Consider the following 123,702-nt stretch of genomic DNA (forward strand, 5'->3'; position numbering starts at 1 on the left):
TCTCTCTCTCTGTTTCTCTCATCTCCTCCCTTTTCTCTCTCACTTTCTTGCAGAGCACACTGCTGCCTTCTTATTTTTTTCTTCAACTCTACCTGTCACTCAGTCTCAGCACCACCACTTTTGATTATTGAACTGTAAGGTATTGGATAGAAAGCTCACTCTGTCTTCTCTTGCTTATGCCACACATAGAGATAAACAACACATTTGAAGTAAACACATGTAATGGTAGCCTGATGTTCCTATTTTAAAAAGGAAAAGCTGCCTGATACCAAGTCAGGCTGGGCCCATGCTTGGAAGTCCATCTAGCTCAGCATTGTCAACAATGACTGACAGTCACTCTCCAGGGTTTCAGACAGGATTTTCCCAGCCCTCGCTGAAGATACCAGGGATTTTGCATGCATACCACAGAACTACCGAGAGGCAGCACAGAGCGGGTGCTCAAATCTTCCCTGCATGCCAACTTCCTTGTTATAAATTGCCCTTCCTCTAAGCAGCTTCCCACCACTACAGAGTTTCAAATGGGGACAACCTGTCTGACACCTTTCCTGGGGTACTTAAGATTTGTATGCGTCAGGGAAGGTAGAAGAGAAGTCCAGGCCAAGGAGCTCATGTAAGCTAGTACAGCATTGCCAAAGTAGGGGAAATACAACACTTTAAAAAGAAGGCAAAAAGAGGACAAGGTTTGATAACATTTGCCTATGCTAATTTATATCAGGGTGGCCCCCGCCCACCTGTCAATTACCTGGTGTCATAGTAATGTCAGGTGATGCTTCCCTTTGAAGCCCCAATTTTTGGGACCTCAAAGCGAACCTGAAGGCGAGCTCCGATCTGCCCAGGATGGGAGTGTGCTTTCAGATGCTGACCCCCTGCACTTCTACTTCAGACCTCTGATATGCTGGACGATGAGACCCCACAGGTCAGATGGCACTCATCGAGCTACTGGGAAAGAACAACGGACAAGCATGAGTAGTGCTGTGACTAATGACGCAGCTGGGTCAAAGCCGAATGGAAGCCTGGAGGCTGATGCGCACAGATGCGAAAGGAGAGTCCGGAGTTGTACGACATACACAATAGGAACATGGAATGTGAGAAGCATGAACCAGGGAAAGTTAAAAATTGCCAAGCAAGAAATGGAATGCATCAACATTACAGTACTTGGCACGAGTGAATTAAAATGGACAGGAATGGGACATTTTCAATCAGGCAATTACAAAATATTTTATGTGGGAAATGAGAAATTAAGAAGAAACGGGGGTTGCTTTAATAGTGAGAAGTGATGTAGCAAAAGCAATTAGGAGCTATAACGCAAGGTTGGAGTGAGTGATATCAATGAGATTTAACGGGAAACCTATTAACATAACCATCATCCAAGTCTTTGCTCCAACAGCAAACACAGAAGAGGAATTGGAGAGATTTTATGCAGAAGTACAAGAAGAAACTGATCACACACCAAAACGAGATCATGGGGGACTGGAATGCAAAAGTAGGGAACAGAGAAGAACTAGAAATTGTGGGGAAATGGGGCTTAGGAGATAGAAATGAAGCAGGAGAAAGTCTTATTGAATTCTGTGAAGCCAACAATTTGTTTCTTGCAAACACATTTTTTGAGCAACCGAAAAGACGAATGTACAAGTGGACAACACCAAATGGTCAATATAGGAATCAAATTGATTATATAACTGATAGCAGAAGATGGAGAAGTTCCATACTTTCTGCGAAAACAAGACCAGGAGCAGAAAAATTTAAAGATCAAAGAAGGAACAGATTTGAGTAGCTGATAGAGAACCAGAAGCACTATGGATTGAAGTAAGAGACATTATCAGGGAAGAATGCAAAAAGACAATTTTGTTGTTATGTGCCTTCAAGTTGATCACGACTTATGGTGACCCTATGAATCAGTGACCTCCAATAGCATCTGCCGTGAACCACCCTGTTCAGATCTTGTACGTTCAGGTCTGTGGCTTCCTTTATGGAATCAATCCATCTCTAGTTAAACAGAGAGAAAGACCTTAATGGATGACTGATGAAACTCTTAAAACGGTTTTAGAAAGAAGGAAAGCAAAAGCAAAGAGATAGAAACACGGACAGAACCCTAAATGCAATAATATAGCGACTAGTACATAGAGACAAAGAAAACTATTACAATAGTTACTGTATACAAATAGAAGAGGACAACAAAAAGGGAAGAACAAGAGCCCTGTTCCAAAAGATCAGAGAAATGAAAGGGAAATTTAAACCAAGAGTAGGGATGTTGAATAATCAACAGGGGAACATACTGACTGACCGAGATGAAATAAAAGGAAGATGGAAGCAATACACTGAAGAACTCTATAAAAGAGATGCCAGGATGACAGATTCATTCATAGAGGAACCATATGATGAAGAACCAGAAATTTTAGAATGTGAGGTAAAAGCTGCTCTTAAAATACTTGGAAGAAACAAATCACCAGGAATAGATGGCATACCAATAGAGTTGCTACAAGACACAGAGACTGAATCTGTCCAAATTGTGACAAAAAATTGTCAGCAAATATGGAAAACTAAACAATGGCCCACAGACTGGAAGCATTCAATATACATCCCAATTCCAAAGAAAGGAGATCCCAGAGAATGCAGTAATTATCAAACTATTGCCTTAATATCCCATGCAAGTAAAGTAATGCTCAAGATTCTGCAACAAAGGCTCTTACCATATATGGAGCGAGAAATGCCAGATGTCCAAGCTGGATTTAGAAAGGGAAGAGGTACCAGACATTATATTGCAAACATATGTTGGATAATGGAACGGACCAAGGAATTTGAGAAGAAAATCACCCTGTGCTTTATAGATTACAGCAAAGCCTTTGATTGTGTAGATTACGAAAAACTATGGAATGCTTTAAAAGACATGGGAGTGCCACAGCATCTGATTGTTCTGATGTGCAACCTATACTCTGGACAAGAGGCTACTGTAAGGACAGAATATGGAAAAACCAATTGGTTCCCCATCAAAAAGGGTGTGAGACGGGTGTATTTTATCACCATATTTGTTTAATCTATATGCAGAACATATCATACGGAAAGCAGGATTGGACCAAGATGAAGGAGGTGTGAAAACTGGAGGGAGAAATATCAATAATTTAAAATATGCAGATGATACTATATTGCTAGCAGAAACCAATAATGATCTGAAACGAATGCTGATGAAAGTTCAAGAGGAAAGCACAAAAGCAGGACTACAGCTGAACGTCAAAAAGGCTAAAGTAATGACAACAGAAGATTTATGTCATAGTAAAGCTGACAGTGAGGACATTGAACTTGTCAAGGATTATCAATTCTCCCGGCACAGTCATTAACCAAAATGGAGACAATAGTCAAGAAATCAGAAGAAGGCTAGGACTGGGGAGGGCAGCTATGAGAGAACTAGAAAAGGTCCCCAAATGCAAAGATGTATCACTGAACACTAAAGTCAGGCTCATTCAGACCATGGTATTCCCGATCTCTATATACGGATGTGAAAGTTGGACAGTGAAAAAAGCGGATAAGAGAAAAATCAACTCATTTGAAATGTGGTGTTGGAGGAGCACTTTGCGGATACCATGGACAGCAAAAAAGACAAATAATTGGGTGTTAGAACAAACTAAACCAGAACTATCATTAGAAGCTAAAATGGTGAAGCTGATGTTATCATACTTTGGCCACATAATGAGAAGACATGATTCACTAGAAAAGACAATGATGCTGAGAAAAACAGAATGGAGTAGAAAAAGAGGAAGGCCAAACGGGAGATAGATTGATTCCATAAAGGAAGCCACAGACCTGAACTTATAAGAAGTAAACAGGGTGGTTTATTGCAAATGCTATTGGAGGTCGCTGGTTCATAAGGTCACCATACGTCATAATCAGCTTGAAGGCACATAACACACACATAAGAAATATAAGCAGCTCCATAGTCTTAATAACTAAATTTGGACCCTCAAACAAAGATAATATCATTAGTTAAGTTGTGAAGTTAATGGATTCTTTCAATTTCAAAGAATTTCCTGTTGTACTTTTTCCAAGAAAGTTACAACATTTGGAGAAATCTACCATAGATGATAGTATCTCTTTGGCCACAGTTATGTCTGCAGGTTGTGGAAACCCCATTTACAAAATGTGCTAGTTGTACTGATGTCCTGTACCATCTATACCATAATTTTAATGTATTTTGTCTTATATGTACAGAAACCGATTGCATGGGCTTCATTAATCAATAGCTTTCCAATCATAGTATCTATAGATTTTGTCATATCACTTTCCCATGTCATTTTTATACCAGTCACAAGAACATAAGCCTTGTTGGATCAGGAGACTGGCCCATCTGGTACAGCATTCTGTTCTCACAGTGGCCAATCAGATGCCTTTATGGGAAGCCCGCAAGCAGGACCGAAGCACAAGAGTACTCTCCTCACCTGCGGTTTCTAGCAACTGGTATTTGGAAGCATACTGCCTCTGACCATGGAGGTAGGATGTATTTATTTATTTACACCATTTATATACCGCTTATATTTAAACAAAAATCCGAAGTGGTATACAACGTAAGTCAAAACATCTTAAAACAGCAGATACAAAAAACTCACAATCGATAAAATACAATTAACTGAACAAAACGTTGTCTTCAGTATCAACATATAGTATAAACATTGCATATAGTATAAACTTGCAGCCACTGATAGCCTTATTTCCATGAATTTGTCTAATCTTCTTTTAAAGCCATCTGAGTTGGTGGCCATCACTGCCTCTTGGAGTGAATTAATTCCTTAATTAACTACATGCTGTGTGAAGAAGTACCTGTTCTTAATTTTAATTAGTTCCACATATAATTTTGATTCTAGACCCTGCTCAGAGATATTGGTTTCTTGTAACAAATTTTCAAAACTGGTGAGCAGATTTGCCTTCATTGAAATAACATTATCTTTAAGAATATGTTCTAATTGATGTGCTTCTAACCAATATAATTCAAGTTGTCTAATATCCGTTCTTAATTGCTCTATAGTAATCGGATTGCCACTTTGATAGAAATCTTTAAGTTTAAAATGTCCTTTTTCTTTCTGTTTCATTAGTTTCCTTTTAGGTATATCACATTTGAATCTAGGGTGATATATGAGTGGTATTAGTGGAGGAATTCCTGGAGAAACCAGCATTTGCCACTTTTTTCAGATTCAAAAGGTGCACCTAGTGAGTAGATTTTTAATTTTATTCCAAAACTGATAAAGGGACGCACGGGCAAATTGGTAGCACCCATTATGGTTCTATGTCATGAATGTTTTCTTCCGTTTTTATCCATGGCTTTTTTCATGGCCTGAGAATCATATAAAAGAGTTGTTGAAGCTGAATTGCCTCATAATATGTAGCTTCCTGCAATTAAAATACAAATGAAGCATGACTCACCATCTTGGGGGAGACCATGACCAGGTGACCCTAACTGTGGATGGGCAACTTCAAGGCCCCTGTCCTCCCTTCTCAGGGTTCTTTACCTTTAAACCGGACTTGGACTGGACAGAATAGAGGACTCCTTTGAATAAACGGCTGTCCTTTGTAAAGTGGGACACCCCCTCGGGCTCATGCCATTGGCTCCTGAAGGGGCCATGAGTCAGTCTGAGGGAACTGTTTGGGCCGCCCCACCCTCACCTTCCTCAGGGAGGACTTGAGGGAAGACAGAAAAGAAGACCCAGCCAGGAAGTTCATGCCACCAGCTGCAAAAGAGGCCACCACGTCTGTCTTCCTAACTTCTGACTGTAAACCGCCTTGGAAGAATGGCAGTATCTAAATGCAGTACGTAAAGAATATGCAATAAATAGATAGATAAATAAATAAATGCCTGTTTGTTGCTGCGGGTGGGTGGGAGCCAGACACTTAGGACAATTTTTTCCTGCCTGGCACCATTTAAAAACCTTTAACATCTGATCATAGGAAGACACAGGAACACCTGGCCTTTGTTTTTATCTTATTTTTAAAACCCAATTTGAGCATAAAAAGTAATGCTTTTCACTTTAGCAGTTAGGAATCTTTGGGATCCCTGCAGAGACCTCACACTCTTTCCGTACAAGCCTTTCACTTTGCCAGCTTTCACGTTAACTTTTCACTAATCTTCCCATTTCTGTTCAAAATCAGTACACCCATGCCACACGAAGTGGTCACTTCTACACTATAGATATCAAGCAGTTTAATTCTCTCTCCCCAGGGGACTCTGGGAACTATAGTTCTGTAATGGGGGCAGTGTTTCTTAATAGACAGCCCTCAGCCCCCTCATCAAATTTGACTTTGCATGATTCTTTGGAGGAAACCATGACAGTTTAGTTGGTACTAAGTCATTTAAGGGTGTAGTGTAGATCTGTCCTTCTGATTTTGCTCCACAGCATTTTTAGTAGTTTTTCCTTACAAAACTTTACTTTAAATACACTGTCTTTCAAAAGTCATGTCCTGGAAAGACTTCTTCCATGACCCTTTGTATAACCCTTACAAAACAGATAATGTTAAATAGAGATCCACCTCCATATTATTTACAGATTGTATGACAAGGCTAGACAGGATTTTGGATTGTTTTGTAGGCATGTTGTCCAAGTGGCTGTTTTCATGAAATGGCTAATTCTTTAGTGATGAGTTATGGTGTATTCATTCATCCATCCATCCATCACAGAATGCCTCAGGGACCTCTGGCAAATGTTTACCATTCCTTTGGCTGCCTATCTACTGTTAATCCCATGAGTACTTTATTCAGGAAATTCAAGAATATAAAAAGAGCCTACTGGATCAGACCATTGGCCCATCAAGTCCAGCATTCTGTTCTCACAGTGGCCATCCTGATTCCTGTGAGAAGCCTGCAAGCAGGACCTGAGCACAACAGCCCTCTCCCCTCCTGCGGTTTCCAGCAACTGATACTGAAAAGCATGCGACCTCCTAAGAGTGGAGGTAGGACATCAGAGTTAGTAGGTTAATTTTCTATTAGGCATTCTATGTTCATACCAGAATATGTTTTTGCAGAGGGTGATATCCAAGGCCCTCCTTCAATGATAGCATGTATTATTTACTTCACTTACTTCCAAATGTGGTAAGCCAGCCTCTGCTGTGTTGGGAGGCCCTCCTGCTGACTGGAGCCCTGGGCATCTGCCCCAAAGTCCTGCCCTGATGGCAGCATTGCACACGTAAAATCATGTATGAAGCAGGAGCTCCATGCAAAGGCCCTTCATGGTTGCGTAATTTGCATCTCTTCTCCTTGTTGTCAAAGCCTAGTTAGCTTTTGCATCCAACACTTTCCCTCTTCTGTGCAACCAGAGTAACAGTGGTGGCTGGTCACTCCATGTCAGTGGGGCAGTGGACTCTGCTCTGGGTTTTATGTCCAGCTGCCTGAAAGTTCAGACTAAAACCTGGAGTGGATTCCACTGCCCTACTGACATGGAGCTACCAGTTGCCACTGCAGAGTAAAAAGAGCTTTGTGCAATGAAAAGAGGAGGAGAAAAACTGAACAACCTCCTCACAATGGCAGCCTCTCTTCTTGTTTTCCTTCACTGTGCATCTTTAAAAAGAAAAAAATCCTTATTTCAGAGCAAATTATCTAACTGGCAGCAGGTATATCAGCTACTGGATTGTTTGTTCATTTGTTTGTGTTGTGTGTTTGAAATCTTTCTCAGCCTCACACATAAAAGGATTTCTGCTGTGCTGAGATAAAGAAGCTTGTGATAGAGGTGGTTGGGTTCAAGCAGGAATAATCCAGCCAGCAAGCCAAAACAGCATCATCTCCTGTGGTTATTGATTCTGTCCCTCCCTCAGCTCTGCTCAAATTGCCACAGCCCTTCACCGGAAATGAATTATTTACAGCAGAGATGGGGAACCTGTGGCTGACCAGATGTTGTTGGACTCCACCACCATGGCCAATGGTCTGGGAAGATGGGAGTTGGAGGCCAGCAGCATCTGGAGGGCCACATCACCTCAGTGCTATTTGAGAGAGAGGGGAGGAGTAATGGTACAGGGGAAACACGGGCTACATTTACGATTCTGCACTGACCTAAACTGATTTAGTAGTCAAGGTTTCCACAAAGGGACAATGGGAACTGCAGTCACATCCACACCATGCATTTAAAGCACATGTAAAGCACATGGCTTCCCCCAAATAATCTTGAGAACTGTAGTTGGCTCCTCACAGAGCTAGAATTCCCAGCACCCTTAACAAACTACCATTCCCAGGATTCTTTGGGGGAAGCCATGTGCTTAAAATGTATGGTGTGGATGTGTGACCTGTACTTTTGTGAGGATATCCAGAAATCTCAAATAGGTCTACCCAGTCCTCTGATGGAGCTATACCTATCAGGATTCCTTGGGAAGAGACTAAGGGTTCTTCCAGATGGCTGTTATTTTCAAGTGGGATTCAAGTGCATTCTGGCAAATTCAGTTTACACAGTTAAAGTGTGTTTGGTGCTCTTGCACAACAAATCCGACTTTTTGCTATAAGGAGAGTGATGGGGAAATGCCCAAGAAAGCATGGGTTAACAATTGCTTGACACAATGTTGTATAACCTCTCCACAAACAAATCATGCTCAAGAAACAGGTTGTCTGCAAGCAACTTAGGTGGTTAAGGCTTTTAGTGTGGGTTCTTAGACTCCTCCACAATGTACATTTAAAGCGCTATGATACCACTTTCCATGGCTTCCCCCAAAGAATCCAGGGAACTGTGGTATATGAAGGATGCTGAGAGCCGTTAGGAAACCCCTATTTCCCTCATAGCGCTACAAATCTCTGAGTAGTTTAACCATTAATCCCTCTTCCTGGGGAACTCTGGGAACTGTAGCTCTGTGAGGGGGATAGGAGACACCTAGCAACTTTCGGCACCCTTTACCAACCACAGTTCCCAGGATCCTTTAGAGGAAACCATGACTGTTTAAAATAGTATCATAGCACTTTAAATGTATGTTTTGGATGTAGCTTATATGTGGCTTCTCTTCAGAGTCCCAAGTCCCAGAGTCCTAAGAATATATGCAGGAAAGAAAGAAAAACAGAGAATGAATGAGAGAATGGATGCTGGACTTCTGTTTTCAGAGACAAGGCTTTAAAATGGTGAATGAGTGTGGCTGCATGGCCTAGCGTGGCACTTTTTCTTCCTCTGCCCCAAGCACCTGAACCACTTGGCTCTAGCTAGACTCCTCAGGTCAAGAAGAGATACCTAGCGGTCGACTGCTGTTTGAGCGCAGATGTGACCATTTGGAATCCTCCAGGCTGCCCAGCTCCAGTAGTTTGGTTTTCCCCGACCCTTAAATCCATTCTTCTCTGTAGACTGTTGCCTGAAGGAACTGTCATCATGGGGGTTCTGAGCTCTTCACAACCCATTTACCCCTTGGCCATATGTTTAAAGAGATGAGCTCCGCAGGAGGGCTGTCCCCAAACACTGTGATGCAATTCCAAGACACTCTTGGTTTTTGGCATAAACTGTGAAAGGCAATGCTCCAAGAAGGAACAGAAGTGATATAATTCTGTTGATATCTCCTTCAGAAGTCAAGCAAAGGTCCCTGTGTTGGGAGAATGACATGTTATCCTAAGGGCAGCCAACAGCAGGGTCACATAATAATTGTAGCTGGGGGCGAGAGGGGGGGGAAGGAACAAACCATCCTCAGGATGGCCATGTGTCCTACCATACAGAGGACAGTCCTCTGAAGGAATCCCCAGTTTGAAGGGCTGTTTGGTCAAAGTCCAGTTTAGAAGTCTGAGCAGGAGCCTTGAAGTTGCCCATCAGTGGGTGTCAGCACCTGGACAGCAGACTGAGGCTAGAGACAAACTTACTGTTGTTCCTCTCTCTTCGGGGGCACACAATGCTCATCAAACCACGCCCCTTTTTACTGTAAAACCTGGTGGGATTAGCGTGAGTGGGTTTTTTTTAAATTTACTTCAGACAGAATTTGCTACTGATTGGCAGATCAACCCATTTCCCCTCCAGCTGTAGCCAATGGAAATGCTTTGCTGCAGATGACTAGTATGCTCACAGCCTATGTGGGCACACAGGTCACAATCTTCCCTGCTGTGATGAGATGTACTTTAATTTAAATGATGGTAATTATTTCTAAATGTGCATCTATAGTTCTATACATATAAATTATCATATGGAAATTATATGCAAATATGTGTCCTTTTTTGGTGATTGGATTCGTTTTTTTTGGCAATGCGTACGTGGCCATCCTACTGGGGTAATTCTTTCCATCAGTTTCATCATCATCATCTTCCAACAATACTATAAAGCAGGCCAGTATTATAGCCTCGGTGTTTCAAAGGGGGAGCTGAGACAGAGATAGGGGCCTCCCTAATTAAACTCTAATTGTAGTATACTAGCTACTGGTTATGGAGTAGGGCCATAGCTCAACAGCAGAGTACAGACTTAGCATACAACAGCATCCTGGTTCAATCCCTTGGTTCTCCAAAAAGATCAGGTAGCAGATGATGTGATGTGAATCTGCCTGAGACCCTGAAGAGCGGCTGCTGGTCAGAGTAGACAACACTGGGTTAAATGGACATATAGCTTGACCTGTTATAAGGCAGCTTCCTATGTTCCTGCCTCTTCAACATCAGCTCCTCAAAAGTCTCTTTTGAAATCCTCTGCATGGTTCCACTTATCTCTCAGTTACCCAGTTCCCATGCTGCAGATCTAGGGGCTGGATTCAACATAACACAAGGAGATTGTTCCATTAGTGCAAGCATATCTGTTTGCCCAATTGAACTATCTCCCCTGTCCTCCACCTGCACAGTTTTGGGGGTTCTTCTAACCCTGTGGAGCAGATTTGGGGAGGGCGTAGAGCTGGTGCAGGGGGAGAAGAGGGAGGAGAGTCCTGATGTGCTAGTGGGAATCCTTGCACTGGCTTCTGCTAGCAAAATGAGTTGGTTGAATATGGCCCTAAGGGCCATAGCTTAGTGATACAGCAACAGTTTTGCATGCAGAAGGTCCCAGGTTCAATCCAGGTAGGACTGAGGAATACTCCTTGTCTGAAACCCTGGAGAACTGCTGCCAGTCAGTGTAGACAATGCTGAGCTAGATAGACCAATGGTCTGATTCATAGAGGGCAGATCCCCATGTTCCTATGATCTATGGTTGTCTCTTCTTCCCTCTCCCTGGCCATCCCTCTTTCTCCTCTCCCCTGCCCATCTTTCCTTCTTACCTTCCAATCTGTATCTTGCCATCCCTCCCAGTAATCTGACTGGGCATAATGTAGCCGCAGGGAGAGTGTAGGAAAAGTCCTCAGATGGGGGGTGTAATGCAGTTGTATGCCACCGATAGAATTCATCATTTGACAGGCCACCACTGAAGTTCCAGAAGTTGATGGGTATGACTGACTGTCCTGGCATAAGCTAAGAGCCACCTTTCACAGGTCCTTCCAGTGGCAGCCGCTTCTTCAGATGGCCATGGGACTACTAGGCCCTTCATGTCACCCATTTGGTTATGCATTGTGGTAGTGTTAAGTGTTCAAGAAAATTTTTAGGATCCTTTTTCTGGCAAATGCTAGGTTGTGTACTGTATTTGTTCTCCACTACATCAATGGGAATATATTTTGTAATACTATTTTTTGTTTAGTTGTCACCTTTTGAACTTGCTATTCTTCTATCCCTGTGTGTGTACATATACAGTTATCAATTGCTGAGGCCATATTTCGGTTTTTGATGAATTGGGTTTATTGCCCATGAAATGCCACACCAAATAAGCCACCTTAGAACATTTTCACACAATCCCTTTCCAACCTCTCTCATGGTAGCTGGACTAGAGATTATTGCTGCTAATCCTATATACTAATAGCAAACTCATTCTCAGAGTGTGGATTCTTAGGTCGCCAAAACAGCATCATCCATGCACAAGAAGGAAGCATTAGCAGATTCGGGGGCACCTCATGGTTTGCATTAGTGTGAAAATAGTTTGGGGAGAAAAACTCTGAAAGGAGGAGGAGATCCAGAAACAACCCAGTGAGGATTGAAAATAGCTGACTGAAGGGGGAGGGGGAAACCATGGGGAGTGGGATGGAATGGAGAACCTGAAACAGGGCATGGCTGGCTGGAATGCTGAACACTTCACAATGCAATATTTTGATGCAGATTCCCCTCATACAGGACTGTACATGAAAGAGAAATAAAACATTGCCATTGTAGGTCTACATTAACATTACAGACCAATTTGAGAAAAAGCTGATTCAAACCGCAAGACTGATGATGCTCTAGGATTCAATGGTACGAAAATAGTTTCTGTGTTTTCTCAGGCTGAAACTAACATCCTCAAGGCTGATATGAGGTGACATTGATTGTTTGTTAAAAGTAACGGCTGCACTCAAGTTATGAACTGAAAAAATATTTGTATGTTAAAACTTTGTTGCTTTATTTTTAAGCCTACGGGCCCTTCCAGATGACCTGTTTATTGAGCATTAATCCTAATTCGGCTGTACCAAATTTACACAGTTTGTTGTTATATGCCTTCAAGTCGATTACGACTTATGGTGACCCTATGAATCAGCGATATCCAATAGCATCTGTTATAAACAACTCTGTTCAGATCTTGTAAACACAGAGGTTAGATTATATCAGTTCTTTACTGAGCATTTGTTCTCATATGTTTGCAATCAGCATTTATCCTTATTTGCTTGTATTTATACATCTTCCTGTTAGTAATTCCTTCATCCCACACTTTTCAAGGCATTTTCTCATCACTTTCCATACTGTGAAAAATCCAATTCTCTTTTAAAGTGGATTTGTTCTGCTAGGGCAACAGAGCCCTTTAACCCACTTTAAATGTGCAAATCTAAAGTTCCAGTCTGTGCTTGAATTTCTCTGCAAAACAGTGACCGCCTGGAGGCACCCTAAAACTTTAAAAGTACAATTTTATAAGGCTGCTGCAGAAACTCAGTCTGGACATTCTTAAACTTACAAAGAAGATAAGGAGGATTCCTGGCAGAACTGGCTGGGTCCCAGCTTAGCTGGGCTACTTCAGCAGAAGCCCCCTCTCCCGGCACAGCCACAGTACAGCCATGGGGCAGCCACCCCAACCTGGCTTAGCCATGGATCCACCAGAAAAGCCAGCCTGGCATAGGGAAGCTGGCAAAAGCCAGCCCAAGGCCCCTTAAAGGAGTGCTCTGGGGCATGCTGGGGAGGGGCCGAGGGGAGGGGGCTTATGTGACATCGAGGTCCTATTTGGCTCCTCCTGTCGAGGAAACATGCATTTTGTTTCCTTACGTCATGCCCTCCCAGTGCAGCCAGCGTCCTTCCCTCCCAGCGGCTTCTGAGCGGCAGCTGGATGAGGGGTGGCCCCTTCTGCCAGCTCTGCTCCTGCCAGCCAGCAATGACTTGTATTGCTCTGCCTGTCTCCCAGGTCCAAATCCAACATTGTACCTACATTTGTTGTTGTTATTTTGTTATTATTTAATAGATTTCTAGACTTCCATTTGGGGTGTAAACCGGAGGGGTGGGTGGGAAAGCTTTTACAGGCCAAGGGCTGCATTATCCAGGTGGAAAGCTGTCAGGGTCATATTCCCAGCAGTGGTGAGACCAGGCCCAAAAGAAGGTGAAATCACACTCTTAGACACACACACACACACGCACTTACTCAGTCCACAGACACATTTAATACACACAGATATATAGCAAGATTCAGGGATGTGGGGGAGAGAAAAAGCAAGTCTGGGCTTGGAGGAGGAGATATTATAGTTTCCAAATCACATGAAGTAGTAGTTCCCCTCTGTTTGGCACTGGTTAGGCCTCATCTTGAGTACTGCATCCCTTTCTGGACCCTGCACTTTAAGAAGGATGCAGGCAAACTGGAACAGGTTCAGAGGAGGGCAACAAGGATGATCAGGGGACTAGAAACTAAGCCCTATGAGGAGAGACTGAAAGAACTGGGCATATTTAGCCTTGGGAAGAGAAGGCTGAGGGGAGATATGATAGCACTCTTCAAGTACTTGAAAGGTTGTCACATAGGGGAGGGCCAGGAGATTGCACGACATGGAATAATGGGCTCAAGTTGCAGGAAGCCAGATTTCGACTGAACATTAGGAAAAACTTCCTAACTATTAGAGTGGTACGACAATGGAATCAATTACCCAGGGAGGTGGTGGGCTCTCCAGCACTGGAGGCATTCAAGAGACAGCTGGACAGGCACCTGTCAGGTATGCTTTAAGTTGGATTCCTGCATTGAGCTGGGGGTTGGACTCAATGGTCTCTTCCAACTCTACTATTATATGATTGTATGATTCCGTGATTTTGTACAATAATGTAACAAAGGAAATGGCTGAATTGTAGCATCATAATCCAAGTAGGGGATTGGAGGGGCTGCACTTTATCAAGGTCCAGAATTCCAGAGAGAATGTTGTGGTCCAGGCTGCAAGCACATTACTATGAAGATCTCCCCCCACCCCCAGAAAGGATTGTTGCTCAATGGTGGCAGAGCATCTATTTTGCATGCAGGAGGCCAGGCCCTACATTTAATCCATGGCATCTTCAGGTCAGTCTAGGAAAGAGTGTTGCCTGAAACTTTGGGGAGTCACTGCCTTTTCACAAGGCATATGCATAAAAGTACCATTGAGACATCATTCTGTATGGCTTTCCCTTTAGTGTTGTACTTTTTGAGGGTATATTATGCAACACCAATTTCCATATGCAATGTAGAACAGCCAAGTGTATACCTTTCTCCCATTTGGTCTGATATGGATGAGTTAGTAAGGAATCCTGTTTACCAGGTGATTTTAAAAAATAATTGCTCTATATTGATTTTCTTTGTTTGTGTTGTCCTTCAGCAGGGATGTAATAAAACTGTTCATTTCATATGACAAAATCACAACAGCTGATTGAAATATTAGCAAAGTGCTGCTGCTAGAAATTTGTGTGTGGCAGGAGTGCCCCCCAGTGGACAATTGTATTCACGATGTAAATGGCAGAATTTGGACAAACTATTCCTGGTTAAGGATAATCCAGGATATAATCCGGAATCAGGAAAACATGCATTTCAGAATAGTTGTGTATATCCAGAGAAATCTGATTTACTTGCTGGTTAATCATTTAATGCTGCCAGTGCTCGTCTTAACTGAATGCCTAATATAGCTTCACCTTCTACTGTCATCTGCTTTACCACATCCCTCCTCTCCGGTTGAGTCAAGGTACACATTACTTTCACCACGTGGATGCTGCTGGAAACAGCCTATCTATGAAAAGTAATTCCTCTCTTGGATGTAATGCATTCTATCACGTTGACATTATGAATCTTCATCCCTATTTGATAATGGCAGGCAAGGAAATGCATAATATAATACCATCAAGCCATATGGTAATTCCACATGCTGTGATTTTATGCTGATCTTTGACCGTAATAAATCAAATCAATCAATCAATCAATTACATGCTGTGATTGGGATGAGGAATACTCTTCATAGCCCAGGCGTCTGTTTTCAGCAGTCTCCTCATGGCAAATGTAATATGTGCTCCGGTCCTAACTTCTGTGCTATGTACAGAGTTCACAATACAGGAGCTAAAGCAGGAATGGGTTAGCTGCAGCCATCCAGATGTTGTTGGATTCCAGCTCTCATCATCCCTGCTCACTGTCCTCACTGGCTGGGGCTGATGGGAGCTGGGGTCCAACAAAATCTGAAAGGCCACAGGTACTCCATCCCTGAACTAAAGAAATGGCCCATAGTAAGAACAGCCAGCGTGGTGTAGTGGTCAGTGTGCTGGACTAGGATCTGGGAGTTCAGGGTTTGAATCCTCACTCAGCCATGAAGCTTACTGGGTGACTTTGTGCTTACTGCCTCTCAGCCTAACCTACCTCATGGGGAGAACCATGTACATCACCTTGGAGGAAAAGTGGGATACAGATGTAATAAAAAAATAAACTCCACTGTAAAGCCCAAGGAGGGACCTTAGGAAATGGCGATGGAGGTAGGCCAGTGGGACAACGCTCATAGAGTTAAAATTCCCACAACATGCAGGCAGAAAACTCCACCAGCAGAGATGTTCCACTTGTAGAAATGGGGGGAAATGGGGCATGTTAGGCTAGGGATAGATACACCACATCCAAAGCCTTTTCATTTCCCAGTCATGGCCACAGAAAAAGCACAACTCTATGCTTAGTCCTGAGGTTGGTGTAGTTAATGCCCTCATATTGTAGTCAATGGAAGGAAAGAAGAATATGTTGCCCTCATGTCTGTCACCCTGCCCATAACAAAACTGCAGAACAACGGATGTAGTGGTTGCTCCACAAGTGGTTCTCTGGGGTATCGGCACACTCCTCTGTACATATAAAGTGAGTTAGGATTGCTCTGTAGGGATGCAGTGTTTAGTTAATTGATCAGATAAACTTAAATCCTTTTTTTATCAGCTACACAACTGCTCCTGGACAACACTTTCTTAATCAGTTATTTATTTATTTATTTATTTAAATGATAAATAATAATACAAATATAAAATCCATAGAAGAGAGGTGCCATCTTGGAAGAAGCATCCTCCCTTCTCTCTGATGCAGAAGGGAATCAACTGAGATGGTGCCTGTCATGACAACTGCACCTTCAAAATGAGTGGTTTATCTCATCAGAAGATTTATGCAGATATAATCAATTTATCCAGATATGGGAGATTCTGACTCTCATAATCCCTGACCATTGGCCATGCTGGCTGGAGCTAATGAGAGTTGGGAGTCCAACAACACCTGAAGAGCCACAGGTTCCCCATTTCTAGATTAATCAACTAGTTGGTCAACTAAAATATGCATGTTGAATCAACTAAGGTTTTCTTAATCTGGTGACAGCCAGTGTATTAATAGAAGTGGCCAGTACTGATAGCTGAGCAATCCCCAAAAGGGACCATTATAGTGCAATCCCATGCATGAAGTAAACCCCACAATATTCATTGAGTTTACTCCCACTTAAATGTGCATAGAGCTGTAAAACTAACGATTTATATTCAGAATAGCATATCTAAGCTGTGTACAATAAAATCAATACATAAAATACAAACTATAAAACAGGTTACGGTACAACTCACAATGACAACAGCATGTGTGAAGAGGTAAAACATACAGTTAAGAGTTAATCAGGAAAGGTTTGGGTTAAAAAAAAGAATTTTAGCAGATGCCAGAATGTACACAGTTTTGGTTCCCTGCCTTATATATGCAGGGATGGAGTTCCATAAAGTTGGTACTGTCTTCTCAGGTGATGGTTTGGCTCCTTATTACAGCCAATTGTGCTGCTGCTGTATTTGGTGACTTGAAGAAAGATTCCACAGCTGAGCATAGTGATCAGGTAGGGGTGTTAGGAGATATGTGGTCTCTCAAATAACCAGATTCCAAGCTGTATAGGGCTTTGTATGCCAATGCCATAACCTTAAATTTGGCCAGGTAATATTTTTTCCCCATAGATTCTGTATTTAGACCAGCCGGCCAATCTCCTTCTCAATCCATACCTACCAGAAGATGTGAACATCTGTAGCTTCTACTACTCAGTAAACTGGTAATTACCTAGGGAATTCTAGGGAGCTTTAAAAAGTAGAAAATCTTTATGGATGAGAAAAAGGCCAAGATTTACATTTACTTTTTGCTTTGGAAACTCTTTTCCAAAAATAGCGCAAGAACAATCTTTAAAAAAAACAGCCAAAGATAAACAGCCTCAATATGGTACTTCTCTTCCAGTTCAACTTGCAAGTGGTAATATTTGTGTCATAGAAACCGTCACATAAGCAGTGCTGAAATTGTCAAATTAGAGGCTTGCACTGATAAGAACCTATTCTGAAAGCCAGGTGTTCTGAACCAGAAGTCCACACACACAATGTCCCAGAATTTCACAGATATTTGGGCTAGTTGCAGGAAAAGGCATCCCTCTGCTTAGTAGAGGATAAACTGCCTGCTCCAATGTCAGAAACAGAATGCCTCTGAATACCTGTTGCTCGGAATCACAAGTGAGGAGAGGTCCTGCTTGCCGGATTCCCATAGGCATCTTGGTTGACCTCTGTGAGAACACTATGCTGGATTAGATGGGCCTTGAGTCTGACCCAGCAGAACTCTTTTTATTTGTGAATTTTTTGCTTCACATGAAAATGAAACAGATGCTGCACTCCTAAACTGCAGTGCTTTTTAGTGTTTTCTGTAGTAGAACTGTTGTGCTCATATAAAATAATGAGAAGCTACCTGTGTGCAATTAGGAAAACTTAGTTTTTCCTAAAGGGAAAAGCAAACTCAATCTGATAAATCACCCATGCTATTCCTGCCAGTTCAGTCACGGCCTTTTCCTCAGCAAATCCAATCCTAAACATTCTTAAGCCTTGTTGAGCATAATAGGTCTTCCTCTTGTGTTTAGCATTGTAATCTTAGGGATTATCTGTAAATGGGAGGTGATGACTTCTGAGAAGACTGACAGTTTTTCTGTGGCGTGTTTAACAATGGAGAAATCTCCAGTTTTGTACTATAAGAACCAGGGCAACATTCAATAGAAAACATTCATGAGTATTAACATCTGCAGGTAAAAAGAGGATTTTAAAATTCACTTGAAAGGACGACAGAGACAAGTTAGCATATTTAGAGACCTGACAGGTCACTGTGCTCTTAGGAGTGGTTTGTACAGGTTTGGAGTGGACCTATGGATTCTGAGGATTGTGAGCTCTGTGGGATGGTGGAAACCGTGGATCATGTTATTTGGGATTGTATTAGGTATGCTGAAGATAGTCTCTCCTCCGAAAGCTTAGTGCTTTGGGGATTAGAAACTTGAATGTGGGTTTGGCCTTTAGTAGCAAAAGTCTCTGGGACTTGGTACTGGAGATTATTTGGCAGTTTGTTAAAGATGAAAGGTTGTGATTGAGTTGTGTTACAAGAGATTGACAGTAGGTGGCGATAATAGGGCTTATCCTGGCCTTGATTCGCCATTAAACACCAGCAGCGGCAGCAGCAGCAGGATTTTAAAGAACAACATTTCCCGAAAGAACTTTCGATCTCGCGAGAAGTTACACGAACTCTCCTTCCCCCCAAACCTAGGTCAAACTTTGCGCAGGCGCTTTCGCTCTCTTTTTTCTTGCCTCAGTTGCAGTGCGCTGATGGTGAGTATCGTGGACCGTTGTGTGTGTAGGATCCAGTGTAATCCTCTGCAGCTGCCGCCCCTAAAAAAGATGTGGGCTTGTGATGCTTGTGTCGCGAGCGCTTGTGCATAGCTACGAACATTCACTAATTCGCTGCCTGTTTGCTTTTTTGGGATATTAGTGGCATAAAGTGTCTCCCATAGCAGCTCTGTTGCTGCAAGCAAAGGACGCCTTTCTCTTCCAAGCTGAGAAAGCCGGGTGTATTAATTGCCTCCTTTATTTTTATGTTTTTGCAGGAGAGGAGGGTGAGCATGGAGCCGTCCCGACCCGCGTTTCATGAACGTCTCGCCCCAGTTGGTGTGAGTCGGTCGTTTTAAAGGGCTGTGTGCGATGGGCCCAGAAAGGCGAGGAGACGAGTGGGGAATTGCTCTAGCAAAAAAAAAAAAGCGAAACCAGTTGTATGCATAGCTTGGTGAAATCTACTTGACGCCTATTTTATTCTATAAGGAAGGTTTGTTGAGCATTTGCTGTTTTAAGCATTTCTGTTTCAGGAAGTGGCAGTAAGCTTAAAGGAATCCTGAATTTTAAAGTAGTGCAACTATATCGAAGGGGTACAGAGCAGAACATCCATGGCAGCTCCAGAGTTTCACTTGTCTTTGAAACTTTTTGATTTGATGTTGACCTCTTTCCTTCCAAGATCTGCTCATCAATGGCTTGATAACTAGATGTTGCTTTTGATATACATTGGTAATGGAGTACTAGAACTGGGCAGTAGGGATTGGCTGTTTAACGGTTTCTGCAGTGAAAGGCTTGTTGCTCCTGGATGCACAGAGGCAACAGCGAAGAAATTGAGCATGGAGAAGTTGCCTTAAGAGTGAGAAGCATCTTTTTAACACTGTGTTCAGTGCCTCCTTGCCTTTCTTTTCCCCGGTTCCTAAAATTGAGAAGAAGGCCAGATGATTCAGGTTGATCAAAGCTCCATTGCCTGATAGGATTTCCTTGCCCTGTTCTCCTTCATGGGATGCCTGGGCTGGGTACTTCCAAAATTGTGTTGTCCTATTTGAGGACTTAAGGAGTCCTAATATGCTTTTCAGGATTACAGTAGTCACTCCTTTCTTAAAGTTTGGGTGATGTAAACATAAAAACACATCGGATTTGCTCTAACTGTAAGAAGGAAGAGCTCAGAATCTGTGAAATTTGGTGAATCAGACTGTGATGTTTCTTAGGCCCTCTTCAGGTGTTGAACCTGGACGTGTGAGGGCAAAAGTGTGCACTGGGATGGGGGAGGTATGTGTGTGTTTGTGTGTGCGTGTCATGCCCTCAATGTCTCAGGGTGTGCTCCCTTCATTCCCAACTTCTGTGTATTTCTTGTGAGGGGGCAAGCCTAGCAACATTGGGGTGGAGCCAGTGTGCACATTCCTGTCTCTCCGTGCATATTTGTCCCCTTGTGCCTAAGCTGAACACCTGAAGAGGCTTTTAGGTGCTTATTCAGAGATGTGGACAATATTGGCCAGGGCTGCGGTCCTCTGCATAACATGCTTGGCAACGAGGAGCCAGAGAAGGAAGATGGTGGCCCACTCACTTTTGTCTCCAGCTCTGCTTCCTTGTGATTATCAGTATGTGGCCCCCAGCAGATTACCCCAAGGAAATGTGGCCCTTGACATTAAAAAAAAAGCCTACCCTGAGTAGGTTTTGTGCATTGTCCGCTAGATGTCGCCACTAGAAAGTGAGATGATTTGCTTTTATTATGTGCAGTTTGTCAGAGTTGTATAGAGCTGAGCTTGTGATGATCCAAAGTTATCCCTGTCTGAAAAGAAAATATTTCTCATTGTGGAGTTGTGGATTCTGAAGCTCAGCTTTAGGGAAATATGAAAGTAGCAGAACAGCTTAACTATTGTCCCCTAATCCTGCTTCTCTCCTGTTCCTAGGCTGCATGTGACTCTTTCGAAGAAGCCAGTCATGAAGATGCAAATTTTCCTTGTGTTACAATGTAAACGTCTGAGACCTTTTTCACTGAAAAGATGAAGTCAAGTCTATATAAGCCACAGTGTGGTTTTCTGATTACTGTGCACAATGGTGAGCATGTGCCTGCAGTCTTGTTGGTTGCTGGAGAGCCATAGGTATAAAATCCTGTGAGCCTGACTGCTCCAGCAGGAGACTTTGTCTTGAGTTCTGACTGCTTGTGTGTGTGACTATATCAAAGAATTGTATACGCAGTTGCTACTGTGACCTACCTGATGTAAAGCACATGCACCTCATACAGAGGGCCCCAGTTTCAAGCCAGTTTAAAGGATCTCTGGTGGAAAAAGTTTTGCACCATACTAAAACATTCCAGAGACCAGCCACGGGAATGCCTTGGTCCTTATTTGCCACATAAAATCAAGTGAATTGGCAAATAGCTGTGTTTTGAGATGGTCATGGGAGACAGGTATGATAATGGCCGTTTTGCAACTCACTTGATTGCAGGTGATGGTAAAAATGGTGTGTATGGAGCATAAAATCCATGTCAGTGAGTTAGTGGCCATTTGAAAGGGCAATACTTTACTGTTAGGGCATTGGAAGTCATTTGGTCTCTGACAACCTCTGTTCAAGGAGCTGGTTACCCTTGGCTTGATTCATTCTAATAACCATTCAGAAATTCAGTATATTCCTATGGCCAGTGTGAAGAAATCAATGGCTTCCAGTATTAAGTCTGCCATTTGTTTTAGGATGTCCATAACATCTCTGCTGAATACCCTGCCTGCCAGTCAGAATAAACAGTGCTGGACTAGATAGAGTGATTCACTATGAGGTTACTTCACTTGGAAGTAGCTGTCAGTTACCTCATGACTCTGGTTGTGTATTTGAGTTATACAGAGTTAGTGCAGGTTTGGAAAGGTAGAAACGTGATGCTTCTTTTCCTTATATGTCTAGATGTCATAGGGCTAGATGAATGCAATGACAACAGTTTGGTATGTCGAGTTTAGGAGATTACCATCTAAAGACATTCTTTAACACAGTGAGGGTCAAACTAGATATGACTTTGGGCACTTTTTTATTTATGTGCTTCTGGGGATCAACTCCTTGGTTTACAAAAAGCAGCTGGCGTGTGTGTGGACGCACCATTTCCTAACTGACCCCCCTCATCTGCCATTTGTCCCAGTTTTAATTGGTCTTAAAATAGTGGCATATAAGCTGTGTGCGTTGTTGTTTTAAACTGGATGGGGTCTGATTTTCATTTGGAAAATGACATTGGGGAAAGGGTAAGCCCTCACACTCCATGTCCTGCAGCTGCTGGTGTAAACAAAGCTGTGGCCAATTCCAAGCACATGATTCAAAAAAGGTGCTTAAAGTCCCTTCTAGTTTGATCCTGAATTGGACAGACTATGCCAGTGATGAATCCAGATGGGGAAAGCAGATGGTAAATTGATGCTAGAAGTATGACTGTTTTTTAAGTACCCAGACACATTTCTCAAAGCAGCCCTTAGCCCTGGTTCAGGCACAAGAGGAAATTTTGGCTTGCAGCTGTGCTATGTGAATGAGTTGTGGGCTTGCGCACTACCACCTCCTTATCTCTTGTGGCTGAGAAGACACTTGAAAACATCTGTTCTTAAAGGAACCATGGCTACCCATGTTTGGGCATAATGGGAACTGTGGTTAGTTTAAAAGTGCAGCTAATTTTAATGTCTGATTTTCCAAATGTCTTACCTGTCACTTTATAAATTGAGGCTGTTGACGTCACTAGAATTAAACTTGGGTCTTGATTTAATTTCACATTGTCCTCATTGTGTACGTTCTTGTGTGTCAGAGTGTTTAGATGGCAGTGGACATCTTTGCAGAAACTAGATAAACTTTCAAAGAGAAAACCATAATTTTTATTTAATAATGAGATAAAACCCTTTTCCTCCAAACTGGATTCTCATTCCTTTTAAATCCTAAGTTGCAGTGGGGTGTGTGTGATTAAAATGCTATTGAAGAGACTTATATGAAAGCTGTATACAAGTTTTATAAACAATATGAGGAAATAAATGTAGTATGTTTGACTCCACAGGGCACAGGCCATTTGCCTGTGGAATTGGAAGTGCAGCTTCAAAACAACTGCTGTCTGGTAAGGAGCTTGGGGTAATGCTTGTTTGATTTGTGTGGCTGCTGTCAAATGTACTGACCTCTTGTTACCAGTGGTATGTGAGTTGCCAAGTGCCGGACATTGGTATATCACCCTCATTTCAGGACAGCCTAAAAAGTAGCGACTGAAGTAGGTTTAGGTTTTGGCCCCTGAATTGGTGTGTTTATTTGGCATGTTTTTAGAGGTGGAACTAGTAGGAAATAATTATTTCATTTCCAACTCACCTTTCCTCCTAGGAATCTAGGGTGATTCTATTTTACCCTCTCAGCAAACTTAAGACATGTGATAGCTGAAGGTTACCCAGTGAGCTTTGTGGTTGAGCAAAGATTTGAACTTGGGTCTTCCTAGTCAAAGCCCATCAGTCTTGCCGTAACATCACATTGCTCTCAGATCTTAGGCAAAAATTACCTCTTTGATAGAAATGGCAAGGGCCGAAAGGTTAATCTGGTTCAACCTCTCTGCATTAGGTCAGGGTCCTTCATGCCCTAAACTCTGTAATAGTGTTTTAAATATTCAGATTACAGTGTGACCCAAGCAAAGAACAGAAGAAGTGGTGCTGGGGGTGCTGGCCAGACATGGAACTCATTGTGTCAGGTAGCTCAATGAATTCTCCATACTACTGGGCAAGGTGAAAACTCCCAGCTGGTCTGGAAAGTATTTATTTGAAAGACAACAATCAAATCTTCAAGAGCAAAATCATCCATCGGCCAACATCCAAGAAACCTTTCCAACAACTTTTTTTTTTTTTTTTGGAGAATATAGAAAACACTGTACTCTTAAAGGGAGGCAGAAGATAACATTTCATATATTGCTTGAGGCATCAAGTGAAAAGTCATCATGCTTTGTATAAGCATTGTATATTTCATGCTTTGTATAAGCATTGTATATTTCAGGATTAGTGTGGTGTAATGATTAGGGTGTTGGACTAGGACTGGGAAGATCCATGTTCAAATCCTCAACTCGGCCATAGAACACACTGGGTTATTTGGCCCAGCCATTGTCTGTTGGCCTAGGCTGTTGTGATGACAAAAGGCAGTAGGGGGAGGACCAGGTATATTGCCTTGAGTTCCTTGGGGGAAGGGAGAATATAAATGTAAGAAACAAATATATTTTAGCCACCACAGGGAAAAACCTGATCAACTTAGGGTTTTTCAAATAATCCTGATCTTGGCAGTTTTTCTCTATCACGTGCCCTAAAAGCCTGTGATGTGATGTTATCCCTGTCTGAAAACTCAGCTGTGAGGGAAAATAAGTATCCACTGAGGCTTGTCCGTTTTGCCATCTGACAGTTGTCTCCAGTAGTAGTGATTTTTTTCTGAGTGAATTGTGACCACTGCATCCTTCCTGCAGCTGTGTGTGTCATCGTTCAGCTGTTGGATTACCTTTTCCAGCAGTAGTTTTTCTTTGGCATTGATATAAGATGCAAACTGTAATGCAAGTGCTGTGGGTTACAGTGCACTGCAGAGTCTCCGAAAGCAGCTGTTCCATTACGACACTGTAATGCCCTTCTGAAGGCTATTTACAGCAGCCGCAGGGTTTTTTAAGATGCCAGTGAGCTGGAGAACAATCAGTTGTCTAGTTTTAATGTTTCAAATCTCAACACTGAAGCTTGTGTTGGATGCAAAGAACTAACGTATGTCTGCTGGGGGTGGGGTAGACAAAAGTTCATGTACACTGTGAAAGTCAATGTTGTTGGAGTATTTGGGTCGGTATTTTGACATGGAAGGTGCTGTCTAACCTTACATCATGAAAATAATTGGAGCAAAGCAAAATGCCATTGTCCTACGTCCTATTTTGTTGTGGCGTTGATAGGCAAGAGGCCTTGGCTCAGCCACAGAGTAGCAAGTGTTGGGCAAGCCCTCTGCTTGAGAGCCCTGGAGAGCTGGTGCCAGTCAGAGCAGACAGTGTGAGGCTAGATATAAGACATCGTCATATTTGATGCTAGCAGCCTCGTCCTTGGCGTTGCTCCAGAATTCTAAGAAAGCAATAATAATAATAATAGTTGCAGTTTTGCAATCAGTGGTTAAAATCAGTGCAGTTTTGAAAGGGTCAGTCCACCATCTTGATGCAAAATGCCACCCAGTTGTATCCAAACATCCAAAACCTGCTCCTTCATCTCAGGAACCACCATGCAAACTTCTGCTAAGATATCCTAAAGAGGTGTCCAAACGCATAGCAAACAGACAAAAGACTTTCCAAAATATATAGTAGGTGTTTGTCCCAAAAACAAGGTGGAGGTGTAGCCCAGATCTTCTGAATCTGATACCCTCCAGATGTTTCAGGCAGCAACACCCGTCTTCTCTGCCCATTGATCAGACTGGCTGGGGCTGATGGGCATTGGCATGAACTCTGTTCACATGTAGTGCTGGTCTCCATGGCATCCTGAATGAACCGTGTATATACTGCCCTAGAACGCACACATTCCCCTGTGGCTGCACATTAGAGAACAAAGCTATAATGATTACAGTTTTTCTGGAAGGTTGTTTTCTAGAAAAGGTTGGTCACCATCATCGGTCTTCTCATTTAGGAACTTCTGATAACCTGTCAGGGTATCCCAGGGTTTCCTGCAACATAGTTTGTATCCTATAGTGGGAGGGGTGGGAGATTGTTGGATGGGTTTGATATTTTAAGTATGGAGCATTCTTCCCACTGGTAGGCATGTAGCAAGAGATTGGGTTTTTTTGTTGTTGGAGAAGATGCCTTGCTGATCACTTGATTCTATCTGATCTTTTACAGGGAAAGCTAAGAGGTGGAAAAAGTTGTAAACCAATTTTGCATGAAACAATGATATCACCTAAAGAGGATGGAGCTTCCTTGGAGCCATGCTAGCTCTTTTGCCACGTTACAATAGGAAAGAAGTATAGGGATCTCTGTTTTGCCTTGGAGAGCTGTAGCTTGCCTCTTCCATTACGTGGGATCTCTCTGGTAAGCAATGTGTTCCTGTTTTCTGCTTCTTAAAATTTCCTTCTCAGGATATATTAGCTGTTCACTCTTCCTCTTCCCCCCCCCCCCCAAAAAAAGTGAAAAGGGTGTGGTGACCATTTGCCTGGGGAATAACAAAGGCGCATTAGCCTGCCCAGGATGCAAAGCAGAATAGCCAAGCTTTCTCTTAGGGAAGTCATCAAACAGTAGTTGGGTGGGTAGAAGCCTGCATATGCATGTGCCTATGTTTTGTGCACATCTTTGCAAGAAGGAAGAGTGACAGTGTTGTTAAAGCAAATTCCACGCCTGATGCAAACGTCTTGAGAGTGATCTCCTGAACATAATTGTTCTTGTTTTGCCATGTGTAGGTGTCGTAAATGTCACATTATTGGCATGTTCTCAGGGCTGCTATATTAGAGGGTGTAATCAGTTGAGGAATACTGTAAAAGTCTAAACCTGTTAACCCTTGAGACTGCGCACACAACAGAATTGGAGACAAACTTCGGATATAAAATCAGGACAAGCAATGTTGGTGCGCAGTTAATGAGAGGGAGTTTGGGAGCAGCTGATGGCTGCCCTTTCTTTGCCAAGACGGAAAAAGGGGGGGGGGAATACTAAGATAAGTAAACAACAATGAGACATTCTCTGGTGCCACTGGTAGCAGGCTGTTTACTAAGCTCAGTGGATTTGGGAGAACTCTCCATCAGGAGCTGCAAATAATGTTCACTTCCTAGAGATTAGAATTAGCTGCAGATACATGATCAGAACAGGAAAAAATTGTTTGTCTTACTTTTTTGATCCAGAATTTGTTGGCATGAAGGACGTGAACAGTGTTTATTGCTCCTGAACTTTGGAGAATTCTCCAAAATGCATTGAGCTTAATAACAGCCCATTACCAGTAGCATCTTTTGATAGTGAGTTAATTATAAAAATGTAAATGTGCTGCCTTCATCGATTCCGACTTATGGCGACCCTATGAATAGGGTTTTCATGAGGCTGAGAGGCAGTGACTGGCCCAAGGTCACCCAGTGATCTTCATGGCTATGTGGGGATTTGAACCCTGGTCTCCCAGGTTGTAGTCCAACACCTTAACCACTACACCGGCTCTCGAGTTAATTGTACCATATGTGAAAAAGGCTGCCTTTTGTCAAATCCTGAACATATTAGTAATAAAGTTAGTTTGGCTGGGTGAGCATGAAGGAACAGGGATTAGGGATGAATCATTCTTTCCTGCTGGTCATGAACCCCTATGTCCAGTCCTGCAAGCTGCTATGGCTTTAGCAGTACAGTATCTTATGAGATCAGGTGGTTCAAAAATCTGTTTTGGCCTCATTATGTTTGACAGTCTTCTTTTCCAGTGCTGTCAATTTTAATTTTCTAGATCCATTTCAATCAAAATTCAGGCCTGGGTTTGGTATGAAAACTGCCTTGGTTGGCCTAATGACCTGTGTCTACAGAGACGGGGGAGTGTGACTCTGTTGATCCTTCTTGATTTTTCAGTGGCTTTTGATACCACTGACCATGGTATCCTTCTAGCACGACTGTCTGATTTGGGCGTTGGGGACACTGCATTGAATCATAGATTAGTAGAGGTGGAAGGGGCCTATAAGGCCATCAAGTCCAACCCCCTGCTCAATGCAGGAATCCAAATCAAAGCATTCCCGACAGATGGCTGTCCAGCTGCCTCTTGAATGCCTCCAGTGTTGGAGAGCCCACTACCTCTCTAAGTAATTGGTTCTATTGTTGTATGGCTCTAACAGTTAGGAAGTTTTTCCTGATGTCCAGTCGAAATCTGGCTTCCTGCAACTTGAGCCCACTATTCCGTGTCCTGCACTCCGGGACAATCGAGAAGAGATCCCAGTCCTCCTCTGTGTGGCAACCTTTCATTGCAGTGGTTCTGTTCTTTCTTGAATGGCCATCTCCACAAGGTGGTCCTTGGAGAGCATTACTGTGCTTTGTGGGCTCTCCAGTATGGGGTCCCAAAGGAGTCAGTTCTGTCCCCCATGTTAACATCTACATGGGGGAGGGGGGTCATACAGACTTTTGGAACATGTTGTCATCAGTATGCTGATGGCACGCGACTGTTTCTACTTTTCATCTTCTGCAGGCGAGACAGTGGATTTGCTGAATTAGTGCTTGGTTGTTATAATGAACTGGATGAGGGCAAAAAAAACTAAAGCTTAATCCAGACAAGACTGAGATGCTATTGGTAGATGGCTCCTCTGACCTGTTGAGTGGCTGTAGATGGGGTCAAAGTGCCTCTGAAGGAGTGAGTTTGTAGTTTGGGGGTTCTCCTGGATCCATTGTTGATGTTTGAGGCACAGGTGGCCTCAGTGGTGTGGAGTGCCCTCCATATCTGTACAGGGATAACCTGGCTACAGTAATCTCTGCTCTGGTAACCTTAGAGATGGATTATTACAATGTACTTTATGTGGAGCTGCTTTTGAAAATGGTTTGGGAACTTCAGTTATTGCAGAATGTGTCTGCTTAATTGTTGGTGGGTTCAAGGTGAACAGATCATATAACACCAATCCTGTTCCAATTTCACTGGCTGCCTATACACTTTCAAGCCCAGTTCAAAGTGCTGTTTTGACCTACAAAGCTGTTTATGGTCAGGACCTCAATATCTTCTGGAACACCCCTCCTGATATGAACCTATCTGAGCCCTTAGATCTTCTTCTGCAGCCCTTCACCAGCCCCCCCCCCCTCTGAGGGAAGCTTGGAGGGTGCTGACAATGGAGAGGGACTTTTCAGTTGTGGCTCCCCATTTGTGGAATATGCTCCCCAGTGAGGTCCGCCTGGCGCTTTCATTGACATCTTTTGGCACCAGGTAAAGATGTACCTTTTTCCCAGGCATTTCCTAGACTGAGATGATGTCTATTGTTAGTATGCTGCTAAAGCTTTCTGTGGCTGCATGTTTGATTGAGTTTATGTATATGCCACCTTTCCACAGCAACCTGTGCCCAAAGTGGTTCACAACAAAGAGAAGTCAGTTTACAAAACATGATAAATTCAAGCAGGACAAAAACCAACAATGTAAAAACATAAAATAAATTCAATATTACAAAAGAAATAATCTAGATTGAGATACATGAAGTACAAAGCGTGTGTGTGTGTTGTGGTGGTATGGTTTTGCTTTTAGAATATAATACATTAATTTTAACATTGATATAAGTCACTTGGATACCTTTGGGTACCAAGCGACTAATAGATCTAATGAATAATAACTAATCTTCCCCTCTGCCATTTTTTTACCCTTTATAGGTGCTGACTTTTAAGCAGAAGGGCCTTGAAGCATAGAGTCATCTGAAACTGGTTTCCCTGTATTTGTGTAACAATAAAGTAAACTATCAGAAATGCCCAGTATTTAACAGTTCTTTCTTGACAGTTAACTAGACCACAGGCCTTAAAGTGGGAAAAATGTGGGTTCTGAAGTGGCATTCCCAGTGTGGTGTAGTGGTTAAAATATTGGACAAGGACCCTTGGAAACCAAGGACCAAATCCCCACTCAATGGTCACTGGGTGACCTTGGACCAGTCACTGTGCCTTAGCCTAACCTACCTCACAGGGTTCTGTGAAGATAAAATGGGGAAGGAGAAACCATGCACACCACCTTGAGCTCCTTAGAGGAAAGGTGGAAAATAAATGTAATTGAAAAAACAGGGAGTGAAGTTGCAGGGACAAGTGAAAAGGCTGCGTTTGCTTTGCAACTCTAAAGTTTTTCCAAATCTGATGCCTTCCAGGTATTGTGGGTTACAACTCCAATCAGCTTAAACCAACTTGGCCAATGAGAAGGGATAATGGGAGCTGTAGTTTGACAACACCTGGAGGGTACCACATTGGCTAACCCTGGGTTAAGCAATTAAAGCTGCACACTTACCTAGAAGCAAGTGCCCCCAAGCACAGTGGGGCCTATTCCTGAGGAAGCATGCACATACTGTTTCAGAGTTTGAGAAAGCTTTATGGTCAAAAAGCAAACACAAGCCAGACTTCTCAGCTGTTGTGGGCCTAGCGCTTTTCAGAATCCTTTCCTGGGGGAAATTCGTTTCACATTTGTTTGTCTGCTGGAGAACTATCCTTATGGTATCCCTCCTGCATTGCAAATAGTTGTGGGGTACTTCCCTAGTTCACACTGTTCAGGTGGGCCACTTGGGTGGTATTTATCCTCCCTGTTGCTCCATTTAGAACTGAGTATTCCCTCGAACACCCCACACTTCCCTTTGACTGTGATAAACTGCCCTAGGCTGCTTTCACACTGCACTTTGTTCTGTTATTCTGATGATTTCTTACATGGTAATTGGTGCATTATATTTGATCTTTCACATGATGTACAAGCTAGTTCTGAATTCTAGTGGAATATAGTGCAAATTTAGCACTAATTTTTGTGATAAATGATACCAGAAATAATCCATTTGCAAGCTTGGGAAACCAGAAAATTGCACAAGTTTTTTTGCTAGTGGCAGCTGCTCATGTGACAGGCATCCCAGCATGCAGTGTGTTCCCACCCTTTAGGTGTTTTTTTTTCCTGATGAAAATTGTACCGGTAGTTCAGCGTAGGCACGGGTAACAGCAGCATTTCTCACATACACCCGTGTCTACAACAACAACAACAAAAAAGTCAGATGCTAAAGGGAGGTGACATGGATGAGATCTTAAACCTCCTACACAGTGGGGAACTACAGTGTGCATGTGCATAGTGGGTGAGGGACAAAAACAAGACATTCATGGCAGCTATGTAAAAGACAGTTGTGTGAAATGCTGGTATATCAGCTGAAAAAATCTGTTCCTTAATGTAACAAGAACTGTGGTGTGAAAGGAATGTTAGAAATCAGGACAGAAGCGCTACCATTTTAATCCGTTAGACTAACACAATAAGCCCCATGTCTGAAAGCAGCCCTAGAAACAAGAGTTTGAAAACCACTGTTTAACCCTAAATCGCTCAGATTAGCCACAAGGACAACAGCCTGAGAAGCAATGCTACCTTTTTATATGAGGGGTGGCAAACTAAAGTAGTTTTCCAGCCTCGGGCCACTCGTTTGCCTCTACTTTCAATAACTGAAGACGTCCGTGGAGTTTATTTTGCATCCCTGCCAATCTGCTGCTACTGGTTAACATTCAGACAGTGCCAACTATTTGTCAAGAGTGCTCTTATCTGGTTGCTATATCAGAAGCAAGTTCAGGTTGTAGGCCTGGTATGACTAGTTGGAAGCGGTCAAGAATTGCTGATGGTTACTGAGAGATGACTTACTCTTGCACCTTGCCAGAAGCAAGACCTGTCTTTTACTGTTGTAAATGGGAAAGCGAGATTAGAGCTCTTCTCCTGCAACAGGTAGCATAAGCGCAGCCACTTTTTCTGGAGGGGATTTCTAATGGGAGGGGAGTTACACATGGTTCCCCAGGGTTGCTGGAGAATATTATGTCTTTTTTGTTTTACCCCCTAGCATAGCTCTAATACCAATTCTGTTTAAAATACAGTTATGCCATGGTAGACATTCTTTTGCAATTTGATACTCAAGTCGAAACTCAAAAAAATGAGGTTTTCTGTTTTGTTTTGCTGGGGGCTGGGAGCAGAACAAGGGAACCTGAAAATGTCTACAGCTCAAAGTTCTGATAGTTTTCTGCTAGAAAGCTTTTCATAAAACTCCGCAGAGTTCTAGCAAGCTGTGCCATGTAAGTTTCCTAGACTCATAAAGATATGCCTCACTAAAGCTCTCTAGGAGAGGTCAGGCCTTGGATAAATTGAAGTAGCTGGTGTGTCCTGGTAATCAGATGCTTGACAGAAAGTTGCAAACTTTTTCCCTCTCACATTATTTTAATAAAACGTTTAAATACATGACAACCACTAATGCTAATCTAACTACTTCGTGCAGTTCTATCACACTTGTATGGTGAAGAAGTGCAACGCCTAGCTAGCAACACGCTTAATTTTAAGTTCTGCTATGGGTTAAGTCAATGGGTCAGAAAGCTAAACCTTGCACCAGAGAATTTTGCCATTTATGATCTTGGATGCACCCCTTTGTTTCTCATAAAACAGTATATGTATTCTGTTCAATCTTACGGGGAACAGAAAGGTCCTGTACTACTAATACAGGGTACTTCCCAATGGTGGTTTAATATGCCAACAGGTCATTCAGACCTGTTTAACGCTGGATTTTCTGCAGAAAGGGGTAATGCCTTATTAAATTGGGGGCATACAGGCTGGCACTTTGAGGCTGACAATGCCATGTAGATGCTACAAAAGAGTGCATGCATTAGTGTCACCATTCCCTCAATAAACGCTTGTCTGGAAGCACCCTGAGTGGCCTGCTCCCCACTGAGTGGATCATGCCGGCAGGGTGCAATGTTTCCTTGAAATACACAGACTTTACCTGCCATAATGATGAGCACTGAGCATCTTGCTAATTTATTGCCATCAGAACCTTTATAGGATTAAAGAGAACAAACAGGCACCTGTGATATATTCAAATAAATATTTGAATGTTAAACCTAAACATAGAACAATAAAAGCCTTTAAATCAAGCTAGTGTGTTTTGTCATGAAGCATAACACCATCATGCTTCACTGCTGATGCTTGATTGTAAAGGGAGGATGTTTAGCAAAAGAACCTGAACTCCAATAGTTTGCTAGTCATGCATCTTCCCTATTCACATAAAAGACAAATGTTAGTCACATAGCTCTAAAGGTGACTAGTTTTCTCAGATCTAGATCTGCTTTCCTTTGATGGATCAATTTCTACATTTTAAAAAAGGCAGTTTTTGGAAAGTACTGAACTTCAGTAGATGTCCACCTTCTCCCACTAGTTTGTGAGGGCTGCCTTATCTGTCTAAATCCTATGCATAGTTTCTTAGGAGCAAATATGTTGAAGACAGTGGGCCTTGCTTCTGAGTAACTGCACACAGGATTGTACTGATTATTAGATGCAATAGGTAATATTCAGCTAACTTGTTCACTACTGCAACAGGCGGCCCGCCCACCAGCACACCCTCCCCACATCTGCTCTGGAGGGTTGGGGAAACCCCTAGAGCAGACTTAGGGGAAGGGGAGGGAAGGCCAGCTGCACTAGCGGTAACCTTTGTCCTCATTTAGTGCTATGTTGGCTACAACCCAGTCTTAGGGTTCCTGCAGTACGAAGGAAAGATCCTTTAGCATTGCCAAAGGATCTGTTTGGGGCTTAATGGGCCCATTGCAGAATCTCTGCTGTCTTTCTCCCCTGAAAATTTGTGCTCTGGTGGAAAAGGCTGTATCTCCCAATTGTGGTAGAATCCCTCCCCCCTCTTCAGCACCTACTGGAAGAGTTGCCATGATGGAGCCAGGTACCATCTGCTTGCAATTTTGCAAAACAAGAATTTGCTGGTGAGTATATTTTTTGAGTTTCGCTGACCAAGGCTGCCTAAACTGTCCTCTTGCATAGCCACCATATAAACCCTTGAAGAATGAATTCATATTAGGGCTATAACCCAATTAAATCTTAGTTAGCTGATTATGTGAAACTGAATTCAGTAGGACTTCTGTGTAGACAGTCAGGCTTACACTGTAATTTAGTCATTCAGTGGGGCATACTCCCAGATAAATGGGGCTAGGACTGCAGCGTTTAGCTTTTAAACAACACAATTTTCTATTGGGCAAATCATCAGCTCACAGTGCAATCCTAACCATGGCTACGGAGAAGTCCTTGCAAATTCAGTGGGGCTTACTCCCAGGCAAGTGGTTAGGATTGTAGCCTTAATCAGATTTGCAGATGAACTACTAAAACAATAGTTCTGAAGATTTTGTTTCTAGAGCATTAATAAGCCTCTACTATTAGTTGGAGCAAACCTCCTGGAACACAGAAAGATCTACAAGCGCGACTAGCCCCATTGATACTGCTGCTACCGTTGCTACTGAGTATTTGCATAGCACTTTGCATCAGCAATGTACATGATGTATTGGAGCAGTTTGCATACATTATCTCTAGAATCCTTACAAGCAGGTAAATGGGTGTTGTTACAGCCCCTATAATTGCAGGTGAGATACTGAGAGAGAATGGCTTGCCTTTGGCAACTAGTGTGTCCATAACAGAGGCAAGAGTTGAACCTGGAAATTGTGTGGTTCATAGGGCGGTCTCTTAGCAGCTGGTGCTATGCTCTCGCTAGTGCATGATGGCCTCCAGTCACACACCTACAAGGAAAGTATTTGCTCTGTTGCACGGTTGTGGGAGATAATGGGAAGAAAGCAGGGATGGTCCAGGTATAATCCATGTACGTGCATTTTCTGGAGAGGACAGAATGGTGTAATCTCGTGGAATGGTACCTCTTCTAGGCACGTTGTCACAAATTTCCTACACGCACGTGGTTCAGAATAGTTTGCTCTCTGCTCCTTTACCATGAATCCCTTTCTTTGCAGCTGCTTGGCCCTGCTCCTTTCGCAGCTTGCATGGTTTGTTCTGTTTCTCCCCTATGGCTATTCTTTTTCCTCCCCCCGCCCACATGTCAAAAGAAACACACAAAGGAGAAAAGATCCTTCAACATTTATGCAATTACATAAAGTGGGAAAATGTTTCGGATTACACCCTCCCTTTTCCCCATTGCGCACTTACAACCCTCTGTCTGTGACTAGCCACTGTAACTTTCCTGCAGAACTAAACTGACCCAATGCTGATCTCTTAGTTGCTATTTGTACATGTGAGGGTTGCAAGATTACAAGCTCTCTTTCCTTCTTGGTTGCTCACTGTTGCTTAATTAGCTTCAGAGGGGATTTTATCTTGTGTATCCTAGGCACAGAAGACAAAGAGTCATGACCCCCCCCCCCTTCAGATTACCCTTCTAGAGGTGTTGCATACTTAGTTGCAGCCTTTGATGTCACTGTTTTTTTTAATAAGGAGGCAAGGGCTCATACAAAGTTTGCATCCCTCCCTGTGGATACTGTACAAGGACATTTTCAGGGTTCATGATTCCTTATGCAATATTAGTGTTGCTCCTTACCTAATTTAGAATTAGTTAGGTTTCCTCTCTCCTTGGCAAACTAGTTGGGGCAAAAAAAAAAGGTGTAACTTCATACGGGCAGGGCATCTCCCAAAGCCTGCGTTTGCATCTCAGTAGCTCAAAAGACAAATAAGAATTCCACTGTATCTTTGATTTTAATCCAATATATTTAGAGGCCTGTGTATGTATTAAGGAGGCTTTGACAATTAAGGTTGGCAAATGACAACCTTAACACTATATGAATATGTTAAGTATGTGTTACAGTGAATATCAACATAAATAGTTGAACGTCCCAGACAAATGTGAATGTCTGAAAACTCAGAGATAAGATGGTGATTTATATCAATTGCCTGAATGTGACTGGTATCAACATTCAAGGGCTTGCATTGAAAAAGTGAGGAAACCCGCATTTTCATTCATAAAATTCATCTGGGACTGTCAGCGTTCACATGATGTTCATCGAGTTTTGAACATTCAATGTTTTGCATACTGAAGGTAAGCATGTGGTTTTGTGTATAAACAGAACTGAACATCTACAAATGCTGTTGGCTTTTGAACTTATACCAATAATCACAGACACTCTTTCATACCTGATCCCACACACACACCTTGCATTCTCTAAGGCTTTGGTGACATCAAGTAATCTGACAAACTAAACACAGTCATCATGAAATCAGTCTAAGTTAGGTTCAAGGTAAACATTATGACAGCACAACTCACATGTTACAATATAGGTCATGCCAGTTTTCTATAAAATTCCATTTAAAGTGCAACATGGTCATGTTCCCCTACCTCATCTCCCATCTTCTCCCTCATCTATTCACATCCAGTAGGAATCATAGCCGGTCTCGTAACCCCATTGTAGGAAAATGGCCTGGGAGAAACTGTTCAGCTGAAGGTTTGAAGAGGATTCAGGTTCATATTGCATGTCAAGTGGCCTCTCTTTATACCTGTAACATCTAATTTGGCCTTGAATTGCCCTGGCATGAAACCTCAGATTGCTGTATGCCAATGTAGTGATCCTTCCTGACAAATACGCTGGACTGCATGTGCACCATAATTCTTTACAGATTAAAAAAAATGGCATTCAAGCTTATGAGAATCTCTGTCCTGCACTTCGCTTACAAAATCCTCAGGTGGTGGTAAAATGGAATCTTTTCAGACTCCAGGTTGGATGTGCTCTTTTTGATTGCTCTCTCATGCAGTAAAAATGTCCTTGCAAGTAGAAAACTAGAACATCAGGAAGAGAGGTTCTAAGACTGGCCTCTTTTCTTTTTTCTTCTAAAAATGGGTTTATATAAATATAAATAAAAAATAAAATGTGGTCCTGTGACAAATGAATAATATAATGCTCCTTAAGCTTCAGAGTAGTGAGAGGGAAGCGCACTGGACCAGCATGTGCCCAGGATGTTCCATCTTCTGCAGTTAATAACAGGGAAGCTTTCTGAGCCAAGCCGCTGTCAAAACGTTTTTCTTTGGCACTTGGAAAGGGCCTGAACAATATGATACAGGTCAGTGATAAACTAAAAGAAGGATAATTGGAGTTTTATTTTGCATAGGTATACGATGGATTCCTGCATTGAGCAGGGGGTTGGACTTGATGGCTTTGTAGGCCCTTTCCAACTCTACTACTCTATGATTCTATGAAGTTGCATTCTGTCATATATTTCATCATTTTGTGCCAGGGTTTTCCTTGATAGCATTCTAAAGACTTCTGTGCTTGGACTTCTTCACCCAACTTAACAAAATTTATATACCATAAAGACATTTGAGATTTCTATGGAAAGTGGCTTTATTAAGAGGAACATTTTCCCTCTGTTATCATATGTGCATATCTTTGTATTTATTTTACATTTAAATTCACTGATATATTAATAAGTAATCACTAGTCTGTTAGATATTTTGTGTGAAGTGTTGCCTTTGTGTTTGCTATGAGTCCCTGAGTTTTCCCTTGAAAGAAACCCAGTTTACAGCAACATTTGCAAATGTACTGAATTCAACTTTTCTTGGCACAGATTTTTTGTATAAAAATTAAAATAAAATTGGAGAGTAGACACTTTGAGCTGTATCCAACACTAGTCCTACTTAGAGTAGTCTATTAATTTCAGTTGGTCTACTCTGAGTAGGATTGGCACTGGATACAACCCACAGCCTTGCAGCAGCACCCCAGCAGCTACTCTAGCAGCTGTGGAAGGAGTATCCAGTATCGATGCTGTAATTTCCCTGCTTATCAAGGAAGTGGTGGTTCCAACCCAAGCAAGTCAGCTCCACTTGAAAGAGAGACAAGAGATGGAGCTCTGGAGTGTGGGTAGATGAGCTTCAGTTGGACCACAATGGATCTCTTCCTGCAATGGGAAGGCTGGCTGGCTGTTCAATTGGATGGTGACATTGGGAGACATTGACCACTGGTTGTTCATCCCATCCCCTCAACCAGCAAAGGAGACATTTTCTCATGATCCATCCAGATAACTATATAACAGCAAGGGTGAAGGAAGAAATTTGGAAGCAGGCTTGTAGGGAAAAGGGAATTATGCAGTGCTGTTGAGGACAAAGAGATTCTCATAAAACAAGATACTAGAGAGAGAGAGACGAGTATGAGCCCAGCGCTCATATGAAGCCAGCAGTTTGAACACTGCAATGAGATCGCTACACCCTTTGTGAAAGTTGGAAGATCTTGCCAAGAATAACTCTTGCTTTCTAAACGATCGCCTTGTTGGTTCCTATTTCACAGTATCATTGATATGGGCCAGTAACGCCATATTAGCTGGATGCCTGCCATGCAGTTATTCAGAATAGGAGAGCTGTTCCAAGTGCCGTGGGCTTCATTGTGCAGCAGATTATTCACTCTGTTACTGCCACCCGCGAGCAAAGTTTTCTGACTGCCACTGCAGGTGTGGCCCTGGCCAGCTGTGTCAAATCCAATGTGCTCCAGCCTCTTTGCCCCATTTTACAATGAATTTTGTTGGGGATCTCCTACAAGGAAGAGAACAGCGGAGTGACTCCAAAAATAGCCATATTAGATGAAGCCAGTGCTCCAAGAAGACCAAGCCTTCTTGCCTCCAAGTAAAGCCACAACAGAATGCCTGACCGACAGCATCACTGACAGGATAGGAGAAGTAGTGTAGTGATAGATGGCTGCCACCCAGTCCTAGCTTCTTGAAATCAGCAATTCAGCAATATCGTCACTGTGCTGTTGTAGCTCCTGACTGCACTGGACAACAGCTGGGCCTTTCTTCTAGCATGGATTTGTATAATGCAATTGCTTTTTGCCAAATCCCATGGGCATGATTTCCACAAGTTAACTGCCTGCTGCAGTACTTCCTTTGGAATGTTTGGAACCTGCCACTTTTCAGTTTCAGGGCTGACCTAAATAAAAGGCAAAAGAAGGACTCCGTTGGATCCACACACAGGGAATCAAGGGGAGCCGCTCGCTCCCTTTTCGTGGCCATGCACTCAGCTACCTTCATCGCTGATACAGCTTCATGATGCCAATGCGGTGCAGGCTCTTCCACAGCTCGGCTTCCAACAGCATATCATGGTTGGCATAGAACACCAAGGGCTTCTTCTCGAGCTCATAGTAATGATCTGAAAATATCCTGTAGTTCTCTGTAATGAATCCATAAGCGCTGACCTAAAGGAGCGGAGGAAGCAGAGGTGAAGCATGAGCTACGAATGAGCACGGACCAAGGCCCATCCTTCCATGTTCGTTGTGTGGTCTATAGCCCCACCCCCTCCCCTCACAACACCTAACTCCTATCCACACATAACAAGCAGGGTGAAGCAGATGGCTCATGCTTCAGGTAACACATAAGAAGCAATTTGCTCATTTTCACCACAGTGAGATGCAGGGTTTCTCACTGCAGTTGGAACATGTGCATCTTGTTACAAGGAAAATGCATTAAGGCCACTGTTGGCTAAGTGTACAAGAGTCATCTTCACCACTTTCCATACTGTGTGAAGTCTCCATCACAAATAGTTTTAAAGCTCCACCCTTTGCTATCAAGTTATCAGGTACTGGAAAAGTTAACAATGTAAAAGACTATTACCTGATCACAAGTATGTAGAGCTGTTAGAAGCATAAGGGCTCCAGTGCTGGGCATGTAAAGATGTCCAAACTGACTGTTCATTATTTCTGATCTTAAGAACCTGTAAAGAGAAAAGGAGAGGTATAGTAGAGAACTTTATGTGTTATTGACAAAAAACGAAGACATCTTTACCAAATGGCTGCAGTTGTGCAAGCAAAGGGCCATGTAAAAATCAGGCGAGCAGAAACATTTCAAACCTCCAGCCTGCTCTTCACCATGACATGCTAGCTTTCCACATACAGGGAACTTTTGTTGAAAGGGTGCTTTCAGACAAGTGCTTCTCTTGTGCGTTTTGGAGGTGGTACAGTTCTGTAAGAGGGCTGCACTATGTGCCTCACAGCACATTTAGATTGGCTCTCAGCCATCTCACATGATACAAATGGGGTCTTCTGTGAATGAAAAACAGGATTTCTGCACAAATCCCCAGAATTTTGTCTTCCACCCAAATTACCCAAGTGCCTCATGATTCCCTCTGTCCCTTCCACCAGCCACAAATCCCAAACATGGTAGGGAAAGAAGAACAATCAGAATATAACGACCTCGCCTCTGTTGTTCACGCTCTGGTAACTTCAAGATTGGATTACTGTAATGCGCTCTACGTAGGGCTGCCCCTGAAGACAATTCGGAAGCTTCAGCTGGTGCAGAACACAGCTGCCAGACTGACGAGGACCAGTCGGTCTTCGCATATAACACCTGTCTTGGCGCATCTGCACTGGCTTCCTATTTGCTTCCGGGCGAGATTCAAGGTGCTGGTTCTTACCTATAAAGCCTTACACGGCGTGGGACCTCAATACCTTGTGGAACACCTCTCTCGATACGAACCTACCCGTTCACTTCGTTCAGAATCTAAGGCCCTCCTCCGGGTACCAACCCATCGGGAAGCCCGGAGGGTGGTTACTAGATCTAGGGCCTTTTCTGTGGTGGCCCGAGTTGTGGAACAGCCTCCCCGCAGAGGTACGCCTGGCGCCTACACTTTTATCTTTTCGGCGCCAGGTAAAGACCTTTTTATGCTCCCAGGCATTTTAATTTTCTTAACCATTTTAATCTTTTAATCCGTATTTTTAATTTTTGTCGTATTGTGTTTTTGTAGTGTTTTTTGTTGTTTGTTTGTATATGTTTTTATGATTTTTATTATGATATATTGTATTTTATCTTGTTTGTTCACCACCCTGAGAGCTATTCTGCTAAGGGCGGTATATAAATTGAAATAATAAATAAATAAATAATAAATAAATAACAGACGTAATTGGCTACTCACCCATTCTACAGTGTAAGGCAGTGATGGGGAACCTCTGGCCTGCAGATCTAATCAGGCATAGCAGGGGTCCTAATGGTTTGTGAGATAGTTTTCCCAAAGCTACATCCAACATCATAAATGATGTCAGATGTGGGGCACATAAAGGCACAGCTGCAAAGGACCAATTGGGAGCCTTAAAATTCACTCCTGATTGTTCCTTGGCAAGTGGACCTTATATTGGCTGCCTTTTAAATTTGGTGCCAAATGTAAACCCCGCTGGGATTGGTTCTACTCAGGAGCTCCCAATCAGTGCTCTGGAGTGGAGGCGACCCCTGCTGAAAGCAGGGGATGAAGTTGGTGCCAAATGGGCTGATTGGTGGTGACTTCAGGTCATGCTGGGATCAGCTACATTCCAGAGTTTCAGTCAGAAACTCCAAAGTGTGGCCAATCCCTGCTGACAGTGGGGCTTGAAGACAGCTCAGGATCTGGCCCACTGTGCTGAAAGTGTTCCTCACCATCCCCGCTATAAGTGATTTGTACAATAAAATGTGGGTTCTTTTCACACCCACCTGTCCCACCAACATGAAAAGTAAAAGTAGTACATATATTGCTGTTGGGCAATATCCAACTTAATCATATTCAGAGTAGACTCACTAAATAAATGTGCTTAATTATATTTATTTCAATGGGTCTACTTTGTGCATGGCTAAATTGGATATCACCCATTGAACATGTTAAGGGTGAGAGAGGTGTAGCCCTTCAGATGTTGCTGGAGTCCCAACTCCCACCAACCCCAATTTGCATGGCCAGAGGTCAGGGTTGATGGGAGTTGTAGTCCAGCAATTTTTGCAGGGCCACAGGTTCCCCACCCCTGCAGTAGACGGTAAAGTCCTGTTAAAAACAGGCTTTGTTGTGGTGTTCAAAGCATTACCTCTGTGTTAGGTAATACATAAATTCAGGGTGAAGCAACTTGAACTTTCCTGCAGATGCCTCAGATCCAAAATATTGCTGTGGGCTGTGGAAAGAGATAGGGAAAAAAACCCGTTTTGTTGCATATCAATAACTGGAGACCTCTCAACTGATCCTACAAGCCAGTAAAGAACGTGAACAATGGTACCATTTGTCGGGGACCATGCTATCTGATAAAATGCTGAACTTATGGTGAAAAAAATAAACAGCGCCCCAAATTTCTAGGGCAGGCTCAGAAATGTGGGACAAGAAGTCCCATTTGGTCACTTGGGGCAAAATATCCAAATGGGGCCAGGATCCAAAACTGCCTTTCAACAAATGGAAGGGCTTCTTCATTTTGTGGAGGGGACTGCAATCCAGCAGCAGCAGGAAGGCCAAGGGAAGTGATTTTTGCTGATTCCTCCTTCCCTCTAAAACTTCCAGTGCTGTTCTGGAGGGTCCCGCTACTCTCTAGAGCAGCCTTTCCCAACCTTTGGGTCCCCAGATGTTGTTGGACTACAGTTCCCATAATTCCTGTCCACTGGCCGTGCTGGCTGGGGCTGATGGGAGTTGTAGTCCAACAACATCCGGGGACCCAATGGTTTGGAAAAGCTGGTGTAGACAATACTGAACTAGATGGAAAAATGGTCTAAGTCAGTGTAAGGCACCTCCCTATACATCAGATAGTATTGGACTACAACTCCCATCATTCCTGTCCATTGGCTATGCTGGCTGAGGCTGATGGGAGTTGTACTCCAACATTTGGGGACCCAAAGGCTGTGAGTCTGGAAGGCTTCAGGGAGAAGAAATGTGCTTTCCAGCTCCCCACCCCACCCCCAGCAGGAACATCCTGTAAGCAGAGCTCCGCTCATGGAAACTCTAGACCCAAGCCAGTGTTAATATTCAGTTAAGTAAGTGAAACACTGAGCTACTTGAATGGTGCCCAAAAATCTACCATCTCCCTGTGTGCCTCATGGTCCCAGCCTTTCCTCTCTTAGATCACTAATGTATGAAGAGGTTAAACACACATGGGTCAGACTGAGGTTGCAACGCTGCCACTCAGAGCTTGTAAAGCAATCAAGGGATTTTCCAGTAATAAACACACCGAGATAAAAGAGACAAAACCAAAACAAAACAGGCGGTTCTAGAAAAGAAATCAGAAAGGTAAAATAAAGGGAATTGCCACCCACATGCTTGCATCGATGTTTGTGCAAAGCAAGACATTGTGCTTCTCCCCTACATTAGGATACATGAAGCTCACTGTGTGGAATTGCCCCCTACGCCGATTACTCTTAAAGCATGAAAAGAGAAAGCAAGAGACACCCAAGCTTCCCCCCACAGTATCAATGAACCATCGAAAGATCCTTCAGTAATTACAAGAACTTTGCAAGAGCATCATCACACCAATGAAGTTCAAGCTCAGTACTACTACATCATGCAAGCTGCATCACAGAATACAATCCCATGACCCAATAGCGCTATTTGTGTATTCTGCACACAGTTAAGGAGAGCACATGAATGGGAGGTGAGGCCATGTTTAACAGCCCCTCTCTCTGCCATATGTACATAATGTGCAAACGTCTGAAGGGAAGGCGCTTCCATGCAATCTGGAAACCTCTCAGCAAGCCATCAGGGTTCCAGATCCCATAGAATCCTGTAACCCTCCCTTCCTTTCAGACTTTTGAGCAGCATGCACAGGTGCCAGAAGGAGGCGCTATTCAGTGAAGACTTGCTTTCGGCTTGCATGTTCTCTTGCACTGTGAGTGGAATGCCTGAACAGGGCTAGAATCATTGATGATCCAAGGATTGGAGGAAGCATGTCTACAGTTGTAGAACAAATATGAAATCAGGGAAATGCACTATAATCCTCAGAAATTTAATTTCTGTGAGTACAAGATAGCATGATACTTTTTAGAACAAGGATTTGTTGTATGAAAGTCTTTCTACTGTAGGGTTAGCTTGCCAACCTCAATGGTTGCTCTCTGAGCTGTCTCACTAGAAACTGGAAGCATTGAGACATTAAGTTTGAAAAGAGACCAGGGGGCAAAAATGAGACCAAAGGAAGGTCAACACAGAGAACTGTGCATAGCTGGGTGTTCATGCTGAATCTGCCCTGGACATCTCCATGAGGGCTGAAGCAGCCCTGAGAGGACAGAGAAAGAGCACCTACTTACTCATCACCCTTGTCATAGCCCTCTGGGACCGGGATGCCCAGCATGGCCGATCTGAGCATGATGTAATCTCGTATATCCGAGGGAATGAAAATATAGCATATGTTCTGAAACCAAGATAGGGGAGGAATGCAAAAGACAAACAGATATGTAAGAATTACATGTTGGACCCGTAATAAAAGGTTGCAGCGTGGAGTGCTCTTGTTTAGGGTGCCAGACAGCTACACATACTCCTGTCCCCCTAGTTTTCCATTCCCACCCACCCACAAGCCCAATCACATTTGCAGAATAGCTAAAATTATGTGTTTACCTTGCCCTGTGGTACCTGTGTGAAGCCATATTCTGCATATGCAGTGAGGGAATTTTTCATAGTGTTTACTGTGAAACCATAGAAGGAGGTCTTAGTCCCAACATCTCTCTCAAAGCCTTTGGTCACTGCCCCATTGAGTCTGTAAGGAAAAAAGAGACCAGAGCTCTTTTGAGGAGCATACAGGTATTAACTGCCAAGGAACAATAATTAAAATGGCCCAGGTATTTGTGCTTTTGTTTGGAAAGCTCTACAACTGGAATCCCAGGGATTGTTTTACCTTCCATACCCATTCCAAATTGAGTTTGGGCCCTTCCTGAAAGGAGTTGCTGTTCCCTAAGGATGGAAGGATCTATCAATTTCAGTTCTCTCCATCTTTCATTTTTCCAAACTTAAATTTAGTTCTCCATATTCTACAGCAAATGGCAAACTTTTAAAAAAAACATTTAAAAAACAAATTCTTAAGCATTTTAGTGCAAATTTCTAATAAACACACATTTGTTTATTTATTTTATTTTATTACATTTAGCCCCATAGCCAAAGCTCTCTGGGCGGTTCACAACAATTAAAAACATATATACAAATTTAAAAACACATTTAAAAAAAACAATTTTAAAACTTTTGCAAGCAACTTCTCCAAATATAATGCATTTTTAATTTTATTTTCACTAATATATTTGTTTTATGCACACTTTCTCCTAATATATGCATTTTTGTAGACACTGGTTGGTTGGAGAACTGCATTGCAAAATTCAAGTAAGTGCACATTTGGAAGGATGGCTGTGTTTCAGCTCTCATATTGTTTCGGAAAGTGCGAATTTGATAGATTCGACTTTAAATGCGAATTGAATCTAATTTCTCCCCTATCCCTACTGACCCCACTGTACCTGAAGACAAAGTCATGAGCATCTATCTCCTTGCCTTGACGAGATCCATTCAGAATTCCACCATTCCCAACCACAGCACAGCGGATGCATCCATTGGGCAGCCTGGTCTTGCTGAAGAGCCTATTATTGGCAGAGTCATTGAGGAGTTGCACTGTGGACGCGATGGCTGCACATCAGAACGCATTGATGCACATCAGAAGAAGGTTGGAATGAAGCACAAAAGGCCAATGCATGTGCCTCCACCCCCTCATTGATTGTGTTATGCTTTGTTGTGAACCACTCTGAGAAAAGTGCATACAGAAAAGCATCATAAAAACAAAGTGACTAAGGGCTCATCTACATGGTTGTTTAGTGCGTGTTTGGTGCTACTTACTTACATCCTCTTTTAATTTGCATGGTTCACATGACTTTACAGCCAAACAGAAGATATCACAGTTTCCCCCCTGTAAATCCATACTAACCCAATCCTCTGATAATACAAAAATGGAAGGAAAACACATCTTCGCCCCATATCTCTAGTGCTTCTAGACACTTTGTTCCACTGCTTTTAGGTGGGTGTGTCAATAGTTCCCCTCTCCACGCCCACTCCCTCCTCATCCCTTCTTTCATTTCATTTCCTGTATGCTAACAAACAACTTTTGGCTGCTCTCCCCCATTCTGCAAGTCTTTTTTATGTTGCTGCGAACAGTACCTTATTTTTCTTTTCCCCCTTGCTTGTGTGCAAAAGCATAACACTGCTCAAACAAAGATTTGTGTTTCAGCTGTATTGTAAATAATTGCCTTTCCAGGTTGTAAATGAAACTAACTGGTAGAACAAACTGAGCATGTTCAGTTGCCAAGTAACTAGAAGGAGTGGAAATGTTAAATTAGAGGGCATGGTCATTAGGAAACTGCGTGATTGATCCTTCCTTTCTGTGTGAATAGGAAACAGCAGTTTGCAGCTAACATTGAGCCCTTACTGTGGACGGTGCAAATAGAAAATGGAGGTAAAAATAGCGTCTTTAGTATGAAGTTATGCTCCCATGTGGATCAGCACTACAACTATGAGTCTGAGAAACCTATAACATCAGTCACGTCAGAGATGAGTTGCTGTAGACCAGTCATCCTAGTGTGCCCTAGATGCTTTGGACTCCCAACTCCCACTGGTCCCAGCCAGCACGGACAAACATCAGGCATGGTGGGAGTTGTAGTCCAAAATATCCGGAGGGCTCCAGGTTGGGACAGCAACCATACATCATTGCCTCTTACAATTAACTAGCTGAAAACAGATGATATGACCTAGTTAGTTTGGGGCGGAAAGGATCCTGAACTGCAGCAGGGAACTGAATGCAATGAGCTGCTAATCTGTTGGAGTTCCATAGAGCTCTGTTACATCCATGAGTCTATGAACTGAATACTGGAATGGCTGAATGTAAATAATACGCTGAGAATTATGAAGGAAGATATGACTCTGTTTCCACCAAATAAGATAAAGGAACTACTCACTCCCACCCCCCACAGCACCAGCTTTGAGCAGCCTTCCTTTGGGAGAGTGGTGTGGGACAGAAAACTGTTTTGTTCAAAATCTGAGCAACAAGTCTTGATGAACCAGTTAAGAACTGCAGCAAGCTGATTAATGATTTCAGGTCTATGTCTACAATATAAGAAATTGATCCTGAACGATACTTGTTTTGAACAACTCAATTTTGTGGTAGCTTGAATTCTGGAAAATAATGGAGGTTGAAGCATTTGTTTGAGCTGCCTTTGTTCTTTCTCTCCCTTTTCTCCAGCTGGAGCTCCCCACTCTTTCCTATCAGTGGCATGGTGGGGGGCACAGAAGTCCAGAGCCCCACCCAACAGAATTACCAGGAAAAGCCCTCAAATGCCACAGGGTAGGCGTGCCACATTTTGAAATAATACATATTACTATCTAAAGCAGGGGTGGTGAACCTGTGGTCCTCAATGTGCTGTTGGACTCCAGCTCCTATCAGCCCCAGCCAGCATGGCCAATGGCCTGGGATGATGTGAGTTGTAATCCAGCTATTTTGGAGGGCCACAGCTTTCCCCACCCCTAATCTAGAGAGAAGGGCCCAGTAAATAGGTGAAGTAATATAGACAGGATGGTATTCAACACTAGCCCTGCTCAGATTAGACCCACTGAACTTAACAGATGTCACTAACTGAGGTTCATTGGGTGGCATTCAGCTAACATTTTGTGCTACTGCTAGCACACCAGGATTCCCCCTCTCCTCCCTCCATGTGTGCTCCATGCCATCCCCAAATCTGGTCTGGAAGGTTAGTGGAACTCCCAAACAGATTTTGGGGAATGTGGGAGAAGAGGGGAACATCATTCAGTTGCCCAAGGAAAAATCCTTGCGCTGAGAGAACAATCTATGTTGAATTGTTATGTGCCTTCAAGTCGATTTCGACTTATGGTGACCCTATGAACCAGCAACCTCCAATAGCATCTGTTATACATCACACTGTTCAGATCTTGTAAGTTCAGGTCTGTGGCTTCATTTATGGAATCAATCCATCTCTTGTTTGGCCTTTTTCTACTCTCTTCTGTTTTTCCCAGCATTGTTGTCTTTTCTAGTGAATCATGTCTTCTCATTATGCATCTAAAGTATGATAACCTCCGTTTCATCATTTTAGCTTCTAGAGACAGTTCTGGTTTAATTTGTTCTAACACCCAATTATTTGTCTTTTTCACTATCCATGGTATCTGCAAAGTGCTCCTCCAACACCACATTTCAAATGAGTTGATTTTTATCTTATCCGCTTTTTTCATTGTCCAACTTTCACATCCGTATATAGAGATCGGGAATACCATGGTCTGAATGATCCTGACTTTAGTGTTCAGTGATACATCTTTGCATTTGAGGACCTTTTCTAGTTCTCTCATAGCTGCCCTCCCCAGTCCTAGCCTTCTTCTGATTTCTTGACTATTGTCTCCGTTTTGGTTAATGACTATGCCGGGGGAATTGATAATCCTTGACAAGTTCAATGTCCTCATTGTCAGCTTTAAAGTTACATAATTCTTTTGTTGTCATTACTTTAGTCTTGACATTCAGTTGTAGTCCTGCTCTTGTGCTTTCCTCTAACTTTTAACAGCATTCATTTCAGATCATTACTGGTTTCTGCTAGTAGTATGGTATCGTCTACATATCTTAAATTATTGATAACCCTGTAATTTCATTGGATCTACTTTGAGTAGGAGTTACAACCCATTACCAATTAAAGAGGGTCTTCCCACTGTAAGACCCTTTAGTTCAGAGTCTGAAATTACTAAACTGCAACACAATTTCCTGTGCAACCTGGTTGCAGAGTGGTGTGTACATGGCATTCCCAGGGAGGCTGGTGCTAACCCTGAAAGAGTTCCTTCGCCAGCACATGGTTTCTATGCTCAGTTTCTCTCAAGACAAAAGCTCTCACTTTCTTCCTGCAACAAAAACTCCCTGCAGCCACCTTTTCCCCTTGCTGCTTCACTTCTGTGTTTGAAGAGTGTCCCTCATTCGCTTACAGTGAAGAGATTCAGGGCATCAGCCGGCCAGGCAGACAGTGCACTTGGCAAGCAAAGAAGAGTGAGCATGGGGTAGCAAGTGAGATAATTCCCAGAAGCCAATGGGCAGAGGCAACAATGGAGTGGGTTGTGCCAAAGCCTTTTGGTTCAAGTTAATAATCAAAAAGACACTGGGACCTTTTATTTGGGCAAATGTCACAAGATGTTGATACCAGCATTTTCAAAGACTTTTCTCTCCCTCCAGATCCAAGTCTTTAAAAAGAAAGCACAGACTGTGTGACATCCACTGGAACAATGATAATTCTTGCAAATGTTGAACATCACTAAGACATTCGAACATTTAAAAATTGAGTGGCAAATAGGTGAAGAAATACTCTTTCCCTTCTCTTCCACTACCCATTTTTCCATCTCCTCTAGTCATTGCTTCACAGTAGCCATCCTTTCTATATTATGCCACTGAAAGCATGCAGCAAAACGCTACGCAGAATCAGCTCATAAGAGGTAATGAGGAAAGAAATTTCTTTTTGGTCATAGGAATTTTAACAACTTTCATATTTGGCTTCGCTCCTAACATATGAACAAAGATGATATACGTCCCCATGAGGACTAGTCACTTTCTTCCCCATCACCCTGATGTCAACCAGGGGGTCTGTGGCTGCTACGTTCCCCACTGACTTTGGCCAACTATCATGTGGGAGGCATCAAGAAGAAGCAGCAGCATGTGAACATAAAGTGAGGAAAGAGATTCTGAGTACAGCTGCAGATAAGATGCAAGGATAATACAGGCAATAGCACCATCCCTGGGCTTTAGGTCTTTTGGGTGGGAAAAGAGCTGATAGCTGGGCTGACTCTAGTGTGCTCTCTCCCATAATGTGGCAATGATCCTTATGGCCAGTACACATTACAGGCCCCTCCAGATGTCTTTGGTATTGCACATTCAGGATGATTTGTGCTCATGAAGCTTTCAATACTGTTTGTGCCTGCTAATGTCTTGGGGCAGTCATGGCGCTTCATTTCCAGTCAGTGCATATCCCATAACATCCTGCTGAAATCCTGCAACTTTTTATGCCACAAATGTTCTGGTTGAATTTTGTTGCGCTGTAGTCCCTCCAGACAGCAATAATGTAGTAGCACTGTGGAAGCACTGCAAAACAAACTAAAGCAGGTCTGGGCTGGACTAAAGTGGGTCTGGAGTGAACTCGAACACCACTGCAGAAGTGTTGGCTTTTGGGTAAGATTTTTTTTTAAAGCCTACCTATGTTATCAAATCAATCAGGGCTTGGAAATTCTGGATACTATCGTTGGTGTAATCCACTGAAATATGCACAGTTAAAAATGTAAATATGTATTTGACAAAATTGAAATGTTCACACTAACTGTGTCCAGACAATATGGTAAGCCATCGACCATGGCTGATGTGAATGAGCAGCATGGTAGCACACACTACCGAATTGCTTCCACTGCGCTCCTCTTCCTAGAGGCCGTGGGAGCAACAGATCAAAAGCCTTGGCATACAGTGATGTCCAAACCAATGCTTGTGGTTTGTTTCTCAAAAACAAACCACAATTGGAAAGCCAAGAACAAACCTTGACTTCAGATACTGTTGTTTTTTTTAACAAACCACTGGGTCAGATGTCACAGTAAGACATGGGCCATGGTTTGTTGCTCATGCTAAGGGATGAGCACAGTGGGAGTGATTTCACAGCATGCGTTGAATACAGCCATCGAAGTTATGAGTATCAACATCAGTTAATGGGGTATGCCAAGTCCCCATGAAAGTATATATTCTGGCTTCATGTAAAATCAGTGTTATTGCATCATCTGAAAGACACTGGAAGGGATGGCATTCCCTGTGCATGATAAAACTTTGTTGTCCTGAGATTTCAAAAAGCCATGGGCAGTGGTTGTTCTCTTGCTCTCATCAGGATTGGCTCATGTGTATTCTGGCCACCTACCCTTCCTGGAGCAGAGCCATGTCAGCCTAGCTTAGAGCTAGGACAATTAGATCACAGTGCATGCATCCAATCTGACCAAACATACAAGAGAGTTCTTATAATACAGCCCTCTATAGTCCTGTCCCAGCCCATTACCTGCATATGACAAGCCACGCCAGCCATAGGGGACGTTGCGTTCTTTCAGCCTGTCCCAAGTCTCCGGGGTGAAGTGCTGCTCCCCCATCAGGACTGGAATCTCAAAATCAAATTGCTTCCCAAATGTTGGGTCCATCTTTATCTTGGACTTTAATGACCGGGGGCATAAACTGGACTGAGATAGGCTGGGAGTGAGTAAATCCTAATGTGGTAGATGTTAATATCAATCATTATTTCTTTGGAAAGACTACTTAGGTAGGTCACTGAGAAGATTGGCACAGTACATGCAACAAGCATAACAAAGCCACCAGGGTAGATCCCGAAGTTATATACAGAAGTTCTCGATTACAACACTTATAAACATATATTTAGCACTAAACATTTTGCAATGCTGTAAACAATTCTGCACTCAGGAAACTCAAATGCTCTGATCAGAAGCAATTAGCTTAATGGGGTGAGTCTACCCCTGAAGGATCAGGTCCGTAGCCTCAGGGTTGTTCTTGATTCCAGGTTGTCCATGGAGGCTCAGATTTCGGCAGTGAGCCGGGCAGCTTGGTATCAACTACACCTCATACGGAGGCTGCAACCCTACCTCCCTATCCATCAGCTCCCACTGGTGGTACATGCCCTGGTCACCTCTCGATTAGACTACTGCAATGCGCTCTACGTGGGGTTACCCTTGAAAACGGTCCGGAAATTACAACTGGTGCAGAATGCGGCGGCTCGTTTGCTTACAAACAGCCGCCGCCGTGATCACATCACGCCAGTGTTATTTCATCTACACTGGCTTCCAGTTGTTTTCCGGGCCCAATTCAAGGTGTTGGTATTAACCTTTAAATCCCTATACGGTTTCGGTCCAGTTTACCTGAAGGAGCACCTCCAGTACCACCAATTAAGCCGCCCGACTAGATCAGCCACGCAGGGCCTTCTCTCAGTCCCACCAACAAAAACAGCTAGGTTGGTGGGGACTAGAGAGAGGGCATTTTCAGTGGAGGCCCCCACTCTCTGGAACTCCCTCCCGTTCGATCTTCGCCATGCCCCTTCCCTGGATACATTTCGCCGAGCCTTGAAAACTTGGCTCTTTGGACAGGCCTTTGGGATCTCCGGGGTGGGCTAATTTTTCTGTGATTGTTTTATAATTGTTATTGATTGCCCTACATGGTTTTATACTGCTACATTAGTGTTGACTGCATTGTATTTTATTTTGTATTATATTGTATTTTACTGCATTTTAATGTGTACGTCGCCTAGAGTGGCTTCGGCCAGATAGGCGACACAAAAATTAAATTTATTATTTATTATTATTATTATTATTATTATACTGACTTAAAAAAAGAAACAAGACTTGAAAGAACTTGTCATCTTTGGTTATTGACAAATGGCATCGTTTGGCACTGCTAGAAACACCGCACCATACTAAACTGGGAGGGCAGGAAATAAAAGTGGAACATTGCACAGGGATTTGGGATACACTCTCTGGGCAATGCCTTGTTTGGCCTGTGCATTTGTGCTAAGCCTAGTGTGGGATGAAGCTACATGGGAGATTGGAATAGCCCCAATACAACTTATGGATGTCAGGTGCTCTAAATCAGTGCAACTGACCTCTTAACAATTCTTCTGCTTGGAAAGTGTACTGAGCGCCTGTAATTGGTCCATTGTCTGTTAAAACCTCTGATGGGCAGCAGCTGTTGGGCCACTAGTCTAGGGAATTACGCTTGTGCTGAAGGTTCATTGTTTAAGTAGTGCACTGTTCTGACTGATGCTGCTCAGGACTACACAAGTGTCCCAACACACTCTCTCTCGCACATACACTCACGCACACACTCACTCGTAGCAGTTTTGCTTTGCTATGTTTTCCCCTTTCCTTTGTGACTGCTCTTTCCTGCATTTGAGAAGGTACACTGTGACAAAGAACTGATGAAGGGATAATACTAACACCAGAGCGGAAGCTGCAGTCAGGATACAGGGAGGAGCGGGGGCTGTTGGGGGAGACCCAGAGTTATGGGAGGGTGTGGAGAAGAATCAGGGCTCAAGGAACTTTCCACCTCCTAATTAAACATCAGAAGAGGAAGCCAAAATTTGTTCCTCCTTTGTTACTGTGTGTGAATCATTCCAAATTTACTTCTATTGTCCCACAAGAGTTTAAAGTCGTATATTAAATAGCATCACAGAATCTGACATCTAATTCGCATTATCTGATGCATTTGTGCTGGCTGTGTAAATACTCTGCCCGTGATTAAATGCCTGTCACTGACATCAAAGGCAGATTCAGGCGGACTGCATGGATAACATCTGTCATTTGATGATTTTAATGCCAAAATTCAAACTCAAATTCTGGGGGCCAAATACCAATTTTTGAAGTCAAACACAGATAGTATTTGGATTCTGATGAGAACGTGCATTGCAAGCATTAGAATCTAAATGTTGAATGACACTGTCAACTTAAGCACATTCTCAGCTGCTTTTTAAATACTCAACTTGTGGCCACAAACGTTTCCAGAAATTCTGGTTTTATTTATTTTGACTGAAGACTTTTTCAAATGCTTTTCTTCCACAAGGAGTTTTAAAATGGCTTACAATGAAAAATGTGCAACAGCAGCCAAATTGTCTGATAATGTCAGTGATCACAGGGGCCAGTGTGATAACAAGGATATTGCTGGCTGTGGGGGCAGAGTGAGTGGAGCACTAACAAAGGAAAGCGATTATCACCTCACGAAAGGATCTAGCAGATGGAGGATGGACCTCTTCCAGACAAAGTTACTGGAAAGCACACTTGTTCTCCATTTACTGAGCATGTTCCAGGGCCTCATATCTCTGAAACTCTCTCTCAAAAGAAGCATACATGGCCCCATCTTTGTTAGCTTTTTAACAGACCTTACCACCTGTGAATACCGCTTACCATGAAAATCCTATTCATAGGGTTGCCATAAGTCAGAATCGACTTGAAGGCAGTACATTTACATTTTTTACATTTTTGTTGCAGTCTACGTTTATTAAAAAGTGTTGTGCTGGGTTTTAAAACTGCTGTTGCATTTAGTTCTTTAGCAGGATTACTTCCTATTAATAATAATAACAACAACAACAAGGAGGAGGAGGAGGAGGAGGAGGAGGTTTCAATTATGTTTGTAAGCTGCCTTGGAGGGCCTCTGCCCTGAAAGGTGGCATATAGATTTCTGGGTAAATAAGTTAACTTAAATTAAACAAACGTCCCTGCAGCTTGTGCATCAGTCTTTGGCAACTGTTCTTTCCTTGCAAATTAAAATGCTGAGTTGATGAGGAAAACGTAAGATCTAGGTTCAAAATCTATTCAAACCATAGATATAGTAGGTGGCCTTGGGTACATCACTGTCTCATAATCACTGATCCCTTGTTGTAAAATTGGAAAAGTAACCTTTTCTTCCTCTGTGGATGTGTATGAAGGCAAATGAGTGAAGCATCCTGAAGCATTTTGTGCATTATGTTGAATCTAAACCTAGGCTGCAATCCAATACACACTTACCTGGGAGTAAGTCCCACTGAACCCTATGGACCTTACTTCTGAATGTACATGTATTGGATTGCAGCCTTAATCATGCTCAGAACCAATCCACTGAAATCAATGGGAATTAAGATAGTCATGACTACATCTAGTTCTAACCCATTATTGATGTTTATCATTATAATTTATAAACTATTAATAATTTATACAGGACCTATATAAACTACTATATATTTTGGAAAGTTGATTGTTCCATATGCATTTGAACACCTCTTAAGATATCAACCAAATTTTACATGATGGTTCTTGAGATCAAGCAGCAGGTTTTTATCTATGTCTGGATACAAGTGAACACCATTTTGAATCAAGATAGTGAAGTGAACCTTTCAAAACTGCACTGATTTTGGGGTTTCTTAAGAATTCCAAAGCAACATAGAGTACAGGGCTGCTGGTTATTAACAATTTATAGTCTGTAATGATAAAAATCTTCACAATGGCTTAGATTCAGATTTAGCCACAACTACTTTAAGTCCCACTGATTTCAGCAGGTATGTTCTAAGCGTTAACCAAGTCTGGATTCAACCCAATACATGCTAAACTGCTTTTGGGAAGGGAAGGGAACAAACTGCAAAGAAACTTTAATGCTGTGAGCACACTAGTCTCCTACAGCAAAGTGTTTCCATTAGCCACACCTGGAGGGGGACCAGGTTGATTGCTGATCAGTTGCAAAATATCTTTAAAGAAATACATTCAAGCTGATCCCACCAGGTTTTACAGTAAAAGGGGTGGGGTTTAACAAGCATAGTGTGCCCCCATTTTCAGAAGAGAGATGTGGAGACACAGTAGAATTGGCAGAACAGTTAGTGTGTTTCTACCCTTAGTATGAAGGATGGACTTGTTACCTTCTCCTTGGGATGATTAAGAGTTTCTCTCTCAATTGAATCTTTGGCTGGGATTCCCCTAGAAGTAAAACAGAAAATAGAAAATGACTTTTCACTCACAAACATTTGTACATTGCACACTGAGAAGCCTTCACTGATCCAACAACCCTTTCTGAGGAACTTCTACCTGCTTAATTCAGAATTCAGAGCAGAATCGCTGAAGGCAACAAAGATGATTTTGATCTGGATCCTGTTATAGCCAGAAGGCAACTGCAGATTCATGATGTCAGAACCAGTTATACTGGTCCAGCCATTGCCATCTAAGCCACAAGGGTTTGTATTTAAGAGAAGTGTTAAAAAGCACTAGTATATATCAACATTGTATTGTACTTATGTAGATGAAGCCAGTGGCACTGACTGACTGGAGTGAAAATCAGGATGTTCAGTTGCTCATGGAACGAAACACTTTGTTGTTCTAATTCTAAGAGGAAAGCGAAGTTGTCAGTATGGCTGGTATTAAACTGGGGCAAGCTAGGGACTAGGAAGAAATCTAGGAAGCCAATGGCCAAGGAGCACCAAGACAAAGAAGCTGAAGGAGGGGAGAGTGCCTTGTAAAAAATGAGCCAAAAATGAGGAATATGAAAGAAACATGGTGTCCGAAGGGGAGGGAGAAAACAGTCAGTTCCTACCCAAATGTGCCATAATCCCTGGATTTCCATTTTTCGTCTCTAGCCTTTACAGAACTCAAGATATAAGCAGGTTCCACTCCACCTTCGCTCACCTCTTTATGATGCTTTCTTTGATCAGACCATGGTTGCTGACATCTCGGGGAATTTCTTCTTGCACTAGCCCTAATGTCTCCTGTTGCAGCAGTCTGGAACACAGTAAGCAAGCAGGTGGCAAAGTTACGTACAATGTCCCCGTATTATTATCATCATCATCATACTTGAAAAGAAGCCTCTAAGTGGTTTACAGTGTTGTAAAACAAAATCAAACCAAATTGCACATTTAAAACAAAACATTTAAAAGAAACCATCTTAAACATTATCATCTTAACATTAACAATAAACATCATCAGAACCAAATAACACATTTAAGACAATACATTTTAAAAAACTTAAACATTAATATAACTTAAAATAACTAACATAATAAATCATAATCACTACTAACAGATTAAAACACAAATATACCAGGAAGACAAATAACCCCACCCACAAAACACACAAGTGTGTGTGTACAGGTAGCAGCATCACTCCCACTTCTGCTGCTACCACCCAAACTTATGCTCTCACCAAAGGTGGGGCAACATTACACACTCCCCACCCCTGCAGCTTCCTCCTCTCACCAGGGAAGACCCACAATCATTCCACCCCCACACAACACCCATAACAATGGGGCAACACCATTATCCTGAGGATAATGAACAGAGTGATCTGCAGTAGCACAAGCTGTATGTCCATGGACAGGGATTTGAAGATGTATTGTGTTGAAACCATCTAGTGATTATCCTTTTCTTCCCACCAGTAAGCTAGCACACTCCATTAATGTCTCAAAGACCAGGCCTATATCATGCCAGCATTGCGAGCTTGCTAGATCAAACCACAGCACAATTCTCCTGAAAACTCTTGAGGGTGTAAATTAAATTACAATATAATTAAGGGAGCAATCCTATCCCTGAGATCCACCGGCTGCTGCTGACAGAAGAGTCTGCCAGCTGGAAGGCTCTGCTAACCAAGTCCTAGTAGCAGAGTGGGTCAACAATGGGGCATGGGTGTCTCAGGTGAGGAATATCCTATGTTGATTCTCAACCCTCTTATTGCACCATGAACATGATGGGAATCTACATCAGGACAGAACCTGATGTAAATGATTCTCCTCCCATTGACTCCAAAGGGAGAGAATAGGGTAAAATAAGGATCACTTCCCTCCCCATCTTCTGCCACACTTTTTTGGCACTTTCCCCCTCCCCGCCTGACCTGGGGATGGTTTGAATGCAGCAGAGTTAGCACTGGGAGACTATGGACAGACTTTGGAGCTGGAGGACTCCCAGCCACAGGATTGCTCAGTCAGATTCCACAACTAAATCTGAGCTGCCACGTAGCTCATCTCTAAGATCTGGCAAAGCAAACCATGTGTGACTTTAAATCTGAGCTGTGTAGCTGTCATGGTTTTTAACAAAACTCCTGAATTCTCATACTTAGTTCCTATGCCAGCAAACCATGGACATACCCAAGAATTTACAGATGCCAAGGAACAACATGTTCAGCCATAAAGCATGACAGCATGAAGCAAGTATTTTCAGTCTTAGCCACAATACCTTTAAGAGTATGATTTAAAGGAATACAAATCTTAAAATACCAGTGCTGGTTTACTTGTTTTTACATTGCAGGTGAAGCAGAGACAAGGTGTTGACAGAAGTGGGTCACTTTGCTAGCTTTCTGGCAGGTGGATCACTGTTGCTTTCCGGGAAGCAGAGAAGGAGGGGATCAAGCAACAGGGATGCCAGTGCAGTGCAAATGCACCAGTGGAGCCATTCCAGTGCTCCTGCTGGTGGGTTTGTGCCTCACCAGCCTTTCCACTGCTTCACCCCCCCTCCCCCATAAGCAATAGCAACCCACCTGCTGGGAAGCTAGCCTAGCAGCTCTGCCTCACCTGGCAAGCTGCTCTTGGTTGTTGAGAATTTTGAGTTGAAGGACAGGCACATTAAAGAACAAACACCCTCTGCTGCATTTCCTAATGTTTGTAGGTATATCTCATATAGCTCAGTGGCGTTCAGACTTGGACTGGATTGATAAGAGCATCCACAATGAATAAGCAAGAGGGGGGGGAAGCAAGGGCATCAGGACATGTTCTAACAAGAAGTAGCGACTTGCAACAGAGTCTTCGGGTTAATCTGAAACCTGCCCATCCACATTTTCTTGACAGAAGCAATACAATTTGATCATCCCTTACAACTACAGAAGGCTTTGAGCAGGACAATTCAGAACATACATGAGTTCCTCAGCCATAGCTTTTTGCAGAGTGTCTGTCTTGGACCTGGGAGGCCTAAGTTCAAAGCCCCACTCCAGCCATGAAGCTCACTGGGTGACCATGGGCCAGTCACTTGCTCTAAACCTTGCCTACCTCACAGGGCTGTTGTGAAGATAAATGGGAGGACAATATGATAAAATGAGGGAGAGGAGAGAACCATATATGCTGGCTTGAGCTCCCTGGAAGAAAGGAGGAATATAAGTGAAACTAATAAAGTAAAGTAAAGTAAAAAGTAAAGTAAAGTAAAAAGAACTTACTGCGTAAGTAAAAAGAAAATATTATACGAAAGATGCATGTTAAACCTACACCTAGTCAAACATCTCTGCATTGCCCAATTGCCTCAAATTATTAGGCAGGCAGAAACATTGTTGACTTGAATAGTGCAACCAGGCTTCTTCCTGTTCATACAAGGTTTAGCAGGCCCAGAAACAAATGAGACATACTGGCCATGATTCAGGGACATTCCTGCACAACAGCAGACTGTGTGACTGAGGCTTTGCATGATGATCCCACTCCTTCTCCCATCGAACAGATGATTAACACTGTCAGCTCTGCCAGCACTGACTGGAACAGCCCCTAGACCGAACGCACACACAGGAGATTAAAATTGGCAATGCTGATTCTCTGTCTGGCATCGCATCTGTGACAAAGGAACACAATACGGACACATCCCAGCTCAGGTACTGGGCCTAGGGATTTTGCATGCAGATCCACTCCTCTGGATCTGCGTAAGCATACTTTGCCTTCGACAGAATATCAAATTCTTATGTTCAGGTGCTTACCCTTCCTATGTTTAATATTGTTATGAACATACCTTGTTACCTAGCATTCAAAGACTCCTTGTAATTTTGGTGAGTCTTGGTCACTAACAGTGGGTGCTTATTTTTGACTCAGATTTAATCAGTGCAGTAGATCACCTCAGTCTTTTGAATCACAGAGGATAAGGCTATCAGCAATTATTATTATTATTTAGATTAGTTGCTTGTCACCCAAAGGTCTCCAAAAAGACTGACAACAATGTTAAAAACAACAATAAAAATAAGATACTATAAAACAAAACAATAAAACAACACCCCATACAGCCACAGGGAGCTTTGGGAGCATATTAACAAAAAACCAGATAATCTCAGTCTATCAATTGCTCAGGGGAAAAAGCTATTTTTTTACTTGACACCGAAAAGATGTCAGCGAAGATGCCTGGCAGACCTCACTGGGGAGTGTATTCCAAAGATGGGGAGCCGCAACCAAAAAGGCTCTCTACCTTGTCACCACCCTCCAAGCCTTCCTCAGGGGAGGCACCTGGAGAATACTCACCATGATGGCTATGTTCTCCCTCCACTGTCAGAGGCAATATGCCTCCGAATACAAGTTCCTGAATACTGGTTCTATTCATACCTCCCAATACTTGGGAATCATAAGTAGGGAGAGGGCTATTTGTACTAAGGTCCTGCTTACAGTCTTCCTATAGGCATCTGGTTAACCACCGAGAACAGGATGCTAGACTAGATCGTGCTGGGATACAACTCAGCTTGATGGGGTTTGCATGGAGAAACAGGAGAGAGAGGAACTTCTGTACTTCCTAGACTGTTTTTCTGACCCAACCTGTGCTGACCTTCCTTCAAGTGCTAGACTGATACCCTTAGGGTTGCTGACCTCATTTCATTCCTCCTTTCTTCTTCATCCCACCTTGCGAAAGGAGACATCTTTTCTATGTTTCTCTCTTCTACAGAGAGCAAACAGCAAGCATGACTCTTTGCATCTCCAATTTTAGTTAGCTAAAACTAGGATCTTTCCTATCCAGAATGTATTTCCTACAATAAATGTAAGTGTTATTATATATGTGTGTGTGTACAAAAATAATAATAACTAGCAATAACAACAACATCATCATTTTGCTGTACTGCTAACAGATCAGCAGAACTCTTCTCATGTTCTTATCAGTGCTGGTGTCAGGTGTTGGCGTCATCAGGCACCTGCTGAAGCCCACTCCCCTAAAGGGGCCCCACTGCCAATCTCTGAATCCGATTGGCCCTGCTGCTGCTCCTCCTCCTCCTGACATCTTCACCCACCCTCTTCAACCACGCAAATAGCAACTAGAGTGAGGAGATGGAGCAGCATGCTCTCCCTCCTCTAGTCTAGGTGGTTGCCAGGACCGAGCCCAGAGGGGGAGGGCAAGCAAATAGGGCCAGCAGTAACTATGGTGAGGAAGGCATGGGGCACCCAGACAGCCTCTTGTCCAGGCCCCCCACCCCAAAACCTGGAGCCTGATTTTGATGGTCAGCTCACATCAACTTGCAGGGTAGGAGTCGGCTCTGAAACGGTTTGCCCATTCAAAGTGTGGGATGTGCAGGGAAGAAAGGAGAGCTGCTGCAAGAACTGCTTTTTGGAGTGGAGGCTGGTCCATCTGGGCGAATGGAGCACTACCTGTCTGTCCTTAGCCAGCCCCCACCTGCCTGCCTTCTTACTCCCAACCAGCCCAAATGGGTGGCCCTGGCTGTCAGCTTCCTCCACATTAGTCTCAGTGTGGCTCTTGTAGAACTCAGCACGGAGGAGGATGGTGTCAAAACGCGAATGAGTTGGCTGTGCTTGTGTGCCTACTGCTGGTCTCTCTGCCTCCTGCCCTACCGCTCCCAAAGGGCAGCAGCCACCACTACTGTGGGTGTGTTTTAAATGGGACCGGCTGCTATGGTTGCTCAAAGATCTCTAGAGAAACCTTATTTGATTTTCAGAATGTAACTGTTTATTTAAGGACTAACGTTGCTGTAAACCTAACAGAGCCTGACTTCATATGGTTTCTTCGCTTTGTAACAATTGTTCAGCCTGAAAACTTGTGCATAAAATGACTACAGGCGGACCCCGCTTATACGGCAGGTTCCGTTCCAGACTGCCGCCGTAAAGCGGAAATCGCCGTAAAGCGGAACCCATTGAGTATAACGGGGAAAATGCCACAAAAGCGCAAAAACGGCTTTAAAATGGGGAATTTCCCCTAACTGAAAGCTGCCGCATTAGTGGAACACCGGAATGCGAAGTGCCGGTAAGCAGGGCCCTACTGTATTACAAAAGACGTTAGGAGCCTCTAGTCCACTTTCTTTGGAAAGCACAGTGAAGAACTCTCCAGCCCTCTCTCCTTGGAAAGCAAGAAGACTCGGTAGAAAACAGTAGCCCTCATCTTCTTCCTCTGTCAGGGAATGGGAAGCACTAAGTATACTTGGGAATCTTTGGAATCTAAAGGGATGAGTCAAAGGGCCAACGTATATATGGTGCTATTCATTTTTGTTTGAAGACAAAATGTGCTTAACCCGGCTACATTTGTAACGGGGGGAAAGCAGCTACAAGACCAAGGGTAGAAACACACTCACTGTTCTGCTGGTTCCAGGGCGTCTCCACCTCTCTCTTCTGAAAAAGGGGACACAGGACCCTAGTCAAACCCCACCCCTTTTTATTGTAAAACCTGGTGGAAGCAGCTTGAGTGCATTTTTTAAAATTCAACCTCAAAGAGATTTCGCAACTGATTGGCAGATCAACCCATTCCCCCTCCAGGTGTGGCTAATGGAAACTCTTTGATCTGGTGACTAGTGTGTTTACAGCTTCTATCCACTGTAAGGCTCTGATCTGGAATGTGCTTCCAATCTGGGTGTCCACCCCCAGAATCCTCTTTCCAGCTATCACAAAAAGGCCCACAGCCATAGCTCCTCCCCTGTTAGGAGACCAATGGTCTGACTCAATACAAGGCAGCCTCCTATGTTTTCCCCTCTAGCAGGAGCCTGGCAGGGCTCCCGAAGCTGGCTGCTCCTTTGCCTCACATTCTCCCTTCAACTCCCGCATAGAACTATGCTGCCTATATGTGTTTTTTTCTTTGGCTACTTTTCAACACTATTCAAGGAATTCTGCAATAGTGCTACAATTTAGAAAGCTCTTTAGTGCAATTTTATAACATGAGTTTTAAATTGATTGGCTGGGGTGGAGTGGCAGTGGTAATGGTAAAAAATGACATGCTTGGGTGAGTTGTCCTTTCCCAATCCACACAGTTATCTCATGGCAGCTGGTGTAGCTAGAAGAAAGCAGATTGCTAGTGTGTGCGTGCACACACAGAGCTCTATACTCTCCCAGAGTGTGGCTACTCAGTTGCAATTCCACATGTAGCTTACAGTGGAAGAGCAACAACTGAGTACTGGCAAGAGTCATCATCTGGAAGAACCCCACGACATTATGCCAAACCCAGATCCTATCAGGTACTGAAGCCCAAAATGAAACAGAGATGGGCGATTTCCCCCTTGTGTTCTGACATGAGAAAGACAGAGAGGGGGAATGGCCCATGAGAGACAGAGCACACAGCTGCACTCCTACGGAAACTTATTCTGACCTCTGGTATAGAGTTTCTGGTATAGACCTCTGGTTTCCATGCCCATTCCACAACACAAACGCTTCTCTTTCCCAAGGCAAACTTGCCATAACATTACTAGTTGTAATAACTCTTAAAAGAATAATCCAATGGAGGCATTTCTATCAAGAGAAATGATACCACTACATTTAAATAAATAAATAAAACAAATCTACTATGAAGTTTGCTACTGCAAATGGTTTTAGCAAGGTATATCCAATCTACAAATGTTCACGGTGTGTTGAAAATTTATTCATTTTAGTATATTTTATATCCTACCTCTCTTCTATCATGGAACTCGAGGCCACATATACGAGGCTGCCAGTGATCTCCCATCCAGGTACTTTATCCAAATCAGCTTCATTTAGCAAGGTGGTTGCATCATGTGACCTCAGACCATGCCCTGGGACCACAGCAATGTTTTGTCTATACGGGTATGAAGGCTTCACTTTAGGGATCCCCCCCTCCACTTGTGTAGTTAGTGTAGAACTAGTGTAGCATAATGGCTAAAAGGCTGAGCTGAGAAATCTCTAGTTCAAAACTCACCTCTAGTAAAGCTTGTATCCAATAGGCCCCAGTTTCAATGCCTGTTGGCTAGGGCTAAGGAAAGACGCCTGCCAGAAACTGTGGAGAGCTGCTGTCTGTCAGTGTCGACAACACTGAGCTAGATGGACCAATGGCCTGGCTTAGTATATACGAGGGGGAAAGGGTTAATCTACTGATCAGTTGCAAAATCTCTTTGAAACATTTTTTTCTAAATGCACTCAAGCTGATCCTACCAGTTTTTATAGTAAAAAAGGGGTGGCGTTTGACTAGCGTTGCACGCCCCTGTTTTCAGAAAAGAGAGGTAGAGATGCCCTGGAACCAGCACAACAGTGTGTCTCAACCCTCAGCTTCAGTATCCATACACACAAACACACAAAATGACAAGTGGATAGTAATATTTGTCTACCTTATAGGATTATTGTAAAAAGTACAACAGAATGTACATGAAGGAATTCAAACTCTGAAGCACTATACAAATGCTACATATCATTCTAAAATTGCTTGGAAGACCGAGACATGGGTCTCCCATTCTGTCTCAATTTAAGTATGGACAGAAACAACTGATGCTTTTGAGCACAGTCCTACTCAGAAGTAGGGAGAGACACATTTGTCCATTTAAGTTTCTCACTTTCTCCAACCTTAAGTTCAAGCCAGTCCATTTCCACATCAATTAGCAACTTTTTCATAAAAAGTCCACATATGAAGGATTCACATGCTTTTTTGTGTATATTTCTCTAAATTATATGCATTTGTGTATGTAATTTTCTTTTATACAGTCTTTTGCATGCAATTGTCCAATACATCTATTTTTGAAAACAATTTTCTCTAATATAATGTTCTCTCTCTCTCTCTCCCCCCCCTCCAATTAGAGAACTGCATCACAAAATTTGGGGAAGTCCAAATTTTGAAGGATAGCTATTTTCTGTTTACTTACTGGTTCAAGAAGTGCAGATTTTCTCCCTCATGCCTATTCAGAAGTAAATCCTAGTGAATTCAACACAGCCAACTCACAAGTAAATGTGCATGGGATTTTAGTCACAAACCCTGGCTATTTTAGTTCTTTTTCTTCTTAAAGCCTAAAACCTTTCCCAGCCCACAGTAAACTTTCTCATGAGGTCAGGCAACTCGGCTAGAACTTTCTCAGTCATGACATGCTTATAGCAGCTGCACCTCCCTGCATACTAGGTGGGTCATCTTGAAAGAGAAAGAAAGAGCCCCATTCATTGGGAAACAGAAGGTTGACTTCAAAGCAACTCTCATAGCTGCCTGCCCCAGGTTTGGGTGGGAGGGGAATCCATATCATCATCTATCTATGAAAAATGTTTTATTGTGGATTAGACAAGGCACATGGTGTTAAAGAGGCATTTGCTGAAATATGAGGTCTTGCCGAAAGGACACTCACCATCCTGACTTCAGTTTTCTGCAAGGCAAATCCCCAAATCTGAACTTGCTTTAGGATAGAGTTTTCCGGTAGTTCTGCTTAGTTAACATTTGCCACCTGCTCCTTATTTAACAGAGTTCTTGATTTTGCTGTGTGTGGAGGGGAATGGTGTTCTCCCATCCACCCAATACAATTTTCATTGTAACTAAACATGAATACAGTTGGAAGACAGGCATGTGCTTCCTTTTAGTAATGTCAGTCTGGAGCTCCCACATTCACTGTGATGTGCAAGTGAAGCTCCAAGCACAGACTGCCTTGTTCATTGCAACCAAGACACCCAACCAACATGTACAAAGGATGTGAGCACAGATTTGCTCTCTCCAGTAAAATGAACGGATTAACTCTGTGTGTGCGTGTGCATGTGCATGCACACACTCAGATGTACCCATAAGACATTTCTGGGACATAGCAAAACAATTTTGTTCTCTTATTCTTGTCAGATGCCCCTTCTCCAAAACTTGATTTTAAAAATATCAAAATCTAAAACACATGGGCAAATAAAAAGGTTGTAACCTGGCACTGAAAAGAACACAATGTCAGCACCAGGTGTACCTTCCTTGGGAGTGCATTCCAGAGTCGGAGTGCCACTGCAGAAAAGGCCCTCTCTTTTGGGCATACATGATGTGCTTCTCCTACAGGTGGAACATTCAGAGGAGCCTCCTCTGATTACAATAATGTACAGGCACTAAGAATTTAAGCCATTTTTATTCTGTCAATGGAAATCAATGGGGTTTGACTCATTTATAACCCTGTCCATCCTGGCTAACTGGTTGTGACTTGGCCTTAATGTTATGATTCCTGCCTTTCTCACAGTAACCTCTTCCAAGAAGACCAAGAACACTTCCTACAATGGAAATCGCTTCTGTGTAGGCAGTTGCATGAATTGCACATGTAATTCAGCAGACATTGTGACCTTTGTATTTCAATGCTTTGGAGTGATGTCTGCCACAGGCTAAGTACACGCAGAAGTCAACAAATGTGAACTACTTGCTCCTCTGTGTGAAAATCACCAATAGGCTGTCACAAAGGTTTCTTTGTCTCTCTTTCTGCTCATTCAGACTGGCCCTGGCCATAGGATCATTGCCAGAAGTCAACTATTTGAACTACAACAATTAGAATGGATTCTAAAACATTTTCCCTAACAAATAAGTCTGCAGATGCTCAAAGAGTGCATATATAAGCTGAGACTTTTTCAAAGCAAAGGAATCATTTAAATTGATATGTGAGCTGCAGCAGCCCTGTTTGTTTTAACTCCAGGCTACAAGTCCGGAGACCATGGTTCAAATCCCTACTCAACCATGAAGCTCTCATTCTCTCAGACTAATCTACCTCACACGGTTGTTGTACGGATAAAATACAGAACGAGAACGCTGTATGCCACTTTGAGCTCTTTGGCGGAAAAGTGGGGTATAAGAATAATAAACAAATAAACAGAACATAGTACCACAAGTGAATGTTCAACAACCAGTTTGCGTAACCATTCTCAACCTGCACACTTCCATGTTTTGCAAGATTGGCACAAGGTACATTATTGCTGAGAAAGAATTATCCATGCAGTGCAAACACTGGCAGCAGGGGGCAAATGTGAAGACTCTGGGTAAGCTACTGGTGGGGTCAGAAACAAGAAATGGGGGGGGCTCACGAAGGAGGCAGAAACATTGGCATGAGAGTTGTGTGTTGTCTAATGATGCATGGAGGATTAGGATAATCTGAGTGGTTTACCCTGTAATTTCTAAGCAACGGGTAAATGACCAGCATAAAATAGAGACATAAAACTCTCATAAGAGATTGTCCTTATGCAGGTCATTGGCCATAACAACAAAGATTTAATGGGTAAATAGGCATGCAACCTTTTCTTCTAGGAGGGCTCCTTGTTGGGCTGGCGACCAGTAGGCATTACTGTCTCTAGTAGTTTTCCATGAAGCCTGCAAGTGTGAAGACGTAACTGTGGTTAAGGGGGAGTTATGTCTATGTTCTGTCTGGGAACGGACTGCCAGGGTCGTTGCTATGGTAGCCATCTGATAACAGCTGGGAAAGTTGTAACAGAGTCTATGTGAGTTTTTTTTCTTCTGAATTATGCCTCTGAGCTGAGAGGCTGTCTTTTGTGTTCATCTATGGAGAGAGATGTACCAGAAGGGGGGGTGACTGAAGAATCTCTACATGTATTTACTCTTAAGCCTCTGGCCTTAATGTCTTAATAAAGACTCTTAACATGCTCTGAAGACGTTTTCTTGCTCAACTTAACTCCAACGTAATGTATGCTGTTTCACACAACAACACACAAGCCAACACTCCTATGCCTTTAACTGCTGCATGACAGTCCAAAAGTTTTTTTTATGTGCCTGAACTTTTGTTCTTCTTTCCCCCCACCCCTGTCCAAGTACATCTTACTTTTGTTTCATGTTTTGTTTTGTCCTGAATTATTCAGAGCTTTGTGTGGGCACGGACACACACACAGTCTCCAGCTGCTTGCAAACACATTATGTTTAAATTTTATAGAGGAGAATTGAAGGGTGTGGATAGAAAGCCACCCAAAGTAAACAAGGAAGGTGTCCTACAGCTCCAATCATCCCTGATAATTGGCCATTTTTTTGCTGGCTAGGGCTGATGGGAGTTGGAGTTCAACAACATCTGGAAGGCTACAGGTGAGACACCCTTGCCCTAGACCCGCAATAGCCCTTTCTTCTGATAGTTGTGGGACTCCAGGAATCCCATTTAAACTGGTTCCAAATAAAGGGACAGTGATCCTGGGAATAGCTATCCTGAGAATCCCTATGAAAACCAGTTAGCCAGTTCTAGCTCATGAATGTTAAAAGACACCCCAAAGTAATCCTTATATAGCTACAATTGTGCATGTCACCCATTGGCTCCAGTACTATGCTAAGGAGACTTTCACATTTGGAGTTAATAATTTCTGATATCGCAAAAATAAATGTAGTGTGTCCATCTGTTACAACTTGGCAGCACCATCTTTATGCAAATAATGTGCAAAAACTGTTAATTACCATTAGCTCAAATATACAAATTAGATGTCAGCACCTGGATATTATATGTTGCCAATGCAGTTCTCAGCGCTGTTCACCCCTGATCTCAAGGGACACATAACATAAGTCTGTAAAAATTATGAAAACACATATTTATATTTAGCCTTCTGAAATGACTTCTAACAAATCTGTCTTCCCCAAACGTGTCTTCCCCATGATGTCCACTGCAAACAGTTTTGGAAGTTGAATCTGATGAGAGCCAAAGCATCAATCAGGTTTTAGCTGAAGCTGTCACCATGTCTATTGTGGCTGGTATAATTATGATTAACCTAGATTTGTTTTTTTAAAATTACAAAATATCAGCATCTTCATATTTCAAAAGTGAGATACAAAGCTAAATCCATTGGATTAATACAATTTATAAATTATTGTTTAAAAGACAAAAACTATTATGCCTCTTGACTTCCAATTATTACTTCAGGTGATTTCATTCATTTCTTAAATTTTTATGGAGTGGCTAAATGATCATCAACCTCGTGGCCCGCAATCTGTAACTGTGTTTGTGTGCATGCGTACGTACACACACACACACAGGGCTCCATATCTTAAACATTCCTCATGGTTATTAATTTATAATCCCAAATTGTTCCGATAACTTCCTTATCAGTTCTCCTTTACTTGGACTGTACTTTTCTTTCCAGTTTTTAGCATAAAATATCCTGACCATCATAAAAAATGTCGATTCTGACTTATGGCAACCCTATGAATAGGGTTTTCATGAGTCTGAGTGCTTATCCAAACGGAGTGGGATAATCCACAGTTTCCATATTCGGTTTGTCATCTGATAGTCCTCACTTTGCCTTTTAGTTTGCTCTTTCCCAATTAAAAAAAACACTTTTTTTGCATCCGCACATGCAGTGGTAAGACCTCTACATTCTTTTCGCTTTTTCCAAGCTCTGCCTCTAAAACCTCCCCCTATCAACCAATTGGTCAGCAAAAAAATTACATATGCTCCTCTCCCCCTTTGCAACGAAGCACAATATGGCTGTAAAGGAGTTCTCACCTCGGAAGGAAAGGCTGCTGGTCGGTTTCACGCCTGCCTTGTTTGTATTTGCGATATTATGCTTAAATGAATGTATGCTTTTCTGCCTTTATTGATATTTAAGGAGATACACACGCTGGCAATTGCACTTATTTCTCCAAAAAAGCAAGAAAGGTGTCACACACACCCTCTTTCTCCCTTTCCTTCCTACAGAGAATGAAATTGACAAAGCTTTCAGGAGCAGGCTTGAAACTAACCAGAAGCCCTTTTCCTGTTTGTATTTGCGATATTACACTTAAAGGAATGTATGCTTTTCTGATTTGAAGCAAAAACCCCAGCAAGTAGAATGAAATTGACAAAGCTTTCGCAGGCAGGCTGAAACCGACCCCCCCCCCTTTCTCACTTGCTGTGCATTGTAGATCTCACCCAGAGCAGCAGCCCAGTTTGCAGGCTGGCAAAAAATTAAATGCATCTGCGCAGTAGTTGCAGACCCCCCCCAACACCATTGCGATGATTGGTTCAATTTTCCCGGGCTTATTCTCGCACATGCGCAAAAGTGCAGATACGTGATTGGCTGGAATGAGGAGAAGGGGCAAGGGGAAACGCCCAAGAACCACCCATCAGCTGTAAAGTCCGTGGTATTGCATCCTAACTCCTGAAGGCACAGCGGATATTCCCGATTTTAAACAGCAAATCGCATTTTTGCCGGATTGCAAGGAGTGGATTTAACCTGCGAAAATGCGTAACAGAGCGAGACGTCATTTGGACGACCAAAAAATAATGAACACGCATAGCGGGCATGTCACACATTTTGCAGTCGTCTAGATGAGCCCTGAGAGGCAGTGACTGGCCCAAGGTCGCCCAGTGAGCTTCATGGCTATTTGGGGATTCAAACCCAGGTCTCCCAGGTCGTAGTCCAACACCTTTAACCACTACACCACACTGGCACTCATAAGAATATATAAAAGCAGCACTTGGTAGGTCATTAGGATGCTATATTTTATAAAATTCAGTGAACAAAGTAAAGGCTCTGTCTGAAATGTATCTTTAATCATATTAATCACTTTATGACAAAAGCTCACAGCCTTCTGGCATCTCCATCAAATTTGATAAGAAATCCCACCTGACCGAGTATGTTCTCTTGAGGTCAGTTTCAAGTTGGCTTTACCAAAAATAAGTTACTTGAACTATTGCCTCAATTACCCTCCACGTTCCACTTTTATTAAGACATTATGTAATTTATATCAGTAAATTTGTTAAAAACACACCATTAATTCAACTGGAAAAACCTTGGATAAGTTAAGTCTTCAATGTTTAGATTTAGATCAAGAGACCCACTGCTGATGTGCGTGGCAGGTAAAGTTTTGTTGTGCTTACCTGTGTGGCTACTCACAGGAATTTCTCCAATTACAAAGCAATAAGTGCAGATCTAAGCTGAGGCCATTAGTGGGATGCATTTACAGACTTGTGCCAACAGCAGTCCATTTTTTGTGGCTGCAAAGAAACGGTATTAGCAAGAGCAACTTGTTAGCGCTGGGGAGGGTTAGGAATAATACTCTAATTAAATGTATCAGGCAACAACCTACTTTAGCGTGTATGGCGTCCTGATTTCTAGGAAAGGCATGTCAGGATGCTGGGTGATCCATATGCTAAGATGGTAATCCTGAAAGTATCAGAATGAAGTGGAAGTCAAAAGGAAAAAGTCAAAGCCAAAAGGGATCCAAATCAGTGGCTTTCAAATATGTATTCTGAGATTATTATTTTTTGAGCGGGGCAGGCATGGGCCATTTCCTCAGCAAATAAACTCATGTGGAAAGGGTTACCCTAACAGAAAGTTTGGTAACCACTGATCTCAATAAAATTTGGTTTCTAGCCAATTCAGAACAGTTCTGAAAGCCATTCTGATCCATGGGGCCATCCACCCCAAAAGACAGGTGATGGCCCAAGCAATGGGGAGATCAGTAGTCTCAGCATTCTGGGCAGGCTGGAAGGCCAGGCCAGGCACTTGGAGAGGAACCAAGGTGTGCGTTTCAGAACCACAATTAGTGATCCAGCAGGTGAGTGAGAACATACAAGTTATTTCAGCAGTGTTCTGGAGCAACTGGCAGATCTTTATAGCCTGGGCTAGATATTTATTCACTAACAGGCAAAAATCCTTTGTGGTTTAAGAATATACCTATAACCAACAGGTATTTCTATCGAACTTTAAAAGGCAGGGAAATTGGGCAGCTATACTGCATGCACCAGGGGAGCAGGAGACCTGGCCTCCTCTCTGAGATATTGTACTGTCCTATACATTTGTCAAAATGCAAAGACAATTTGGGTTGGTATTTCACAGTCCAATCCACTGTAGCTTGGAAGAATTTGGTAACATGGTGTTGGACTACGTCCTGGGAGACCAGGGTTCGAATCCCCATATAGCCATGAAGCTCACTGGGTGACCTTGGGCCAGTCACTGACTCTCAGCTTTATGAAAATCCTATTCATAGGGTCACCATAAGTCAGAATTGACTTGAAGGCAGTACATACATACTGAGCATGTGGTGAGTGGTGGCAACACCTGCCATCTCCAAAGATGGAGAATTACATTTTTGTATGTTTGTTGGCGTTATTCTTACTTTGCTTCTTTCCTGCGTTATTACTGTTTCTACAGATAATCTAACCTACAAAATTATATTTCTCTCATTATTCATCCTAGAAATCTGTGTCAAATTTATTTTTTATTAATTTCAAAGCCTTTTTATTGGTCAGTGTCATATGATGGTGAAGACAGCCTTTTGTGTTTCAAATTGGAGGTTATGTGCTATTTCTATTTTGGGTGCATTAACAGTTGAGTCTGAAACTGTAGTTTGATGTAAAATCAGACTGATTACAATATGTTGCTACTTCAGCAATGAATCTAGCTGTTGGGAAAAAAAAAACCTTGGCCTGTCCAAGATACATGTTTTCAGCCTGCTATGCTTAAGCCACTCCACTTAAGGAAAGATGGGCATGGTCAATTAAAAACACAGAGCACACCTAGAACTTCGCTAGAATATATTTCCCCTCCCACTGTTTTATCTTGTGCAAACTGCGACACTCCTCATGTCCACTGGAGACTATTCTGCAGAATAGTCAGTGCCATTATTCCACAATTGTTTTTGCAGCTTTTTTTAGTGTTGCAAAGTGTTGCTGTAATTCACATATTCACAGAAACAGAAGCAAAAGAAAATGATTTACTATAGGAAACTTCACTAAAATTGCAAAATAAATCAAAAATATTTAAAGTAACCATCTGAACTATATCAACGGTCTTAATATTGTTGCTTCCTCCCTGCTAAAACAAGATCAGCACAGCACATATCTTGTTTCTGTTATTTGGGCTGATTGCAGATGTTGCCACCACTCACCATATGCACATGTTACCAAATTCTTCCAAGTTACACAGGAAGTGGATTGAACTGTGAAAGACCAACCAAAATTGTCTTTGCACTTTTACAAATTTGTAGGGCAGGATAATATCTCTGAGAGGAGGTGAGGTCTCCTGCTCCCCTGGTGCATTCACTAAAGATGTCCAATTTCCCTGCTTTTTAAAGTTTGATATAAATATCTGTTGGCTATAGGGATGTTCTAAAACAGTAAGGTTTTTTTTGCCTATTAGTGATTTTCCCCGCTTTTTAGTCTGGGAGGTAAAAAATGGGATTCTGTGCAAGTTTGCTGAGAATGGATTGAGCATTTGCATTCTTATTGAGTTCAGTGGGATTGTCCCCTTTAATCATGCTTAGTATAAGTGAAACCGACCACAGAGGATGGGGAGGGGAGGAGAAGGAAGGGGAGGGGGAGGGGGGAGGAGGGAGGGGAGAAAGGGCAGAGGGGAGGAGGGAGGGGAGAAAGGGCAGAGGGGAGGAGGGGGCAGGTTTGATCATTTGCATGCTTATTGAGTTCAGTGGGATTTACTCCCCTGCAATCATGCTTAGGATAAGTAAAACTGACCATGGGGGAGAGAAGAAGAGGGAGGGAGGGAGAGCTGGAGTGGGCAGAGGAGGAGGAGGAAGAAGGAAGAGGGGAGGGGAGGAAGTAGGGAGGAAGAAGGAAGAGGGGAGGGGAAGGAGGGGAAAGGCAGGTCTGATCATTTGCATGCTTATTGGGTTCAGTGGGACCTACTCCCATGCAATCAAGGTTAGGATAGGTAAAACTGACCATGGGGGAAGATTAGGGGACAGGAGAGGAGAGGAGAGGGAAGGAGGAAGGGAGGAGAGAGGGGAGTGGAAGGAGGGGGAGGGGGAACGAGGGGATTGGAAGGGGAGGGCAGAGGCAGGGTTGGTGCCAGACATGCCGGGGCCCTTGGGCCACAGCTTGCCCTGGGCCCCAGCGTGCACACACCTACCTGTGTCTTGCAGAGAGGGAGCTTCTTCCGCCCACCCGTTCGCTAGTTCTGTCTCTCCTGTCTTTTGCGGCTGTGTGGGCTGCTACGCGCGCATATTGCTACTATCAACCAAGATGGTGGAGGAGGCTTCAGCCCCTTAGGGAAACCTCAGCTGCCATCTTGGTTATTGACAGTCCTGTGCGTGCAGCCCATGCAGCCACAAAAGACGGAGACGGGTAGGTGGACCCAGTGAATGGGTGGGCAGAAGAAACTCCCTCCCTGTGATCCACGGCAGCTACTGTGCCACAGATCACGGAAAAGGAGCGCTACACCTCCCCCATCCTATTGAGAGGCCCCTCAGGGGCCCTTGTAGCTCCAGGGGCCCTTGGCCAGGGTCTGACCTGGCCACCCTTTGGGACTGGCCCTGGGCAGAGGGGGGAAGGAAGGGGCAGAAGGGAGGTGATGGGAGGAGGGCAGGTTTGAATATTTGCATGCTTATTGAGCTCAATGGGATTTACTCCCATGCAATCATGTTTAAGATTAGTAAAACTGGCCATGGGGGAGGAGGAGGGGAGGAGAGGAGGGGATTGGGAGGGGATGGGGCGAAGGAAGGGGGAGGGAAAGAGCAAGAGGGAGGGGATAGGAGGGAGGAGGAGGGGAGGGCAGGTATGATCATTTGCATGCTTTTTGAGTTCAGTGGGATTTACCAAAGCTTAGAAGATTACTTTTAAAAAGTAATAAATTACAGTTACAATTACATGGTCCAAAAAGTAGTAATTACCATTACAATTGCTCTGAAAGTAGCTGATGACTTTACTTTTTCTCAAAAGTAATTGCTACAATTACATTTCAATTACTTTTTTTAAAAAACGCCTACAAGGTGCTGGTGTTGCTGATGCACATCTAAGTAGCCTAAAACAACATTAAAAATAAACACATACATACAGAGGTAGTAGAATAATTCTTTTTATCCATTAGATAGCAATGGTGGTCTCTCCACTGGTAAGGGAGGCGGGGAGGGAGGCAGAACCTACTACTCAGATCTTTGCACGTCAAACCAAGTGCAACCCCCCCCTCAGCCAGCCAGCATAATCTCTCTCACTTAACCACCTCCCAGATCCTGCCCTGCCACCAGCTAAGGGACACTCACCCAAACAAACATTTTTCCCTGAGATGCAAAAAAGTTAATACTGCAAATGCAACACAGTAGGCACACACGTTGTCATCTTTCACCTCCATATTTCTTTATCTACATTCTGCTGCTGCCTCCTTTTCCTCCTTTATCCATGTTCTTGCCCTCCGACTCCTTTCTCCCTCCACTCCATTCTTCACCACCACCATCCATTTTTATAAACAATTGTTTTCTCCACTCCACCCCGTCTCACTCTCCACCTCCTCACCTCCTATCCACCCACAGAGCATGAGGGAAGTGCAACGCTGCACAGAAGCCCAGTTTGAGGCACATTATTTTCATCCACAAATCAGAGAAGCAGAAGACTTCCCCTGCTTCCCTCCCCCCCCAAGTAATGCCCAAAAGTAATGCTGGAAACATTACAATTACTCCACAAAAGTAGTAAAATTATTCCTAGTTCTATTACAACCAAAATATAAAGGAATTACCGACTTGTTCCTCAAAAAAGTAATGAATTACAAGAATTCGTTACTTGTAACTAATTACTTCCAAGCTCTGGGATTTACTCCTGTGCTATCATGCTTAGGATAGGTGAAACTGACCTGGGGAGGGGCAGGGAGGAGAGAAGGGCAGGAAGGAGAGGGGAAGGGGAGGAGATTGGGTGGGCGGGCACTGGGCAGAGGGGAAGCCCCTTTCCTTTCCAAAAGGAAAACATTTGGAACAGTGTCATTGTTTTTCAGCATTTCCCTCATCTTTTTATTCTACAGCAGGCACATGTAGTCTCCCACCTAAATTTAAACCAAAGCTGTCCCTGGCCACATCCACACCAGACCTTTATTCTACTTTAGACAGTCATGGCTTCTCCCAAAGAATCCTGGGAAGTGTAGTTAGTGAAGGGTGCTGAGAGTTGCTAGAAAGGGCCCTGTTCCCCTCACAGAGCTTCAATAAGAGCAGCTGACTGTTAAACCACTCTAGCTACTGGAGCTCTGTTACGGAAATAGGAGACTCCTCTCAGCACCCTTCATTTCCAAGGATTTTTTGAGGGAAGCCATGACTGTCTAAAGTGTAATAAAGGTCTGGTGTGGGTGTGGCCACCTGATTAGTCAAGCCAAGCAGCTATGAGTCTGGCTTTTAGAACACTGACAGTTGGTTCTTACTGAGTATGCTGGGGCTCATCAACGACTCCAATGCCAAATTTCTTAAATTAATTAAAAATCAGCCAGGCATTTTTTTTTAACTTTTAAACTGCAGAAGATGAAGGTCAGAGTATGCTGCAAAGTCAGTAATAGGATTACAGGTACTCTGTGAACATGGCTAATTTTTAAGTAATTTCAACAAATTATGAGAAGAATGACAGAAGAAAGCCCAATAGGCGTCTGGGTTTCCCCCCTCTTTTTACACCTTGAATTCTTGATTCTCTCTGACTGTCTTGTGTATCGCCATGAAAATTTAGAGGGTTGTTAAGTGTTTCTGATTTCAAGACTATAGGTTTTGTAAGGTTTTGTTTTGAAATGAGCTTATGGGAAGCATCAGAATGGCATGAGGGATATTTTCAATTTAACATTGCAGAATGCAAAAAATCCATGCTGGCTATAGCATACAGCCACTCTTGTGGCTGTATAATTAACTAGAAGCCTCACCCCCTGAATACTGCATTTGGCCAGTTAAAGAGCCAGTATCGTCTTCAGCAGTTGGCTTCTTCTAGGCCAAGGTTGGGGAACTCATGGCCCTCCAGATGTTGTTGGACTTCAACTCCCATCAGTATCCCCATTCAGTATGGCCTATAATGAGAAATGAGGGAAGCTATATTCCAGTAGCATCTGGAGTGCCACAGGTTCCCCATTCCTGTTCTAAGTCCTGGGGATATCACCTCAGGAGCTCTTGTGTCCTCCGTGAGGTTTTTGGACCAGTCACTGGAGTCTGGTGGCAGAGGTGTCTACTCTGGGTTCAAGGGAAGAGATGCGGTCTCTGGTGCCTAAAGGGATACAAATGCCATGGCCAAGGTGGAAGATGTGTTTCTCAATGAACTACGAGCCTTTCTATACTCCTGATTTTGCCTGCTTTTATTTCAGACATGTTTAAATGACACACAAGAAGGTGGTGAGCAGCAAATATACATTTAAAAATTTCCCACTGTCTGGACAATGAAGACACACCCAAGTCAAAGAATGAGCTTTGGTTGCTCATCTTTCAGGCCTCCTTGCCATTCTTGTTACGTTACCCCAGAAACTCACTTATCTTTGTCCCATCATCAGGTTGCTAGAGACCTATTTGTGGAAGCTTAATTCCACAGCATTCCAATTTTATGAACTTAGATATGCCAAACTTATTTACCTCAAATCAAAAGGTTATAGTAGCAGCAGAAATAGCAACAACAGATCTCCTCAAATGTAGTAAACTAATGAGAAGCTAACAGCAAAATCAACTCACACCACCTCCTACATCTTTAAACTTCATTTGAAATAATTATCTGTGGGTTTTTTTCAGAACTGATTATATCGCAGCAGGGGGCTCTAGAAATTATTCTTTTAATTTTTGGACACTACAGACTACAAATGCATAAAATGAAAAGTAATTTGTTGGGGTTTATGGAGCATGTCAAAAAGCCAAAGTGCTCTGCATAGAATGATGCTTATGACTCTCCAACCCACTGGACAGTTAGCATCATGAAACCGAGCAAAATCTGTGGTTTTATTTAGTAGATTTTCAAAGGAATTGACCTGATTGCAGTCTTGAGAGCATGGTATGGCTGTTATTAGGGCAGCTCTTGCTAAAGCATCCATGGGCCATGTCATTTATTACTGACTGAAAGCATGGCAAATTATTATTTTCAGTTAAGGAAAATGTTAAACAGTGGAGGTTTATCCATTAGGGCAGCCTTTCCCAACTAGTGGGCCACCAGATGTTGTTGGACCACAACTCCCATCAGCCTCAGCCAGCATTGCCAATGGTCAGGAAAGATGGGAATTGTGGTCCAACATCATCTGGTGGCCCACTGGTTGGGAAAGGCTGCATTAGGGCAAATAGGGTGTTGCCCTACCAACCTCAGTCTGTCTTCAGCCAGCCCCCACCTATCTACCACCTTACTTTAGTTACATCCAGTCCAGGATTGTCAGCTTCCTCCTCCTTGGTCTCAGAGTTGCCATTATACAACTCAGTAAGGAAGAAAAGGGGGGCAGAACTAGAATTACTTGGATCTGCCTGGCATTGGCTATGGCTCCACCCACCGTTGGCCTCTCTGACGTCTGCCCCACTAGTCCCAGTGGGCACCAGCTACCACTGAAGTTGGTTATATCCACAAGTGGCCAAAATAGCTATCATCAAGCATCCCCAAAGAAAGCCAGTCTTTTCTCCTGCCCTCTCCTCTAAGGCCCTGTGCCCCTGAAGACACTGGAAGATTGGTTCCATTTACAATTTATTGCTATTAGGGCTGCAGTAGATGTTACATACAAATTAGCATAATGAATTTTTTTCTGACAAGCAATTGGGAAGGGGACAGTGCTTAACCCTTTTTCCAAGAGCTATTTTCCTGCTGAAAATAATCTCTCTCCCCCTCAGCTGCTTTTTTCTCTGTGAGATTCCAGACACAGATACATGGATCACTACCGTACAGGGTAAAACCAGCTAGAGGGTGATGCAGAGAAGCACCTGAAAATAGACTTTTCTCCCCGCAGCTCCTCTGATCAAAATCATAGCCTACCAAGTCTGATTTTCTTGGAAGAAAAAGTTGAGTTTTCACGAGGAGCATGTACTTTGCCCCTTCGCATTCAATTGCAATGCAAAGTGCTCCCTGCCATTTGCTTTATTCATAACAAAAACTCAGTATAGATTTACCAGCTCCTTTTCCACCAAAAACATAGAGTAAGGAGAAAATAATTTGGTATCCCTTTGATTTATTAAAAAGAGAGAAGAGAGAGAACAAGACTTGAATATGTTTGTGTGTGGGGGGGTAAATGGAGTATATAACATCAGGACAATAGTGTACAAAATGGAAAGTCCTGATAGAGCTAGGATGGAAAATGGAACTTTCCATCTCAGCAAAGACAGGAGCTGCTATTATGTCCCACCATTTGAACAATGTTGGGGTAATTCTGAGCCAAACACCCCTCACCCATCTTTCACTCTGAATTGTTTATGGGAAAAGATACCATCAGAACTTTTCGATGCATGTTATTCTAAAACCCTCACAGACCTGAGAAAATGTGCATTGTTTGCTCAGCTCAAAGGAAAAGGCTGGAAAACAGGTTGGACCATGATGTCTCTGAAAACTAAACTCCAAGGAGATACCCTAGAGTATGTGAATGGTAAAGAACTGCCTCCAAACTCTAACTTAGAACTTTTCTGTCCTAAAACAGTGTTTAAAATAAATGTGTTCATTTTACTGTGATTCTGATAGAAAGTCCAGTGACAGGGTAGGCCATAGCAGAAAAATGGAGTGGGGGTGGGAGGACGAAGAGGAGGCTGCTGAACCATACATAGCTTGGACATGGAAGGCTTTTCAAATGCTTGAGATATTCAGTCCAGGAATGTCCATCTGTATTGCAGAGCAGGTCTGTATGCCTCAAACCATTTGGGGGTAAAGACAAGATATTAAGGTTTTTTAGAGCAATCATAACAAGTTCATCACTCCTAGTGCTGAGCTTGGCTTAGCAACTTGTGCTACAGATGTGCATTCCAGGAAGTCAAATGCTGGATGAATGGTCAGTCTTGCGCTTTCCTTCAACCTTTGAGCAGATGGCCACATTTTTTTTAAAGTGGTACGTGTGTGTTTGCTCATTCTTCACTTTAATAACCCTCTCCTAAATCACCAGCATTAAAAAACCTCCTTGCTGCCTCCCAAACACTCTAGCTGAGGGGTTTCCTTTCACCTACGGTTGTACGGGCATATTGGGGTGCTCCTTGTCAGCAGGGATCACCCACTGCCTCTGGAGTTCCCCCCACAGCAGAGTTGAGCAGAGCTGGGTAGGGTTGGGTAGAGGGATATCTCCATCCCATCCAATCCCCTTCCAGCACAGCTGATCAGGGGTGGGGGTTGGATTGCCCTGTAAGTAAAGGGACATTATTTTATAGACATTCCCAAGATGTATAGAAAAGGAATAGAACATCTTTGCCAATCTGATTTTGCACCTGAGGAAAACTAAGTGGTTCACTCAGCCAAACATTGGGTGTGGTCTCCAGAAATAAGCTATCTTCAATGCTGCATTAAAGGATAACGTTTAGCTACTTCATTCATTTCATTCTTTTTTAGATTCTAAAGCAGTTTCCAGACAACCTGTTTAATTGAGCATTCATTCTGATTTATTTGCAGGGAGGTTAGACAATATTACATCAAGTAAATGTTATCCCACACTTTCCAGTGCTGTCCCCCGTCACTTTCCTTATCACAAGAGCATCACTCTCACAGAAGATACTTTACCTGCTTTATTTCTCCATTAGCTGCAAAGGCCATGTCATATACTGTAAGTATGTGATTGAATCCCACCCCAAAATAGTGGCATGATATAGCCTTTGTAGCTAAAGAAGATACAAAGCAGGTAAAGTATCTTCTAAGAGATTGATTTAAATTGGCACAAGACTATGCAAAAATAACAGAAGCATGTACATACTTGTCTTTATATTAATGTTTAAGCCATCTTGACTATTACTGCTAAAGTGCACCAAAGACCAAAGCTTGTGTCTCCCAAACAGACGGATTCCTGGCAAGTAGCGGTGGGGTTTAATAGAGCAGGGAAGCCACTGCTGCATCCACAGCACTACTGCTCACACCTAGCAATGTGAAGGCCCAGAAAAAAAGGGGTTTTTTTAAAGAAAAAGAAAGCTTTGGGGAGAAATGGAAAAAACTCCCCCCCTTAAATTTCTCCATTTCCCCCCCCCCCAGGCCTTCACATCTCTAATCACACTGGCCAACAATGTGCAAGGGGAAGAAAAAATGCATTTTCCCTATGCCACGTTTCAGGCTAGCTCAGTGAAGAGACCTGGATTGGACTTGTTGCTGTTACATAATAGCAGCAGGGTGATTTGGGAAGCTGTCTTATACTGAGTCAAACCCTTGGTTCACCTGTCTCAGTACTGTCTACACTGATGGGCGGTGACTCTCCAAGATTTCAGGCAGAGTCTCCCAGACGTACCTGGAGGTGTCAGGGATTGAAACTGGGACCTTCTGCATGCAAAGCATATTCTCAACCACTGAGCTATGGCCCGTTCCCTAAGGATCCAATGGAGTCCAGCTCTGCCCCCTCTCTACCCCTGAAATGCCCTATTTGGGGGGTCTCTGCTAACTTCCAGCTGTAGCTTCTGCCTACCCATTTGAGTGGGTGCATTAAGGTGCTCCTACCTGGTGGAGCTACCCTGCTAGCATAGCCAGGCAAAGCTGGGCACAGGGACACCCTCCAGCCTGCTGGACTGGTGGTTTGGATTGCAGAGTCTTTGTGTACAACAGGGCTTGTTTGCAGGTAAGTGTGCACAGAATTGCAGACATATGGTGGTTACAGAGATTACCATGTACTATTAGGTCACCAGTTATAAATGTACCATGGTGAGTACCATATGGGAAAAGCTATACCATTACTACTCTCTAATTTTGTGTTATGCCATGCCTCCATGGCAGCCATTTTGTGACTGGTGCCCCGAGCAATCTCTCAAAATTTGAAATGTGCCCTCTGGTCCAAAAAGGTTGGTGACCCCTGATGTAGACAATACTCAGCTAGATAGATTTGTTGGTCTGACATGATATAAGGCAGCTTCATATGTTCCTAAGCATACTGCCAAGTGAAAAGACTGATACTCTGTAGCATTTGGAGCTATTATAACTCATCCATCCACAACTGATCAGCAATCTGGAGAAGCAGGGATGCGGTAAATTGACTCGCCAAGTGGCCAAGTGTTGCAGATGACCAGCCCTTCATATGGTTGCTTGAACAATGTTGTCTGTAGCTACCCACTGTTACCCTCCTCCTGATTGTATTGTCTAATTGTACAGACTCAGCTCTGCATTTGGGGTGGTGGTGGAGGGATGCAACAAGCAATTCTGCTATAGCTAAAGCCACACAGAATCACAAATTTGTTTCCATAAGGATAAAGAGTTATCAGGCCAATTTGCATCTTGTGTACATGGCAAGCTATTAAAGACTCCTCCATGTAGCAGATCAACATGTGGGAAAGAAAGGGTATGATTGTAAACATCAATTATGTTTATGGCCAACCATGTTAAAAGTGCTTGACTAAAAAGATTGCCTCCTGCTGTTATTACTTGCATAGCAGCACTATTGCTTAACTCATTTCTCATTCTCATTTTATACCTTGAGGACCTGCAGCCAAGGCAAACTGACTTGTACAAAGCTGTTTTATAAACTACATCAGGGGAGGGCAAACTTCAGGCTTAAGGGATCTACTTTGGGTTTTATTAGAACCCCAAGATCCATTAACAGCAGCCAAACGCATAAGATTACATACTCAGAATTAAAGAGCATGGTGCTTCTGAGCTGCTGCACAGGGATTAGTTTTGAGTACCAGGAATGAGTTGAGTTCACAGTCTTTCCACACCAAAAAATCCCTTCCTGGTTACCTCAAGCCTTCTTTATTTCAGCAGTCTATCTTTTTTGAGAGGGGGTGGGCAGTCATTTTGTTGTGGGAAGCAATTAGGGCCCAGAAATTCTTGTCAATCTACTGCAACTGGAGTTGTACGTATAATACGTAGATAATCCTAGCCAACACCACCAGGTGTTTAAAGGTTACTGATGTATATGAAGTACTTTATCTACTACGTTGATACCAAGTTCTAATACAGAGTCATTTATTAAAGTCACCTATGGCTTCCAGCAGCAAAATTAATGTCAATTAGGAAGATCATTGGCCTGCAAGCCATACAAAAGGATGGGACAAAAGCTATGGTTTACACTTGGGTGACATCCACAAATTTACCATTCATGAATATTTTGTTTTCAAGTGCCTACAAATGTTTTTGGGTGGTGTTGCAAACAGAAGTGAGTTGGGGAAAAATTGCTGCACTGTCCCACTTTGCATGTTTGTTTACTCTGGATGGTGAGCACCACTCACATGTGTGAAGTTGCAGTCTTATTCTAGCCAATGGAGCAAATGTCCACAATCAGGGTATGGTCAGCCATGTTGAGGCATATCTAAATGAACACAACTGAATTGAGATTTCTGAGGGCTTGTTAAGTCCATGTGCAAGGCTTCTACACAGTTCAGTGAATTCTAGGTGTGTTTTTTAACGTGTGTGTGTGTGTGTGTGTGTGTGTGTGTGTGTGTGTGTATACACACATGCACACACAAATGGATTCTTTGGGATTGGAACTGAAAACATGAGATCACACACTTCTAAAATTCAGAAGACATACTACCACATTCAAAATGAAAATACAAATGAAAATGAACTCAAAACAAAAATACAAAAAATGAAGGGGCTCACATTCAGATTTATGAGATTTTGTGGGTATTGTGTGAAACTTTGCCTTCTCCTTTCAAACACATAGAAAGAATATATGCTGAATTTTATGATGAGATGAAATTCAAGGTGTGAAGCCCAAAACTAGTTTTCTTGTGATGTTTGCCAAATAGTTTTAATCATTTGGGATTTGAGTTTTTGGTTCCAATTCATTCCCAGAAAATCATCCCTCCTTAGCCGCTCATTCATCTCTAAACTGTAATGAAAGTGGATTGCATCTATTCTAGAAACCCAACTGATGTTGGACAAGCATTTGATGTTTCATGAGCATTATGTGAGTGGAATATTTTGCCAGCACTCCACAATGCAGCCTTCATCAACCTAGCACCCTCCAGATGTTTTGGACTCCAGCTCCTCTCAGCCCCAGCCAGCATGGTTATGCTGACTATGACTAATAGGAGTTGTTGTCCAAAACTTCTGAAGGGCACCAGGTTGGGGAAAGCTGCCATAACATCTTCCCAGCCCTCTGTACTTGTCCATTCTGGTCTATTTTCACCACTGCTCTTATCATACAACTACACTACAGTTTCACTTGCTTACAGTTAGGGGCTTTAATATAAAACAGAGTAGGAAGTCTGTTAAGGAAAGCTGGATATCTTTACACTTGTCACAGGACACAGCAACAGAACGAACTGCAAAGCCTGAGCTACAGTTTGCTCTTCCAGAAACTCTGTGTGTGTTTGTGTAGCAACATAGACTATAGCACCCTGCACATCGACAAACAAGATGGGACATTCTGAAACGGTGCATAGCACCCAATGTTCAAAACTAAAGCCATCTCAGGATGTCCTTTTAAGAACCCTGCATTCGTCTGATTGGCCCTAAGCCTACTGTTAGTATGCCATCACTGCAAGGGACCCTTGAACATGCAGGCATCTGGAAGCCTCAATGCTACCCTCCATGCATTAATCACTCTGCTGAACTTAATTAACATGCCCTGCCTGCTTTTATTCCTAGCCTTTTGGGAGCTGGGAGTACAATACCCTTCTTCTCTCCAACACTTGCCTGCCCTGCTTTGCCCTTTCTCACTCTCCAGGAGAGGTAGCATTGTGCTGTGCTTTGTTTCTATAAATGCACACTCTGGTGTATCTGTACAAATCTACATGAGTGTTGGAGGGCATGTGTTCCATTGTAAAGCAACATGTGCAGTTATATCTCTGAAAGCAAGATTTTAGGTTAGTATCTACTTCTCTTCCAGGATTACATCCCACTCACTTTTTTTCTTTAACAAACCTGTTCCTTTTTCATACATTCTGGTGCCTGTGTTTTAGGTTGAGACAAACAATACACACACACAAGCACAAATAACACAGGCGAGAGCTAAGAGTCTCCGATTCTCAGCCATCCCTTTAATGTTCTGTTTCTGACAGGATTGCCAGTGGCATCCCACCACAGCTGTCCTGCAAAACACAATGGATAGTCCTCCTTTCAGAACAGTCCCCTGCTCCCTACTCCTCTCCTCTCCTCAAATAATAATAATAATAAGGAGGAGGAGGAGGACTGTTTCTTGCCTTTCTGATTTTTGAACGTTTCCTCTCCCCGCCCCCTACCCCAAAACCCTTACCTGGATGCACTCCTGGGACTGGTGGGAGAATTCGTCGTGGTGTAGTAGTGCCCATAGAAGACGACAGAGAATGTTAACCCTAACAGGACCAAAAGGCAGAGCCTCTTCCACCGGGAAGACCCCATCGAGTAAAGTTTGGAGCACGTGGGTAGGAAGAAGCCACCTGCCCGAGAGAGACTAGCCTCTCAATGCTGTCTAACCTAGGCGCTGCCAAATGAAATCAGAACATTCTGCACTCTCAAACAAGCCTCCCCCCCTCCTTAAAAAACTGTGAAGAACTCTACGCTGCTGTCGTTTGGAGGGCTCTTGCAGCTCTTTGGCAAAGTTCCTGAACGGCTCTCGCTCTCTCCCTTGTGCTTTGGCCCAGCTCTCGCTGCCTGTCTTTGCACTCTGGAGCCCAAAGTCCCCCAGGGCGCGGGTATTGTGCGGTGCCGTAATAAAGACCTCCTTCTCTCCCGCCTCCTCCTCCTCCCTCTCCCTCTGCCCTTCCATCTGTTGATTGTTGCCAATGTACCTTCGGAGGATAACTAAGGAGGGAGGGAGGGGCTATAATGTAGACAGGGCAGCAGAGAGAGCGGGAGGAGCGGGGAGTAGTTCCCTAGCTGGTTTCGACGGGGGGGGGGGGGAGAAGAAGCACTTTCGAAGCGGCTGTTAATTATGAACTGATAGTTCAACATTTGCTCAAACAGGCAGGTAGAGACCATGTTTGGAAGTTATTCCTTCTCTAACCTTGACCCTAAAACGTGGTTTATTTTTATTTTTTTTGCGGGGGGATTAATAACTAATTTCAGGTGAAGCAGGTGCTTCTCTGTACCTACAACAACGCGCGCGTGCCCCGATTTAGAGAAGTATCTACCAGCCCGTGGTAATTATATGTCCTCCGCTCACGAGCTTTGGGCGGGAGTGAGGAAAAGAGGGGTTGTTAGATCGAATTTACCACGCGTTATAAATTCGCAATTACTCCTGCTGTGGTTGAACAAACAGAAGTGAATATTAGAATATTTGGCAGGCGCCATCCCTGCTATCTTTTGGGCACCTTTTGAAGCCTTTCCTCTTTCAACAAGCCTTTTAAGTTGAGATCTATCCCAGTCTGCATCTGTGTCACAATTGTTTAATATGTTTGTTTAATAATGTTTTTAACCCTTTTTTAAAGTTGTTTGTTTTAAATCTTTTTAATGCTGTTTTGTTTTAATGTATTTTAAGATTTGTTTTTATGATGTTTTAAAGTGTTTTAGTGCTTTGTTTGCTGCCCTGGGCTCCTGCTGGGAGGAAGGGTGGGATACAAATTAAATAAATAAATAAGTGCCATAGAAGACGAGTTGGGTCCCTGTGCTTCCTGGGAGGAAGGGCAAGATATAAAATTAATTAACAAACAATGAAATAAATTCCCTGTCACTTTCCTGTAGAGCCCATCCCTTCAAGCAAGGCTCAAGAATTTATGGGAAAGCCCCCATCCACCGGCACACCATTAGCCCAATTACTGACAGGTACTAGTCACTGAATTTTCCTAAGAAATTGTGTTTCCCCTGGCCCTCCTTGAATAAATTCAACCCACCCCTACCCCTACCCCTACCCCTTGCAGCTTTACTGAAATCAGTAGAATTTGGCTGAAGTAGGGGATGGGTCAAGGCTGACTTCAGAGGTTGCCAAGGTTGGGCATTTTCTAGGACCTCAAGACTAGCAGGGGGGACATTCAGTACCCTAACAGTACAACCATTTCTACTTTGAACTGAGTATCCAAGAAGATCCAATGCAACCTAAGAGGATATGTCTGTCCTGCCTCTTCCAGAGGGTGTTGTACCCAAGGGGGCCCAGATCCATGAGGGAGCACTGGGATGCCTCAGTGATTTGCACAACTGGGAACTCTCCCATTTCCATAATATCCAAAGCCATGGCTCAGACCTGGTAGTGGCCGCTTTAAATACCAGAGGTTCAGCCCTGAGGCCACTTAAGTAACAATCAAAAACCCAGTCGCAAAGGTGAGAGAACCCCAGAGTGAGTGGCCCTGTCCTTTCTCTACCTGTCACTGAGTGACCAGAGCCAACTAAGTGACCAGACACCTCTATATCATCTGGTTTAGTTGATATGCATTATATTGTGTCCCTGCTCATGCCTCCTGGGTATAAAGGGCCAGCTAAAGATCACCCCCACAGTGAGTGTCTCAGGGGTTACGTGCCCTGCCACCTGTGCAGCTGTGGGCAAGCTGCATAGTTCCAAGGAGACCAGTTGCCCCCCAGCTGGCAGGTGCGAACAAGGAAGGGGCTGGCTTGCACAGCTATGGCAAGCTGAGCAGGCCCTAGCCAGCTGGGGAGGACTAGCCTCAGAGGGCGGCAATGGTAAACCCCCTCTGAATACTGCTTACTATGACAACCCTATTCATAGGGTAGCCATAAGTCGGGATCGTCTTGAAGGCAGTCCATTTCATTTTTCATCTTTTCTGCAAGTTACCTGTCCTGGCACCTTACTGTAAATGGTGGGTAACATACAGTTAATAATAACAGTAATTGATGGTTCCCAATGTCTTTGTTCCATTAGAGCAAGGATTCATTTATTTTTATTTTATTTTATCTTTACATTTATACCCCACCTTTCCTCCAAGGAGCTCAAGATGGTATACAAACATGGTTCTTCCCCTCCCAATTTTATTCTCACAACAACTCTGTGAAGTAGGTTAGGGTGAGAGACAGACTGGCCCAAGGTCTCCCAATTATTGATATTCACAGCTGAACGGGGATTTGAACCCTGGCCTCCCAGGTCCCAGTCTGACATTGTAACCACTATTCCACACTGCACAATGGAACTTCCTCCCCTCCCATCACCCCATGCCCTCCCCAAATCTGCTCCAGAAGATTGAGGGAACCCTCAGAATAGATTTAGGAGAGGTGCAAGGGGAAGGGGGGAAGTTTCACTGTGCAATGGAAGAAGAGACTTGGTGCTACTTTGGATACTAGCCAATAACTCCCATACTTCAGGGGGTTAGGGAGCAGGGCTGCTGAGAGCTCGCACTGGGCTTGGGGCAAGATGCGTGATCGTCCAGCCCACCCCAATTTCCCTGCAAACCAAATGTTACTACTTTAAACAAGTTTTTAAGTGACTTAGGTTTAACTTAGGGTGAGAAAGATTGAAAATAAATGAAAGAAATTTATCAGAACAGGATAGTTAATACACTTATTAGAAATAACATGGTTCACAAACCCAAGAGAAAATAAACGTTTTTCATACTATTGTATTACTAAACTATTTAATTAGTAATGTTAATACAGTTCCGTGAGCTAGGGCTTACTACTAACAGTTCTGGCCTCAATGTACATGTTGCGCTTTGCCATGTCTAAATAATATTAATAAATGTTGGTGCTTTTAAAAATTATTTAACAAAATTTATATTCCACTTGATTGTAAAAAAACCCTCTAAGTGGTTTACAAATTTTTTAAAGAATTATTGATAAGTTAAAAACCAAGTAATTAAATATATGTTTAAAACAATTAAAATAGCAACAGACTAAAAATATTAAAACACATCAGCATCTATGTGTCTAGATAGGCTTGCCTAAACAAAAACAATTTTAAGAAGGTGCCAGAAAGAATACATTGAAGGTGCTTGCCTGATGTCAGTAGGCAGGGAGTTCCAAAGGGCAGGTGCTACCACACTAAAAGAACAATTTCTTACAAGTGCAGAACAAATTATTATGTGGCACCTGTAACAGTGCCTGTTCCACAGATCAAAGTGCTCAAGTAGGCACATATAAGGCTGTCCTGCAAATAAAGTGGCCCCATGCTGTTAAGGGCTTTATATACCAATAGTAACACCTTGAACTTTGCTCAGTAACAAATCAGGAACCAATGCAGATCCCTGAGCAGAGGTGTTATTATATGCTGACAGAGTCTCATTCCTGGCAGCAATCTGGCTGCAGCATTCTGCACTAATTGCAGTTTCCAGGACAAGCGCAAGGGAAGCCCACCTAGAGCAGAGCTTGGAAAAGTTACTTTTTTGAACTACAACTCGCATCAGCCCAGTCCAGTAGAGTGCTTTGCAGTAATCTAGTCTTGGAAGTCGCTAACACCTAAACTACTGTGGTCAGGCTCTTCCAGTCCAGGAACAATTGTAGTTGTCTTTCCAGGTGCAGCTGATAAAAAGCACTTCTAGCCACTGAATCTATTTGGGCCTCCAGTGACAGAGCTGGATCCAGAAGAACCCCCAGACTGCCTGCCTGCTCCTTCAGGAGGAGTGCAATCTCATCCAGGGCAGGCAACTGGCCAATTTCTTGGACATGGGAACCACTCACCCTCTGTCTTGCCAGGATTCAAGCTCAGCTTATTTTCCTTCATCCTTCCCACCACTGTGTCCAGGCACAGGTCCAGGGCCCATATATATATGGTATGGAGAAATAGAGCTGAGTGTCATCAGCATACTGATGACACCTTGCCCCAAAACTCCTAATGACCTAATGAGGCTCCTAATGACCCAGTGGCTTCATATAGGTATTAAATAGCATTGGGGATAAGATGGTACCCTGTGGCACCCCACAGCATAACAATCACACAACACTACTCTCTAGACTTGGTCCTGTGGTAAGACTGGACCCACCATAACATGGTGCCCCCAATTTCCATTCCACAGAGCTCGTCCAGGAGATACTGTGATCAATTATATCAAAAACAGCCAAAAGACTGAGAAACAAGACCAAGTCCCCCCATCCCACTCTGTAAGAGTTATCCAATAAGACTTGGATAGGCTGAGATTTAGCAGCAGACATTATAGCCACTCTCTGATCTGTTGAGATACCAAAATTCATTTTGTAATGTATTGTTCTTTTTCACAGTCCAGGCCCCAAAGGCCTGGGTCCTCCAGAGGTCCAGGCCCCAGGGATTTTGCCTTCTTGGCCCCCTCTCCTCAGCCTTGTTATGGAGAGGGTTCATACTCAGGATGATTTCTGGCAAGCTTGAGCCTTGACAAGCTTGACTCACTACATCATCACTGCCTGAACTGGAGAAGGAACGAACGAATGAATGAATGAACTTCCAGTTAATGCAATGATAGTGCAGCCAAGGTCTGAATCTGCCTCCCCATGCAGCACTCCTATTCATGCGCTTGCGATCAACATGACACATGCTCTTATGCAAATTCAGACCTCAAAGCCTATTCATGGAATTGAAAATGAAAATCCTGGCAGCCTCCTAAATCCCTGTCAGTGGAATTACATGAACAACAATAGCCTCTCATATTCAACTTCCCAATAGCCTCATTCACACTTACTCCTACTTGTGTCATAATAGAGGTGCAGATGTGATGCAGAATCACATTTCTTACCACGCTGATGTCACTCAAATTTGCTCCTAAGGACTAGATTACACTACAACAACAACAACAAACTTTATTGCAAACTGAGCCATAGGCCATGTGCAAAGTTACAAGAATATAATACATAAACAGTAGATAAAAATATTTTTAAAATCAGTGTCTTGGGAAAATAAATAGATTAGCTAATTCAAAACGTCGAATCTTTAGTAAAAATTTTCCTCAATTTTTGGGCCGCCAAGGCAAAATTGGCGACTGCAAGAGTCACTGAATTATAATTATCATTTAAAAGAAAATTGACCTTCTCTTTATCTGTACAGCAAGCTAGAGAAACTAAAATTAGAGATAAAAATTTCCTTCTAGGGTTATCATATAAACGGCAGTAGAGTAGATAGTGGGCTAACTCCTCTATTGCCTTACAACCGTAAACACATTGGCGTTGAGCCACAGGGATGCCGCTGTATCTGCCCTCAATGTAGGCCGTGGGCATGGCTTGGAATCGGAGGGAAGTGAAAGCTCTTCTTTTTTTTTTTTTACAATAATTTTTATTCAAATTTTCATAAAACATACAAAACAAAATCATAAAACATTCAAAGACAAAAAGCAAAACAAAACAAAAATGATTAAACAAAAAAATAAAATGTTGACTTCCCATTTGTCGCAGATCAAATCAGTTATAGGTCTACAATATATAACAATCCTGTCTCTTAAATTATATTATAAAATCACTTTCCTCCAGTAGTTATCTTAATTAATCATCAAATCTCATAAACATTACTTTATTCTTTCCACAAAAAGTCAAAGAGAGGTTTCAATTCTTTAAGAAATATATCTATCAATTTTTCTCCAAATAAACATGTCGATTAATCCATCTCATCAAAATCTGTTAGGTCCAATAATTTCAATAGCCATTATTCCATTATCCCTATTAATTTCATCTTCCATCTTCAATAGTCCTGTTAAGTCCAGTAATGTCAGTGTCCAATCTTCCATTATCAGTATTCCATAATAATCTTGCTGTCATAGCCATAGTCATATAATAAGAGTCTGATGGGAATTTCCTCTATCCCAAATATTTTCTTGCCATCCATTCTGAATAAGTTGCTGAAGTACTGTTGTAAAGTCATATCTCTGTTCTTCTTTTTTACAAAATGCACTGGCTCATCTCTTGAGAGTTTTTCCATTGTCACATGGCTGCAGTTAATTCCATAGATTTTCACTATATCAAACTCCATCACGTCATTCCAGTCCAGAAGATTATCCAAGCCATTGATAACTTTATCTCTAATATCTTCATTAATTTCTTCAGAGATAACGTTAAATTCCAAACAGTAAATTTTATTTCTAATATCCATAAACTCCAGATCTTTTTCCAATTCCACATTTGTTCCAATCTCCAGGGCTTGTATCTTCCCTTTATTTTTTCTTTTCTCATCTCTGATCTCATTCTCCTCTCTCACAGGATCCCCTATTTCTTTAAACTCCTGCGTCATTTTGCTCAGTTCAATTTTCAGCTCCTTACTGCCCTGTCGCAGGGTTTGTTTCGTTATCTCAATCTCATCCATTATTTTCTGAAACATAATTACTTCCAGATTCTCAGCCACTTTCTTGATTGCCATTTTTAAAACCACGAAAACAAAGCAAAACAGAAGTAAAGAAGAACCACTTCTTATTTCAGCAACAATTGGGTTAATATTCCAGGCTTGATGACATCACAGTATAAACAGAGCAGCCTGCCTTATCTCTCTATGTTCTAGAATACAAAACAAATTTGGTTCCCAGCATCAAAACAGTTAGTGGCGTCGTGAAGAAGCAGATTCGTCGAAATAAAATAGACCAAAAAGAGAATAGTCCCAGACAATATAATGTTCCTTGGAATAGAAATCCCTCTTCTGTTTATATCTTTAGAATGCACTTCCAGGACAGCTTTTTGCAACAGAAACAGAGATAAGCTGTTAATTTCGTGAATAACAGAGAAGAGTTATAGCTCACCCAGAAGTACTTCAAAGCCGATCAATCTGACAAATCTCCTTTTGCTGCAACAATTTAAACCAAGTAAGAAAAATAATAGAAAGAAGGGTGCTTGCCTGTTAGTCCGTTTTCTCTTTGAAGAAAAGATAAACGTATCGCATTAAACAGATAGAGCAAAAGTTTGGAAGTCCGTCCGGCATTGTTGGCTGGACCTTTTCTCATAAATTAATGAAATCCAGTCCTCCCAACAAAAACAGGCTTTTGAGGTTGATCTCTACGTTTCTCCCTGCCCGGGAGAAATTTCATCAGTCAAAAAAAAAAATGTTCTGACTGATTTATATCTGCATAAGCTTCTTTTGAGGCGGGAGCCCGTCTCAAAAGCAGGCACAAGCGAAGTCACCCTTCCCGGAAGTCGTGAAAGCTCTTCTAATAGGAGCGGTATCTAGAGCATCTAAATAATTAGACATAAAATGATTGAATTTAAAGGATGGAAACCAAATTGAGTAAGCAGCCGCTTCTATATATAAACGATCCTGTTCAGCGTCTTTATCAAAAATCCAGCTACGGAGCGCAGCATTACTTGTTTCCATCAACTTTCCTAGGGAGAGATTATATTTGGCTAAAATCGTCTGGCAGTTCTTTGCCCATCCTCCCATCCGCATTTGTTCTTGCCAGCAATGTTTCGCTAAAGTTGAATCATCCATGTTTAGGATTCGGAGCCAGTATCTCTGGTATGCCAAGTCAATACGAGCCTCGACTGAGGGAATCCTCAGTTCTGCTCTAAGGTGAGAAGCCGGTGTTCCCATAGGGAGGCCTAAGACTTGCTTCATAAAACTATTTTGGATAGTGTCTATATGACATTTTGCTGTAACCCCCCCATAGTTCCGCTCCATATAGGATCTTCGGTAATAATTTGGATTTTAGTATTTTTAACATAGGGGGAACAAGTTGACCCCCCTTTGTAAAGAAATTTTTTTTCGCCAAGCCAAGGGTTCGGGAGCCGGTTAGGGACATAGCCTTAATCTGCGTTGTCCAGGAGAGTCTATTGGACAGATGTATACCCAGATATTTAAAATTGGTATCCTGTTCTAATGGGACCCCATTTATTGACCAGCTGTTCTTTACGTTCCTGAATTTGCCACATACCATAATTTTGGATTTAGCTTGATTGATCCTTAAATTCTGAGAGCGGCAATAATCTTCCAGTTTTTGGATCATTCGTTTAAGTCCTATTTTTGTTAGTGAACATAGGGCAAGATAGTCGGCATATAAAAGCATAGAAATTTTTCTTGTATTGATTGAGGGGGGGAAAAAGTCAGGCCATGATAGAGTCTCCACAATATCGTTAATAAAAAAATTAAATAAAAAGGGAGCCAACAAACACCCTTGTTTAACTCCCCTATAGACTGGGATTTTAGATGATAAAGCGCCATTATTCCCTAGTCGCACCTGTATGACATTTGATTGGTAGAGAGCTCTAATCAACCATAGCAGTCTTTGATCAATATTTGTGACAGTTTTTGCCAAAGAAGGCCTCTGTCTATTGTATCAAAGGCCGCAGCAAAGTCTATGAAGGCAATGTATAAGGATTGGTTCGCTTTAGCTTTTGTTTTGTTTATAAGATGTTGCAGGATAAATGCTTGGTCAATTGTGCTCATGTGTGGTCTAAACCCGGCCTGTTGTTTACAGATTATCGAATTTGTTTGTTCCCAAGCCATAAGTTTATTAAGAAGCATTCGGCTGAACAGCTTCGATGTTATGTTTAGTAGGCTTATGGGACAGTAATTTGACGGAATCATTGGGTCACCTTTTTTAAAAATTGGGACCACTATGCTGGTTAGCCATCCCTGTGGAATTTTGCCTGAATTAATTATGTAGGTGAAAAGCGTAGCGAGAAGGGGAGCCCACCATAATAGATCTTGTATAATAAAGTCGGGTGGAAGCATGTCCTCTCCAGGGGCTTTGCCTACTTTTAAGGAGGATACTAACTCTCTGACTTCTTCCGGTGTCACCGGAGGCCAGGGAGGAAGGTCCTTCAGCATCTCCACGATAATCACCGGTTTCGGGGGGAGGAAACTTCCAAAAATTGAGCTAAAGTGAGCCACCCATTGATCTTGCATGATAGGGGTATGTTAGTATAATTTGTTGGAATTAACTTTCCCTGAAGGAATCTCCAAAATTCTGCTTCATTCCCCTCACGGGTTACTCTTGTTAAAGTTCTCCAGTTTGTCTGGTAGAAAAGTTTTTTCTTTTTTTAATTAGTGCTTTATATGCCCTTCTCTGTGTTATTAATTGCTGGAAGGTATCTGGAAAATTATTTAAACGAAATATCTTCATTAGCTTGATAAGTTGTTTTTTGGAGACTCTACATTCCTTATCAAACCAAGTTCTAGGCTGGAACGGGGCTGATGTCTCTGTTAGGTCAGCAATTCGTGGGCTTAGCTCAGCTAATAATGATTCATAAGCCCTTAAACAACTCTGAGGATCTATTATGGCCGTTTGATGTAACTGGGCTAAAGGTTGAATGGACAACAATTGGTGGGCTTTTGTCCCAATTTCCTGTGACCATTTTAGACGCCTATGCATACAAGTGGTCTCATTTTGATTGCATCTTCGTCTTTGGGAGGCCTGCAGAATAACCTTTATTGGTAGATGATCGCTGTCTGGTCTTGTCAATACATTAAATTCCTTTATTCTGTTTACCAGAAGGTAAGAACCAAGAAAATAGTCGACTACGCTAGCCCCCGTTCTTGCTAGGTATGTAAAGGCACCTTTAGAATAGTCCCATGGGGAGCCATTTAGGCATACCATTTGGAATTTTTGGATCAGCTGGAAAAGGGCTATACCATATTTATTAACTATTTGGTCCTTAGTAGCTCTATTTAAATTTGAGGGGACTGCAATAAGTTCACTTAGGCTATCATCATCCGCTGGAAAATTTGGTCCCATTCTAGTGTTAAAATCACCCCCAAGGAGAAGCCCATAAGATGTGAACCTAGATAGTAAAGCTTCCAAACATGTATCCAGCATCGGCCAAGGAGAATCTTGGTGTATAGAGTTTACCGGGGGGATATAAATATTTGCACAAATAAAGGGCGGAAGACCGGGGATCTTTATGCCCAAGGCTATGAGAGGGTTCTGTGCCTCTACGTTGAGATCTGTTATATAACTGGTGAGGTGAGTGGTCACCAGGATGGCTAAACCACCCCTAGCTCTACCCTTAGATGAAATTTTAATGGCAGGTTTTAGCCAAGTTTTATACCCTCTAAGTTCAATAGGCTCTCCTGCTGTTAGCCATGTTTCCTGCAAAAGAATAATTTCAAAGGATTGTAAAAACTGCATTAGAGCCAAGTCTAATATTTTGCTTTTCCAGCCAGCTATATTCCACGATATTATAGATATAAGGGGGCCCTCTTCCAAAATGTCCAAGGAGTTACCACTTTTGCAGTATCCAGGCAGAGTTATTGGGCTATTTACCTTATCTATTATACTTGGCTGTTGTCACGGGCATGGAGTAATAATATTCACTGATGGCGTAAGTGTACTCACATTGGACAAGACCCTAAATGTTTGTAATGCCCGCTTTGAGGGATCAAGATTATTGATTTGGTTTTTGACCAGGGATCCCTGTTCTTCCGGTTGTAACATTCGCATCTCTAGCCAAGTGGGTCCAGTTGTTAGCTTCACTGGGTCCAGGGCCATTTCCTTAAATTGTGGGTTGGAGGGTCTCCACACTCTTCCAGGCAGAGAGGAGTTATTTTCATTATTAAAAGTCGAGCTTTGTGGTGAAAGTTGTTGAATTAGATTTTTAGAGGGGGAAACATTTAAATTGTTTGAAATTAGCATCTGGTCTAAAGAGAAATCAACTCCATTTGCATAGGAGCTTTGTTTCGATAAATTTTGTATGAGGTGGACCAATCTGGAGATTATATCTTCTTGTTCAGGTTTCGGTAAACGATCGTACGATTCTAAGAGGAGGAGCTCTTCCGGAACAAATCCTTCTTGCCTCGAAGTCCAACGCTCCAAGGTAACATTTGTATGCCGAAGATGGCGATAGATTTGCCCAGTAGGTGCAATTTGATGTCCTTGGCTTTTCAATCCACTAGGGGTTATCTGTATTCGACACTTCTCAGTTCTTATCTGTGGCAGGAAATGTCTACACAGTAGCTTAGGTGGGGCATTATTTACAAAATAACGTTGTAGCAAGATGCCATTTGCAATAAAATCTTCCTTAATCTTATAGATACGATCAGCCATCTGCGCCGATTGTAAGGTAAAAATGGCGCGTTTATCTGGATCAACGGAGAATAAATAAGTCATGTGTTTGATATAGGTTTTACACTGAATATCTGGCAGAAGGATCTGAAGGCAAGAATCGAAGCATTGTCTTATCGAGGTAGTCATCCATAAATCCAGCGTTGATGCTGGGAAAGTCACCACTAACTTTTCTCTCTGCAGTTGTAGATTCCAGGGCCAATCATTGCGATTGCTTGGAGAGGGGTGGTGATTTTGTTGTAAGTTAACAGAGCCTTTGGCAATGGCTGCTCTGGCTGTCAGCTCTGGGGCCAGTCCAGCTACGGCTTTATCACTTCCTGCAGTGGAACTTATATGCATCAAGCTTGCAGGGCTTGCTCTTAGTGATAATCTCTCACCATCGAGTGATGATAGTTGGTGAGTTTTAGGTGGGCGTCCAATAATTTAAATAGAGGTTTAAAGTTCATCTTTCTGTTTGAAGCCAATTTAAAGTTTTTGACGTTTTTGGATTTTTTCAGTCTTTCCTTTCTCCGATTAGCCAGGCATGTTAGCTTAGAGCCCTTAGCTTTAACCTTCGTCCTAGGCTTCTGTTTCAGGGAGTCCTTGTTATGAAGGGTGTTAACGGTTTTGGGAGGTAAGTTATACTGTTCAGAGAGGAGAGACCTCATAGACTTAATTAAGGTGGTTAATAAGCTATTCGTTTCCGTAATGTACGTCTTTATTAAGCCTAGTTCCTCAGTTACTGCCCTGCCCCATCCACGGGAAAGTAAACTGAGGCCAATATTTTCCTTATTAAGGACAGAGTTGTTTTTAGTCCGATTATCAGAGACTCTTGATTCCTGAAGCTCATCTGTCGAGTCTCTAGTAATTATTTCTGATGGAAGATCTTCAGCCCTCGATGTTAAAGAGCAATTGAGACCCGCATCCTGTAATTCTTCTGCCAGGCTTCTAACTTGTGAATTTTCTTTAAAAGGTTTGATTCTTAATTGCCGATCTAATGACCATTCATGGGGACTTAGATGTTGTGGGGTAGTCTTTAAGTTGCTTAAAGGTGCAGGCAAGGCTTGAGTCGCTTTCATTTTCGGAGAAAAGAAATGAGTTATTTTGGCTTGAGAAGTTATTGGTGAATAAACCTCTTCCCCAGAGACAATGCCCATTTCCTTGCATTTTCTCCTCGTAAAAACCATTAGATTGTAGTTTAAGTGGAGATCTTTAAATACGTTCTGTTACTAAAAGCAGAGCTCTAGGGCAAGGAGCAGTTTATAATCCTGGTTTGTACTGGTAAATATCTTAGTATAGCCGTTATTCAGTTATTATGCAAATAGATTGTGAAGTTCACTCGTTATTTGCAAGGCTGAGGGTTTCCTTTGAAAATAAATATTTCTCTTTGGCGTCCTCTTTAGTCAGCTTTGTTTGCTACCACTCCGGATATAGAGTACAGCAAGATATCTTAATTGTTGCTTAGTTGTAGCTTTGAAGCAGCTTAGGATAATAATAACATCGTTGATAAGTGCGGCCAGTCTGTGCCTTTCATGGAAGGGAGCTTATCATTGTTTTTACTGGTTAATCAGGGAAATTTATAGAATTTTTAAGATACAAGTCGAGAGAGTTGATGTAAGAAACGTTCTTACCGGATGTTGCCTCCCGGAAGACAGATTACACTAAATCAAGCTAAATTGTGCTATTGTGTAGGGGTGGGCCAGCTTTGCATTACATGATTTTAATCCAGACCACTGGTGAACTACTAACACTGCTGCGATATAAAAGAAAGTGCTTGCCTGTGAAGGGTTGTGTTTGGGTTCCAGACCTAATTAAATTCTTTTTTGGACCTTTATGTTTGCCAGTGGCATAGGGTCCCAACTAGCACTGCTAGCATCTTCCCTTACAGGTGGAACCCCTGTGTGATCAGCAGAAATTCAACAAATGCAGCTTTCCCCAGTACATCTAGTCCGATTACATATGGCAAGATAATCCTTCCACCAGGTGCTTGTACATTGACCTGCACATGATCCTGAGTACAATGATCCACAAGCAGAGATGACGTGTGCTGCAGAAAGCTGGTTAACCGGACAGGTAGCTTCAGAAAGATAGGCTGGCTGTACATACCATATATTTAAAGCACATTCTCTCACCCCTCCTGCAAGAAGTCTGGAAACTAGTTTTCCCCTCACAGTGCTACAATTCCTAGCACCCTTAATAAATTATCATTCCTGGGGTTATTTGGAGGAAGTCTTATGCTTTCAATGTACAGAGTGTGCACACAACTGGGGATTTTCAATTTGTGTTCTGGGAGCTGTGGGGTTCCTTGGAAGTTCATAAAAGATCCTTCAAGAGCAGTAATGGCAGTTTTGCTTCCGCGGAGGACAGCTTGCTCATCTTTAACCATCTTCTTCTATAATGTGAAGTTAAAGAGGAATGTGGGGTAGTTTTTGCTATTTATGTTTGATTGTGGCAGATCCTGTCTTCCTACATGTTTTGTAAACCGCCATGGGTGCCTTGGCAAAAAGGCAGTGTATAAATCCAATAAATATAAATAAATAAATAGCACAGTTATTTAATATATTATTTCCCAATTACTTAATGAAACAAAGGAAACTAGCCCCTCTCAACACAGAGGGGTGTGTGTTTGTGTGTGTTATGTATTTAATTTGCCAACATAAGAATTCAAACTCAGGCACCAATTACTAGGTTCTTGTTTTTTTCCTCCAGCCTTCCTGTCCCTTTGCCCTTGTGTGTCGTGCTTTTCAGATGTAAGCCATGAATAAATGTATTCATTTATTTATGTAAGCCACTCTGGGAGCCTTTTTGGCTGAAGAGTGAGGTACAAATACAACAAACAAACATACCAAAAACTTTCCAACACTTTCCAAAATTTGAAAATCATTGTCAAGTTACACAAATAACCAGTTTATTGGGTGATAAGTTCTATATGTGTGTTTCTTTTTATTGTTTTCTTGTTATACTGGTAAGCACTCCTGAGAGTTTGTGTGGATGGCTGGGTAAAAAACACTCTGTAATGAATATTATTATTATTATTATTGCTGTTGTTGTTGATTCTCCTTGATCTCTCAGCGGCTTTTGATACCATTGACCATGGTATTCTTCTGGGGAGACTTGCGGATTTGGGAGTTGGAGGTACTGCTTGGCAGTGGTTCTGCTCCTACTTGACGGGCCGTCTCCAGAAGGTAGTGCTTGGGGAGCATTGCTCGGCACCCTGGGTTCTCCAATATGGAGTTCCGCAGGGGTCAGTTCTGTCCCCCATGCTCTTTAACATCTACATGAAGCCGCTGAGTGCCGTCATTAGGAATTTTGGAGTGCGTTGTCACCAGTATGCTGATGACACGCAGCTCTACTTTTCCTTTTCATCTTCATCAGGTGAGGCTGTCAAGGTGCTGAACCATTGCCTGGCGGCGATAATGGACTGGATGAGAGCGAACAAATTGAAGCTCAATCCAGACAAGACTGAGATGCTGTTAGTAGGTGGTTCCCCTGACCAGATGGTGGATGTTCCACCTGTCCTGGATGGGGTTGCACTCCCCCTGAAGGAGCAGGTTCGTAGTTTGGGAGTTCTTTTAGAACCATCCCTGTCATTGGAGGCTCAGGTAGTCTCGGTGGCACGGAGTGCTTTCTACCAACTTCGGTTGGTGGCCCAGCTACGCCACTATCTGGACAGGGAGAACCTTGCTTCAGTTGTCCATGCTCTAGTAACCTCTAAATTAGATTACTGCAATGCACTCTACGTGGGGCTGCCCTTGAAAATGGCTCGGAAACTGCAGCTCGTGCAAAATGCGGCGGCCAGACTGATTACTGGGACCATACGGTCCGAACATATAACACCGATTCTGGCCCGCTTGCACTGGTTGCCTATATGTTTCCAGGCTCGATTCAAGGTGCTGGTTTTAATCTATAAAGCCTTGCACGGCATGGGACCACAATACCTGATGCAACGCCTCTCCCGATATGAACCTACCCGTACACTACGCTCAACATCGAAGGCCCTCCTCCGGGTGCCTACTCAGAGAGAAGCCCGGAAGATGATGACAAGAAAAAGGGCCTTTTCAGTGGTGGCCCCCAAATTATGGAATACTCTTCCTAATGAGATACGCCTGGTGCCAACATTATTATCTTTCCGGCGTCAGGTAAAAACCTTCCTCTTCTTCCAGGCTTTTTAGCATTTTAGCTTTTAGCATTTTTAGCATTTAGTATTCTAACATTCCTGCATTTTACTATTTAATATGTATTCAACATGTGTTTAATTTTTGTCTTAACTTTTGTATAATTAATTTATTTTAATTGATGATATGTGGTTTTTAATTGTATGTTACTGGTTTTGTCTGTTGTGAACCGCCCAGAGAGCTTCGGCTATGGGGCGGTATATAAATTTAATAAAATAAATAAATAAATAAAATATTACCTGCGCTTCACCCAGAGGTCCCAGGGCGGGTTATAACAATTTAAAAACACATAATTAAAAACAGTTAAAAACACATAATTAAATACAGTTAAAAACAACCTAAACAACATCAAAGAAAATAGGGTGGGTCCTAAAAATATACATCTCAGGTGTCAAAGGTAAAGAGGTGCATCTTCAGCATTCGCCGAAAGTTGTACAATGAAGTTGCCAGGTGTACCTCGGTGGGAGGGGGTTCCACAGCTTAGGGGCTGCTACAGAGCATGCCGTCTCCCGGGTCACACCCTCCCTAAGCTTCCTAGGGTGGCGGAACTACCATAAGGGCCCCCTCTACTTATGTGTCTCTGATCAGCTCACCATTCTTTCCCATTCTCACTACGTTCATGTCAACCTTCTTGCCAAGGCTGCTTCCAGATTGTCGTTATTTTGCAAGAGGATTCAATTACATACCGGCCAATTCAGGTTGCATGTTTAAAGAGGATTTGGTGCTCTTGTGCAACAAATCCACTTCCAAAAATAATAATAAATGTGACTTTTTGCAGTAAAGAAAGGGATGGAAAAATGAACTTGAAAGTGTGGGCCAGCAATTGCTTGATGTAAGGTTGAATAATCATCCAGCAAACAAATCAGAATGAATGCTGAATAGCTAGTGGACAATGTATACCTCCCTGCAAATTTTGCAATAAACAGGTTTTTGGGAAGTGAGCTAAGTCTCTCCATTGGCTTCTTGTCACATACTGTACTTATTGTCACTTCAAGATTCTCTTTCCCAACCTCTGGGTCCCCAGATGTTGCTAGACTACAGTTTGTTTGCTTATTTATTGATTTCTATCCCTCCCTTCCACCCAGGAGAAGCCCAGGGCAGCAAACAAAAGCACAAAAACACTTTAAAACATAAAAACAGACTTTAAAATACATTAAAACAAAACATCTTTAAAAACATTTTTTTAAAAGCTTTGAAGACATCTTAAAAAAAAGGTTAAAACATTTTTTAAAAAAGGTTTAAAAACATATTAAAAAGCAATTCCAACACAGATGCAGACTGGGATAAGGTCTCAAAAGACTTACAGTTCCCATCATTCCTGACCATTGGCCATGCTGGCTGGGGCTGATGAGAGTTGTAGTCCAGCAACATCAGGTGACCTAAAGGTTGGGAAAGGCTGCGGACCACGTTTTTACAATTCTTCACTACTTGTCCCCTAGACCATATGGGCTGGATTTCATCATAAGGGGGGTAGGGGTAGAATCTGTTTTTTTCATGGGTTGGACTCAGCTTTTTTATTGTCAGAGTGGGGAGAAGAGGAGATTCTTGGTGGCAAACTGCCCCACCCCAAAATGTTTGGCTGGCATCATAAGCGTGTGTGAGGAGAATCTGGCTTCTTCATGGGCTAGACCTGGACTGGATCTTTTTCTTGTCAGGGTGGGAGGGAGAGGAGATTCTTGGTGGCAAACTGCCTCAGAATGGACTGGGATGGACTGGACATTTTTTATTTGTTTAATTAAAATATCTGAACATTATATATGGGCTTATGCAAGATAATTAACCCCCATAGGAATAAGAGCAAGAACATTAGTATTATTTTAATTCAAACAAAAGGCTTAACAGTACTTTGAAGAAGACCAGATGTTTACTTTCTTTTTGAACCCAGGACTGTGTCTTTCATGATGAGGACTGTGGGAGAAGAGAGCAGGAGAGTAGTTGATAACGCAGATATCCTGGCATTGGTAATCCAATTAAGAGAGGAATGTGTGGGATTGTGGCACACTTCCAGCCCCAATTTCACCTTGAGTGGGGAGATGGAAGCTGTATAAATGTGGTTGATCAAAAGGAGAAGGAATTTTGAGTTAAGCAAATCCCTGCTTTTATAAAAACCAAGAGACTTAAATATACTTTGTGTGCTAATGTCTGAGTCCCCACACCAGTGGAATATTGGAGGGACTTGTGGCCTGCTACAGTATTCAGAACTGGTTATATGGTGTGAAAGACTCCTCTTTTCTAACATTTTGGCTTCTTGTTTTCCCCTACCTACCATATCTTTTTCTTTGAGCAATAGGTGCTTATGGTTTGCAAGATTGGTTTTATTTTTTAAAAAAGAAACTCTGGAGAGCTTTAGGCAATAACTATTATCCATGATACTTACATACACTGCTCCAGGTCAGGGAGGTTCTTTTTATGTATCAGGGAATAGTTTACATAATACATAATATTATTGCTGTTTTCCTCCATAGAAGTGATGCATAGTCTCACATATGTAATGATTAACTATACTGAGGAGGAGGTATAATTTAGGTGTAGTAACTCAGTAATCCTATTATCATTACTTAGAAGTCAGCCCGACTGTGTTTAAGTGGGTGTACAACTGAACCTTTGTCTTCCATGTCCTAGTCCAACACTAACCATTACATTTATACATATAAAAATGCTCACTTTTAAATGTTTTAATTTAAAAATATATCATCGAGTTGCCCAAATGTATATTTTATTTTATTTTTGCTCTTCACTTGAATTCTTTGTATGGTTTAGGGTTGGCATTAGGGGAGAGCAGCACTTTTGTACCTTTAACAGCTGCGTTTCAGGCAGAAATTGGATGAACTGGAACTGATTTGTTCCTTTTTAAAATGAATTTTCCAAGCGCTGCTGGTTATTAACACAATCCTCTTCATCTTATTTAGAAGTAAGTAAATCCCACTGCATTCTGAGGGGCTTACTCATGAGAGCAAGCACAGTACTAAAGCCTTTTGTAGTGCCTACTTAATGTGAGTTTCCAGCAATTCGCTCATTTTGTGTGTGTTCTTTAAAAAAAAAGGACTGAGAGAGCATTACTGAATAAGCAGAGATCTAATTTTCCATTCGCTGCTGAGGAGATATGACTTAGCTGTGTGTACATTCATGAGAGCAAGCATAGGACTACAGCCCTGTTAAGTGCTAAGTGTTACAAAAAGTGCACTGTTTTAAGTGTCCACTATTTCTTTGCAAAGGAGGATAGGGAAAGAACCAGAAGAGGTGGAGGTCACAGAACTTTTTCCCCATCAGAGAAGCAACTGTGATAGCAGGAATCCCTCCTTAACAGAAGTAAGACACTTTACAGTTTAGTTAGGTGCTACATGCAAAACTGGATTGCGTAAGTATCCTCACACAGTATGGTTGCAATGGAGGAGGATAGTGAGTACCAGCTGCCACTGCCATAATGAGTTAGCTCTTTATTTAAACAGTTTCTGTACAGTACAGCCCTTCATCAAAACAGATTCCAGGGCAGTGCTAACATTAGCTATCATAATAAATAAAAGTAGATAAAAATTATGGACTGAGGGATTATATTATTTGCCTAGGCAAATAAAATGTATTTACCTGGTGCTGAAAATATTGTGAAGTAGACATTCGGCATGCCTCTGTAGGATGGGCATTCCAAAGCCAGGGTACCATCACCAAAAAGCCTTCTCCTTGTACTTCTAATAAGGAAGGAGCACTTGGAACAGGACCTTGGTAGAAGATCTCAAGGTAGAGGCAGACTGGCTACATTCATTGGTGCTGGCCTGATATATGTGTGAATAGTTTGATGAAAGGGGACTTGTAAGCAAACATGTGCAATAGCTGTACACTTTAGATGAACAGAATGTTTACCCTGGGCTCTGACCCTTCACAGCTGTTATCTGCTGTACTCTTTGTGATGGAATGACACATTTTCTATACAGTATAAACACTGAAGGCAATTGTGCAATATTTGTACAATTGTTTTTGTTGATGAGGTCTTATATCCTCCTAAGGCCAGTGGGATTTTCCTTTAGGAGTCTCTAAAGATTTCCAAAAGGTGAGAAAAATTATGATAGAGATGAAAAATTGAAGGACTGAGCCCTAGTGAAATCCATTAGGATTTGCTTCTGAGGAAAGCACATGTAGAAGCAGGCTGCAAATGTCAATGTAACTGTGGAGAAAATAGCAAACCTGAACCCATATTTATATCCCACACCAGTTAAGTAAATAATAACCATTGATATCTGTGGTGTAGTGGTCAGAGTGTTGGACTCTGACTTGGGAGACCAGGGTTCGAATCCTCACACAGCCATGAAGCTCACTGGGTGACTTTGGGCCAGTCACTGCCTCTCAGCCTCAGAGGGAGGCAATGGTAAACCCCCTCTGAATACTGCTGACCATGAAAACCCTATTCATAGGGTCGCCATAAGTCAGAATCGACTTGAAGGCAGTCCATTTCCATAGTATCATTGTAACAGTATCAGCTGTTCATACTAGTAGTAGCATCATTAAACATTAAGCCATCTTAATGCAGCCCCAAAGCCCATTTACTATAATTAAGTAGTAGTAGTATACTCTAGTATGCTGTTAATACTAGTAATATCCTTAACTAAATAATAATCATTGATACTAGTAGTAATAATTGTATTATTCAGCTATAAGCCATAACAACAACAACAACAACAAAAGAACATTCCGAGTTGAACTACTAATTTAGCTTTTGATTTCCTGGCTGCCAGCACAAATAAGCAAACATACAAAATAACATAGCTTTCATTATCAGTTATCAAAAAACATACAAACTCTTTACAAAACTCATCCTGAGACTAAACTCAGATCCACAAGGATCTTTATAAAGAGGACATTTAATGAACAATATCTTCTATTACAGTTTTACAAAAGGCAGCAAAATGCTGGTTTGAAATAATACAAAATAAAAACATAATTTGAGGGTATTAGTCTAATCTGATTTTGTGTTCAAAAGAGTAACAGCATCTGCTTCCAAACTACAGAAACTTCAGAAAATGGAAGGTTATCATGAACTGAAAGAAGTTTCTTAATGTTTTCATGTGTTTAGTATCTTCCTCATTTGTAATTATTTTCAGGTATTCACAGTTTATTTTACTTGATGCAGAAATGGAGGTATCTGACACAAGAAACAAGAAGAACCAAAGACTGTGTTGTGCATTGCCACACCACCATGTTACAGGAATAACACGCTCAGCAGACCCCTAGTTTGGACCAAATACCTGAAGATGCTTTTTATTCTGTAACTTTTGAAAGTACTTTTCCAACATTAAGTCCACAGAGTATTGGTTGTTCAGCAACCAACCTACCATGCAAATTGTAGAAGTCCCTGCTTTGGGAACAATAGCTGGCTCAAGACATTTTCCTGCATAAGACAAAGGACAAGATGTCTCCCTCCCCCCATTCCTAACTGGCAATGGGACAGCATCCACCCATTGGACCTGAGGTCAGCAGGATAGCTTAGGAGTTGCAAGCTCCTGGGGTTGGATTTGTCACTTCTGACTCCCCACATACACATCAGTATCATCTACCTAAGACAGCCACCTCACTGTGCCTAATGGCAGGGCTGGCCTTATCTGAGTGGGCTGTACATGTGGGCCCCTCCCTCACTTTCTGCCATTTTGCCAAGCCATTTTTTTCTACAAACTGGCACTTGACCTGCTCAGCAGAGGAGTTTTAGCGATTACCTCTTAAACTGTTTTATCTTCTGTAGTTCTCCACTTCTTGATTTACTATTTTATTGTACTGTTGCAGTTTTATGGTTTATTTATTAAATGGTTGTAAGCTGTCTTGAGTAGTGTAAATACAATAAAAGAGAGAAATACAGATTTTCTTAAAATGACAAGTAAAATATCTTAACATTTATTTTATTTGCTACCTGTTTCCTGACAAATCATCATCCCTGACAATGTCTCATTGTTAGAGTGGTTGTCCAGGATTTAGCTCCTTCCCCAGGGTCTCCAAAAGTTAAATCTCCAAGTGGGGCAATGCGTACATCTTGTCTTTAGCGCACGTGCATATAAACTCACTATTTTTATTTATTTATTTATTTATTTATTTATTCATTCATTCATTCATTCATACATACATACATACATACATACATACATACATACATACATACCCCGCCTTTCGGCCCAAGGCCCTCAAGGCGGCTTACAAAAGACGCAAATATCAAAATACAATATAAGAATACATCAATAAAACAAAAAATCAATACAATAAAGCAATATGATTTACAAAACACAATTGACAAGAGTTAAATAACATGCAGTGCACAGCCAGCCCACCATTTCATTTTGAGCTATTGATAACACATTGTAGGACAATTATGTTTTTCTAGTCTATCTTTAGCAAAAAAAAAAAAAATTGGAGAGTGGAATAGAAACTTCAGCAATGTGTAATAGAGTGCAGGGAGTGGGTAACTCAGGCACTGATCCTTGCTACTGGAACTGGGGTGTTGTTATTACAAGCATGTCCATATCTTCATCTGTAAAATATTAGAAGGCATGGTTTAGTAATCCAACATACCCTCCAATCACTAGGTAATAGTGGATAATGGAATGGACCAAGGTATTTCAGAAGAAAATCACCCTGTGCTTTACAGATTACAGCAAAGTCTTTGATTGTGTAGATAACAAAAATCTATGGAACGGTTTTAAAAGAAATGGGGGTACCACAGTATCTGACTGTTCTGATGCACAACCTATACTCTGGACAAGAGGCTAGTATAAGGACAGAATTTATTTATTTATTTATTTTTAAAACTTATATACCGCCCGACTAGCAATAGCTCTCTGGGCGAATATGGAGAAAGCAATTGGTTCCCCATCGGAAAGGGTGTGAGACAGCGGTGTTTTATCACGCTATTTGTTTAATCTATATGCAGAACATATCATACAGAAAGTGGGATTGGACCAAGATGAGGAAGTGTGAAAATTGAGGGAGAAATATCAGTAATTTAAGATATGTAGATGATACCATACTCTTAGCAGAAACCAGTAATGATCTGAAACGAATGCTGATGAAAGTTAAAGAGGAAAGCAAAAAAGCAGGACTACAGCTGATTGTCAAGAAGACTAAAGTAATTATAACAGAAGATTTATGTAACTTCAAAGTTGATAATGAGGGCATTGAACTTGTCAAGGATTATCAATACCTTGGTACAGTCATTAACCAAAATGGAGACAATAGTCGAGAAATCAGAAGAAGGCTAGGACTGGGGAGGGCAGCTGTGAGAGAACTAGAAAAGGTCCTCAAATGCAAAGATGTATCACTGAACACTAAAGTCACGATCATTCAGACCATGGTATTCCCAATCTCTGTGTATGGATGTGAAAGTTGGACAGTGAAAAAAACAGATAAGAGAAGAATCAACTCATTTGAAATGTGGTGCTGGAGGAGAGCTTTGCAGATACCATGGACTGCGAAAAAGACAAATAATTGGGTGTTAGAACAAATTAAACCAGAACTGTTACTAGAAGCTAAAATGATGAAACTGAGGTTGTCATACTTTGGACACATAATGAGAAGACATGATTCACTAGAAAAGACAATAATGCTGGGAAAAACAGAAGGGAGTAGAAAAAGAGGAAGGCCAAACAAGAGATGAATTGATTCCATAAAGGAAGCCACAGACCTGAACTTACAAGATCTGAACAGGGTGGTTCATGACAGATGCTCTTGGAGGTCGCTGATTCATAGGGTCGCCATAAGTCATAGTAAACTTGGAGGCACATAACAACAACCACCTCTTCAAAGTACTGATAAGCCTCTTGTTTTAATTAAAATAATAATTATAAATTCTTGCTCTTATCACTAATGGGAGTTAATTATCTTGCATATGCCCATAGTAAATTTTCAGATGCTTTCAGACCCTCAGCAATTTTCAAGTGGTCTATGTAGAAGAAAAGTTTGGGAACCCCTGGTATAAGACATCTGCTTATGTCCCTATACTGCTCTCACCCCTCATTTAGGTGCCTGGGATGCATGCGTGTGGACATACCTCATTACAATTATTGAAAGTTATTCTTAATAATAAGTCTCCAGACACAAAGTTACATAGGTATTTATCAGTTGTTTAGTAGAACATTCAGAAGTGCAGAGTCCCTTCATGATAGTTGCAGCCACATACATCCTTTTTTGCTCCTGGATTAAGAATGAGATCTTTGTTAATGCATTCTCTCACAACAACAAACATCTCTAGGAGCCAATCAGCATGTAAGTAGAGAGTGTTAGCAACTGAGAAGAGTCTTCTCAGTGGCTGACTCACCTCCTTTCACTCTGATTGGCTCCAATCAGCAGGAAAGGCAAGGAAGCATATTAGAAGACTCTTCTCAGTGACTAACACACTTCCTTTTCATGCTGATTGTAGGATGCTTGGAGACATAAGGACCCTGCTCCCAAAAAAGCAGAGGGACTAAGACCCCCTGGGCGACTACCCTCCTGGTGCTTATGGACATGACCGTAAAATATTTTGTGACTTGCAAGTTCAATATTATTTATTAAGCGTGTTTAGGATTACACTGATGGCATTCCCAAATATGTACTTTCACACAGACTTTGGTTTTCCATAACACAATGTTTGTCCAAGCCTCCACACTTGGGGGGGGCACTACTTGCACACCCCTTCCATAAGCACATCAAAGTTGGATACACACCTGAACCAAGACCCAGACAACAGGGCACTCAAAACAAAAAGGTAATTACAGTGGCTGAGTAGATCTTGTACAGTGGTTATACTGACTGGGCAGCCATTGTCCTTCATATTTTACAAAATACTTTTTCCTATACAAAGATTAAATTTCTGTGTATGAAAAAGTAATACATGAAGTGGTCTCAATAGTGAGAAAAGTAAACAAGTGAATGGTGATCCAAATGTTTTTCATTCTCCCGTTATGAAGCTAGCTGCCAGATGATGTATCACCTTCCCCACGCATGCAGCATAGACTGAAAAAACAGCACCCAAGCCACCATTCAATACGTGCACGTGTTTTTTCCAACATGAATCTACAGGTCTCAAAAAGTAATGTGTGACAAAGTCCTCAAACACCTTATAACATGCCTCAAACATGGTCTCTTGTTCTACCAGCATGCCTTCACACCATCACTTTGCCAAAACATAAGGATAGGTAAATTGGTTTTAGGGAGGTTCACAATTATGATTTCCTATTTATTTAATCTAAAAATATTTAAAATACATAAAAACAGCCAGGGGAAGATATTGGAGAAATATAAAATAAATACAAATAAAAAAGGGGGGGAGGTGAAGAGACCTTAAATGTGCTACTCACCATCTCTCAGCCTATCCTCCCCTCAGGATGAAAACAACGGAGAACCATGACCACCCCCAGGAAGAACAGCACACTTAAAATGTAGAGGAAAAAATCATCTACAACCATAGTGTGAAATCAAATACTTATTGGGACACAGTACGAAGAAATATTTATATAAACATGACTATCAAATATGTTTATGAATTACACAATCTGTAAATATATTTATAGTGCAATCCGATGTTTGTTTACTCAGAAGCAAGTCCCAATGTATTCAATGGGGCTTACTCAAACTGGGAAGTGTGCAGAGAACTACAGTCTTAAGTGTATAAGGAACTTGTTCTTTCAACTTGTTCTTTTAAGTTGAGACCTTATCCCATTCTGAGTCTGTGTTGGAATTGCTTTTTAATATGTTTTTAAGCCTAAAAAGATGTTTTTTAAAGCTTTTAAAAATATTTTCAAAAATGTTTTAATATATTTTAAAGTCTGTTTTTTATGATGTTTTAAAGTGCTTTTAGTGCTTTTGTTTGCCGCCCTGGGCTTCTACTGGGAGGAAGGGCGGGATATAAATCAAATAATAAATAAATAAAGTTCATTCACCCAACCCAAAATTCAGAATCATGTCTCTTTAGGCTGTTTTCCAACTGTTTATTCTTGCTTTATGGTTATTGGATTTCAAAGGGATTTATTTCTTATTGTGAGTTGCCTTGGTTTCCCAACCCTACCTCACAGGGTTGTTGGAAAGACTCCATACACACACAGACACTGCAGATGTATAAATACATACAGCCCATATAATAGTTTATTGTCAAACCAGTTGGTCATTGCAGTAAATAATAATAATAATAATAATAATAATAATAATAATAATAATAATAATAATAAATTTTATTTGTTGGTCGCCTATCTATCCAGGTTAGTGGACACTCTAGGCGACTTACAATAATAGAGAGTAGTACATAATACAAAATAAAATACAAGCAAACACAATCATAATCAATTTAAAACCAATTTCTATTTAAAACCTTATAAAATTAATCCTCCCCAATCCCATAGGCCCGCCTGAATAGCCAGGTTTTTAAGGCTTGGCGAAAACCCATCAGGGAGGGAGCGTGTTGGAGATCAAAAGGAAGGGAATTCCAGAGGGTGGGGGCCACAATCAAAAATGCCCTCTCTCTGGTCCGCACCAGCCTAGCTGTTTTAACTGGTGGGACCAAGATAAGGTCTTGTGAGGCTGATCTTGTCAGGCGGCATAACTGGTGATTCTGTAGGCGCTCCTTCAGATAGACTGGGCCGAAACCGTATAGGGTTTTAAAGGTCAGCATTATTAGTTTAAAAAAATCAGTATTAGTTTCCTACAGAATAAAAACTGTAATACCTGCCTACTTGCTTTAAAATAGGACTGGAGAGGGACAGAAAGAGTTAGAACACAAACACAATTCTTTTTTACATTCACTCCAAAGTCCCATTAATTTACAGCACATTCATAACCATGTCTACTCAAAAGTAAGTCCTATTGAATTCAATGGGATTTACTCTGGGCATATGGGATTAGCATGCTTTTACCCCCACAAAAGCAAGTATTGGGAAGGTTTTGAAAACAGTGCCCAGGATCTGACTCCTGCACACAAGTGGAAAAAAACCTGAAATGTATATACTTACCCAACTTATGAGATTTTCAGATAAACGGGGGGGGGGGGACCTCCATTTTCTGGCATTGCAATAAGGTTTTCTAGACACTGCCCAGGTCAACCAAACTGGCTTCACGCTGACTGGCTGCAATCCTGAATGGGCGGGGTTAGACTGAGCTACGAAGTGCTATACAGGACAGATTTGTTTAAATAAAAGATATAACAGTGGGGGTGGCTGACGTTTTTATGTATATCTTGAGAACCAGACCACCTAGAAACTTTTTTTTCTTTTTAATTAAAGCTGAGAATCTGGGCCACCTAAGGGGCTAAACAGGCGCTGGGTGGCATGCAAAGAATCTGGGTAAAACCCGGCTAACCGGGCAATATGGCAACCCTAACTACAACTCCCATCAGGCCCAGCAAGCATGGCCACTGGATTGGGCTGATGGGAGTTGCAGTTCAAACAAGTAACTTTTCTAAGCTCTGCCCAGAAGCCCATGCTTCTGGCACATGTCTTTTGTCCACCAAGCAGAGGAGCAGAAGACTTCCCCTGCTCCCTCTGTTAACAAACGGCGCACAAAATTCTCGAAACTTTAACAATCGGCTTTCGCGAGCCCATATCAGCCGGCTCCAGCACACCACTGCTTACATCCATAGAAGCAACAACAGTGGTTCCATGTGGTCAGCTCAACCCCCTTAAAACCATTGATGATGCACCTTATTATTTGCAGTGCCGTAACTAGGCAGGTGCAACAGGTGCACAGGCACAGGGCCCAGGACGAAGGGGCCCCTGAAATGGATTTACTGAAATGAAAATTATTTATAAACAATTGTTATATCGTATTTGTTTTATTATTATTATTGCTGAAATGAAAATTATTTATAAACAATTGTTATATCGTATTTGTTTTATTATTATTTCCCCCCCCCAAAAAAAATTAAGGGGCCAAAAAATAAAACCTTGCACAGGGCACATGAAAAGCTAGTTCTGCTACTGATTATTTGCATGATGGTTTGTTTCTTGCCCAGTAGTGGTAAAAGAGAATTCACATATTAGCAAGTGCGGCTTCCATTGCTGTTGTTCCCAATCTACTGCCTGTGAAGGTAGACCAAACCATGTGTGTTTTCTCTCTGTCAGTTATTACTCACTGGAATTGGGTTAGCTGTTAATGTGAGTTCATAGCAGCCCACAGAGTAGGAAGGCAAGAGCAGAGAATCTTCTTAACTCTTACTCATTTCTCAAACCTCTCTCTGCAGTGAAGGGCCAAGTCTGTAAAGAAGTTTGGAGCAGCCATGTTACAAGGCAGACAGGGCATTCCAGGCAAGGGGTTGCCAACCCTTCTGTGATATGGATATTGTTACAGAGGATCCCTAGTCAAGCTTTACCAACAGCACAATCCAAACTATATCTACTCAGAAGTAAGTCCTGTTGAGTTCAATGGGGGCTTAGTCCCTTAGTACGTGTGTTTAGAATTGCAGCCTTCAGGGGCATCCTTCTTTACTCCTAAGTGCTCCCATCTAACATCTCCACAATTAGGTTCCCTTCTTCCTACAACGGCTTTCTGGTGACTGGCCTGGCCTGAGGGCACTTAAACCCTTCTTGCCAGAAGCAAGTAAGATAGATTAAATGTTCCTTACCCAAGTTCTCTAAGCAGGTGAGAAGGAATGATCCCATCATTTCAGCTGGACCTAGAAACACCCTCGTTTAGCTAAGATTTCTATCTTAATTTCCAATTAGATAATTTTTTTTGTTTGAGAGGTATGCTCCAAGCAACTATGGTTGATGCTTAATGTATCATGCTTAATGACATCACTAGGGCTTGCCCCTATGATGTCACTAGGGCACACCCCATGACATCATTAGGGCCTGTCCCTGAGATCTCATGGTTTGGTATGCTTCTGACCTGGCAACCCTAGTGCTGATTCTTCATGAACTGAACTACTTTGGTAAAGAGAGTAAGCTCCTTAGCTTGGCTTTGATGCTGCATTAGGTATCTCAGTTTTAGATTCTATCTGAAAAATAAAATTGTCCATACTACAAATTTAAGGAAGGGCAGAGGGAAAACAAATACAATAGGGTGTGTTTGTTAACTCCTCCTCTTGAGAGTCCCACCTTCTAGTCTTGTTCCTGGCTTTTAGATTTTCCTTCTTTGACAATCAAGGGAAAACTTTGTAACTTGCTGCTATGTAAAAGAGAAACTAAAGATTTGGAAACTAATTGTGGAATGCAACTAGAATGTTTTTTACTGGTTGCTGGGTTGACGTTTCTGTCCAGAAACCTTGAAAAGGTCTCATGCTGAGCTACACATATTGGGAAAATCAGAAATTAGACCCGAGTTACAGCTTAGGTGTCAAGCCAGCCAGCTAACTGTAGTGTACACAGTAGTATTTCTATAGGGCTGTTTTCATCATTTGCCATCAAGTAATAAAGAAAAAAAAATAGCCTCTATGATTGTGGGTATAGCGAGTGCTTTAAAAGATTAAAGGGTAGCAATTTTTTTCCAGATCATTTTAAGTTAGCTCTTTATTTCACCCTTTAGCAATAAGTACATAATCCTGCTCTACTCATTATAATAACTGCAGAATAAAGAAACTCTTACTTCTTACTGCAGGCAAATTAACATGCTTTTTTATTGATGGGTGGGTAGACAGCACAACTGAAAATGAAAAGCAAAGCAAAGTTCAAGGGGTGGAGTCTAACTATAGCCCTGCCCATGATACAAAGTTCTAATATTTAACTCTTCAAGGGTCATGTTACAGGCTGTCAGTCAGGGAAAGTCTTGAGTGAGGGGGGGGCTCTTCCAGATTAGGATTTTGTTGTGCACCCCCCCGTCTCATTCACTGAATTTTCCAGAGGATCCTATTCTTAAATTGCTCCTGTTCTTAAACAAGCTATCATTCTTTAAATGAAGGTTGTCATTGTCTGTCACGTCACAAATTAAAAAGAAGAAAATTTCCTCAAAAAATCCTGAGGGGAAGACGCACAGCTCGGGGGGGCAGCACCCCCATTTGTCCCCCTCCCGGCTACAGGTCTGGGTAGGCCAGCAGAATTGCAGCTTGCAGCCTCTCAGGAACCTCCCCCAAAGCACCACCCTGATGCCTCCTGACAGCAGCCTCTGGTGGGCAGCAGCCCTCCTCCGCAAGCTGACCAGTTGGCGGGAGTGGGCAGCAGCAGGACCAAATGGCAGAGAGAGGCTGCTGTAGCCACTGAGACCACTGCTTCTCTCAACACTGGGACCTTGAAAGGAAAACATGTGCTGGCCCAAGTGTGATCATTGTACTCACACCCACTAAGCTTGCTGGGGGAATGCTTTGGGGAGGCAGAGGCTTTGGAACACCTCCTCCCCCTTTAAGGGCTCAGCTCTCAAAAGAGCAGCACCACGTCAGGCAGGTGCAGTAACCACCATCTTCTTCCCTGCCCCCCCCATGCTTTGGGACCTAGAGGCACGAGGAGGAGTGATGGTGGCTGCTGCAGCCTCCCAGCTTGATGCTTCTCCTTTCAATTCTGGGCCCTTACACCTGCAAATCAATAAATTCTGCAAACAGCCCCAGTGTGCCCTTTGAGGCCCATGGCTCCTGGCCTTTGGCCTACTATGCTGGGTGCTGATGTCGGTCCTATCTTGGGAGGGAAGTCTTCTCAGTCTCTGGACTACCCCACCTACCACCCACATTGGCTACTGGGACCTTCTCAGGGCCCGCTCCAGGCATGATGGGGCCCTTGGGCACCAGCGTGCCCTGGGCCCCTCCGCTCCCCTTCCACGATCCGCAGAAACAGCCATGGGAGGGATCGCAGGACAGGAGCTTCTGAGCCGCCCACTGTCCCGTCCCATCCCATCCCCCCCGCTTCACCTACCTTTCCGCTTTTTTTGTGGCTGCGCACACTGCGCACACAGGTTTGCCATCAATCAAGATGGTGGCCGAGGTTTCCCTAAGGGGCTGAACCGGGGGGATGGCGGGTGGTTCGGAAGCTCTTGTCCCGCGATCTGCGGCTCCTGCTTCCACGGATCACAGAAGGAGAGTGGAGGGTCCTGTGTAGCTCCAGGGGCCCTCGGGCCAGTGCCCAACCTGGCCGCCCTTTAGAACCAGCCCTGGACCTTCTAGACAGGAGGCTTCCTGTCTGTTCTTGGGATTTGTCTGAGCAACAAGAGCCTTTCTAGCTTGGATGTGTTTCTAGATCTTTGACATCCAGGTTCTGTTTTCTGCCTGGGGCTCCATTAGCCCTGACAATTGTGATGCACATCCAAGCCCACTGAACTGGCTTTCAAGTAGCTTCTTATTGTAAATGCAGATGTACATTCACACCTGGGGCAACTATTTGCCACATCTGCAACCACAGCTGAATCAAGGCTATGATGCCTATTATAGTTTTTTGACAAAGGCTGGATGTCCATTTCCACCAGCTACATAAAATCCTATACAAGAAGCATACATTTTCCCATAGAGACCAGTGATATGGTCTGCAAAGCTTGTGTTCCGTCAACCTTGCCATAGAACATGGAGCATATGGCAGTTTGGGAAGACAACAGCGTAGCATATGGAAAGAGTAGACAGCAGATGTCTCAGGAGACTTCTTCACAAAATCCTTCCATGGTGAATGCGATACGCTTTGAGACAAAAGCAAATGTACATGTATTGTACATTGCCAAACCTAAGATGCCCGTGTGTATAAGAGGAGAAGCGACCATAGGGGAACAAACTCAAAGGCAGACTCAAGGACAAGCTTATGGGAACAAGAAATCGGTCCTGAGCCACAATTGAAAACATAGTTTAGGAACATACAAAACTACCTCATACTGAGTCAGAGCATCAGGCCACCTAGCACAGTACTGAATGTCTATGCTGACTGGCACTGGCTTTGCAGAGTTCCAGGCGGGGTTCTCTCCCAGCCCTAACTGAAGATGCCAGGGACTGAACCTCAGCATGCACCAAGTCTAAGTTGAAGCAAAGTATTACTATCATGCAAATTATTGATAACAACAAAGTAATAGTTATAGGTTTACCTCAGCTTCAGCTTCCGGAAGGAGTTCATCTCTCCAAAAGGCTTTCACTGTCAATTAGAGCTTGCAATAGAACAGTGGCCTTCCTGGTTTGCAGCTGAGACCCACTTGGAATCCCCACCTCCAACATGGGACCCTCTTTAAAGAGTCCATGCATCTGGGGTGGGGGAGCCCAGTGGTAAAGGGGTGGAGCCCACCCTTTTCACACAACAAAATGGCAGTGCAGCATTGCTGCGACCGACCTAAGGCTGCTTCATTATTACCCGCTTTTGGACTCTAATCCACTTGTTGACCATTGCACTAGAGCCAATCTGTAGTCTTGGTATTAAACATTTCCCCTCTGGTAGATGTGGCTGTACCAGATCTGCCCTTGCTAGGGATCAACCTGGAGAATGGGTAGAATAGCTGAATCTATAGGGTGGAGATGTAGATTTGGGCAGGTTTCAAGAGGGGAGGTTCAAGAAAATGAAGGGCAAACAAGCAAGGAACAGGCAACAAATGCAAGCAAGGTTCAGTTTCCAGCAAAATAAGGACACAGCAAAGCAAAGGACGGAGAGGGAATAGGAAGCAGATTCAGGTACATTCTTAAAGTGAAGTACAGCCAAGAAGCTGTTGACCAACTTCTCAGCAGTCTTTTTTTATATAGGGGCTGCTGGAAGGCTGGAGCCAAAAAAAAGTAAGAAAGGTCAAGTGGTTTCATGGGCATTCCAGTGAGGAACAATTCCCAACAGCTCCTCAGTGGTGGAAGAGTGTTGTCTCACTCCCAATTCTCCCTTCCCCTCCCCTCATAGAAGATAATGTCAAGTCAATCTCCACTGACACACCTCAGGCACTGACTTTGACTTACATGCAGAACTTTCAAATGGCCATACTAGTTTCCTCTGATTTTACAGATGGTGTGGTGGAAACTTGGACATAAGGCAAAAACAGAAGCTAATCTTCCTCTTGCTTTTTTATAGTGAAGATATTGAAACCAGTCAGTTTGTACTTGGTTTGGGGGCATATTTGGAATTTTGGGAAGGTGCTGTGGGTGCCAGTCACAAAAATGGCTGCCATGGGGGCATGGCACAATACAAAATGGCTGCCACATGTAAGAGAGCAGAAAAAGAGACAGGACTAGAATATGGTGCAAGCATGACTCCCCCCCCCATCAATGGGGGAAAAGGCATCTACATCAGCCACCACCACACTCACTCACACAGAGAAGCTCTTTGCACCTCTCCTCTGTGAGGTGGATTAGAGGGTGGGCATCAAATTCTGGCATCCAGTGAAATATGGGCATTTCTATGAGGCATGTTCAGTGTAGGAGAGTCTGAGCGAGTGCAAATAGGAACTGAACAGGAACAGCAAACAGTGTCTCACACATTGTGAATTTTTCAGGGATATTTATTCATGGACACCATAGGAGGTACTGGTGACCATACTTGTGACTGCAGGTGCCATATTGGTGATGGAGAGCTGCAAAAGCTACGTCTCATCATATTTCATCAGGTTTCAGGCCTGGCTATGGGACAGAGACAGCTTTGGTCGCCTTGGTGGATGACCTACGCAGAGAACTGGACAGGGGGAGTGTGTCCCTGTTGGTTCTACTGGACCTCTCAGCAGCTTTTGATACCGTCGACCATGGTATCCTTCTGGGCCGCCTTGCTGGGATGGGTCTTGGGGGCACTGTTTTACAGTGGCGCCGTTCCTTCCTGGAGGGGTGAATCCAGAAGGTGGTGCTGGGGGATTCCTGTTCAACTCTGTGGCCATTGGTCTGTGGGGTCCCTCAGGGTTCACTTTTGTCCCCCATGCTATTTAACATCTATATGAAACCGCTGGGAGAGGTTGTCCGGGGATTTGGGGTTCGGTGCCATCAGTACGCGGATGACAATCAACTCTATTGTTCCTTTCCACCTAATACCAAGGAGGCTGTCTTGGGCCTAAACTGGTGCCTGGCATCAGTGATGGATTGGATGAGGGTGAACAAATTGAAGCTTAATCCAGACAAGACAGAAGTACTCTTGGTCAGTCGAAAGGCAGATCAGGAAATAGGGTGTCAGCCTGTGCTGGATGGGGTTACACTCCCCCTGAAGACACAGGTTCGCAGTCTGGGTGTGCTCCTGGACTCGGCTTTAAATTTGGAGGCTCATGACTCTGCAGTGTCCAGGAGTGCTTTTGCACAGCTAAGACTAGTGTGCCAACTGCGCCCGTTCCTGGAGACGCCTGATCTGGCTATGGTGATACATGCCTTAGTTACATCCTGTAACTATAATGCGCTCTATGTGGGGCTACCTTTGAAGACTGTTTGGAAACTTCAATTGGTACAGCGAGTTGCAGCCAGAATGCTTACTGGGGCTGGCTACAGGGAGCATACAACCCCCCTGTTACAACAGCTCCACTGGCTGCCAGTTTGTTTCTGGGCACAATGTTGGTTGTGACCTATAAAGCCCTATATGGCCTAGGTCCAGGCTATCTTGTAGACCGTATCTCTCTATATGAGCTTGCCTGGGCCCTGAGATCTTCGGGAGAGGCCTTTCTGTCAGTCCCAATGCCCTCACAAGCACGATTGGTGGGGACACGAGAGGGCCTTTTTGGTGGCTGCCCCTAGGCTTTGGAATTCCCTTCCTAAGGAGGCAAGGATGGCCTCCTCTTTATTGTCCTTCTGTTGGCAGGCAAAGACTTTTTTATTCCAACAGGCTTTTAGAATAAAAGGTGGTTAGGACAGTTCGTTGAGAGGTTGCTGTATTGTTTATTGCTTAATTGCACTATTTTTAATGTGTTTTTATTTATTTTAAGTGGATGTTAAATGTTTTAATCATGCTAATGGTTTAATCTTATTTTAATGTAGAATTTTGAATGTTTTAATCATATGTATTTATGTTTGTTGTAAGCCACTTGGAAAAAGGGCGGGGTATAAATAAAGACAATAAATAAATAAAAAATAAATATCTGAGCAATGTGGACTTCGAAGTGAATATTTGGCTGGTGTGTGTTTGCGGATGGGCTGAGGAGGTACCATATACGAGGTGCTGCATGGATGCAACCTTCAAGCTCACTGATTCATCAGATTTGAACCTACAGTTCAATAGCCCTGTGGGAGGGATAGATCCTGGGGATGTAAGCTTTAAGAGACCTGTTCTAGGCCATCCCTTTTCTTGCAGCCCTCTGGAAGTGGAACACTCCTGAGTGACTACTACTGGGGAATGATTGGATGTTCAAAATTCAAATTGGGGAAAGTCCATTTGGGACATGAGGAAAGCTATGCTACAATTTTCTTATTTTCTCTTCCACCCTGCACAAATAAAGCTTGTTGCTAATACCAGCACATCAATACTATCAGGATAAAGGGCCCTCATTTCAAGAAATAAAGCCAATCTGTGGCTGGGTACACACATTTTATTCAAGAAATGATGGAGGCTAAATGCTGCCTTTTTCTAAGTAGTCCACACACAATCTAGATCTACTGCATATTTTTTGTCCCTGAAAAGCACTCCGAGAACCTGGTTTCATTCCAAAAATAAAAAGCTCATTGCATTACCCCATAGTTTGTCTTTTTGAAAACATAGGAAAACAGATGTAGGTGGTCCCAGCAATGGGGTGTCTGTGTGTATCTACACCTGCCCAATGGCATTGTGGGTGGGCGTATACCACTTCCTTCTTCTTTCACCTGGGGCATGTGCAAGGAGTAAAAGGTGTGAATAACCTAATCATGGTGTGTGTGTGTGTGTGTTCAAATGTGTATTCAGTAACCAAATCCAGCCTTGTGGATGGCAGGAGGATCTAGAGTGGACAAGCATGAATGATTCCAGATTGAGAAAAACTGCATTTATCCACTACAAAAAGGTTAGTGTGTACACAGCCAAAATCAGGTACCAAAATTTGAGTCTGGTTCTTTGGGCTTACCACATTTATACTGTGGAAATGTCCTTCTTACACATTTAAAGCACATCCCCCACCCAAGAATCTTAGGAACTGTGGTTTACTCTTCACAGAGCTACAGTTCCTGGCACCCTTAACAAACTATAGTTTCCAGGATTCTTGAGGGAGTGTGTACTTTAAATGCATAGTGTGTATGCAGCCCAAAAGCGATCCTTATTCCACCTTTCTTGTTTTCCTTGTCTCTCTGTTCTTCTCTGGCTTCCTGAAAATTGTTACCTTTGCCATTGGCTCTCAACTCTTTGTCATCTGGACAAGGGATAGGGAATAGAGGAAAAAGTGGGCATGCTCAGAGGCAGAGGTGGACAGAGCAACAAATATGAATAAGCTGGTACACATCCCTCTCTATTCTCCCTCCAGGCAAGCCAGAGGCATGATCAATCTTCAAGGATGTACTCCAGCCAGGCAAAAACACTGAAGGAGGGAAGCTTGGAGGAGGGACACATCCAATCCCAGGACCTAAGGGTTCCCCACCCCCATCTCATGATGTCACTTCCTCCTGCAACTTCCACTACATGCAGAACCTGCTTATTTGTTGGTGTTATTTGTTAAAAAAATAAAAATACATCATGAAACAATTTTGTTCTGGAACATAACTTTGGTGCCTGCTCGTGTTACTTCCTCCTTCATCTGAACTCTGCGCCCACTCATAACATCCTTGCTGTGTGTAGCGACACTACAGGTGGGTTCTTTCCATCTTACCTTTGCAACAGAATGATTAATTGTTTTAAGCTCTCTGCTTCTGGGAAAGGTGGGGCTGGATTGGCTCACGGCTGAGTTTTCTTAACTGATTGTTTCAGCATAATTTCCCTTTCTTCTCACCCAAACCGCCCAAAGCCAGGTAACGGTTGATGACATGCAAGAACAAGTTTCCCTTGCACCACTTTTTCCTTAGTTTCTCAAACATTCTGCTACTTTTCAGGGACAGAATCAGTGAGGCCTCTCCAGAGATTATTCTTGTGGGGATGAGAGCACTGCTGACTCTCTTAGATGTGCAGTGACAACACAGGAACATTCAAGTGAGATGGTAGCCTTCTTCCCCTCTTCTAGAAGTCAAGCTGATGTATGCTGCAGCCCTTGGACGTCTATGTAGCTTGAAGCCAAAATAGGTCTAAAGCCAATAGCTTTTTAAAGAGGGATACATACTTCTCTTCAAAGTTCCACAAGCCCCTTTGTTGTTTGTGCTGCAAGAAATGATCACAGATGGTCCTCTGAAAAATGTATGGATATGCAATAAAAAAACATGCCAGTGCTTTGTCTGAAATACTTCTGTGACATGCACAAAATGTGCACATTTCCTATCATTGTAGTACTTACTGGTCCCACTTCTGGGGTTGTGGTTTCAGTTTTCCCAGAAAACATTTGAACACATCTTAGAAAGAACATATATATCATGCCAGTGACAGCTCTCTACTGTACCACCAGATTTGTATGTTATGTACATATCCAATAACCCGTTTGCAATATCATTAACACAGAACAATGCAACTAGTATTTTCCCTTTGGATTTAGTTAAGTGTCCAAGGAGAAGTACAATAAAACCAAAATCATAGTTAAAAGAACAAAATCAGTTTAAATGATATAAAGACAAGAAGGCAATGCATTCACCGGAGTTTCTTGTGCTCCTGGTCCAGTGCTTCAATACCAAAATAGAAGTGTGGAAAGCAAGAAAATCCTGACAACATGTTTTCCTGTCTGGACTATATGCTCAGAAAATGTTTCCTCTGGGCTCATCTACATGGTGGTTTAGTGTGTGTCTGATGCTACTCACATCCCCTTTTATTTTGCATGGTTCACATGATGTTACTGGCAAACAGAAGCTATCATGCAGTCCCGTCTCCCCCCCCCCCCCCCGTAAAGCCATGCTAACCCAATTCTCTGATAATACGAAAAGGGAAGGAAAAACATATTCACTCCATATCTCTAATGCTTGCAGACGCTGTGCTCCGATGCCTTTAGGTGGGTGTGTCAATTGTCCCCCTCTCCACACCCACTCCTCCTCCCTTCTTTCATTTCATTTCCTGTGGGCTGAAGAGCAACTTCCGGCTGCTGTCTCCCATTCTGCTGGCATTTTTATGTTGCTGCAAATGGTGCCTTACTTTTCTTTTTCCCCTAACTTGTGTGCAAAAATATAACACAGCTCAAACAAAGATATGTATTTCAGCTGTATTGTACCAGTGAAAATACAAATAATGGCACTTCCGGGTTGTTGTTTTTTCAAAATGAAACTAACTGGTAAAACAGGCTGAGCATGCTTGGTTGCCACGTAACCAGAGGGAGTGGAAATGTTAAATTAGAGGGCGTGGTCATTAGTAAAATACGTGATTGATCCTTACCTCAGTGTGAATAGAAAACACCATGTTTGCAGCTGGCATTGAGCCCTTACCGTGGATGGTACAAACAGAAAAACAGTGTCTTTAGTACGAAATAATGGTCCCATGTGGATAAGCCCTCTGTTTCAGGGGTGGGGGACCTTAGGCCAAGAATGAATGTGGTCCTCCACACCTCTCTATCTATTGCTCTGCCCCCCCATCAGCCCTGCTCCCCTTGTGGTTTTGCCTGACCTACATAATGCATCTTGCTTGTCTGGTTTATTTATTTATTTATTGTATTGGTTGGAGGGGTGTGCTTTTAAAGAAAGCACTGACTTTTGTGTGGCTGCAATGTAGCCTATAAAAGTAAGAGTCACATCTATTGCTCCACCCACTTTTTGCCTCTGCCCCACTCACTACTGGCATGTTGCCCATGAGGAAAACCATCCTCAGTCTGAAGAAAAAGTTTCCCCACCCTGCTCTATTTGCAGATCAGACAGGAAGGAGGCCACAAAGGCTGCATTTGGGTACCCTGTCATTTGCAGGAATCAGAGGGTTGACTGAGTGGTGCAGGGCCTCCTTCACCTCCTGTTCTGACCCCTCCCAATCCTGCACCCCCACTATTAGTAACACATTGAAGAGAGGAAATCTGCATATGAATAGTTCAAGGTTTGTATTGGCTCATTTCTCCCCGCATCCAACAGTGCGACTGACAGCTGTATAATATATATGGTGCCAAGTATTTTGCACTATGATATTTTGCAACATTACATATTGCAATGTTATTTTCTAAAATTAGTGTACTGTTTATTAAAAATTGTGTGTACTGCCTTTCATAAACAAAAACCAGCAGTGTACAAAAAAACCCAGTAGTACAATAAATTACAGTTCAGCATTAAACAGCAGCTGATAGGTCAACAGCAACTGAAATTTAAAAAAAGCCAACTGGGATTTGTGGCCAGCAAGAGCCTCAGAAAATAAAGGGTTTTTTGGCACATGCTAAAATTGCATCAATGCAGGCACTTGCTGCAATTCGGAGGGGAGGTGGTTTCATAGAGAGAATGAAAAGGCCTTTCCTTTGGTCTCCTCTAAATAAGCATCTTTAGGTTGCAATATAACCAGGAGGGCCTCATGCAATGATCTTAGTGACTGGGCAGGTTGACATGGGGAAAGGCGCTCCTTCAGGTAAGTTGGCCCCAAGTTGTCTAGGCGTTTGTAGGTCAAAACCAAAACATTAAACCTGGCCCAGTAGCATATTGACAGCCTGTGCAGCTCTTTTAAGAGTGGTGTAACAAGTACACAGTAGGATACCCATCTCAGTACCTTAGCCCTTGCATCTTGCACTTGCTGCAGCTTCCAGACCAGTCCTAAGGGCAGCCTCACATAGAGCAGATTACAGTGATCCAGTCTTGAGGTTACCAATGCACAAGTCACAATAGCAAAACTATCCTGGTCTGGGAATGGCCATTGCTGGTGCACTAGCTAAAGTTGGCAAAAGGCATTGCGATGGATTATGGCACTGTGATAAAGAAAGACAACATGTTCCAATATCATGTTTCATTACTCTGGGCTTTGCTGTCATAAATCTTACCATGAACTAAAGAGATGCTGCCACCTCATGGGCCAAAATAGCATTGCAATTCTGCAGGAGGACATGGAAGTCTACTCGCTTGACCATGTTGTTGGTGAAATGCACGTACACCCTCATCCCAGACATTGGCATCACTAGGGAGATGGAAGCAAGTTTAGTTTCCTACTTTAATAAGAAAAACCCTTTCCTTTATCGCTGTGGTTCATCTTCCACTGACAGGGACTCCATCTGTGTATATATGACCACATGCAAAATACACACTCTCCTGCAACATATCACCTCTTTGGGCGCAGCTCACTGTGGAAAGGCAGCATACAAGTAAACGCAATCAATCAATCAATCTATATCTTAGTTCAACATACACTTCTTGTTGTAATGAGGTGCATTTCACTAGTTGACTTACTTATTGCAAGTGTCAAACTGGGATAGGCTAAGGATCAGAACAAGCTGGTCAGAACATCCTGCTTTTGGAAATGAGATGTTTTAGAGGAATTGTTAGCAAAGAATTCATCTACTGGTCTTATATCTGCTAAGATCTGCAAACACAAAATAAATCCTCCCTTCATCAGGAGGTCTGTTTCCATGTCTGCTTGTCTAAACATTTTAGTATTTACAGTCATCCTTATCATCTTCTTGCATGTATGTATGCTGTATGCAAAAACATTAAGGCTGCCATCTGTGGGACTTATCTCTGGGTAAATACTACATTTTCATAAGGCTGAAGTATAAGCATAGGTCTGCTTT

The 123,702-nt window shown here is 42.6% G+C and overlaps 1 protein-coding gene, 2 long non-coding RNA genes and 1 other non-coding gene across 7 annotated transcripts; 3 read left to right on the forward strand and 1 right to left on the reverse strand.

Annotated features, from left to right (window-relative positions):
* The first annotated feature begins 18,989 nt into the window (after positions 1 to 18,989).
* On the forward strand, positions 18,990 to 119,569 carry LOC133379985 (uncharacterized). 2 transcript variants are annotated; one of them, XR_009761316.1, is made up of 6 exons: positions 18,990 to 19,039; positions 19,315 to 19,529; positions 20,947 to 21,094; positions 23,049 to 23,105; positions 25,860 to 26,048; positions 119,416 to 119,569. It is a non-coding gene; the product is annotated as an uncharacterized LOC133379985 (long non-coding RNA). The 2 variants fall into 2 exon arrangements; XR_009761315.1 differs by lacking the exon at positions 119,416 to 119,569 and adding an exon at positions 29,310 to 29,402.
* Positions 20,794 to 20,874, forward strand: LOC133382648 (small nucleolar RNA R38). Its single transcript, XR_009762033.1, has one exon. It is a non-coding gene; the product is annotated as a small nucleolar RNA R38 (small nucleolar RNA).
* Positions 36,780 to 84,050, reverse strand: ST6GALNAC2 (ST6 N-acetylgalactosaminide alpha-2,6-sialyltransferase 2). Of its 3 annotated transcripts, XM_061616323.1 has the most exons (11): positions 83,524 to 84,050; positions 55,373 to 55,465; positions 54,613 to 54,670; positions 50,233 to 50,434; positions 44,641 to 44,806; positions 43,757 to 43,895; positions 43,450 to 43,553; positions 41,259 to 41,342; positions 39,052 to 39,151; positions 38,467 to 38,636; positions 36,780 to 38,371 (listed from the first exon to the last, which is right to left on the reverse strand). In XM_061616323.1, the coding sequence occupies exons 1-10, from the start codon at positions 83,646 to 83,648 to the stop codon at positions 38,469 to 38,471; spliced, it is 1,239 nt and encodes a 412-aa protein (XP_061472307.1). In that variant the 5' UTR covers positions 83,649 to 84,050; the 3' UTR covers positions 36,780 to 38,371; positions 38,467 to 38,468. The 3 variants fall into 3 exon arrangements, with proteins under 3 accessions (XP_061472307.1, XP_061472306.1, XP_061472308.1); XM_061616322.1 differs by having other exon boundaries at positions 36,780 to 38,636; XM_061616324.1 differs by lacking the exon at positions 83,524 to 84,050 and adding an exon at positions 58,068 to 58,183 and having other exon boundaries at positions 36,780 to 38,636.
* Positions 84,147 to 104,937, forward strand: LOC133379986 (uncharacterized). Its single transcript, XR_009761317.1, has 3 exons — positions 84,147 to 84,216; positions 94,735 to 94,817; positions 104,313 to 104,937. It is a non-coding gene; the product is annotated as an uncharacterized LOC133379986 (long non-coding RNA).
* Positions 119,570 to 123,702: the final 4,133 nt, after the last annotated feature.

This window comes from Rhineura floridana, chromosome 3 (assembly GCF_030035675.1).
Source record: "Rhineura floridana isolate rRhiFlo1 chromosome 3, rRhiFlo1.hap2, whole genome shotgun sequence".
NCBI lineage: Eukaryota > Metazoa > Chordata > Lepidosauria > Squamata > Rhineuridae > Rhineura > Rhineura floridana.

Bases quoted from the DNA above. Each gene is read 5' to 3' on its own strand.
- ST6GALNAC2 (XM_061616323.1), bottom strand. From the start codon at position 83,648: ATGGGGTCTTCCCGGTGGAAGAGGCTCTGCCTTTTGGTCCTGTTAGGG. The intron at 43,896-44,640 runs GTACAGTGGGGT...TTTTCCTTACAG, and splicing joins GCTCATGACTTTGTCTTCAG to ACTCAATGGGGCAGTGACCA. The intron at 41,343-43,449 runs GTAAGTAGGTGC...CTCTTTCCACAG, and splicing joins GGCTATGACAAGGGTGATGA to CCCACAGCAATATTTTGGAT.